A 131,074-nucleotide genomic window follows, 5' to 3' on the forward strand; every position below is an offset into this window, starting at 1 on the left:
TGCTAAGCGGAGAAGCCATCGGCAATCCAGGATTTAGGGCCACGCACTATTTTGACATGAAAATTACACTTACTGATACATGTGCAAATGTATTTTAGGTTACAGAAATGAATTGTGACATGATTCAACTCCTCAGCAATGCAACTGCGAACCAAATTCGGCAATTAGTATTAAGGAAGAAATGCCATAAATATACTATTGCTTGATGCTTAAAAAAAATCGCGAGTTTACCGTTTAATTCGCGCTACTCGCGCGCTCGCTACTCATCAATGATCCGAATCCCCGATACGCGTGCGTGTACGTAGTGCAGCGTCCGAGTATATACTTGGGCACACAATCTGCGCCCTGGGCTTGAGATGAAATTTTATGAAGCATAGCTGTGACTTGTGAGAGCTAAAACATCAAATGCAAGTCCCCGCACCGTACGTAAATTTTCATTTAAACGCAAGGAAGTTCATTGCTAAAAGGAAGCGTGATTCCGTAGGCAAATATCGAACGCAACCTTCACTAATCAAATGGAATAGAAAGTGCTACATATTACTAGCAGACAAAGCGAAGCCATCGGCAATAGGAGGGTTTGGGGCCAAGCACTGTTTTGACCTGAAAATTACACTTAACTGATTTTCTAGGTTACAGAAATGAATTCTGACATGATTCAGCTCCTCAGCAGTGCAGTTTCGAACCAAATTCGGCATTAAGTATGAAGGTAGAATTGCTGCCCGATGCTTACAAAAATCGCGAATTTACCATTTCGCGCTACTCGTTCGCTACAACTCCCGATATCGATCCGAAAATCTCCGATACGCATAAAGTATTATGTGTTATAGCGTGTGGTATAGTGCACATAATCTAAGCACCGAGCTTGGGAAATTTCAGTAGTTGCGAGAGGTAAAGCATCAACAAATGCAAGTTCCCGCCCGAGAGCGAGCCGTACGCAAATTTGCATTTTATTGCAAGCAAGTTCATTGCTATTTATAAGCGGACGCACGATTTCGTAGGGAAAATATCGAAGGCAACCTTGACTAATCCAATGCCAATTTGCGTTTGTTTCTAATTCAACGCAAAGTTTCAGGCAAAACTGTATTACTTTATTTGCAGTTGCAAGTCAAATCTCTCACAGGGCCAGCGAGCCCTGTCAGTCCTAACAACTTTTTAGGCACGACGGACATCCACTCGTTGGTATCTATTCCAGAATGCGTTCGGAATACTTAGTACCTTTTATCTCAGTGGCATGCACTCGAGAATGCGCGCATTCTATACCCATTCCGGCCGTCGCCTGGGAATGCTCAGCTTAACAGGGCCTAGAAATACATAGTAAGCCGGGCATTCCGGAATGAAACTGAGAATGCATCAACAATGAGGGTGACTTTGTCTAATCTCTCTATTGTCTGTTAAAACCTAACGGTAACACTACCAACAGGATTAATTTGCCAGGGTTCACAGCCTTTGTCTTCTAGAATGCATTCGATCAGCCCCACGCTTTCACCAATGAGGTGCATTTTGTATACGTACGTACATGCCGCTACTAGCTCACCATTTTGCTTCCTTCGCGAGCTCTCAACGATCGAACATGTGGCTCTGGCTGGCCTGGTACATATTGCGAAGGTACCAAGGTAGTCTTTATCCAGGCATGCTAGATTTCGAATTTTCTATCAAAGGACATTTAATTCAGTTTTCGCCTAGAAGGGATAAATCAATCCTTTTGCATGGCTACATGACCATTTGTGATATCAGGGAGGTGAGGTCTGTTCGCTATATGCTTTTTTTTAGGCGAAAAGAAAGACAAAACAGTATCATATGACGTTTACAGGAACTCAAAAGGGGCTTTTACTCAAGACTAGTGCTAGAGGCATGTCCCTGGCTCACTCCCACTCCCAGGCCAGACTGTCTAATTGATATCTACACGTGGTTTACAACACGGGTGGGGTGTGAAGGAATGCATACGCGCATTCCTTTGCTGGCAGGCAACACTAACTTATTGATTGATCCACTCTGCTTTCAAAAATTCATGGAAATTTCCACAAGCTTGGCCTGGCTGGGGCATAGGTATCATTCCCATTTATTCTGCCAGCACATGTTCCTTGTTTTGTTTTAGTTTTAGTTTAGTTTTGTTTTTGTTTTTGTATTGTACCGAACTTCTTCTTTGTCGGGTGGGCTGGGGAGAGGAAAGATCAAAGTGAGCTGAGAGGGAATGAGACAGGGAGAGGGGAATCAAAAGGAGGAATCGTCCGCTAAGCATGTTGTCTCCTATACTTTTGCACAGTTCCATTATTATTGTCATCAAACGCCGATCATGCGAAATTAACCGGATTTTGATCAAATAGAATTGAACTGATATGAATAATAATATGAAAATCAGTGCTGTTGCTACAATACAAACGCATTCTACGTCACTACGAATGATTACAAGTTACTGATCTTATACTGCAGGACCTATAATGTATTACAAAGCGTTTTTAAAGCGACAGGGCTGTGTATGAAATTACAGACCAGCGTGGCTAAGAGCTACCCTCACAACCATGAAGCACACGGGCAAATTACAGATAGGAAAATTATTCGACATGTATTCTAGCATGTTCCGGAGCTGCATGTTATTGCTATTTACTTTCGAACGTAAAAGCAAACATGTGACATTTATTTTATCATCGTACGGAGTTGAATATTATCGTTATTCATTTCTGAACGTTAAAGCAAACATTCGACATTTGTTTTAGCATCTTCTGGAGCCGAATGTTATTGCTATTTACTTTCGAACATAAAAGCAAACATCAAACATCTTAATATCATCGTACGGAGTTGAATATTATCGTTATTAATTTCCGAAAGTTAAAGGAAACATTCCACATTTATTTTAGCATCTTCCGGGGCCGAATGTTATTGCTATTTACTTTCGAACATAAAAGCAAACATCCGGCATTTATTTTACCATCGTAAGGAGTTGAATATCATTATTATTCATTTCCCAACGTCAAAGCAAACGTGCGATATTTATTTTAGCATCTTATACACAGCCGAATGATATCCTTATTCATTTCCCAATGCAAAATCAAATACTCGACATTAATTTTAGCACCGTACGGAGCTGAATCTTACCGTTCTTCTTTTCCTAAAGTATAAGAAAACATCTGACATTTATTTTAGTATCATACAAAGTCGAATATTACCGTTATTCATTTCCGAACGTTAAAGGAAACATTCGACATTTATTTTAGCATCTGCCGGGGCCGAATGTTATTGCTATTTACTTTCGAACATAACAGCAAACATCCGGCATCTACTTTAGCCGAATGTTATCTTCATTCATTTCCGAACGCAAAATCAAATATCTGACATAAATTTTAGCACCTTACGAAGCTAAATCTTACTGTATTCATTTCCAAAAGTATAAGCAAACACCCGACATTAATTTTAGTATCATACAAAGCCGGATATTATACCGTTATTCATTTCTCGAAAATAAAAACAAATATCCGACATTTATTTTAGCATACGGAGTCGATTGTTAGCGCTGTTCATTTCCAAAAGTATAAAGGCAAACATCCGACTTTTCTTGGTGGCCCGATCGGTCCACCAAAATCTTCATAAAAATATATGAAATTTTGGTGCCCGACGTGCGTTTTTTGATGGCCCCGGGCCACCGCTAGTGTCGAGACCTGACGGTATACCTGGTAGGTACCTCTTAGCAACGGGGTTGGCGTCTCAATCTGGCAAGAAAAAATACGAATGTATCGAACTGCGGTACGAAACGCAACTTTAGGCGACGAGTATTATGTCGTAAAAAACAAACTAACCAACATACAGAAAAATCGAACAAAAACAAAATCTCTGTGTTAGAAATCCGTTTCCAGAGACACTTTTACTCATTTTTTTTTTTTTTTATTTCACACTGAAACTGAAATACAACGTGTATAATATGGCGCGACTTTTCTTTCTCACAACGCAACAGGGCGGCGTGTCGTTCTTTTGAAGGTCAAAGACAATCGTAGAGGTGCACGAGGCCGCTATCATTCTTCGTGAATGAATGGTTTCAGTAATGCGTCTGCATTCTCGGACGCATTCCGGACGCCTTGAATAGAGGATTTTATAATCCCCATTCTCGGAATACGACGGAATGCCTCTATTCAGAAGGCTGAGGGGAGTAACAATAGGGCATTCTCAGTGCAGGCAGAATGCGTGGACCGGGAATGAAGTAGAGAATGCCTGCATGCCGGACGCATTCTGGATTACCAGCGACTGGATGTCCGTCGCCACAGCATATAGGCCTACAATTCATCACATTTTATTTTGCTTTCTGCAGAATGTGCGTCATCATGCGTCCCGAGGCGTCCCTCTCTGAATGGCGACTGCTGTTTTTTAATGAATAGAAAACGCTAAACTGTACTGGCAAACAAAGAAGAGAAGATTAATCATTATCTTATAATGTCTTAATGAAGTGTAAAGTTACTCTAAATACTACGGATTTGGAAGTAAAACGTGATTCGTTTTCTTCTCTTAAATGCGTTCTTTGAGACCTTCAGCAAATTGTGATAGTCCCTTACGTGCTACTAAGTAGGTTATAGCTCGTTATTCCGAAGGTTCGTTATTCCCGAATTTCATTTTCGGACTAACGAATCTCCGGAATAACGCCACAAAATGTTCGGATTAACGAACCTCTATAAGGTATAGGGAATTTGCGTGTTTCGGATCAACGAACCTTCGGAATAACGAACCTTCAGAATAGCGAACCTTCTGAATTTTGAATTGATTTGATTTGATTTATTTCATTCTCATTTTCATTTTCATTTTTTTCTTTCATTCCACAAAACATAACACAAGGTAAATCTCAAATTCAATCATAAGCATATACACATTGCAAAATATAACGATCAATGGTAATCAACAAACTTACAAAGATATGCACACATACTGGAATTACAAAGTTATGTTTGAAGGATTAAAAAAATGAGAACTGGGGGGTCCACTAAAAAGCATTGCTTGTAGATTGTGGACCACTCTAAAAAATCTTCAAAAATACTTATTATAATTACAAGTATATACATGTACATAATACATAATACAGAAAAAAAAGACAAAATGAAACAAAGAACAGAGACACAACAACATGACATGACTAAACTGAGGGGGATACGATTGAAAGGAATATGGCAAAAAAAAAAACAAATTTAAGGGAAGAAGGAAAAGAAAGAGATAAAGAGAGTGCCTATACACGCTGGACAGAGACACGGAAAAGGGGATTGTGGAAGTATTTCGGACAGCTGGTGACTGCACGCAGCTGTGGAAAAGTTAAGGATATAAACTGCCGAATTTCTTTACTTTATAATGCCATTCTTTACTTTATAATGAATAACGAACTGCACCCACTAAGAACAGTTGTATTTAGTGGCAAGTATAGATACGAGGCCGATTGTAGTCATCATCATGAAGCATACTAATGTAGTATTTAATCTTCCAGCGCGCGTTGGTGCGTTGTTTGTAATTCTTGGTAAAACCACATTGTTTTCAAAGAGAGAACATTATCTTGCTGATATAGATCTGCTCTATATAGCTGTCACATTCATGACAGCAGTTTTAAATTCTGTATAAACCTATGTCATTAAACTTTTCGTCTAAATTTCGTCTTTATATACCCACTGATTAAATACGAAAAGATTTTAAAAAGTGGTGTTCATCAAAGAAGGGGGTCTGGACATTCACATGTTGGCATCAGTGACTGTTCATTCATCACGATTTATTTTTCTCTGTCCATTCACGAATCAACAGTATCATCATTCATCTAGTATTAAGACAAAAAGGTAATGTATATAGATAGGGAACATAACTGCATCACCAATAAAATGTTATTATCGATGTGTATCACAACATACCTTGGTACCTGCTCACACTCGTGTTCATTCATTTGTTTTTGTTTTCATAAAATTCATTCTTTCCTATCTTGGTGGTACCTTATAAGCAGCCGTTGAGTTTGCAATTCCCTCGTCGACTGAACGTCGACGGACTCTTCGATGATTTTCAGCGTCGATTATAACTTACCTGAACACCCACAGACACGCACGACAACTTTCAAAGTCCCTTGACGGTATAAACTTGGAGAGGTGCTCACATGGACTGTTATCTCGGTGTCGTATAACAACATGCCGAAACACACAAATTCCCTATGCCTAGAGGTTCGTTAATCCGAAAATGAAAAAGGGTCTGTTAATCCGAACATTTTGTGGCGTTATTCCAAAGGTTCGTTATTTCGAAGGTTCGTTAATTCGAAAATTAAATAGGGTTCGCTATTCCAATGGCTTCTTTATCCGAAAATGAAATAGGGTTCGTTATTCGGAAGGATCGTTAATCCGAAATTAAATACGGTTCGTTATTCCGGAGGTTCGTTCATCCGAAATGAAAGAGGGTCCAGAACGAACCTTTGGAATAACGAGCCTTATTTTATTTTTGGATTAACGAACCTTCGGAATAACGAGCCTTTTTTCATTTTTGGAATAACGAACCTTCGGACTATTTAAAGATCCTTCGGAATGACGAACCTTCGGAATAATGAACTGTAACCCTGCCTTACGGGGGACGGGGAATGCTTTCATCTTCTCAAGAGACCTCTTTGTGTGAGAGAATGCAAAACTTTCTAAGGATGTTTTCAATTATTGTTTACTAGAAAACATAGACATGTGTTGTTTTCAGGCTTTTTCATTTTTCAATTTATTGGATTTTAAACATCATTTTCCGAAGTACGTGAATCCATTTTCTTTTCCTCTGTCATGACTGAAATCAGAAAGTCTGCGATAACAATAATTATCGCTAAATGCCACGCTGTGTTTGGACGTGCCAGTGTGCGAAACACATGGTTTTACTTTCAAGTTCAAAGGAAGGCTCTATGTGCTTCTGGCTTCTTTGAGGTTTGTATACTGCAAGTTCGGATCCATGGATCGAATGCGCCGTAGTAGCTGTGCTTAATAACGGTAAACAGTTTACGTTCGATACGAAGAAATATTTTTGAATCCAGTGATTAGCAAATCCCTTTTTATATTTCAGTGAAGATTTGAAATGCCTGATTTAATACGCTATACAGACAACTGTTCGATATTTCTGTTATGGACCAAAAAGAAAGGCTATAGAACCATGGTGTGTAGCGTAGAATCATGAGATCACGAGCTAGTTCTTCCATCGATTTAACTTCCAGGCTATTTACACGTTGTTTACAACCAGAATTCAAGTGCGCGCATTCTTTCGTGTGGCCAGCACCTGGGGTCTGGTGCATGCTTCTTTGGAAATTTCCCACAACGGGGGCCGGGGGGGGGGGGGGGGGGGGTGGTGTCGACCGCATACAATCCGTTCGTGTTTTTCCCCTTATTTTTTCCCCTTTGCTGGTAATGAACATTTAGTTTTAACTTAACGAAGGTGAGGTGTATGTATTTTTTCCATCATTCATGGGAAGAGAAGAAGAGTGAAAGAGGGAGAAATGAAATCAGACGGAGGACACGTAGCTCAACAAGCTGTCTTTTACACCAGCATCAGTAATTATCATTACCATCACTCAGATCATTTGGCCCTTTTCGTATCAAAATTAAGGAACACGACCACCATCATCACTCGAGATAACACATAAGCAAACTAATCACAAAGTAACAACAACCTCTCAGACAACAACACAAACACTATACAAAATATCACACAGCACACCGAAGAGGCTGGGAGCGAACTTCCTTCGAAATACTACACTACAGCAAATTGGAGAAATCGCCGTTACGAAAATGCATGTGCAGTAACCAGAGAGACACCTGAAAGAATTTTTACATACCGGTACTTCGAAACAAAGGGAACGAATAAAGTGACATTAAACGAAAGAAATCGTACCAAACGAGGTATGAGAAACAGCGGAAATAAAACAATGAGTATAAGGCCCTCGCCGAAGTTTGCAGCACCGAACACCACGCGAAAATTATACAAAGTCAACACGTGGCAACTCGCTATGACGAGATCTTTGAGACAGACATATTTTGTTCTTTGTAATCTTTATCAGTAGGCAATAAACAATACAAAACAGAAAATGAATTCGTTGGGACCGGCCCGAGAAATTAGTTTGTTATATCGGGTATTATTTTGTTACATCAGGATCTCCAATGCCTACATCGAGTTTCCACGGTACACTGGAATCAAAGTTCGAACGCTTTTTCACATGCACAAAATACATGCAAGAACAATTATCGCAGGAGCAAATGTGTCATCATCCAGTTCATTCTCAAAATTGTTGTTTTTGTTTTTTCAGTCACAAATTATCTTAAATTGTTGTGAAAATTGTCCCGAAACGGGAGAGTGCCATAGAACTTCTTTAGAGTTCTGTGGAGAGTGCCCGTCACCTTCTTCTGAGGGAATTGCTAGTAAGCCCGACCAGACGCAGTGCAATATTCTTTGCAGCGACAGGGCTGGGTAGTTAGTGAATGAGTTGCCTCCTAATCCGTCTTTTGTTCGCACGAGGCGTGGCGTGGACATTCTGTTTTGAAATCGACAAGCCTTAATTGTCTTTGATCAAAGTTACTCTGTACAATGTACTTGAAAGTCTGTGGTGTAGGGGTCATTGAGACACCTTCCTTGCAAGACACAGTGCGATGCGTGAAAAAAAAAAGAAGCTTAGTGCTTGTTCATTAATTTTCTATGCCACCACGCCAATGTGCTGAATACGCATTGTATCACGATGTGCACCATCTTGTTGATGAACCCTATGAATTTGTTTAATCAAATCGTTGCTGACCGTAAAAGAGAGGAGATTATAAGTCACGAACTGCCAGCCGCATGACAGAAATGTACCAAGCAAGCAAACAAGCAAGCACCAGTGAATGCCGTTTACAAACGCAAAAACTTGAACTGTTGATAGCAAAATCGACTGAAATCGTGTTTAGACTAAGTAAGAAGCTAAAGGGCCTACTCGTACATTAATATTGCAGAGATCAGTTGCATGATTTCTAACAGAAAGAAAACTCGCCTTTTAAAATGCAAGGTAAATCTCGCTCCACATCACAATAAGGCAGCGAGTAAGTTCAGATTGTCTTTATTCACTTACTGTTGTCAAATCACTACCCTGATTCAATTTTGGCTAGTCCGCAAAAAAAAAAATGACTATTAAAACAAACATTACGACATATTAGTATGCCTTAGTAATAGTATCGTCCAGCTTGTGTACCAGCAGCACGATTATAAAGATTCTCGAGTACTACGTGTTTATGTACTGAGCTACTGTACGCGATGTATACATGTTTGCGGATTTACAGATCAGCAGTTGCGATCTTAACAAATTTAATTTGTGAGGGAGACAAAGTGAAGAAACTCGCATCTGAACCTTCACCCCTCTGAATAATATCTTTCTTTCAATGCAAACTTTTTTTTGGGTATATTCAGTTATTGTTTACTATAAAACATAGTCATGTGTTATTTTTCAGGCTTTTTAATGTTATTTATTGGATTCTAAACATCTTAACTATTCGAGTTTCTTTTCCCCTGACTGATATCTGAAAGTCTGCCATAACGATGTTCGCTAAACAGTTTACGTTCCATACGAAGAAATCATGTCTTTTAAACGAGGAAAAAACAAACAAAAACAAGACAAAAAACAAAAACGAACGAATGTTGACAGCCAAATAACTTCACAGTTCGTAGGTGAAGTTCCTTCAAACTTTCCAAAGTAATACGTAGTTGTGAGCGTGAAATTGCCAGGATTTTGCTGTCTAACCGGTTAGTGGCTGCATCACATACTCGTAGTGAATTTGTGAATATTTGTGAATATTTCTGTGAGTAATCAATCCCTTCCTATACAATTTTTTAGTTCAGTAAACATTTGAAATACTCAAGTAAGTACACGATAATAAACTGTTCGATATTTCTACTAATGGTCAAAAGAAAGGCTATAATTAGAATCATGTTCTTTGCGATGACAACTCATGAGCTATAGTTCTTCGATCGATATTTCCAGGCTATTTACACGCGGTTTATTCCCCAGTGCGCGCATTCTTTCGTCTGGCACCTTGGGTCTGGCACCTGGTTTTGTGGAAATTTTCCACAAGAGGGGAGAGGGGTGGGGTGTCAAGTTTCTCGTAATGCCAGAGAGTGCATACACAATCTCTTTGCTTCAGTTACTGTTGTGTTTTTTTCCCTTTGCTGGTAATGAACGTCTAGATTTAACTTTACGAAGGTTGCTAGCACGTGGTTCTTTTTGTTGTGAGGTGTATGTATTTTTTTTTTTCATCATTCATGGGCCGGAAGGGAAAGAAGTATGTTCAGCAAGCTGTCTTTTACACTCGCATTAGTAATAACTTATCATCACCATCACTCAGATCACTCAGCCTTTTTCTATAAACATTCAGAAACATGACCAACATCATCATCAATCAAAGATTACTGTAGTATTCCTCCCGTCTATATTTCTTTTCTGAATTATCCTCCACTGCTCGCTTTAATGATTAACAAAAGATCGTAACTGTTCGTTACTTTGAAAGTTTGCAATTTCCGAAGTCTCGTTATTCGAAAAAAAAAATAAAAGCAACAACAAAATTGTGTTGCTGTTTTGAAGATTCGTCAATTCAAAAACGAAGGAAGGTTTGGTTTTCTAAATGCTGCTAATCCGAAAACAAAACAAATTTTTGACCACGTTATTCGTTTTCAGATTAACGAACCGTATTTCCCATTTTCAGATTAACGAACCTTCGGAATGTCACAAAATGTTCGGATTAACAAACCCTAGTACACTTTCAGATTACTATAGTAACAAACATGGAATTTGCGTTTTTCGGATACTGAAGAACGAACCATCGGAATATAAGTACACCTAGTATCATCATACCTGACTCTTTTTGGAATAATAACCACCACGCAAAGAAATTAACAATGTCAAACTGAGAAACTGATTTCATGCCTCAAAATTTTCCCTGATGCCGTCTATATATTTCTTTTCTGAATTACCCTTCCCCCTCCACTGCTCGACTGAAAAACAAACAAACAAAACAAAACATAAAGTTACAGTTCGTTACTTAAAGTTCGTTACGAAGGCTAAGATTCGGAGGAACGAACCAATGGAATAAGTACATGACTCTATCCAGAATACAAACATCACGCAAAAAAAATTAACGATATCAAACTGAGAATTTCACTTTCTTGTATTTCTTGCCTCAAGAATTTCACTCCCTTCTATATTCATTTTCTGAATTACCCCCCCCCCCCCCATCCCCTAATCGACAGAAAAAAAAAACAAAAACATAAGTTACAGTCATTCCGAAGGCTCGTAAATCCCAAATTGACGAAGGGGGAAAAACAAGTTTCGTTTTTTGAAGAATCGTCGACTCGAAAACGAAACGGGGGTCGATATTCTCAACGTTGTTAAACTCAAAAGATAAATGAATAAATAAACAAATAGGTAGATAGATAGATAGATAAATAAATAAATAAATACATTTTCGTGCCGGATTAAGAGTTTTCAGACTAAGGCACCTTCGGAATAATCCCACACACTGTTAGTTAGTTAAAAGTTGATGCCTATTCAGGTGGTCACAACTTACGTTTGAAATGAGAAAGTGCATGGGAGCATTTGCAGACATTTAAAACATCCGACATTAACGTTTTAGCACTATAAAGAGCCGAAAGTTACCGTTATTCATTTTCGATTGTAAGAGCAATCATGCAACATTTACTAGTATTTTAGCACCTTACGGAGACGAATGTTACCGTTAATCATTTTCAAATGTAAAAGCAAACTACCGACATTCATTTTAGCATCTTAGGGAGCTGAATGTTATCCTTATTCATTTCCGAACGTGAAAGCAAACATCCGCTATCTATTTTAGCATCTTACTGAGCCGATTGATACCGTTAATCATTTCCAAATGTAAAAGCTACAATCTCTTATTATTTTAGCATCGTACGGAGCAGAATATTACTGGTATTCATTTCCAAATTTAAAAGCAAACACCCGACATTTATTTCATTATCATACGGAGCCGAATGCTGCTGTCCACTTCCGAAAGTGAAATGAATCATCTGACAATATTATTTTAGCATCGTACGGAGCCGAATAGTAGGGCCTACTGTTGTTAATTTTCAACGTCAATGCAGATATCAGACATTTACTTTCCCATCAAACGCAGCTGAATGTTACTGTTATTCATTTCGAAATGTAAAAGCAAATATCCAACATTTATTTTAGCATCGTATGGAGCAGAATGTTACTTCTATTCACTTCCGAACGTAAAATCAATCATCTGACATTTATATCAGCATCTTCCGGAGCCGAATGTCATTAATATTTACTTTCGAAAGTAAAAGCAAACATCCGACATTCATTAATTTTGATCATAGTACGGAATTGAATATTATTGTTATTCATTTCCGAACGTCAAAGGGATCATTCGACATTTATTTTAGCATCTTCCGGAGCTGAATGTTATTGATATTTACTTTCGAACATTAAAGCAAACATCCGGCATTTATTTCACCATCACACGGAGATGAATATTATTGGTATTCATTTCCAAACGTCAAAGGGATCATTCAACATTTACTTTAGCATCTTACAGAGCTAAATGTTATCGCTAATTTACTTTCGAACGTTAAAGTAAACATCCGGCATTTATAGCATCTTCCGGAGCTGAATGTTATTGCTATTTACTTTCAAACATAAAAGCAAACATCAGACAGTTATTTTATCATCGTATACGGAGTTGAATATGATTGTTATTCATTTCCGAACGTCAAAGCAAACATCAAACATCAATTTTAATGAATCAATGTTACTGTTATTCATTTCGAAATTTAAAAAGCAGACATCCGACAATATTCTAGCATCGTATGGAGCAGAATATTACTGCTATTCGCTTCCGAACGTAAAAGCAATCATGTGATAGTTATTTTAGCATCTTCTGGAGCCGAATGTTGCTATTTACTTTCGAAAGTAAAAGCAAACATGCGGCGTTTATTTTATCATCGTACGGAGTTGAATATTATTGTTAATCATTTCCGAAAGTCAAAGCAAACATTCGACATTTATTTCAGCATCTTCCGGAGCCAAATGTTATCCTTATGCATTTCCGATCGCAAAATCAAATATCTGACATCAATTTTAGCACCGTATGGAGCTGAATCTTACCGTTATTCATTTCCAAAAATATAAACAAACATCCGACGTTTTAGTATCATACGAATATTACCATTATTCATTTCCAAAATTAAAATGAAACATCTGACATTAATTTTAGCATCTTGCGGAGCCAATTGTTGCCGCTGTTCATTTCCAAAAGTAACGACAAACATCTGACTTTTTCCTACGGGAGAAATAGGACGACTTCGTAATACACTGTATTTAGTTCTTGAGTCACTTGACAGATAAAAAAAGATCTAACCTCATGCATTCAAAATTTTACATGTATGGAGCTGCCTAATTAAGGCATACATTCGCGTATGAGTGTAGACCTACATGTGTTTTCATAAACCCTCTTCGATCGCTACTTTCAAAGTGTTCCCCGTTCAGTGAGATCACACCCCATAATTACGTTTTCTTTTCACCATCTTATAGCCAAAACGAAACGCAAATCAACTCATAACCAATGTTGAGACAAAGGAAAGCGTCGGGACACGTCGTTCATCGTCGGGCTATCACAAGCATCATTTGTAATCAGGAGAGGTGCGTCTGGACACGTCGCTCGCTATTCAATTTAAGCACTGGCCGTGACCATTCAGAAATCTCGCTATATCTCAAGCGCCATGTCCCGAAACGTCGGCACTATCAAAACGAACGCTTGCGTGAGCGGAGGTCACGCAACATAGAAATAATCAACAGCTTCTTTTGAGGGTGTCGGCAAGTGTCAGCAAGCGTCGGCAAGCGTCGCGGTATCATCAAAATGATGGCGCGTAGTGCTTTGACCGACGCTTAGCGACGGAGTAAAAACATACTGCGACGCACTTCATTGTTCTCGCAATATGTCCCCGTCGCTGAGTGTCGCTCTCCGTCGCTCGCAGTCCCTACTTTACCAGGTGCGCCTTAGCAAGTACCAATACTTAAATAGAACCTGAGAACCTATTGTAGGCGGGCACGCAATGCGTCTTACGAGAAACGTCTTTTAGCGAGGGCGTTCATTGCTTCCATTCTCCTCCCATGTTGTTGTCAATGGAAACTAAAGAGGATGCGTTTAGCAAGTACCAATACCTAAATAGAACCTGAGAACCTATTGTAGGCGGGCACGCAATGCGTCTTACGAGAAGCGTCTTTTAGCGAGGACGTTCATCGCTTCCATTCTCCTCCCATGTTGTTGTCAATGGAAACTAAAGAGGATGCGTTTAGCAAGTACCAATACCTAAATAGAACCTGAGAACCTATTGTAGGCGGGGATTCAAAAGACAGCATCAGTAGAAAAAGTCAATGAATAACGATAGTCGTCTTTTGAGATCGTGTTCTTTGCGTGTACTAAAAACCCTCAAATTACGCACATGGTCGTAATGTTGCAGAGCATCAAAGACTGCTTGCGCATCTGTTCTGCTGCATCTGTATACAGCCGTAACATTCTGAATTCCCGCCATATTAGGCACATTTCCTTTATAGGCGTTGCGTGCACAGTAATTATCGCTTATCACGCTTGCCAATGCTGCACATATTATACGTATCTGAAGCAAAGGTTGATGTAGGCTTGACAGCTTCACGTTGGGTTTACAGTGATTGTATCATAAATATACCTCTTATTCTCATTCACTTTTGTATGCTATGTAATACCATAGCATATAAAAAAAAACACATTAAATTGTAGCTTAAGCAGATTTTTTTTTTTACATCACATTTGCAGTAACAATCTTTCTGCATTTGAGAAGTGGAGTATAGATGATAATACCGACAAATATTCGGAATTAATACTTAGGCCTTCTTCACTTCGTTTTGTATTCACAAACCTTATTAGAATTGCTTGATTACTTTCGGGTAAAGGAACGACCGGAAAGGAACCGCACTTAATTTTCTTGTTAACGAACCTAAGCTAATAGCGAACCATATTTCATTGTGTGATTAACGAACCTTCAGAATAATCAATTGTATTACCCCCCCCCCCCCCCAGAAAAACAAAGCATTTCAATGTCATGCGTTGTCCATAGTGATAAAAGGCCCGTTTTTATTTCGTAGTGCGTCTCAATACTCCTGTGCTTATTTTTAAGGATGTGCCTCTCTTTATAATTGCGATTGATGTTCAACTATTTCTTTCACGCAAGCTTGAACAAGAAGAAGCTAAAATTCAGGCAAGGAGACAAGTTTTCTTCCACGAGATACATGTTGTACAATCATTAAGACATACATGTAGGCCTACACCTTGTACATCTATTCCCGAAAGTTGTGTGATTGCTTATGTGCAAAAGAATTGTGTCCATTACATGAATCAGGCACTATACAAAACGGTTGAAATTTACTGAAAGTCGAACTTCGATTCTTTTTTATTTCATTTCCAATTCAAGCGGGGATAGACTAGAAATTAGTTTGTCTATACTGGCAGGAGACATAACATTTTTCCAGTACATGCTCCGCATTTAAACAGTCGCCATATTTTCGTGGTCAGAATCAGATAATGGACACATGATATATTATAAAAATGAAAATACAAAACAACGAATACGCCATATGTACAAACATTATGAACTTCAATGAATTAAACTTACCTTTGATATTCTGCATAAAAAAACAAGCACGCCGATTAAATAATTTAATAGAATTAATAGAACACATGACAGCGATATCATGCATGGCAGATCAAATCAAGTTCAATTGGTGAGAAAGCTAAATAAAGTTAAAAAGTTGACTTCCTTTCGTTTCTCTTTCAATTCATGAAAACAAAATTACATTGTATATTGAAGAGGATTGTCTCTGTTGCGAACGATCGCCATATATAGCACTGTTAGTCTTCTGCGCAAATCCGAATCCCTAAATACTTTAATTTTTGCTTGATAATGTGATAACCCTGCTTATAACTTTATAAAGGACTCGTAAATTCAAAGTTTCAAACCGTATGCTAAAACATTATATTGTACACGGTGTATTTCAAAAAACATTTTGAATGCGTTGTGTGTTAGCATGTTAATAGCATCAATCTCATTTTCCGTACGTAAAGCGCACAGAAACGTAACCAAACATTACCAAATACAGTGAAATGCATTGTACGGCGTGGTACTATCATTAGAAGTATATACCATTCCTTTTTACTGTTATTTGCTTGAAGCAGTCGTCAAACCATGTGTCATTTTCGTAGCGACATCATTTAGGAATTAGAATGTGTGAAGATAATCGTTACTCATTTATTTTGCGCTACTATTATAGCATTTACATTTTCCAACTTTTATTGACATGCAGTATTATGTTACTGTATGGTTACGATTACGAATGTTGGTTATGAATTCAAAAGACTGGTTTATCAATCGAACTATAAAGGTAATAGCTGTTTTGAAAGTAGTTCGATACAAGTTCAAAACGCAATCGAAGTCATCGTCATAGGGGGGACTGATAGCTCTAGAAAACTTGTTTAGGCTAGTAAAGATTGCCGTATGCAATCTTTGTAGAAAGTTTTGACTTTATAGGCCATCTTCTGAGTATTTTGAGAAATTATGTAAAGAATTATTTGTTTTGATTATGTCAAGAATCAGTTTGAACTATGAGAATAAAAAGGCGCGGTTATCCAAACAATGCCGTAGTTCGATTAGACATGATGGGTAAAGTGAATTCATGACTTGACTAATCCTTACTGAATTGATGATCTCTTCTGTAAATCATCAGTTATGTCTTGTAGATGATACCTCTGTAATCGTAGTGAAAATTCTTTTGAGCGATGAGACGAAAACCAACAAACAAAATGCCATGTGTCATCCCTCGAGATTCCAACATTTGGCGTCACCCGACCAACAATAAGTGACAAATCAAATGGAATATTATGTTGTGGGAGAGCAGACTGTGTTACAATTTTTAAATGTTTCGAGCAATTGTTAAAAAAAAAAGACAAAATGAGGTAAAGTTCAAGAAATTAGAAAAAAGCATGTAAATGCAGGCGATCATGTTTGATAATCAAAGTAAGAGATTACAATCGGCCGTGCGGATGTATATGATTGCCTTATTTACATGTCTGATTTCTGTAAACTATGTTATATTTAAATTTAAGTTCCCTTCCCTCCTTGATAAAAGTTGTGTTGGGTTTTCGCTATAGGCATTTTTTAGGAAATGCTGTAAAAATGACAACAAATGCCTACTATACATCAAGAGATGACCTATACATACATGAAACAAATATTCTGTACGTTCTGATATAATGCAACTGCTTGTTTGTTTGTTTCTTTGTTTGCTTGTTTTGAATTACCATGGTCTTTGTCGGGGGAAAGATGAAGAAAAGTAGTAGAGTGTATCACTCTCAAATCCGGATGATTACGATAAGTGTGTATCCCCGCCCTTTCTATACAGGTAAGCTTGGTATCCTATTATAAAAGCCTGCATGTGTCACGCAGAAGAACTGATTCCGCGATCACTTTTAACCTTTCATAAAATTCACGTTTTAAGATAGTAACGATAGCTTGTAGGAGATAGAGTAAGTTAGTGTCCCTGACTGTGGTTCTGAACACAAAAGGGGACTGAAAAATTCTTTTACAAATTAGCAGACATAATGCCGATCCTCCAACACTGTTGCTCCATTCCGTCACTGATTCTGCTATCAATGGCGAAGAAAGAATACTGGTTGCGTGATTATCCACCCCTTGATAGCAGGAAGTTTACCTTTCATTGTTTAAGGCTTCGTTGATGCGGGGTTTACTCGGATACAAAGCGTGAACTGTGTCGTCCGAGTTCTTTCATTCGAAATTCCTCAGAATACGAAATTCAATGGGCAATTAGCGCTGCTACTTCGCAAAGCTGTTAGCCAAATTCTTTGCAGACTTGACCTCTCACATGTCAGCTAACGCAATACACGACAAACAGCTATCATTACAAACATTCTGATAAAAAAACAAAACAAAATGAAGAAGCACACTTTTGAGTAGCGACACAGCTTTCTGTTACTTTCTCAAATAGGTCCTACTTCTAAAAAATACACAGATGACAAGAGTCAGAATATCCTCCAAAGGGAATACGAGCTATTTCAGCATTAATAATGTGTGTCTTCCGATTTCTCTCCATGCCGTCACGGCCCAAACCATCATAAGAAATAGGGCAATAAGTTTTATTAACCAGGGAAATAATAGTACGCATTACATACATTTGGCGAATTATCACACGCATTGTCGACTTTATAAAAACGAGAATGATTGACAACTTAGGCCTTACTATATCTCCAGAGATGAACCTTAAACAGCAAGTCACATACCAGGGAACGAAAGTTATGATTATTTGAATTAATTGATTAATGAGGCCAATTAACAACCGTTGTAAAAGTACACACACGCATAAAGAGGTTTCAAGTTTGATATGTGATCATTGTATCAGCTCATAGATAAAGTATCATACATTTTGCGTGATCGTTCGTTGGAATTATTTTTTTCAGCGCGATTTGTGCATCACATCAATCACCACTTCATGAAATGGAGTGCATGTATCAAACGAAACTCGCTGGTCATGCAATCGATAGCCTTGGTCAGCTCACTACTATTGCGTAATTCTAAAGCCCTCGCCGCTTGGCCGCCGACGCCGCCGCGCGCACCATGCTTTGTTTTGTCTTTAATGGGGTCAAGAGCAATGTCTCATTAGCATACACCCTAGCAACGAAGGCGGAGTCTCGATCGGACAAGAACAATAGGTGCGAAACGCAACGCAAAGGCGAGCGTTCGAACAAAATGTAACCGAAAAAAAATTGTCTCAGAAAAACTGTGATTTGGGACACTTTAACTAATTTTCACACGCTGAAATTTTCTGTACAAACAGATAAAACATCAAGGAATCAAAATCCGTCATAAAAAAATTTCGACCCGAGCAGTGCTTCCCCTTCATTTTCGGCTCATTACGGGAAAACTCCCCGTGCGACTTATGACTCATTTTGTCGGAGCGCCACACATATAAAGACTCATAGTGTTTTACATCTAGAGATACATGTACATGATGTGCTTCATGCTAGCATTGTACAGTGTTCTCCCGTTTACACTAGAACATGATTATGACAAAAATTTTGTGTAATACAAGTGGAAATTCAGGTTTCAAAATTGTCATCTTTAGCTTTGTTTAGGTATAAGAAAATTTCAGTGTAATGAAAGGAATCTGCCGGTCCGAGGACTTCATTATTGATGGGAGTCGGCTGTAGTTTGGAAGGTCCTCCTTTATTTTTTTCCCCTGAACTTTACATTTTTTTACAGTGATGTACAATGATATCATTCTTATGTGTGCATATTAAACTGCAAACCAAAGATGATAAGTACAAAATGAAAACCATATTTAAAGTAGAGTAACTGAATATATTTGGAGATATTCATCTGGAGGATTCATGGAGCATTAACACTGTATTACTAGGTGTTTATGTAGTTTGTCATTTCTGCATCCATCCAGACGAATGAAGTTTATTATTATGTCAGATTATATTTTGGTCTTTGCAGCTAATGAAGAATTCTATTTATAAATGAACTGAGAACCACTGGTGGGATATCGTGATGAATGACTTTCATACTGACAAGGAACATTTGTCTAATGCACACACTGTTGGTGCTTGTACGTGTAAATTTTTATATTCACACGCTAAACCCAGATACTCCAACCCAAAGCACCTTCTGATCTGGAGATTCTCCCGCCTGAAACCCCTAGCAAACGGGAGACTCTAAGTTGATGTGTGCGAAGCACGAAGTTCCTAGGGTTCTAGATGCTCTCTGGTGCTATCTAAGGCTTATTGTCCCTGCCGAACGAGTTCGAGCAGGGGACTATGAAACGGGCTCCATACGTGTGTGTGTCTGTGTGTCTGTCCGTCTGTCCGTCCGTCCGTCCGTCTGTGCGTTCGTGTGTGATCAAAATGTTCAAAATGCTACTCCTTCGCCATTTCTAACCTGATTTTGATTCTGTTTGCTTTATATGATAGCAATACATGGGAGCTTTGAAACTTCTACACAGAATGTCAGTTGTGACCTTTGACCTTGACCTTTGACCTATATTGTACATTTTGCTTCAAAATGCTACTCCGCCATTTCTAACCCGATTTTGATTCCGTTTGCTCATATGATGGCACTAGGTGAGGGCTTCAAAACTTCTACACAGAATTTTGACCTTTGACCTTGATTTTTGACCTGTATTGTACATTGCCTACAAAATGCTACTCCTTCGCTATTTCTAACCCGATTTCGATTCCGTTTGCTTTATGTGATGGCACTAGGTGAGGGTTTCAAAACTTCTACATAGAATTTTGAGCTTTGACTTCTTTGACCTTTGACCTTGATCTTTTTACCTATATTGTACATTTTGCTATTAAATGCTACTTCCGGCGGGGACATACAGAATTACGCGCCGCGTAATTTCTACTTTTCCTTGTTTTTTCAACACACAATAGCAATTGATAAGTACCATAAGAAATCCTTTTCAGCGGGAGACACTGAGCCAGGGTGGGAGAAATTAAATCTCAAGAGGGAGAACGGAAGATTTTGCAAAAATGGGTTTTCGGCGGGAGAGTTGGAGTCTCTGTAAACCTTATCACCGGTGATATTTAAGTACCATCAATGGGAGGGGAAATAGCTTTCCAAAAGCATGTTCACACATTGCTTATCACTGATTGGTTGTTCACTGCATATGCTTGTAGTTCTTTATGGGACACACACCCAGGATTTAAGATGGCACTGTTGAATGGCACGATACAATGTAATTGCCGCCTTCTTTATTACAAAGATCAACAATTTCCTGCTTAAACTGTCAATCAAAGTAAATCATGGGTACATATTGCATGAGCTTTCTTTTGTACATGTACTATGTATGTTCAGTAGTCATGATTCATAATTTGCTGTCATTAAAGGACAAGTTCACCTTCATAAACATAAGGATTGAGAGAATGCAACAATGTTAGTAGAACACATCTGTGAAAGTTTGAGGAAAATCGGACAATCGATGCAAAAGTTATGAATTTTTAAAATTTTTGTGTTGGAACCGCTGGATGAGGAGACTATTACAGCTTGTGAGTCATATGCGTACAACAGTATAATGAAAATATAAAGAAAATTCAACATATTTTCACTTTTTTCACATAATAAAAGAGCACTTGACTTGGCTCTTTCTAGAGGCAGGGGGAATAATATTACCCATAACATTTGTCGGTAACGAGTAGGGGGAATGTGAACTTTTTTCATAAGATGAAATTTTGTGAAATTCTCTTTATATTTTCCTTATATTGTTGTACGCATGTGACATCTAAGTTATTCACACATTGCAGTAGTCTTCTCATCCAGCGGTTACTGCACAAAAACGTCAAAAATTCATAACTTTCGAACGGATTGTCCGATTTTCCTCAAACTTTCAATGATGTATTCTACTAATATTGCTACATTCTCTCAATCCTTATGTTTATGAAGGTGAACTTGTCCTTTAACTTTTAAAACTTGTATGTTATGTGCATGTTGGACTGCCCAGAGTGATCATTTTCATCTTACAAAGATCAAGATCTATAATCTTACACTTAAATATATAACATGTAGCATTTGATCGACTACTACATACTGTACAGTACTTGTACATGATGTTGCATTTATTTACATACATGTATGCAAGTTTATGTGGCTAGCTTGCAAACAAACATAGTCTTTGAAGGATCCACTTATGGTTGGCAGAACCAGCCGAGAACAATGGCAGAATCAAGAGACAAACTGAGATAGACATTATTTGAACCATATTCGAGATACTCACTCTACAAACTAGTTTTGTTCAGATGTGTGGAGCATGGCAGAATATAGTAAATGTTTTGGTCTTTGCAGCAGCTACTGTACATTCTGGGTCCATTTCATTCCCTTTTATGACTTTCTACTGCTAGAATGTTTTATCCTATCATGTTCATACAGTGTATATTGACATGAGGTGACTAAGATGGCGGGATTGGATTCTGAAGTCAGAAGGCTTCCAATGCTTTTTTCAAATGCATAAGACACAGCACCCTTTTCCCTCCCCTCCCCCTTCATGCATGTGCACCCTATGATATGCCTGAATACCAAATTAATTTGACATGCTAATGCATTGATGGAATGTAATTTGATAATGATAGTTGAGGAAGGGTTCTTTGTGAATTGATCCGTCTATTGTAAAGTAACATGTTAGCACAGAGCTACATTGATCCCCCTGCACTGAGTGCTTCTCCTGGGCCTATCTCACCACATATTGATTATTAGGTAAAATGAATCACTTCCAGAGGAAGCACACAATTTCAGTCTTTGTTTACACCTTTTGCCCTGCTTCCTTATTGTAGAATGGACTGACAAGCCTGTGCCATTCTCACACATTTTAGGCAACAGAGGATGCATGAACTCTTTCTGTAATCTCATACTTGTTGATTGCTGATTATATAGTGAATGTCAAATTAAGTGTGTTTATTTCTTTTCACACCAGAACAAATGGTTACAATAATGTGGTCTGTCATTTCTTTATGAGGACACACTGAATATTGTTTGACAGTATGGTAAGAATAAGCATATCAAGAGGAGGGCATTGTATACATTGCCGTGTATGGTACATTTCTTATGATGTCAAATATAGTACAGCTTGTACTTGTGAGTCATCCATAGCACATGCCAAGTAGATCTAGGAATAGTGGCTAATGATTTAATCTTAAGTTTGTAGTGTGTTACAAACACTGTATTGCTACTCTGTTGGAGGTAGACAGCAGCAATTTTACCTTTGTTTTATGATTATAGTGTAAAAATAGATGAAAAAAGAAAGACATTATAAACATTTTAGTGTGCACAAGGGTGCCTTTGCAGCTCAACTTGAATCAGGGGAAGAGGAGTTAACTGCAGTGTATATACAGTATGTTGAACAAAGAAACTTCAAAGCGCTAGAAGAATGTAAAGACATTACAAATGTACATTTAAAGGTCTACATGATACTTTAATACATGTTAAAGAGCCTGACTGGAGAATTTTGTATTTAACCATGCATGTACATTGTACTGTAATGTAAATAAGGAAAACTTTATGATCAAATCAGTGTCTAGGGAGCATTAAAGTGAATGCAAGATTGGAGAAATGGTGTGTGTTTGCTCTGATTTTCCTGAGAAAGTTATACACACACATACATGTAGTTTTGAAGCAGTACTTTGAATTCTTTATAGTGGAAGTAAATGTGATTAATGAGAAAGACCACAAAGAATCAAGTGTTAATAATCAAGATGGGAGGATATAAAGGCATGGGGTAGCTTTGCAGTTGTCTTACAAAATCTGAGTCCTGATTTTCCCAATTTTGTGAATCCCATAATATGCTGCCTCACATGCAGTTTTAATGTGATGTTGAAATTTGCTGTTGTCATCACTTATCATCCAAGATACTGTAAAATGATGTATAACATGTACATACAGTACTGTAGTGTAGTTGCTGGATTTCAGAAGATCATCTCCAGTAACCAGGTCAGGGAAAGAAATTGTGTTTCAGAATTTGAAAAATTTGAAAAAGACATGAATCATTTTTGCCCCATGGAAAAGACATTAAGTGAGTGAGCACATTACACCACAAGCACACCAAAAAATCTGGATTCACTTTGTTACAGGAGGCAGGATGTAAGCGTGGGGATATGGTCTGTCACAACACTTACATGTACACATCACAAAACATGTTCAGTGATGGGCTCACTCTGTGTGGTGTGTCCCAGGTAACTAGCAATAGTCAGCATATACTGAACTGCCCTATGAATGAATTTAAATCAATGTTGTTGGGTTTTTTTATATTTATTATTTCAATGTGGATGGTTGACATCAAAATCTGACTTTGATTGGTCTTGTACAGACACAGGTGAAAATTGAGTGGAAGCTGCTTGTATAACATTTGTTGAGATGTGATCATATTGTTGAAATCCTACACTGTATTCACTAAGATTTCTTGTACAAACTCTGTACTTCTTTTCTAACTAGAAAAAAAATTGTCAGGTGTTCAAAGAAAAGTTCTCTATTCATCACACAGGCATTAGATCTGATTTCAATGCTTTTACATGTTAAACAGTTACTGTCTCATATTAAAAGCACACCCTCCTTTCCAGTTGCACTAGTGGGCGTATTTATGATCATATGTCAGCTCAATAATGATGTGACATACAGTGTACATGTACGTGCAGAGTTTACAGTGTGTATACAGCGCCCTTCCTTTACCTGCAACCTCTTGATCTCTGTGTCCCTGCAGGGCATCAATGTTTTTGGAGCAGCTAAACCGGCTGTTGACGAGGAATACCTTGTTCACCCAGCGCTTCTCCCATAAGGACCTCTCTCTCCTACCCGATGTCTTTCAAGACATCCTTGCTGACCCAAACTCTGTGGAATACAAGTTTGCCTCTGCCCCAGGTGAAGACATGGGGGTGTCTCCTGAATTTTAAATTATGATTGAAAGATGTTGAGGTGACATTTGTAGCATGTGGAGAGGACTGGCCAAGTTTTAGCTCTAATAATGGACATGTTTGATTCTTAAAAATGTTTCCCAAAATAGCATCAATTATAAAGTTTTATTGCCAGAATGTGCTTGAATTTTTAGTTAAGACAGAGAATGCTTACTTGTAGTCTTCTTGGTTTTGCAGAAAGCTTAAAGGGATGGTATAGTTCTGATTGAGATGGGGATTCAGCTTGAACTTTACATTGTATGTGAGACAGTTAGAAACCACTTATATGAACTTGTAAAGTGGTCCTTAGAAAAGGTGGGTCCCACCTTTTATTTTAAAAGGACCACTTTGTTTTGCTTTGTTTTTTGGGTTTTAACTTTCTAAACCGATGGTCATCAAATAAACTTTTAATTCCTCTTGAATTTGCATGCACGTAGGTACAATGTACTTCATATGAGTGGTTTTTCTTTATCTCACAAAAATCTCAGTTAAAATCTGAATCCCCATCTCAGTCAAAACCATATGTTTCTTTATTTCACAAAACAATAATTTCAATCACAACTACATGTGTACATATCTAATGTAGGGTATGTTAATGTTAATGAGGTGATGAAGTCTCCTATTGCCTCATGCACAAATCTCTTCAAAATTAGAGACTTATAGATTAAAAGTGTAGAGGGAAATGTGTCCTTAAAGGACAAGTTCACCTTCATAAACATAAGGATTGAGAAAACACATCAGTGAAAGTTTGAGGAAAATTGGACAATTGATGCAAAAGTTATGAATTTTTTAAATTTTTGTGTTGGAACCGCTGGATGAGGAGACTACTACAGCTTGTGAGTCATATGCGTACAACAGTATAAAGAAAATATAAAAGAAAATTCAACATATTTTCACTTTTTTCGCATAATAAAAGAGCAATTGACTTGCCTCTTTCTAAAGGCAGGGGGAATAATATTACCCATAACATTTATCGGTAACGAGGTAGGGGAATGTGTACTTTTTTCAAAAGATGGAATTTTGTGAAATTCTCTTTATATTTTCCTTATATTGTTGTACGCATGTGACATCTAAGTTATTCATACACTGCAGTAGTCTTCTCATCCAGCGGTTACTGCACAAAAACTTCAAAAATTCATAACTTTTGAATGGATTGTCTGATCTTCCTCAAACTTTCAATGATGTGTTCTACTAATATTGCTACATTCTCTCAATCCTTATGTTTATGAAGGTGAACTTGTCCTTTAATACATCATATTATTCCAGCATTGTAATGATTTTACAGAAAAATTCTGAAGAGTGGGGGTATAGTTGCTAAAATCTTTTTACATATTTTTGTCCTAAACTACTGTATATGCAACATGTAAAACAATGGGGTTTTTGTGAGTCAATACCTTGATGTTGATTACCAGCAATAACTCTTGCTATTGTACCTAAACCCTGCTTCTCATGAGCAGCATGTACATAAGCAGTTTCAATAGAATTACTTTATTGGAATGAAATGTAAAAGTGAATTCAGCAGAATGTTAGAAGACCGATGAAAAACACTCATAATATGGTAGACAACTGTAGTCTACAGCCACCTATCCTTTCCCATCAATTTGAAAAAGGAGAGATGTTATCATTTAATCTTGTCATCATAACATCGATCTGTCTGTGTGTATTGTCTGTATAGTATGTCTGTCCTCCATTCTTCCCTACAGATTTCCCATTGTCTGCTGTGCTCAATGATGATGACGGATTTGAGCGGTTCCTGGTGCAGAATCTCAGCCTCAGTCGGGGCGATGCACACCACATCGTTCATCACAACATCAGCACCAGACAGGTACGTGTATTTGTTGGTCATGACTCATTCAGCCGAAGCACTTATAATCATGTTTGGTTTACTGAGTTTCTATTGCCAGCCCCACTCCCCCTCATTAGCATTAATGGGAAAAATCTCCTCTCATGTGGCTAGAGCTGCATTCTGTGCATTCTGAAGATAATCAAACCATAGTATGTCTGTGCAGCATTGTTGTTCTTTGCACATGAATAAACAAACCTTTGGTATTAACTGATGTGTGCTTAATATTGAATGAGCTGCAGTTTGTCTGGGGCTCTATTCTAAGCATACTCAGGAAATTGGATGTTGCATTCGCCTTCCCTGTTTTACAGAAAACAAGTAAAAATCCACAAATCCCCAAATACCTGCATTCCTTGACAATGTAGCCATTCATCCCATTCAATGTACATGTAGTTCAAGGAAAGTGAACATGCAACACATTTGTGACCTACCTGTCATTTAAATATTTTGTTGATTAATGTGACAGTGTCATCACACATTGTCAAGAACATTGTCCTATAGATCTATTAGGAGAATCATGCATTATGGCGGAGGCATACAACTGTACCAGACGCCACAGCGACATTTCTAGTTTTAACATGTACATAGTATGCTTGATCGATGTTTTTTTCTTCACTTTAACATCATGACACCACTGTCAGCAAAGAAGGTGTTTTTTTGTTGTTGTTTTTTTAAGGTTCTGCTACTGTAGTGTTACATGATTTCATTCATTGTTAGGGAATTCATTTATGACTGAGACATGCCATGTACCACAGTGTGTAGTACTACATGTACCTCCTGAAGAACAAAGTTTGTGGCTGGATTTATCCCTTTAAATCCCATCAGGGCTGGTTCCTTCATGTATGTCTAGTGAGGGAAAAGGGTTGTTATTAGTGCTTTTAATGTGAAATCTTTGTAACCTTCCACGTAACAATTTTTCTCTTTGAATCCATCTACTAAATATGAATGAATACAAACAATGATGACCACAGGTCAAAACACTTGAAGGAGGCAGACAAACAAAATGTTTAAAATATCAAATTAAACAGCCTTTTGAAAATGACAACAAACTAACTGGTGTGAAGGAGATACATTGTATATATCATACCTTCATTCTCTCTCCTCTCCCTGTTCCTTTGCTGCATGCATGCTAGTCAGCATCTTCACAAGAATGACCTTTGCTGAGATGTCATTTTTCATGGGGATACTGTACACCTGAGTGTACCAATGCTAGTGTTTTTTGTTTTTTCTAGATTTTATACTGAACCTTATATTTACCCTTCCTACTCTGTCTTTTTTTCTTGCAATGATCACACCTCACTATTGATCATGATTATGTGTAAATTACAACATGTTTCTCTCATATAGTGTGAAAGTGGAAATTTTTGTACACATTTTGTGCAACGTGAAATGAATACAAAAAGAAAGGCACCCATATTTTTGTGCTTGTTATAAATGCTTGTGTGTAATATTTATATAATATTGGATGGCATTGAGATTAATACAAGGAAATATTGGACGAGCTATGCACAAATATTGGACGAGTCGAAGACGAGTCCAATATTTTGCTTAGCGAGTCCAATATTTCCTTGTATCAATCGAAAATAGGACATTCAATATCATCATTATTATCCTACAGAGGATTTTAGCAAAGAATGTTTTCACTTTGGCCTACCCTTTCTGTCTCCGACTCTGAGTGCTGTTCCTACTGTGTAGTGATCCTGACATGGGGTATAGTACATGTACACTCTTCAGTGCAAGTTAATCCACTTCAGTCTCTGATAAAACAGTGATCTTTGTATCCAAGGTAGCCGTCATGTTACTGTTAGACCGAGATCTAGCTAATTTAGACCAGAATTAGATGTATTTGTATCCAAGATCTGAGAAACAATTCACGTCACATCTACCGTAGATCGTGAAAGATCGAATTAGGCTACTACTACCACAACTAGTCCTACTGTGCTGTATATAACGTACTTGTACACACATACGTACATGTACAGTAACTGTAATATGCATATCGCGCATGCAAATGCAAGCGCAGCGGCGGCGCGGGCTATCTAGTTTAGCGCTGAGCATGCAGAGCTGCAGATCAATCGTCGCCTTGCGCCTGCATGCACAAAAAAATGCAACTTGTTTTCATCAAACCTAAATTTAACTTCCTGTTATGAAAGTGATATTTTGAAAAATTGTGTGAAAACAATTTCAGCTAATTGATATATGAAATTTGTTTGTATAAACACAGAATTTTAGAAGAAACGATATTCTAGTTAATTCGTGATTGACCAATTACAGACGTTTTTACTTCATATTTCGGGTCATCTCGCATATATCTCGACCAATCACAGTGCAGTTTATAAAAAACTTTGGGGAATCCCCTCTTGCCCTCCAATATTTTAAATATTGGTCGCCTCGGCAAAAAAATATTGGTCTAGTTCAACAAACTTTCTAAGTGGGTCTGAGGTTATGAGGTGCATCGACAAAATAACACTTGTATTTGGGCTCTAAAAATCCTCTGTATGGATAATAATATTTTATATCTTTGATCTCAGTGCACATAATTATTGTGGGGGTAAACTGTTATGTTATTTGTAGTTTTCTTCATGTGTGCTAGTCCTGTAGTGTGAGTGAATTTCCTGTTGTAATGCAGACCAGTTAATACCTTGTACAGTAATATGTCCTACAAACCCATTTTCACTGCCATGGCAGTAGTGAGTTGTGTGAAGAGCTTGCCCAATAGTTGTGACCATTTGTGAAATTAAAATCATGCAAAATTAATTTTACCCAGCAGAGCGCAGAAAATTAATCATGCAAAATTTCTGCTTTACAGTGTGATATTTTTGTTGTGCCCATAATGTCAGAATGCTTTTTCCTGTACATTATGTGTTTTTCAGGAACAGAACTGAAATACATTATCATTTAAGAAGGTACTGCGAGGAAGTATTTAATTCAACAGAGTATTTTTTTCTTTCGTCTTGTCTATTGCCTCTGTGCCTTTATCTCTTGTAATATATTGTGTTCGGGGTAACAAGACCTTGTACATAATATGCATCTTTGTTGAAAATATTTTGGGGATTAATTGTTGAACAATCAATTCAGTGATGTCCTGCCCAAATCCTATCTGTCTTATATAAAAAAATACCATTTGTTGTCCCCGCCGAACGAGTTCGAGCAGGGGACTATGAAACGGGCTCCGTACGTGTGTGTGTCATTGTGTCCGTCCGTGTGTCCATCCGTGTGTCCGTCCGTGTGTCCGTGTGTGCGTCCGTGTGTGATCAAAATCTTCAATTTGCTACTTCTCTGTCATTTATGAGCCAATTTTGATTCTGTTTGCTTTATATGATAGCACTATGTGGGAGCTTTGAAACCTGTATACAGAATTTCAGTTGTGACCTTTGACCTTGACCTTTGACCTATATTGTACATTTTGCTACAAAATGCTACTCCTTCGCCATTTCTAACCCGATTTCGATTCCGTTTGCTTTATGTGATGGCACTAGGTGAGGGCTTCAAAACTTATACACAGAATTTTGACCTTCGACTTCTTTGACCTTTGACCTTGATTTTTTGACCTGTATTGTACATTTTGCTACAAAATGCTACTCCTTCGCCATTTCTAACCCGATTTCGATTCTGTTTGCTTTATGTGATGGCACTAGGTGAGGGCTTCAAAACTTCTACACAGAATTTTGACCTTTGACTCCTTTGACCTTTGACCTTGATTTTTTACCTATATTGTACATTGGCTACAAAATGCTACTCCTTCGCCATTTCTAACCCTATTTCGATTCCGTTTGCTTTATGTGATGGCACTAGGTGAGGGCTTCAAAACTTCTACACAGAATTTTGACCTTTGACTTCTTTGACCTTTGACCTTGATTTTTCACCTATATTGTACAATGGCTACAAAATGCTACTCCTTCGCCATTTCTATCCCGATTTCGATTCCGTTTGCTTTATGTGATGGCAGCAGGTGAGGGCTTCAAAACTTCTACACCAGAATTTTGACCTTTGATTTCTTTGACCTTTGACCTTGATTTGTGACCTGTATTGTACATTTTGCTACAAAATGCTACTTCCGGCGGGGACATATATTACGCACTGCGTAAATTCTACTTTTCCTTGTTATATAGTGCTTTGGCTGCCATGTTTTTTCAGTGTGGACTGTACATTTGACATTTTGAGATAGGAAGAGGTTTTGTTGTCCCAATATGTGACATCATGCCTAATGATTACTGTCCCCACACAGCATGTATATACAACTGTATACACTTTTCTCAAATATATGCTTATTTCCAGCTGTTCAAATCCCTGTATGGAACTGAGCCCCGTAATAGCAGTAATCCCTACAGAGTGGACAATGCCACAGATTTCAGCGATTTCCTAAACCGCCGTTTTGGCCACGTGAAGAAAGGAGCCCTGTACAGGACAGTGAGTGCTGGGGACCTATACAGCATGGATGGCTTAGTGGATGTACTCAGCCAGAGTCCAGGAGTGTCCGACACGACGGGCAACAATGTGTCCGCATCTCAGCAGCTTGCCCAATACTTTGAGGTAAAGCCCAAACCAACTTGTCTTCGTAATCTTCGTACAACATCTGTAGTGTGGGATATTGCACGTATATTACGTGTATGTACATCTTGACAAATATACTGGAGTGTAAAGAGCACAATGAGATTCCAAGGAGCCATAGAAACATACTCGCCAATCACAGAGCTCCCTCTGAGCCTTGGAAATTAATTATGAAAGATCAGACTTTAAAGTCACTTTATCTTGTTAAAGGTATTGTTTACCATTGGGGGCAGTGATTTAAAAAAAAATGTTTGATGCACATTTGTAGGTCAGTTGTATCACAAAACATCCAACAATGTACCATATAAAAATTTTGCAGTAAAGCCGAAAATGTAAGGAGATATTACTATTTTTCTCAATGAACCATAACTGTAGACGGTTTGTTGTAGAGACAATTTTATTATACAGTGTAAATATTGTTCACATTTTGTATATTTAGTAATACTTAAGCATGGATTATACTGATAACCATTTTACATTGATTGTTTCTATCCCTAACTCACATTTTAGAACTATTTTCAAGCACAAAAGCTGAGTTTTTCGTTCATCTACATATGGGAAATAATGCCTTTAAAAGATAAAAATCACAAACATCAGGGTCAAGGTCAATGCACTTTTTGAACAAAAATTTTGCACTTACAATGTCATTGCCACATACAAATGGGATGGTGGTGACTCCCTAGTCAACTGTGCCTGACAATCGATTTGCTCGAGGTTTTATATGATGAACAGTAATAAAGACCTTATTATTGTCAAAGAGAATACCGTATACTGACAATTAATATCTGTCCATGTGCACAAAACTGTGCCAGATAAAAGCATTACTGCTGGGGAAGTGGGGGGGGGGGGATGGAATTTTGGAACAATATGGTGCTCTACACCGACATTCCTCACGTTCCAAACAGACTGTAGACAGGATGTGCTGTTAGTTCATGAACTCTTTTTGTCTGGGAAGAGCATGAATTGTCTAGAAACTTGCCTGAAATAAATAATCCTTGGCATTATCATAATTGTGATGATTTAAGATACTTCCCTCTTTGGTTGCAGAATGCAACAACTTAAGAAACAAACCAGCAAATGAGTGATTGATATTTCTGAGATATTCAGTTGACCTTCCAAAAGAGTTTTTATCCATTCATTAGAGAAATAAATCTACAAGTCCAAAGTGAAGTGTGAGGAAGTTGTAAGGCTAAGTAAAATTTTGCCATGTGAAGCTAGCATCACATATTTATATACAGACTTCTATATATGCCAAGCACACTCTATATATACATGTGTTGTATGATGTTATCACAGGAAGTTGCATCATGCTGTAGTAACGTTATTCTTTGCCTTATCATGCTTTCTAAAATTGTATGCCACCGCTCAAAATTTCAATGGCATGACCTCAGAAATTTGTAGTAAGTCTGAGTACCACTTAATAGTGGATTTTACAATCAGTATTTTGTATTTTGTTTTTAACTTCCTGCTCACAAATGGCGTAGACATTGATATGTTCGAGTTAGAAGTCCTGCATATTAATTGGTATAAAACATGAAGCGCATGGCGCTATGTTGCAAGCACATGATTCTTCCCACCGTTACAGCAATATTGCTGGTCAGTGTGACAGATTTAGGGATTTCTGAGTAATGGAGAAATTGGATGTCATAGGAATGACATTTGGAACATCTGAAAAATCAAAAGATCATATACTATACACACATAGATTGTATATATTGAAATAGATTGTATTGTATATATTGAAATAGACTATTTTCGCTGGGCTGACAAGACCTTATATCTCAAATTTTGGTGATAATGACTTTTTTCGATTAATGCTGAGATGATCAGTTGAAGTGATGTCCTGTCCAAATCCTAGCTACATTTAACCTACCCCCAAAATGAAACCACCACCCATGTCAAAGGAAAGGCTATCCCATTTGATGTAGTGCTTTGACTGTCATTGTTTTTTTTTTTCCTCTGCTGAACATTTGACCTTTTGTAGAACGAGGTCTCCTCTTCCCAGCGACAATATATTGTATCATGTTTAATGTGAGAATGGGGTCTGTTATGCATTGACTCTGGGGGGAGTAATCCTATCTTTGAAGCAATGGGCTAAGTGCCTGCTAGTGTATTCTCACACAAACTGTACAGTGCTACTCATTCACATATACATGAGACTTTTATGTAATAAAGCTGATTAATGTTGTGCAATTATGAAAGAAATATAATCATTTGCCAGGTCATTTGCACTAGTGGACACCTAGCCCATTGCTTCAAAGATTGGATTATTCCCCACATTGCCCGAATGACCTAACAAAAATGATTATATTTCTTTCATAATTGCACAACATTAATCAGCTCTATTGCATAAAGGTCTCATATGTGTGAATGAGTAGCACTGTACAGTTTGTGTGAGAATGAATTAGTGCCCAGCATTAATCGATCATTTCCCCCTGATGTGTTTCCTCCAAGCTTTTAGGTCTGCAAGAACCATTCCAGTGGTTAGGGAGGATAAAGTGTCGAATTGTAATTATTGCCTAGCTCTGTATGCAGCCTGTCATTTATACAAAATGTACCAACTTTTTGAGGGATCTTAGATTTTGATTTATCATAGATGGACTCTCTGTATGTGAATTATGTCATAAGCCATAATTCAGCAAGTCCAACCTGTAGTGGTGAAGGGAGTTTCATTCTGTGGTCTTAGTCCTATGTAGCTAAATATGATTGGCTTTGGGGTATATATTGGGATAGGGGTATCTTTGATGGACTGCTGTTACACAACATAGCTATGTGAAATCAGACTGGAAGGGTAAAAATACTGTTTTTCCACCAATAATATGTCTTTTCAGCTCTTAGAATACTCCAATGCTGTTAACAACCTGGTTGTCATCCCTGGGTTACATTGCATCCCATTATCCTGGTATTCAGAGAGTATTATTATGATGACTGCATCCAATTTATTTGCTTCAACTATTTGTCTGTTTGGCTGTCTATCTTCTCAATTGTATTTGCTGTACATTTATGGTAGTGATATATGTATATCTCCTGCAGGTTGCAGATACATACATGTATAATACCAGTGATAGAGGAGTGTAAGAATGTGTATGTACAGTTGTAAAACTGTAACATTTGAAAGATGATCCCACCTACTCCCTCTCTACCCCTTTAAAACAGGGACACAACTCTTGGCTAAAGTTTCTGCTGAATGTAACTATACAAGTTGTGTAAATGTATGTTAAACTTATGATGGGATGGACATGGACACTTTGGTAGTGGGATTGCTAATTAAGAGGAGTTTTTGGACAAAAATGATTCTGAGAGATTAACAAAATCTATGTTATATCTTGGAAATGACAAATCTTTTAACCACTCTTAATTCAATTGGTATATATGCATAGTTTGTACAAGTAGGCCCCTACATGTACCCCCCCCCCCCCAAAAAAAAAAGAAAAGAAAAGAGGTTATAGTTCTCTGGACATACTTGACATAATGACATTATCTCACTTAAAAATCAATTCATGTAAGTTTTACATATTGGTGCCTTTTGAAATAGAGGTGGAAGTACGTATGTGATTATGTTATACTTATTTATTCATTCTCCTTTTAAGTATTGTAGCCCTTTCAGTGTACCAATTGTTCTTCCAAGGGCACCTGCCTACCTACCTGTAAATAACAATCAGAAATATGACATATTACAAAAATTAAAGATACACAGTAAAAAATATTTAAAGAAGTTATTTTGATCTGTCATTTTTTATGTAAACTTCAAAGGCATTTAAAAAAAGGTAGTATTCCTTCAATTCATTTATTTCTTTCAGCAAATTCAGAATGTTGAAAAACATTTGTTTTCCTCTCATATACTTGAGGAAGAGTCTCATGCAATGTATTGATATGGAGCTCTTCATTGAAATATTAACTCAAATGATGAATTTAACTTATATACCTTGGTGTTGCTGTTGTTTTGATCATGTAAATTCATGCTGAAGACAAATGCAGTGATGTAGAAAGTTTAGTACCTGAGAGGGTGAACTGGTTCCTGACATTGTTTTCCTCTATTTCCTGTACAATAACAGGACAAACTGTTGAGCCCAGATGAACTCCAAGACTTGACGTGCAGCGATGGAGAGGGAACTCTTCTCTATGCCTCCGACTCTGACAACTCACAGAACTCAACGGTGAGATAGCAAGTAGCCTGATTCATTATTCCAATACCAACGTCTAAACTTCGGCTTCTTTTTTTTTTTTCAATGAAACATTTTTAAATACAGTAGGACCTCGATTATCCCGCCACATTGCGACCGGCAGGCGTCCGGATAATCGATTTGGCCAGATAAGAAAGATATGCTCAAATGCTTCTGGCATGTCATGCTAGGGGTGTGCACATGTTATTACTAATTCACTAATATTATGATTAGCTACAATGTACATCGCATTGTCATGTTTCACACTTAAAAAATTGGTACCGAATGGAAACGAAATATGCATAAAATATCCCTTCATATATTGTTTGTTTGATTGACATTGACTGACGGTGGGATCAATATTGTGACTAATCTAATTAAAACTGCCAATGCATTATACTGTAACCACTGCTGTGCACTTAGTGCCAGTGACAAGCGTGGCACCAGTCAGTGACATCGTCTCAGGAACTGACTTAAAGGGATCGTACAGTTCTGGTTGAGACCTAATTTCAGGTTTCTAACATTTTTAGGTGAGATAATGAGAAATCTCATATGAAATATGAAAGAGCATGCAATTTTATGAGGAATTCAACGTTTATTTGATAAAAATTGGTTTTAAAATGGCTGAGATATCCAAAAAAGAACGATTCTAATAAAGTGTGGGACCCACACTTTGTAACGATCGCTTTGTTTTACTTTGTTTTTGAATGTTTCAGTTATTCCAAACCCGATTTTCATCAAATAATCTTTGAATTCCTCTTAAAACGGTATGCTCTGTGCTATATCATAAGTGTTTTCTTGGTATCTTGCAAAAATTCGAAAGCCTATTTCTCATCTCAACCAAAACTGTACTATCCCTTTAAAAGTTACAGTCCGCTGCGAGGATTGGAATGTGTCCCGCCATGTATTCGCACGATAATGGTTGAACATGTGTTGTTTTAGTGAGATTGGCACTGAAAGTGCTTGAAAACATGAAAAGAATTGTCGGCCAGTAGACGCCCAGATAACAGAGAATCCGGATAATCGATGGCCGGATAATCGAGGTCCTACTGTATGTAGTACATGCCCACAATGCTGCATTATTCCATAAAAAAGAAAGAAAGATAAAAGACAAAATGCCACGGTATGTAGGATGTAACTCTTTCCAGCTTCCAAGTAAGAGATGTTTATGATTTGGGAGTGGAATGGATATTACAACAATGAATGTTTATGTTACCTCTGACACTTGCACTCTACTTCCTTCCACTGTGTTGTTAAGCCAGAAAGGATGTTATCAGTCACTAGAATTATCTTTCATACAGACACTGCTGCTTGAGTTCACTATGGATTCACTTTTGCTCTAGAAGACAGTGACTAGAGTTTATTTTCACTGAGATTTTATCTGATTGAGAAAGAACTGGCATGTGAAATGTATGAAAGTGCAATGTAGAGTTGATGTGAGCAAGGCATGAATGATATGTCATCAACAGTGAGAGCCTACCATACACTGTACATGGTATCTGGATGTGTATAGTGCATGGAAAGGTTGCCATTGTCATTCCTCAAACAAAACTTCAGCAGAAATACATGTATGGTGTAAAAGTGAATAACTTTCACTTTCAAGTTATTGATCACAAACAGATGCACAAATGCCGATCTGTTCTGGATTGTATATGTTGTACATCTTATGACTTTCACTAGACCTTTCTCACATAATACCATTGAATTGCCTAGTCATACCTTACAGTCAGTCTGAAACTGATGTCGGTCTATCAGTTGTTTTAGAAATTGCAATTTTATCAAGACTATTTTGCCTTTTAGCTCTATAAAGAAAAAAAAAAAATTATAAGCAAATTGCTGTATCATGATTCATTACTGAGCACTAATTGATTTGTTTTGATTCAGTGCTTCTGGAACCATTTCCCTCAGATTGCCACATTTTACTGTGGGACTCCTACCACGAGACATCTGACCTTCTAATCCATATCTCATTAGAGTGTGTCATAGTGTAATCTAATGCCTATGATATGTGCATGAACTGATAGGGTAATACAAAGTGTAATGAAAGTGTGTCAAGTATTTTGAGACTACTATCAGATAACAAAGAAGAATTGCGAGTGGACTGACAACATGAAAAGATAATGTGTAATGCACCAGGAATTGAGACAGGTTCGTGTCTTCTCCTGATGCAGTGATATCAAGGAAGCGGTTTAACATTACATTAACTATAATAACTGCTCTTGTGGGTGCTCAATAAAAATGTCTGTGATGTAAAGTTGTGTATTGCCATTTGTCAAACAAGATGTACAATGTTGTCTATATCCAGTATTAAAGCATATGATATGTGTACTCCATCATTGGAGAAGCAAAGTTAAAGTGAAAAATGAAAGTAGAAGTGTGAATGGAGAGGTGTGAAACTGACATGCAACGAATTGTGTATTTAAAGGTAAGTGCTCTGTGTATGGCACATGAATTGTATTATCTCTTTATGTGCCATCGAATTCTCACGTCCGACTCAGTCAATAGCTCGCCAAGTTCACATATTTTGCTCAAATGCACAAGCCCGCCCCAACGGAGTGATAAATTGGCAAATGCCACGGTACAATGAAAGCTTCACTCATGATTCCATTCCTTACACAGGTAGCTCTGTTGCCTTGTAGTATGCAAAACAGGGTTACATTTTGTCTTCTGTGCCAAGACTATTTGCTGTGTCATTTCCACCAGCAAGCTGTACACTGTATACACTATATTAATGACGTGCTGGAGAGGCAAGCCTGAGACGATTATAAAAAGATCAGGGCCCTGTTTTATGAAGAGTTAAAGTTGATTATTAAGTTGATTTCTATTATAAGTCTATGGCAGCCTGTGTGGTAAGGAAATTTGAAATCGATTATATCTTTTGATAAAACAGGGTCCAGGTTATTGTGATAATCATCAATATATTGTGATCATCATTCATGATCACAAACATCTTTCCTTGGAAAATAGAGTTACTGCATTAAGAAAGTTGTTGTAGTGAATATACAAGTGTATGTGTGATACCACAAGTGTAAGAGATACAATGTATTCATAAGGAACCTGAATGTAACACTATTGAGCTTCTATCAAATGAACCACGTTTTATCTTTGTTTATATTTCTACATTTTGTATTGTGGTTAATGATGTACTTGTACATCGCATCCCATGATCACCTTAATAGCACAAAATCATTACAAAAGGTGTATGTATCTGTTTAGTTTGATGCATGATTCTCATTAGTTGACTTTGCCATGAAGGCTTGATTGTAAATATTGAATCCTGAGTGAATAGATGAGTGAAGATGATGTATTTGATGATATAATGTATCATTTGCAGGCTGATTTCAGAGACAGAGTGTGCAACCATGAGGAGAGTTATCCACTCTTTGTTAGTCTCTCTCAAGAACTGCACAGACAGATTGATCTGGACAAGCTGATTGACCAGGTAGGAAGGCAGTGCATGAAAATCACTGATGTCCAGTGGCAAGAAATGCAATGATACAGTGTACCCTACTGTAAAAATGAAAATTTTTGAGGTGTTGAAATTTTTGCACATTTTGCGCAACCAGAATATAGCATGAAAATAAAAGCACGCAAATATTTTTGCTTGCCATGTGTGCCAGTAGTTGACATCTTGATTCTGCGGAATTCAAAACAGGCAAGACTCTTCTTACCCTGCCGAGCGCAAAAAATTACAACATAGTCGTGCAAAAATATCCACTTTTAAAGTATATTTCAACTGTCTGTTAGATGTGATAAGGGCATTTTGGTCTCTGTTTCAAATATTGTTGATGTACAGATGTAGGATTGCAATCATACATCAGCTAACAAAAACAAACTTCTGTGTAATAGTGTTCATCAAATAATTAAAGAGTTATACTGAAGCTTGGCATTAACTGAATTGATTCTGAATTTGTGTCAGTGAGGCTACCATCCCTATGGAAAGAATTTGTTGAATATTGAATTGCTGCCATGTGCCCACATCATTTTTCTCTTTATCCTGAGCAACTTATGATTTAGTTTTTCCCCAAAAGGGGTTTCCTGGTCTGTGCTGTGCAAGTGGTTTATAACAGCTATCACCAAAGACATTAAGAATTGTCCTGCAGATGACAAATTTAATCAGTGAAAATATGGTAACGGTGCATATTTGACAACTGCATAATTCAGTATTCTTGTAGCAGAAAGCCCTACTGCAACCCTTATAACTCAAAGGACTTTAATAATTTGTGTGTGTGTGTGTGGGGGGGGGGGGGGGGGAGCAGGTGTTTGAATTGCTGGTACAGTGTAGTTTCTGCAAGTCATTTCAAATATGTGATATCATTTTATGTTTCTTCGTAAACAAAGTACTGCGGATTTGGCAGTAAACAAAATTTCTCTACCTGTACCATGAGTGACGCCTGGTTGGGTAATTTCAATAAACCTTCAATGTACTGCACAATGAAACTCCTTATCAGCCCAGGAATTTCAAAAGACTGAAAAGCCTGAATTAAATGACATACCCTGATCTCTTAACAGCTTAATCTCACTGATGATGATCTCCTAGACAGTCGGATAAAGGCTCTCTTGGCATCAAAAGAGGTAAGTGATCAGTGGAATGGAGCCGAGAGGGGGTAAAAGCCAAAGCATGAAATCCTCAAGGAGCATGCAGAAACTGTCTTGCTGAATCTCGCAATGCATTGATTCATTATTCTTATATTATTTTTATCAAGGCGGAAAGCAGAGTTATAGTTTGATTTCTCCTTGATGGTCTTAGCTCAGGAAGTGTTGGAATGGAAGTAACACCAACAGTAGCATTATACACACATAATAAAGTGTACTGCTCAGGGGAAGGCTAGACTGATGAGTCTCTCTTTTTTGAAGGGGGTGGAGGGGGGGGGGGTTGGGGTTGGAGATGAAGATTGGCTACTGTTACTGAAGCTCTTTGTGTCATTGGATGAAAAATATTCAATATATCGCCTTGGTTTTAATCACAAGATGAATACAAAACAAACAACTATGATGAGTGTGCTGGTAGTGTGCTGACTATTGGAATGCAGATAATTAGTATTATTTTTTTTCTCTGTATGACACAGGTCCAAAAGTTTGCTCGCTTTCAGCAGACCCTGCAGGATGTTTACGAATTTGCGCTGAAGCTTCCAGGAGATGCCTGTCCAGCCCCCACCACAGTGCCTCCCCCAACAGAGGCGCCAACCACCCCTTCTGCAACCACGCCCTCCTCTTCCCCCTCATCCACATCGGATGGCCCCACCCTCGACTCACGCCCTGGCTCCCCCTTCTCTGGGAATACCTCTCAGTCCATGGACACAAGCACCCAGCCATCTGTCACGACACTTGGCCACGATTTTCTGACAAACTTCACCAATGCATCTTTGAGTTGGAACGCCTCGTGGTTCAACGTGACTTCCACCAAGGTTCCTTCAACCACCCCCACGCCCCTTTTCACCACACCCATCAACAAACCCAAGCCCAAGCCCAAGCCCAATGTCAAACCCAAAACCAAGAGTGAGGAGCAGAAAGAAAAAGTGGCGCAGCTCTACCGCCTCTGGGCCAAGATGCAGTACAGGTTTGTTTTTGTTTTAATACTTGTTTTGCATGTTTTTTTATCTTCAGAAAAACAATTTTTCCGTTTGTTGGGCTTATGTGTTCTTTATCTTAATTTGAAAAAAAAGAAAGAAATGCCAATGTCCAGGATAGGAGGTAACCTACACTGTATGTGGATAATTTTCTGACATTGAGCTTTCAGTGGAAAGATATATTTTCTTTTCTGTGATTTTCAGATTTGGATGATTATGCAATTCATTTCAATGTAGCGCTGTATATATTTTCAGCTTCTGCATGATATTTGCAAGACTTTTAGTAGCCATTTGCTCTTTCTATCCAAGTTTATGCATTTTCATTTTCTTCAACCTTTTTTGTATCCCTGGAACTTCAGTGTGTGTGGGGTGCAGCCAAGGGTGAACGAAGCACTGCTAGCCAAGGGGGACATTCGGGGACTGAAGCTGACTCGTGTCCAGAAGAAGAGTCTTGGCCTGCTCCTCCATGTGTTGTTCAGCCGACCAACGATCCTCTACTCCCCCAACACACCAGATGTGCGGGATCTCATAGACAAAGTAAGCCATATGTCATGCAGTCGGCCTCCATACTTGATTTGGAGCATTGCCTCGTGTAGATGTGCAGGAACTAGTAGCGGCATTCTAGAGAAAATTCAGAAATTCTAAAGAAAATGGAAATGCTCAGCTTATGGCACTGACAAAGCACTGAGATGTATGACGTGGATATCAAATGTTGCATTCCTATGACAGCTAGGAAACATCCGATGAAGTCGCATAAATCATAGAGCATCAGAAGTTATACTTCCTCTCTTTTTGTCAACATTTTTGAAGCAATACCAAAATAAAAATACACGATATTGGCAGAACAAATATCAGAGTGTTGGAGTGAATTTTATTAGAATTATGAGGGGTTTAAAAAAGGAGCTATTGCCATCAAGTGCTATTTTTATGTTATCTTGTAAATGCAAAGATTATGTTGTCTTTTACATGTTTATGCAGTCATACAGCTTGATCTCTCAGTTACATATATGTATAAAAGCACATTAAATATGGTACCACGAGGTTTTTTTTTTGTTTTTCATGTTTGAAAGATTGCAAGCATTCTGAAGGGTATTAAAATGTAGGATATTATAAATAAGTTTATTTTCAACCTGCTGATTGCCAGGTTGTGTGACAGAGACAATAAAATCACTTCAAATCACACAAAGTGTGAATGTTGATCAGTCGACAGTTTTCCCATATTTTTCCCTTCCCTTTATTTTCGGTTTGTTTTCCTTGTTAGGCGAGTGATTTCATCTACCTGGCCAAGAACATCTCCCACAGTGCTGAAGTGTGGTTGAACGTCTCCCATACCATCAGGGAGTACCTAGAGAAGAACACTACCCAGCAGGCTCTGGAGTTCCTGGGCAAGGCAAGTTGTCCTGGAGTCAAAAAGCACTCCGCAATTAAAGGCATAATTTACCATTTGCAGATGAAACAAAAGCCCAGCATTGGTGCTTTAAAATAGTTCTAAAACGTGGGTTAGGGATAGAAACAACCACTGTAAAAATTTGAATACGTATTATCGATGTTAAGTGTTGTTGAATACACAAAATGTGAACAAGAGTTATAATAAAAATGTTTCCAGACTAAACCGTCTACAGTTATGGTTTATTAAGAAAAATACAGCTATCTCCTTATATTTTAGGCTTTATTGCGAAAATTTTATATGGTAGGATGTTTTGTGATACAACAGACCTACACATATGCATCAAATGTGATATCTTGAAAAATGTTAAAATCACTGCTCCCAAATGTAAACTGGACCTTTAAGATCTGTCTGTGTGTAGCTCCCTAGCACATACTCATAGTTGAGGAGTCCAGATGGAGTGGTAGAGAAAGAAAGAAAAAACAAAACAAAACAAAACAAACAAGACTGTGATGTACATAAAAAGACCTTGGCAAGGTTCCAGAATCAAATGTGTTTGAGCATTGTTTCAGTTGTGCTCTAAATGCTTGGTTTCATTTTGCAATCTCTTTTTTTCTTTCCATTTGCACACAATGGCTTTAATCATTGGTTAAGGAACAGATCCTGAGCTGATGTGATTTATCTATGGCATTGAATAGTATACAAATGATGCACAGAACAGAGTGGATCGGTGAGAACTGGATGCACGAGTTTAACTTTGGAGCTGTTTAAACCCACGAGCGCAGCGAGTGGGTTTAAGACTGTTCCAAAGTTAAACAGGAGCATCCAATTCTCATTGATCCACGAAATTGGCATGTGCATCAGTTGTGTTATAAAATGGGCCCGTAAATTCATGAAATACAACCATTTTCCCCATCATGCATCCGGTAAACCTACTACGCTATACAAGACTTGAGCCATGCATTCGGATTTTACCGGATGCATGGCCATGCATTCGGATTTTGCCGGACGCATGGCTCAGTAAAAATCAATGCATGACAATTGACCAATCAGATTGCAGAGATTCTAAAGCTCATTTTATAATGCAGGTTGATGATGCACTATCAGTTTATTTGATATCCCACATATGGTTGTTAAAGGGACTGTACAGTACTGGGTGAGGTGGGGATTCATGGTTTGAACATTCTTAAGTGAGATAATGAGAAACCTCTTATGAAATATGAAAGAGCATGTAATTTTAAAAAGGATTCAATGTTTATTTGATGAAAATTGGTTTTCAAATGGCTGAGATATCCAAAAAAGTGATAATGATAAAAGGCGACAGGCCACAACTTTATTCGGATCTCTTTGTTTCACCTTGTTTTTGGATATCTCAGCCATTTCAAAACCGATTTTCGTCAAATAAACTTTTGATACCCCTTAGAATTGCATGCTCTTTGACATGTCATAGAGTGGTTTCTAAATATCTGGCAAAACGTTAAAAGCTAAATCCTCACCTCGACCTGTACACACTGTACACACCCTTTAAGTATCCACATCAAGCCTAGACAAATCAAAGTTGTAAATACCCTTCATTTTCTATAACAAATGGTAAAAGCTCATTCTCCCACTTTTCTAGCCTACATGTATATGCACTCTTAATGCATAATTAGCCCTTGGGCTATTCTGTTTTGGCTGAGGTAAAATTATATTGCACTTGAGCTACATTGTACATTGTATGCATCTGTTGTGCGTACAAATATGATATAGTAAAGTGGATTCAAGATTATGCACTGTTTGTGTATGTTATGTGGAAGAAATGTCAGAGACTGATATGTGTGAGGAGTGAATAACAAACCATATCCAGGGCTGCACACTAACCCATATTTTCTACTGGTCTGACCTGTCCGTCGGACCAGTAAGTACCCAGGCTTTCCATGTTTTACTGGTCCATTCCTGAAAAAGTTACTGATCCAACAGTGATTTCTACTGGTCAGGGACCGTCGGACCAGTGCCAGTTTGCAGTGTTATCATATCTTTTCTTGCCTATACTGTAGATGGAAGAGGAGCTGAGTGAACATCCAGAATTCCTGAGCAACTCCAGCTTGAGTCCTGACCTCCAGGCCTTCATCACCAACAGCTCCCTCGTCTCTGTGCCCTACATACGCAATCACCTCGACGTCATCGACAACGCTGCCTGCGCCTGGCTGGAACTTACTAGACCCATCCAATGGGACTTCTTTATGGGTTTCCCAGATGAGGAGACTATGGTGAAGTACGCCCTGGAGCAGTCACCGGCTGACGGGAGGACAGTGTTTGCAAGTGAGCCACCTGACTTGTTTCATTATGATCTCTGATCTCGAGGGCATTCACATTGCGAAATAATCCTGCCTGTAAACAGTGTTAGAAACATAGTTGATTCTAGATGTTCCCCCTCTCATTTACAGATCTGCAGAGAAGTGAAATTGTATTACATGATATGAACCATGGGGCTCATGCTGTAAAATTGATTGCATTTGGTTTATTGCAGTCGTTGCAGTTTCATGTACCAAAAGCGTCAACGTAATGTCAGAGGCTAGTGGGTTGTTTCTGGCTGTTGACAGGGAAAATGGTCTCTGTGTAAGGGGGTTTTCATATGACAAAATAATCCTGTTCGTATACAGTGTTATATTGTGGTCACCCCCCCCCCCCCCTTTTATAGCATCTGTAGGGAAGTGGAATATGTTATGATATATGATATGGGCCCTTGAGGCTTACGCTGTAAAATTGATTGCATTTTGTTGTGAACTGCAGTCATTGCTGCAGTTACCTTAGCAACGGCCTGATGCCTGAGGCTAGTTACTTGATCTTTGCTGCTACCATTGAAGCTACAAAACAATCATTCCAGCTTGTCATGTTTGCTAATCTCTCTATGAAACAGGTCTATGGAACGTCAAGAACTTGCAGGTTTTGATTATAATAACCAGTGATGGAAATAGATGAAGCAATGTGACAATATAAGTCTACCTGGCAATGCATTCTACATTATCAAATTTGCCTTCAGTTATATACTGTAAAAGAGGAAACTTACACAAATAACTTTTGTGCTAGGCCGTTTTCTGTCACTTTTGCTCTTTTATAGTTTTTTGAATTACTACAAACTTTAAGTGATATCTCTTAATATATTCTTTGAATTACATGCATTTTTACTCTTGTTAGTCCAAGTTTTCAGTAATACATGCAACTCCATCAAGACATTTTGTGCATGCACCTTTGACTGACTGAATACATGTAGTTTGAAGCCTCCTATCATCAAGCCTTTTGGTCAAATATACAAGATGTGACATGCCAGCTACTCTGATTGATGACATTTGCCCCTATACCTACACTTTGGGGTCATCAAACCTTTTGTATCTGTCTTATCCTGTATTGCAAGGCAGTGTGGATGAGATGACATTTTCATATATCAAACAATGGGAGAAGGAGAAAGGTAAAGTAAAGATGATCTGGAAAAATACTTGGGCAGTTGCCTCCTGTGTTACCAACCTTTGTATTCTGGTCTGTTTTCTCACAGGTGTCGCATTCCAGACAGATGAGAATGGTAATCTCCCATCCCATACTGTCTACAAGATCCGCCAGAACTCCTCCTTCACCGACAGGACTGACCTGGTGCGCCGACGATTCTGGCGGCCCGGGGCCAACCACCACCGTATCCTTGGTTACTATACCTATGGCTTTGTCTGGGTACAGGACATCATTGACCGTGCGCTCATTGATAAGAGGGTGGGGCGGACCGTCATTGAGCCAGGCAGCTACTCACAGGAGTTTCCTTATCCTTGCTATGTCTCTGACATGTGAGTATAAAATCAATGGACTATCTTATCAATAATTGCAAGGACTTGCTCCAAAGAGATTCTGGGAATTGCTGATTTAGGCCTTTGAAACTCATTACTGGTTAACTTGCAAGCAACAATATGGAGCAGTTATGACAGATTCTCTACTAGGATTTTGAGCTGTAAGTCGGTGATATGCAATATGTGAAGTTTGATCGCAAAACAGGCAGGCTAAGTGCTATTTTTAAGCATTTAAAATTAAGTTTGTCATCAGGGAAGTCAAAATAAAATGTTTACAGTGATACAACGTACCTCACTTGTAATATAACAAGGAATATTCTTGAAGTTATGAAAAAAAAAATCCCCCCATCCCAATTATTAAAATTTTCTTTGTTTTTTAGCAGCTTTAATTGTAAATATCTCAAACAAACAAGAATGGAGTTAAGTTGTTTTGCCATCAAACTCTTCTTGTGCACCATGTTTTAGCAATATGATGTTGAGATGTGGTTGGGCCTGTCTAATAATGGCCATATTAACTCTTCCTCTGTCAAGGTTCCCGTTCACCATAGAGCAAGTCATGCCAATGGTCATGGTCATCTCCTGGGTGTACTCTGTAGCCATGCTGACCCAGAGTATTGTCTACGAGAAGGAGCTGCGTCTCAAGGAGGTATGTGTGCTCAGAGATTTTTTGTTTTGTTTTATTTATTTTCCTTTGTTGCTGAGAGTTAACCATGTACCAATTCTTGTTCATAATATTTTGTTGTCTTCTCACCTATGCTGAAGAATGATATGCAGTTCATAAACTCTGTGTCATAGCAGTAAGTCTATGAATTATGTCAAGACTTCTTTATTCGCACTAATACACATGTAGTTCCTATACAGATTGTAGAAACTACATGTATGCTTCTAATAATTTTCTGGTGTTTGATGTCAGATTTATCCTTTCTTGTCAATATTGCATTTTATGAAAGTAATTCATTTTGTCAATTTTTATGTTTACTCTACCTGCCAAAATAATTTTGACAATAATTTTATATGACGATGTGGAGAAAAATATACTGGAACTCAGAAACAATTACATGTAATTATTGTCCAAGATGCCTGTTTTGTTACAATTTTTTCCTTTGAATGTGGTTTAGTGTTAATTATTCAGTGCACAATAATCAGAATGATTCATTAATCTGTATATATTATTTGAGCATTCAAGTAATGACGGGGTGTGCAAAGTCAGCATTTTGTTCAGCGTACAAAGGGTAATTACCTCTTCACAGAGGATGTACACTGGAGTAAGTTATTGTGCTAAGTAGATGTGATAGATTTTTTCATGCCTGATTTCCTGTATCGAATGAGAGACATTGATGTGAATCTGGCCATGCAGGTAATGAAGATGATGGGACTAAGCAATGCAGTGCACTGGGTAGCCTGGTTCATCACCAGCTTCCTTCAGCTCTCAGTGACGACTGGCGCCCTCACAGCCATGCTGATTGCAGGCAAGGTGCTGGCCAACAGTAACCCTGTCATCGTTTGGCTTTTCCTCACTATCTTCTCTGTTTGCGTCATCAGCTTCAGGTGAGATTAGATTGATTTGATTTGATTTGATTTGATTTGATTTGATTTGATTTGATTCTCTGTATGGCATTGCTTTACAATTGAATCAATTTTAATTATCATTGCATTCACAAAAATTGTGTTAACAATTATATAATAATTTGTGACACTTTCTGCATTTTTGTTTTGTTACATGTATATGTGTGTAATATATTCTTATGTGAAAGTAAAAGATTAGTTAATGCATCGATCACTTTGCTCCATTTCATAATGAGCGCCTTTGGACTTGTAGAAGACAAATCCTACTTGTCTCCCAGAAAAAGGAACAACAACATTTGAAGTGAATACATCCCTTCTTGAAAGCTCCGAGTTATAATTCATCATTTCATTGTGAAATGATGAGTGAAGGGTTTGAAGATTGTTGGGTTAATTCCGAAGTGACTTCACATCACTTCTCTTCCTTCCCGTCTTCTTTGTCCACTCAGTTTCCTGGTGAGTGCTCTCTTCTCCAAGGCCAAGGTGGCTGCAGCCTGTGCAGGTATCATGTACTTCACCAGCTTTGTGCCCTGCATCTACATCCAGATCAGAGAGGAGACGTGGGCCTATACCACCATCTCATCCTCCGTCAAGTCTCTGGCTGTAAGTCTCATCAATTCCCCTCCTCCTCCTCTTCCTAACCCTCTGCATCCCACATTAATTACCTGTCTGTAGTTTTGTGTGTGAAACTTGTGCCTATTTGAGTCATTGCCACTGAAAGGGTTAACTGTGATTTTTTAAATCTTTAAATCAATATAAATAAATAGCAGTGATTCATTTCATGTATTTGAAGTAGATCACATGGTGAGATTGCATTCATGTTGCAATAAGATGCACAGGTTTAGGACTGTACAGAGAGGCAATGAGATGTGGGACAGTTTAGATATACAGTCAGGAATATATGTGAATGTTTGTGTACATATTTACAAGTGATAAATGATAGTGATGAATAATCGTGATGATGCGTTATGCTATTGAAATGCTTGATATCATACAAAGGCCTTGATGTGCTGAAAAAAAAGAGGACATTTTCCATCATGATGATTAAACAGGGCGTTCATTTTGTTTAAAAAAAAAGAAAAAAGTCTTTTACAAGTTGCATGCAGATGTTGCTGTTCATACTTATATGCTGTGTATGCCATGCCTGAACATTCAAGCCACATAACATTACATTTCACAGCCTTGTCGACTGTCATGAGAAGTTGTGGATACTTGCAATCTTTTGTGTCTCATTTTTCCCCTCAGTCCCTCTCCTGTACCACTGCTTTTGGTCTTGGTGCCCGATACTTTGCCCTCTATGAGATTGGGGGCGTTGGGGTGCAGTGGCACACCCTACATCTCAGTCCGGTAGAGCACGATGACTTCAACCTGAAGCAGGTGTTTGTGATGCTCATTGTAGACTGTGTCCTCTACCTGCTCCTCACATGGTACATTGAGGGCGTACATCCAGGTGACTACCTCTCGTTGATGCTTTCTCTGTGCTATCCTCTTCATGAGGAGATTTATTAACCCCGTACTGTGCTTTTACACCATTTGACACATCAGCAGGATTGCTTTCTGCACCAATTAGTACCAGTGTTTGGAAACTAATCGGCAATACATAAAGATTATCTAATCCCCTTAATCTTTATTTTGACACTATGCCCTTCCAGTCAGACTGGGGCACATTGTTCCACCCGAGTTGGTGGCTGACATTTGTAGTTCATCAACCTTGGAGGAATAATCTGAATATTGATTGGAAACATTTCATGTAACTACTTAGAGTATGGACACATAGGCCCGAATTCACGAAGGTGGTACAAATGAAACCATGGTTTAAACCATGGACAAAAACCATGGAGCGCCAAGTGTTGCCCGTAATATTTCGTTACGAAATTGGTCATTTCGTCGACAAAATTACCGTTTTTAGCAGTTTATCTTGAACATTTTTGGTAGAATACTGTGATTAGATGTGTCTTCAGAGTCCAATTTTCATTTCTGAGAAACCATGTACACACTCTTCACTTTCAATTCTAATAACTTTTGAAAGGATGACGCTACTGCTTTGAAAGTTGGCATTAATTATGGACAGAGTGTGTTAATAAGGCTTGCGTAATTTCAGTTCAATTTGATAATCCCTTTATTGTTGTTACTCCGGTGGTTTACTGCCTTTTTTTGTCCCATTCATTGCACAGGCAGCACGGCTTGGTAAAGATTATGCGCTTGAATACACATTGTACTTCAGAGCCTCTTTTCTCAGTTCACACTTATCCTGAGTGTGTGCTTTCTTTCCAATATTTATATACACTGTAGGTTAAGAGAATCCATTTGAATTGAGTTATACATCATTTTAAAGCTTAGAGTCTACTCTTTCAGAATATGCCCTTAACTAAAAATCCATGTCTGGTGACTTTTTGTGCGTTTTGTGGTGCAGGGTCACATATGTATTTTTAAAGTTTTTTTTTTCCTTGTGAGAAATACACTAAAGTTTGTTTTTTTCAATAGTGCATCAAAATTATTATTATAAAAAGAGTAAATCAGTCTGAATATTGCATGAAATATATTATTTGATTATTTTCATGATACGTCGCACACATACCCAGCAAGAGTGTGCAAAGATATAGATACTGGTAGTGCTTCTCCCTTTAGTTTTCATAATTTGCTCACATGCAACATTTTCCAATTGTGTGTAGGTGCATATGGGCTTCCCAGGCCATGGTACTTCCCCGTCCAGCCCTCCTACTGGTTTGGTCCCAACTGCTTCAAGGGAAGCATCATGTCCAAATCCTTCTGGAAACCCAAGAGATACTCTCATATCTCTGTAACAGAAGATGATCAAGCCATCGCCATGTCTAACTCTGATGATGGTAAGTTTGTCTCAACAGATGGGAACTTTAATTTCTTGCATGGTTTCATATATTAACTCAACACCTCTACGGAGTGGATAGCAAAAATTGAAGGTATGTCCATTTGTGTGGAAGTAATGTAATGTTTTGTTATTGCTGCTTTCTTTGCGTGATGATAAGCTACTGTATGGATGTGTCTTTCTTTATCCACAGAACCTGATTTTGAACCTGAACCTGTTGATCTAGAACTTGGTGTAACCATCGAGAACCTGACAAAGGTATGTGACATTGTATGCTTTGTGTATCACAAAGAGCTGCTTCCTATTTGGATGATGATCAGTTGTGTCAGACATTATTCAGATTTAGGCAGTGAAAGGTGGGAGAGATTTCTTAATGAATCCCAGAAAGATTTAGACAGGATGAATGTGCTATTCCAACATCACTCATTCCTGTGTCACATTCTCACACACTTTGTGCTTGTTGCTCACTAGAATCAACTTCGGGGCTATGAAATGAAATGAGTAGATATGATTTGTCAAGTGTCAGCTTACTTTGGCCCTCTACACAAGACAGTCTCTCCCATAAATGAGTGTAGGCAAGAGAAAGAATGTAATGTAAGTTAAATCACCTTGACAGAGAGAAAGAATTGTGATAGCCTCGTATTACATACAAGAGACTCATCTTATACTTTGTGATGTATAGCAAGCTCTATATGAAGCTCTGTACTACATGAAGTGAAACACATACAAGATTAATTGCAGGGCTTGACACTTATTTCTTATTTTTTATTTTTTGTGGACTATTTGGGCCACTGAAATCTTTGAATATGAAATTGTGATGGCCTGAAAAAGAAATGCGATGCCCAATATGAACAGAAACATGACAATCAGTTTAGTTGTAAGTGCCCGATTGAGCCACCAAAAGATGTTTTTTTTTTAAATTTAATGGTCCAACATCAGTATGGCCATCAGGTCGCCACTACAGATAGTATGTCAATCCCTGCTTGTTGTATGTATGTACTCTGACTTCTATGTGGCAGGATGTATCTGACAAATATGATATCTCTGTGTGGTTGTGATCAGGTTTACAGCACAGGGAAGAAGCTGGCTGTGAACAACCTATGTCTGAATTTATATCAAGACCAGATCACATCCTTCCTTGGTCACAACGGGGCAGGCAAAACAACTACAATGTGAGTAGATATCTGTTGACTACATATAAAATCAGACACCAATTAGTATTAAGTTTACTCATCGAAAAAGTAACACTTCACAGAAGTCAACAAAAATAGAGGGCTTTTCTAAGTAGCCCATCACTTTTGAGTGCATGAAGACTTTGAATTTTAAACTTGTAGAATGTTCTGGTGTTAAAAGCTTGAAGACACTTCAATCTCCTGAATGTCCTAGAAAGTTCAATGTTATTTTACAAATATTCAGTTATGATTGTAGGAACTATGTGTGCATATTTCTTTAGCTAATAGAAAGAGAGCAATTTCTATTTTTTCTACATGTATCAAAAATAACTCCATTCCAGAATCAATAATTTGAGCAATTTCCTGCACATTGTATGTTACTTTTAGATAGACTATTATATCTGAATAAAATGTGTGTATTTTGTTTTGTTTTGTTTGTTTGTTTTTTTTGTGAAGGAAAGGGAAAAGATGGAAGACTTTCTGAGTGTTCTATTATTTACATGAATTTTTGTTGACTCTCTTTTCTGTTGCAAAGGTCCATTCTCACTGGCCTGATACCCCCAACATCGGGAACAGCAAAGATCTACGGCCATGACATCCGCACCGATATGACCACCATCAGAAAGAGCTTGGGCATGTGTCCACAGCACAACGCCCTCTTTGACAAGTGAGTGACAGTCTTGTTTAAATGGCTGTTAACTATAAATTTTGCATCAGCCCATGTATTCATAAACTAGAGAAAAGTTTGTCCATTTTGATAAGAATGTGAAATCTGCACCTGCTTTGTCTAATCTTCTGTCGTTTTACTTTAATGCATCGAGCCATGCTCTCTGTAACTCCTCTGGGTAGATAATCTCCAATTACCATTATAGTCCTGCAGGTTGTGTGGTATGTGTTGCTGATGTACCCAATGTATGTGTTCTTATGACATATCTGTTAAAGATGGCTGATAGGCAATGGAAAGCACTTGTTGAGGCCCATAAACATTCCACTCACCTGTTCACTATGTTTATCTGTCCACAGACTGAGTGTAGAAGACCACATCTGGTTCTATGCACAGCTCAAAGGCAAGCCCAAATGGCAGATCAAAGAGGAGACTAACAAGTAAGCCTGCCAATGATACTTCCCCTTGATAGATTTAAAACAAATATATAATAATAATAATGAGATCATATTAATCCAGGGTAGCCTCTTCAGTGTTGCCACTTCTCTACCAGAGGGCCCTGCCATTATTACTACCCCTGTGTTTCCAGATACCCATTTTATACACCTGGGTTTGTTTTTTTTTTCTTTTCTTTTTAAAGACAAAAGAAAGACAACCAGTTACACAGTTATTGTGATGTTTCTGAGGGAACCTCTGGATTGAAAGTGATACTCCCCAGAACTTTTTGCAGTTCATACATACATTCATTATAATGTACATGTAGGTCAAACAGGAATTGGTCCATGGTATATCGAAGAGCAAATTATAGATTAAACCTTGACATGAAAATTATGAAATGAATAGCCAATGCCAGATTAAACAGAAAATTACATCAGTTTCAGTTTTCGTTTGATTCTTTTATGGAGTTATCACAGTGCAGTCACTTTTAATACCTGTGTTATTCTAAGTAAATTAGTTTCTGGCAGATTACTGTGTCTCATTAATGAGTAGCAGTGACCAAGCATACATGTACCTACCTCCAATGTATACTCTGCAAATTCATCCCACTCACTGACAATGAAAGAACAGAAAGTTCATTGGGTGTAATGACATCCACTATTATCAAAATATGTATCGTGTGTGTGTTTTCCCATTCAGTACAATTCAATGTGCTGTGTGTCCATTGAAAGCTTGTTTCTGCCGAGATATAGAGCTTATGTGTGAAATGTCAAACATGATAGACAGCAAAGACAAGAGTTACAACACTTACTAACGTTTGTTGTAGACTCATTGGAGACATTGGCCTAGACAACAAGCGAAAGACTCCAGTGGAGCGCCTCTCTGGGGGCATGAAGCGTCGTCTGTCGGTCGCCATCGCCTTCATTGGTGGCTGTCGCACTGTCATTCTGGACGAGCCCACGGCGGGAGTGGACCCGTGTGCTAGACGGGCCATCTGGGATCTCTTGCTCAAGTACAAACATGGTGAGATTGCTGACCAAGGATCTGGATGAAATATGATTTTGTAATGAATGCAATCTGATACAGTTCGACCTTGATTTTCGGGCCTCCTTTTATCCGGAAATCTCTATTATCCGGACGCGTTCACGCAGTGAAGGACTTTTTATTTCATCCAAAAATTGAGAAAAAACAATTAAAATTTCTACAAAACTCACACGATTTACCTACAATATTCCCGATAGAAATAACATAAATTCACACCACATTATCATTGTAAAAGTGAGCAGTCATGATCTATAAATTCACCATAAGAACATGGATGGAAAACTTGTAAGTAAATCACGGCGCATTCGAGGCCATATCGTGATCGGTCATTGAGAAAGCTAAAGAATATACATTAACATTGTGTCTCCCATATCCGGCCAATTCGCTTATCCGGATGAGCGCCGGTCCCGACATGGCCGGATAATTGAGGTCGAACTGTATTGTTTATTTCAAAGATGTAAAGCAGATATTATGAATATCCCTTCTGGTAATTGTGAATGAAATTACACGAGTGCTACATTGCAAGCTTCTTGCATGTGGCAATTATATGGATCATTTTGTCAATGACTGTAAAATATAATGCATGTGACAAACAAGATGTGGAGCTGTAATATGTTGTAGGTCAGTGGATGAGACCATGAATTACATTGTAGCAATCGTGATGTGCCAGGTTCGATTCCCCTTGCTGCAGCAGTTGTGTCCCTTGGCAAGGCAATCTATCCTCATTTCTTTGTCCTTTGAAGAGGAAACAAAACCATCAGTCCTGTGGTTGCTTGCTTTATACAAGTATTCCAATTACCAATATGCTTACCAATGTGCAATGCTTACCAATCCCATTTTGGAATTGTAACAGTGTCAATACCTTCCACTCTTAACTAAAGACCTATTTTTTCCAGCAACTTTGTGACTGATGTGTGACACATTGCAGGAGCTGGGCGCCTTTGAATGTTTCTACAGATAAATGGCGCTATATATAAGTGCTGTTTCATTATTGTTGTCATCATATTCAGCATTTCCCTTGAAGTAATTTAATTCAAAATCAATTCTCCAACATCCTCTTGGCTTGTCCAGGTCGTACCATTCTACTCTCAACCCACCACATGGATGAGGCAGATTTCCTGGGTGACCGCATCGCTATCGTCTCCCACGGCCAAGTCAAGTGTGCTGGCTCCTCCCTCTTCCTCAAAACCACCTTTGGAGACGGCTACCACTTGACCCTGGTCAAGAAACCTGCTGGACTGCCCAGCCAGGGCAGCTTTGATGCTGGCAGCAGCAGCAGTAGCATAGGTGGTGAGTTCATCATCACAAATTTCAAAATACCATGGACATTGTGTATAGCCAGGAGACCAAACAGTGCTTTAAAACTTCATTTATCATACTTCTAATTTCCCTCCCAATGGCATTGTGAATGTGTTTTTACATCAACTCATGAATGAAGTTTTGTACGAACAGGATGACTGATTTTCATACTTGACTATGTGAAGTTGTTCTATGTGCTGTTCTTTTTCTCACTTTTGCATGCACAGTCTCTGTTTGAAGTCCAACAGAGTGTTACTCTTATGTGCAAATCACACCAATTGTTTTTAAACTCAAATGTAACTTAGGCAAAACACATTGACATATTCAGAGAAGTTTATATGATTTCAGAGAAGTTTATATGATTATATTCAGAGAAGTTTATATGATTTACAAGTATGATCTTGTTATCTCTAATTGTGAGTGTAGAAATGGGAGATCATGCAGTGGAGCGAGGTTTGCTCTCTTGTTTGTGACTTCTTCATGGTTTTATTCTGAATGTTTTTTTTATGTCTTGACATAAGTTTTACTCTCTTTACCATGTGTTTTTACATACAATGCAAAGACTTATCTTTCTTCTGTAAACAAAGTATGATATACCACAGATACTGTTTGAATGGTACACAAAATGAATCCTTGAACACTTCATATGATAGATCATCCTTAAGTTATTTTTCCTGGTATAAAATGTGAATTTTCTCATTCTTCCAGTGTGCCACATGACATTCTCTCACAACGAGGAAGTCACTGAAATCCAAGGCATTCATCCTCTTCTCTCTCCCCTACTCTCCCCCACCTCCCTCCCCTCCCCCCAGATGACTCAGCCTCAGCAGCAGCGAGCTCCTTCCGGTCCCACTGCGATGAGAGAACAGTGACCCAGTTCATCACTGACATGATTCCTGGTGCCTATCTCTCAGGCCAGTCACTGAGGGAGCTGTCCTACACGCTGCCCTTCGATGGCGTCGCCTGCGGCTACTTCCCCAAGCTCTTCACTGCCGTGGAGCAGAAGAAGGAGAAGCTGCACATTCTTAGCTACGGACTCTCTGACACCACACTGGAAGAGGTCTTTCTGAAAGTGGCTGAAAACACTGGAGCCAATAAACAAGGTGCTGTAACTCCAAATAAGGGAAAGGAAAAAATTCCAGCATGAGCTATATTGGAAAGGAAACTTTTGTGTTATTAGACGTAAGGCATAACAAAATCAACACTTTTTTTTTCTTTGCACTTATACCTGCAGATTGATCTTTCTTGCACAGTACTTTTGTGAGCATATAAATAGTTTATTTTCCATCAAGCACGAAGTTTGTTTTAAAGTTCATTTTATGTGAACATTATTCATGTAAATTCTACAGTCTTTGAACAATACAAAAAATGAGTATGAATTTCTAATTCCCCAAGAAAAGTGCAACTTGTCTGTCATTCTTAGTGTCATATATTTTTTTTTTGTTGCTTTTCCAAGAGGTCTTTTGGTTTGAAGAATCTTGGCATTGTCTGTGAACCTGTGGCTCACTATACATGTGTCTTTGTTTCTAGATGTGCCCTCAAGAGCCAGTTCATCCTCAGGATTAGGGAGCTTTGGTGAATCCTATGAGACACAGAGCAGTACTTCATCCCCTGTTTCAAGGTGAGTGATGTGCCAGCTAGTGTAAGTGAAGTACCGTTGAGTGAAAGAGTGAGAAAGTGCTTATTTGATTTGCTTTGATACCTTATGAAGCACTCACACCTACACACACACACTCAGAGGAGTACTCACACACACACAGGCTCATACGCATTACACCGTCATGCACTCATAACACGAGACTAGTCCATGTGTCAAATAATTGTCTTTTGAAAGCAGAGGCTAAGCAATAAATGCAAGACCCCCTCTGGGGTCAATGCACTTATCGAGAATGGTTCTTTAAATTGATAAGATTCCCCATGGAATTGACGTGTACACATACTTTATAGCCTACATGACCCTTCTATTATACAAATGTATGCTAATTTACTATCACCCAGTGGCATAGAGCTTCAGTTGAATGCAGGTAAAGAAATCCTGCAATAGAATGCTGATGCAGGTGAATGTACAAACAAATGGACGAACAAGCAAATGAATGAATGAATGAGTGAGTGAGTGAATGAATGAATGAATGGATGGATGGATGGATGGATGGATGGATGGAATGACCGATTGATCAACCGACAATCAACCAACCAACCAACCAACCAACAAATAAAAAAAAAAACGACTTACATTCTGAGACCCAGTTGTCATCAAGCTGGACTTCCAAATTGTTTTTTTTTCCAGGGACCAGAATTTGCAGGCATCAGGGGAGTCTCCCTCCAGGAGCAGCCCCGCCCTGGGGGAGACAGAAGGATCTGAAACAGATGCAGTGGGAGGAAACGAAGGAGAGGAGGGGAGCGGTGGTGGTAGTGGTGGAGGAGCTAGGGGAGCTTTCACCAGGTTGTGGAGGAGGAGGAAAGGCCAGAAGCAGAGTGAGAGTACTGGTGACGTCCCGCTCCTGGATGTCACAGGGGATGCACACCATAGAACTACATCCCCGCAGGATGAGAGTAGGTCTTGATGTTTCAGCTTATATCCGCCTGGCTATTACAGTTATGTGGCATGTTACTACCCAAGCATGTTAAAGAAGCCGTACATCAGAGTTTCCATCTTTCTTTGTTTACCTGCATTTTCAAGATATTAAGCTTTGTGATAACATAGAAATTGGCCCACTTTATTCAGAACAAGCCACCATAAAGTAATTAGGAAAACTGGCTGTTTATAGGAATACAGTTTTTTAGTACCCTAAGCTCTGACATAGAATGTGGTCAAGTAGGATATTTCATCTATTTAAATATAACATTTTCAAATTTCGTCATTTAGCATATTCAGTTGTACAAACAATGTATATTTTGTATTGTACCTTATGTTCTTGTTCTCCATACAAATTTTTAAATGACATGATTTGTCATATGTACACTTTGCATTATGTATTACCCATTGTTCAATGGAAATAAAGTATCAATGGAATTGAATTGGAATCTCTCGGTGCATTGTATTCATTTCTTCCCAGATGCAGCCCATCTTGCCAATGACATCATCTTCACCAGGTACACAGGGTTCTTCCACCACCTCATCACTTTTATGGCCCTCCTAAAGAAGCGGGTGCACCACGTCAAGCGCAACCAGAAGGGCCTCTTCTCCCAGCTGCTCCTGCCGGCTTTCTTTGTGACCATTGCCATGAGCGTGGCCCTCTCCGCACCTCACATTGGGGACCTGCCAGCCCTCATTTTATCCCCCTCACAGTACCACCCATTTGAGTACCCAGAAGGTAGGAGATTGATGGAATAAGTTTGTTGAAGTAGAACATTGCAGTCAAAATAAAGCAAAATAGTGATATCTTGTACAGAAGGAGTAGGGCATTGATGATATGTGTCAGCATGTAGGAGATTCTTGCTGGGCAGAGTGAATATCAGAATTAAATGGAATGTATATTCATATATAACCAGGGTTGATGTTATTTGATGTTTGAATATATGAACAAGAGAAATTATCTGTCTACTAATAGGACATACTTGTAAGTAACACACAGAGCAAGATATCAAACAGCGCATTTCAGAAGACTAGTTTGATAAGATCTAACTGTTGAACTGTCATGAAATAGGACTCAAATAAAGCTGGTTGGTTTCACAAAAAGGGAAAGAATGCCTGTCAAGACCATTACTCATAGAGAATTTTCTATTCTCAATCCTCTTCCCTCAGGCAATGTCATTCCCTACGCAGACGAGGCACTGAACAAGCGCCGAAGTTACCGCATCTACCACTCCAAGTGTGGCGACGCTGGTCCCCAGCAGCTGGCCGACACCTTCCGTTTCCCTGCCGGGGTGGGTGCCAGCTGTGTGCTGAAGACTCCCTTCAATGGCACCCTAGACCAGCTGGTCATGTCAGCCAACTACACTCGGTCAGTGGGCCTAACGGCACAGTACTACGACCCCATGTGCAAGCAGTCCTTCCGCAAGGGACAACCCTTGTCCAACTACGTGCCCACTCCACCCAGCTCCAAAGCTCGCACGGATGTAGAAATCATCGATGGTAAGTTACATTTGTGATAAGATTTGGATATGCAATCAACGTGTTTCCCTCTGTTACGATATCTTCTGACCTGAAATGAGTAAGCTGCATAGCCACAGCTATTCCTACGGGCTGTTTGTGATAGATAATACTTTTTTTTTGGGTAGATTTGAGTCTCCAGTAATCATTTCATTAATATTTCCATTCAGATTTCTATGTTGAAATTCGAAATTAACCACTATCAAATGACTGATTAAAGGGGTCACTGTAGATATTTCTTACATTTTCATTGCCCTCTTGACTACTTAGTGTTTCTATGAAAATGAGTCTTGCAGAACTAATTTGTTTATTGGCCATATTTTTGTAGTCTAGAATTGTGTTTTTTTGATGAAGCTAGGCCAGTAATGCAAACCCACAGCAATAAGGTATTATCTTGCCTTCATGGCATATGTTTTTCCTGCTAACCAGGTGCAGTGTTGTTAGATTAATGGCATTCCTTTATTGGAATGCTGATAGTTTGAACACGTTGCTTGCATTCACTGTTGTTACCTTACTGTACGCTTTGTCAAAAAACATCAATAATACAGTAAGGAAATTGAAGACAATTGCTGCAAGGCGCTTAATTCACACTTAACTTGAATATGTACTGCACACAGAAATTCCATCCAGCAATCATTCAATCCAGATGTCTGCATACCACTGATCAAACACACAGACTTGTAGATTATGAATTAAAACAGCATTTAACTCTGTACACTGTAGATAATTCTGCATGTCTGAAAGCCTTTGATTAAAGTTACAGCATGGTGCTACATAAGTGCTTGCCCGATTGCCTTGGGCAAGTGACAATCAAAGTCAGGCAAATGATTCGGAATAACGGGGAAGAAAATGCCTGCCTGAATTGGGCAAGCAAAAAGCCACCTTTTTTTCACTTTATACCCCCTACAAACCCAGGAAGTCAACTATGCAGAAGCCCAAGATAAGGACTCATTAGTGATGCAATGCACTTTAACTTCATTTGAGCAACTTTCCCACACTTACATGAAGAAGTCCCAATGCAATGCAATGCAACACCAATACTCGATCAAATCTTGTTTGTTGCTCCAATGTGTTTAAGTGTGCGAATCAACTTGTGCTATTTATTCATATGACTGTGTTTTATTCAGCCCTAGACTTACAAGTCAGTTTCCTATATTTTTGGACTTTCTTTTTGGGCAAGTAAAATTCATGTTCAGGGAAGTTTTCTGCAACAATTTGAAAATCTGCTTGCCCTACTGGACAAGTGGTAAAAAAAGTTATGTAGCATCCCATTATAATCTCTTTCAGTGATATGTAAGAATATACAAATGCATTACATACATGAATGTGTGTAATTGTGTTTGTTTGTGTGTAAGTGTTTGAAATTCCAAGAAAGATTTATTGTTTCTAAGAATTGTATGTATACTGTATTATATTCAGTATGTGTACACTTTGTAATAATGTATGTGTGTTTGAAATTCCAAGAGCTTTCATTAACCAGTCAATGACTTCAGCCTTAATTCCACTACAACCCCCCTAATTCATTCATGTTCTTGACACTCATGATGAAACAAATCCTTAATTATTATTATTCATGCAAGCTTGCTGGTTCATCCATCCTTAGATCTCTTGAACAAAGTTAGGGAAAGTTTGAGTCATTTTTTTTTCTTTTTAATGAATAGTTTTGGTCTTGTAACATAAGGTATAGATGCACTATAAAATAGTTGTAGGGTAAAGTGTTTATTCAAAGATCAAAGCTCAAAGCTTATTAGTTTTTTGCCAAATGACATTTTCCAGACAATATGAAATTTTAGGGGTAAAGGTGAAAGGTCAAAGTAAGGAATTTGCACCAAGCCCAGAAATCGTACAAAGCCATAACTTAAGCTAGTAGAATAATAGTAATATAATGTGGTATGAAGGATAGGGATGAATGGGTGATTATTGAGATGAAATGATGGGGTTGTAAAGTCAAAGAGCAAAGTCTAAGGTCACCAACTTTTAAATAAAAATTGGATTTCCCTGTCATAAATTTGAAGAAAGGTAAGATGGGAAATCCTCCATGTGATTTGGTTCAGGGATAGAGATCAAGAAGTATCAGCAGCATGCAGGGCTAAAAGTCTGTTTTTAGGTCAAAGGTCAAGCTCATTGAGCTTTGTTTAAAATGTAAATAAGGGTTCAAATATGTGGCTGATATATAGAGATCATGTCAAGAGTCAGAAGGATCCAAGTCGACTGTATGCTGCAGTCTAGTCACTTTTTGTTTTTAGATGTGGAAGGAGGGATTTAAAGGTGCATGGTCCCGGTGTTTTAGTCAAATGCGTACGCGGGCGCACGGCGCAAGTTTCCTATAGAGATCTACGCTATCGACTCCTCTTTTAATAGCGCTTACGCTTTGGCCCACTTCCCCGAGTCCGAAGAAGTCCGATCCACTGTAGTCAGTGGTCCGATCACAGTTCGGCTCTTGATTCAGCTGAGAGGGATGACAGCTTTAGCAAACTTCTTTTGTGATGTCATAATAAGAAGCACATATGCACGCACCCTGGCATTACTACAGACTGCGCGATGCGCAGAGAAGACAACGAAGGCAACGTTACTAAGCAACAAATACGCACTTTACTCTTAATGACAGCTCAACTTCGGTAATCTTCGTATCATTGCTAATGGTGATCGGCACTTTCATTCAACAGCGCCCTCTACACTACCGGGACTATGCACCTTTAAATTTGTAATATTTGTGTAAGGCATTGCAGATGATTCTATTGTTAGACTTTCTCTAAAAAATAATGTTTGTGTGTTTTTTGCTACTATTATTATTTTTTTATCCAAAACTGGGAAAAAAAAAAGGTGTGAATGTAATGTTCAAGTGATTTTGCTAGCAATCCATGGCCAACCAGTGATTTATTTCAATGGTACAGTGTACACTTCAAAGCATGAGAACAATTCTTGCACAATGTTACGAGCGTAAGTCCCATGCTGTAGTAAAATATGTTAACAGTGCTTTAGCCAAGAATGTACCCTCTGATTATTTTGATTGCGGCTTCGTTCCCCAAATAACCTCACAACCTTTCCCTGTTTGTTTCCCATTGCATTCCATTGCATGTATGTTTTTTCTCCCCTTGCTCTAGATGGGTATAACAGTGAGTACATGGATTTTTTGTATTAGATTTGACATTTTCAAGCACTTAGAACAGATGCTTTCACATAACCCTCTTTGCTGTTGAAGGGAGCTTGATGTTTTCACATTTGGAATACCAAGGGTTTGGTTGTAAAGCAATGACACTAGGTAGCAGCCTCAGCTCTTAAGTATACTACAATGGTGTGTGTTCTGCTCATGATGACATCATAGAGTACCAAAATGATGATGTCACAGTCTTTTGTGACGATGTCACAGTTATTATGATGGAACCAGGTGCAAGCAGAAAACACTTGGGCCAGGTGAAGTTGTTTAGAACCAGTTTCCATGGCGATGAATGGCTATGACATCACACTTTGGTACTCTGCGCTCATTGGCCTGAATTCAGGAAAGTAGTACAATCTTGTCCATGGTTTAAACCGTGGACAAAGACCATGGGGCGCCAAGTGTCGCATAGAATATTTCCTTACAAAATCAGTCGTTTCGTCGACAAAATGCCCATTTCGTTAACGAAATTATCATTTCGTCGACTAAATGTTCATTTCATTACTACAAAATGACTGATTTTGTAACAAAATATTCCATGCGACATTTGGCGCCCCATGGTCTTTGCCCATGGTTTAAACCATGGACAAGATTGTACTACTTAGTTGAATTGGGGCCATGGGCCTAGGATGTTTCTTCCTCAACAGTAGATACAAATTATCACTGCGCTCTCTTTAACAAGACTTGTTAGCAGCAAGACACTGCAGACAATTTCTAGGGTCATTAAAGTCGTTTTTATTTGCTAGAGTTTCATTCATGTGATGCTACATGTATGGAGTATTTCAATGCTTGTAAACAAGCCCACAGTGGGATGAATGTGCAGCAGAAGTTTGTGTTCCACTTCAAGCTTTAAGTGCATTGTATGCTTGAAATGCGCATTCTAAAGAAGGTAACAAGGTATTTGCTGTCTAGCAGCATGAAAAAAAAAAAATTGCTTGTGCCTAGCTTGTGACTTCACTGCTTTTAGTGGCACTGTTTTGTTTTTTTGCACCATTACAAAATTGTAAGTTTTTATTAAGTTTTTTAATTCTTACTCTTTTCACTTTAAAGCCTTCCTTTTCCTTCTTTCTTTGTTTCAAAAAGTAAATACTATGTTGTATTTTGCATATGCATACACAAGAAATTATAGTACATGTATATGTTCAATACTGTTATATTGTTTATGATGTTGTTGTGACACTGTTCAGAGGAGAAAGAATTGCACAAAATTACAAAAAGATAAAAGTTAATACAATTTACAATTTATTGTGTTGATCGCTTTCCCTTTCAATAAGAGTTTAATTCAAAGAAACAAAACCAGAACGATTACAAAATATGTATGACAGTGATCTATTGCATACAAAATACACCAACCCTGTATGAGGCTGTTGGATATTGAGGGAATGTGACAGAAGAAAACCCCCAAAACAAACCTTAAGTACAGTAGCTGTCACAAACTAATTGCTTTTGAACTACTAAATGTTCATCAAGCATCACCTGCATGTACAAATGTATATAGTTGGAAGGTCAAAAACTCAATTATTTCACAGCTGTAATATTTTTTTTTTTGGTTGTTTCACCTTGAGTTAGCCATTCACCTAGAGTTTGCAGACTTTTTTTAGACTGTTGCTGGCACTCAGTATAGACGGGGTAGTGTGGTGTTACTGTGTGTGACAATGGGAATGTATAGCGATGAGATCTGAGGACGATGTCAACCGACGTGGTTGAAAGCCTTACTAAAGGTGATATGTTTTATGAATGTAAATAGTGAGATTCTTCCCACACCGTATGTTCGCTATGCAGTAGTGCAAAAATATTCCATGCTTGACGTAGAAAAGCTGCATGTCAGATGGCTTTCAATGTGGTATTGCACCGTATGCTAATGCTAGTGTCTGGGACTGCTTTGCCTTGTCTTCTCTACAAAATCAGTCTTTTCTGTCTGCTGATGATATGTGATGAACTACACCATCACAGCACTCTTTTATTTTGCTCTTTGTAGATGCACATGATCTGAATAATGCTACGAATAATGAGTTATTACTATACAATGTGTAACTTCCCTCTCTCTTTCTCTCTCTCTGTGCTACCATGCAATGGTTGGCAAGAGACATCCTATTTTTGTTATCGTTTCTCTAGATTATGTTCAACTCTGACCTTTTCTTTGTTTTTATGGTAATTGAAACTTGAGATATTTTAAGAAATTTAATTATTTTGTGTGTGTGTGTGTGTGTGTGTTGTGTGTGTGCAATGATACAATTACAAAGTGACTGTGTTTGGGGGCGTTCAGTCAATAGTCATAAATCATGAGATAGAGGTAATTCAATTTATGGTCAGCCAGCAGTTCATGAAGCATAATGATGCTGAAAGGCTGTGTTAGGACATTCTAGTAGTCTATGATGAATGGTCAAACTGCCAGAAATTTTACTTATTCTGTTCAACTCAGAGTAACGTTTGAATTTAAATAAATGTCTGTTGGATAGAGCACCATAACAGAGAGACTAGTGTGGGAGTACTGAAAACCCATAAACTTCAGTTTACCTTCTTTCACACCAACCATCCATGATGAATCCAGATATGATTTGTTGCAAAACAACATGTATAAGACCAAAGTGCAAAATAAAGTTGTACAATTTTCTAATCACCTTTAATTGAATCCACTCTGTTTGGCAGATTAATGACCTAAGAAAGTCAGGGACAAGCTTAATTTCAGTAGAACGTGAATGAAAGGTTAGGGTCAATTCCTTGCATCTGAAAATGTATAGAAATGCCCCAAATACATGTTTAGATTTGATAGAGGTAACTAACTAAATCAAACAAATTATTTTAGGTGTGCTGTATGAAGGTTAGAGATGTAGGGAAGCATTAATCTGGCTTGATGGAGAAAAGTTAACACCTTGTATCAGATGGAATACAATGATTGGATTTGAAAAAAAAAAAAACACACAAAAACAAGCTAGAGGGAACCTGCTGGCAGGCAGAGAAGTACTCTTGATGTTGTGAAATTAAAGTTGTCTAGTTTTCTGGAGGACGATGGGATTTCTAAGCAGTTCTGTGTGCTGTTTTATGAGGATGAGATATGCAGTGATATTAATGGTTACTTGGGGAAGTGGAATTTTTTGTGCTAATGTAAATGGATGACCGACTCAACTGACGCACTTAGTCACCCAAAGCGTACGAAATTAAACTTTGTGCTCTTTAAATTTCATATTCTTGCAGAGGTATAGGTAAAATTCTGTGTGTACTCATGCTTTCTGTTTCTCTATTGTGGATTATCTCACTCTACTCTTTAGCGGTGTTGCAGATGGAAATCAACATACAAGTAGCAAAGCTTTCATAAATACTGCTATTAAATTTTGCGTACTGTCTGCTTTACATTTCATTCAAGGTGGTGACTTCTATGTCTTTCTTTATGCAGTGGTGGATGACAATATAGTTTATTATGTATGCCTTCTCACTCTTCCTTTTCATATCAATTCTAAAATTATTCTTGTATGGACTCATGATATACTGCAGCACCAATCGAGTGTCTGAATGTTTGCATACTGCATCAGAACATTGAAGCCATTAAGTGTTGGCATACCACATAACTATTTCTGCAGATATATTTGCACAATTAGTTATTTTGAGTGTCGAAAAAAAAATCTTGCATGGCAGACTGAGCCTTAAGTACGTACTGGTACAAGCACATAAGGAATAAATTGATATGTAATAATGTTATAGATAGATAGACAGATAAAGAAAGGATTAGATAAATGAAAATATAAAAAGCTTAATAGATATGAATTGATAATATGTACTTTTGACAAATTACTCATTACACTTCTTAGAGACAGGAGCAACTGTTTTGATATATTCTGAACTTCCATGTCACTATAAAGCTGTTTTTTTTTAAAGTACCTGCTCACTGTTTACTGAAGCAGAAGTTAATGAATAATATATAATAATTAATAATGCATACATTTTCTAAGGTAATAACACATTTCCTTAAATGAATTGTAGTTTTGCTGTGGTAATAAAAGGCAAAATTTCTGGCTGAGAATAGATTATCATTGTATTATCTTAAAGTAGATTAAAAAAAAATGTTTTATACAACCATGATGAAGTATGGGATAATAATCCTTTAGGTCTTAGATACTCATACATGCCAAGATGCTTGGATGTGCATGGACATATACATTTGTACACTGTATGAGGTTTAAAAACAACAATAGGTCCTTGTGAATAGACTGAAAAAACACTGGTATTCATATGGGGGAAATCCCTGTATGCCAATTGAGAGCTGAAAGTGGTGACAAATGAAGACTGGTACTTATTTCTCATTCTCTTGATTCTCCCCCAAACAAATGTATAGAGGCCCATGGTGGGATGGAGATCAAAGAAGTGAAGTGTGTCTGCACAGAAGATAGGAAGAACTTCCAGTGTCCCAACAATGTGGGCACGCCGGAGCCGGCTAGCTTCAAGGTGATCACCAGCGACAGGCTGCTGGACGTTAGTGGACGGAACTTGTCCGAGTACCTCCTTTACACCACCAACAGGTTCAGGCTGCACAGGTGAGTTGAGTCATGTTTGGTGAATTCTCTTAAAGGTGCACATGTGAGTTGATTCCTTTTTGACAAATTGTCTAGTTGTTCCATCAGTTTCAGACATGTAAAGGTAAGTTACTTTATGTGTGGTGATCCATCACTTTTAGAAGTACACAACAGAGTTGCTTCATGTTTGGTGAATTCTCTAGTGGTGTACCATTACAACGTAGTTTAACCCTATTTTAACTGGGGGGGGGGGGGGGGTCAAATTGACCCCCCCTTGACGTTTCGCTCCACGATTCCGCAATGCGCAAAAATTTTGCCGCGTCGTTTCATGACTTTTTTTATTGCAGTCTCCTGCATATTTTGAGACCAAATTTGCGACGTTCGTGTACACCGTTCTGAAGTTACGTAATGTTTTGCATATGCATGTCCACCCAAAAACAGCTCAAATTCATGATATCGTGTGCAAATCCAATGCAAATTGTTTTTTTTTTGGTTAAATTGATATAAATTAGATTAATTCAACTTTTAATTATTGAAATCAATCAATTCTAGTGTAGATAAGCCTGAAAAAGTACCTGCAACAAATTTTGGCAAAAAAACAATAGAAAACAAAAGGTCGAAAAAACATAAAATACATAAGAAATTAGCAAAACAATAAAAAACAAAAGAAATTGATTTTGATTGTGCTATTTTTTTACAAGAAAATTGTTTGATGTGTCTTGAGGAATTCTGACACAAAAATTTAGCAATCCTTCAGTCTTTCTAATGGAGTTAGAGGTGAAAATATGATTTCCTGCATAAATTTGCATAATTGATTTATTAAAAATAGAAAGGCAGTATTTTTCTATTGTATGACTGTGTAATCTTGTAGTTGACATCCGGCTTTATCTTTAGGCAAAATTTCGCGGCGATCGCGTGATCGGCGGCCGAGATCTGAAGGGGGGGGGGGGGTCAAATTGACCCCCCCCCCCCAGTAAAAACTTGGTCTCAAATAGCCCAGGTAAGTTAGGGTTAAAGGTGCACATGTGAGTTGAGTCATGTTTGGTAAATTCTTTAGTGGTGCTTCATCAGTTTTAGAGGTGCACAGTGAGTCAATTTTTTTTATGTGATGAATTCTCTAGGGGTGCTTTGTCAATTTGTTCTTAACTCTAAATTGCATTTTTTTTTTTTTTTTGCATAAGCATGCATAGCTGCCAAGTCTTCCTGATTCTGCAGCAGATTCCCTGAAACTTAAGCTTTTATTTTCTTGATTTCTGACCACAAAAGATAAAAACCTGCCTGGTTTGGGGACTGCTATTGCCCACTGAGTTGCATATAACACACAACTATCTTTCTGGAAGCTGTTGGTAATCTCCCTGATTTTAATGTGTGAATGATGGCAGCCCTGTGTAATGATCACGATCTAAGGCGAACACACAAATTGTTATGTAATTTGTCACTTCATCAGAGAACATACTTTGTTGCTACAAAACACTATATGGTAGGTGCATTAAAAAGTCTGTTGCTTTACAGAAGCCTACACACATTTAGACTTCTTTTTTTTTCAGTTTATCATGATATTATGTTTTCTTTGTAATGGAATCTGTGTATATGTGTATTGCTGTTTGCTTGCCATCAATCATTAGATATGGAGCAATTTCCGTTGGGAACGTGAGAAACTTTGTTCCTCCCACCTTCAATGATGATGTACCAACTACATACAAGAAGATTGCAGTGCGTAATGCAGCCATGGTGAGTCCTTATAAATTACTTTAAAAGCAGATAATTTTGCACAAGTAATTTTTCACATTTGGCCAAGTATTAGATGAATTTCTCATGTTTGTAATTCTGCAGAATCAAGACCTTTAAGTTGAACATATAACAAGCAGAAATATGTTTGCATGCTCTTATTTTCACAGTAGTTCCCACTTTTACAGTAGCAGAAGGTTTGATGTTGCTTTGATATGTGATTTGCTGATCTTATTTCAACCATTAAATCTGTGTCAATGCAAATGATAGGACAGTTTTTTCTTTCAAACTGTATTGTATTAGAGTCTATATTGTATTGGGAATTGCACAAATTTATAAACTTGTGGCACCATCGGTAAAAGGGACATCTTGTAATTGATAAGCTCTTCTGTCAAAGTGGATTAGTTCTATATTTGTTTGACTTGCCTGACTGGTTCCCAGCATGCCAGTGTTTTATTCAAGAGCAGTGTCCCACTACCAGCATCTTACAAGGACAAAAGACCTCTGTGGCTCTTTAAGTTCAATGGCCAGTTTATGACCATTAGTCACTGGTTTACAGGGCTATTTGGAAAAAAAAATTCTGCTTAGGTTATACTGAACCCATAATGATTTTGAATTGGCTTGTATGCAGTGTAGATGTATGTACAATGTATGTATGTATGTATGTTTGTATATATGTACAAGTATTTATCAGGATCCATTTACATTTTTTGTCCTAAAAGACCATTTCAATTCAAAATGGCTCTTCAATCATTAATGGCTCGTCACATTGATATACATACATTTGTGCTCTCATTCCAGACTTGGTACAACCACAAAGGCTTTCACAGTCTGCCTACTTACCTCAACGTCATCAACAATGCCATTTTGAGGGCTAACCTGGACCCCAGTATCCATGGCAACCCTTCTGCCTATGGCATCACAGTCATCAACCATCCCATGAACAAAACTAGCTCCTCCATCCTAAATGACTACAAGTAAGTGGTCATTAAGTATTGGTGGTCACTATGGATATATTCTTAGTATTCTCTGCTGTAGGTCATACTACCATACTTAATACATGTACGTACACAGTACATACAGGGGTCGCACTTAACTTTTTTAAAACTAGCCAGGCGGACTACTTAGAATCAATTTTAACACTGAAGCAATATTTTGGCACGCCAGACGGACCAGTAACTTCAGAATTTTATGATTTTTAGCTAGTCCGACGTGATTTTGGGTGGCCAATGGCCAGCGGACCATCGCCAATTTCGAACCCTGACATACATATGTATTACTCAAAAGGCAAATTTGTGATAAAAGATTTTGATATAAAGCCAAGTAGTGAAAAGCCAGGAACAAAAAGGAAAAAAGAAAAGAAAAGAAAAGAAAAGAAAAGTAATTTAAAAAGTGAAAACCAGACGAAACTTCAGTGGTTGTAATTTATGTCAAAGTTCTGAACAGTATTGTGACATTTCTATGATGCTTGTATTTACAAGTTTGTGTTGTATATATTCATCTTGTAGCCTGCAAACTGATTTCACATGTCATATACTCTCTAAAGGGTTTGTTTCAATGTATACTGTGTGGTTTTTATTTTTGCCTGCGAATAATCTCATTACAAATAATACATGACCTGTCCTTTCTGAGATGCTTCTGAAGATTAGTCCAAGTGCACTTAACTATGAGTGTTTAAATCACATGTCGTAATTGACTGCTCTACACTTGTAAATCACCTACATAGCAGAATTTCTAGGCATTCTTTTGGGTGGAATTGAAAATCATGTACGTAGGAAGTCTCCTATGAGCTGAATATGTAAAATATTGTTCTTGTTTGTATTAATCTGTTTATTTCCTCTCCAGTGTACAAGAGACTTCCCAAGTGCTGATTGCAATGTTCATCATAGTTGCAATGTCCTTTGTACCAGCCAGCTTTGTGGTCTTCCTGGTTGCTGAGCGCTCGTCGAAGGCTAAACACCTCCAGTTTGTCAGTGGTGTCAGCCCCCTTGTCTACTGGCTCTCCAATTTCTTCTGGGACATGGTAAGTTGGCCAATGTTTGTTTTTTTCTTCCAACCATCCTATATAGGAGTACTGCAGCCAGTAAAGTACAGTGGAATAGAAATTTCAAGCATTGTGTTTCTGATACTGTGATAGTGATAGAGTTTGTGACTCCTAGTAGCATTCAATATCAGTCTTGTTGCTGATTAACCTCCAATGTATGTAGGTACAAAGTCACAGCATGGTGTACGACTAGGGAATGTAGGTTAGATATGGGCTCAAACCCAGTACCTGTCAACCTCTCATTCATCACCTTCTCCAATGGATTACCTACTTGAATCATTCCACATTAGAGGGAATGGGGTAGTGCTATTATATGATAATAATTTATAATAATAATGATATGAATTTATTTGTATATTGCGCTAAATCCACTCTGTAGAGTGCTCAAAGCGCATACATACGTACGATACTCTCCAATTTGTTTTTTTTTTTTTGGCAGTCAAAGTCTTCATACACTCACCTAAAGATTATCACATTTGGGTACTAAGGGTGCTGTAAGGTTCTGTGATAGCTGCACTGTTTACTAGAATGGAAATAATAGAAAAGACTTCCTGTAACAAATTATCTAAGTTTCCAGTTCTTTACATGGTAGAATCCTAACGTTATTGCTTTGTATTCCAGATGAATTACCTGATTCCAGCAGCCTGCTGTGTGACTATCCTGAAAGCCTTTGATATCCCAGCCTATTCCTCTGCCACCAACCTTCCTGCTGTCATCATTCTCTTCTTGCTCTATGGGTGAGACACGACTCTTGATCTTTTTTATTTGTATCCGATCTCAGAAATACCTTGATTCTTATGATATGTATGGTTTAGGAAGGATTTTGTTTCATTGATTTCAACTTGCATGCAATTTATATCTCATATTAAACTTTAGAGTATATTTGTAGTTGTTCAGATAGAAACTTGAAAATCATACCAATGACATCAATATTTGAAACATTCTTTTGCCCATGTGCACCAAGTGCTCACAGCACCAACAATGATAATTTGTAAATGTAGGCAAAATGTCAGAGAGGTGTTGCCATGCAAGTATCACCAAAAAAAAAAAAAAAAAAAGAGAGAAAAAAAATGTTATGAATAAGGGAGGAAATCTGCAAATATTTTATTCGTACAATTATGTACCTATTATTACAGTATTTATCCCACTAGGTGAAACTATACGGATACATTGTAAGTGTTAGTATTTGAAAGCAATGAACTTTGAAAGTTTGTGACTGTAATATTATTCCACATTGGCATTTACAAAGTGTATTTGCTTCTCATGTGTCAGTAGTAAGCATAATGATTGCATATTGCAATTCAATATTGCACTTATTTTGTACTGTTAAAATGAGCAGAATGTTGAACAAAACTACAAGTAATCTGCATGATATCATATCTCTCCTTATTGTGCAATAATGATCAAGATATTAGTGATTTTTCCAGTTTCTTGTTGCGTAAGTTGCTTGACAATGTATCAATTCTCAGGACAATGGAATCAAAGCTTCACATAGAGTGCACTCAAGCCACTATGGGCACAAAAACACACAATGTGTTAACATCTTATATTACTGGTATGTCATCAAAATATGGAATTCCATGATCAAAATCAGTACATTTAAAAAGGTCTTTTTCTACCCACCTTCAGGTTTTCCATCACACCAATGATGTACCCAGCTTCCTTCTACTTTGAAGAGTCCAGTCTGGCCTACGTCTCTTTGATTGTTATCAACCTTTTTATCGGCATCACCACTATCTGTGGTAGTTTCCTTGTGGAGCTCTTCAATCTGGATGATGAGGTATGGTGGTCTATGTCACTCGTCCTTGTGTGATCGTTTTATATGTAACCCTTCTACAATGTATAGACCTGTTCAGTTTTAAAACACTGTAACTTATGTTGGCCATAACTGGGGGGCTTCCAAAACTGCAAGAAATGATGATGCATTTGGTTATGCATTGAGTCAGGTGCATTGCTGTGCCAGTGCATAAAGCAATTATTGTTAGGCATACTGACATTAACCCATTGAGGACGGTTTGATATTGCTACAACACGTATTTTCCATAGACGCTTGCCTGAGTACGTTTGTATACTCGGGACTTGTCCTCAACGGGTTTACATATGAAAGAAAACCTCACCCAAACTGTACAGGCCTATAGAAATGGTGAACTGGAGTAGAATGCAAAATGTAGTGAATTGTTGCTGCTGTTGAGTGAGAGATTAATATAAGATCTATCACCATTTTTTCCTTCGTCCTCACAATGATTATTGGCTCAAATCTTCTGTGAAATAAATCATTTACTCAGAAGATTCTTATCTTTGTAATAGGAATGTATGATTGACAGTGTTGTTATGTAAGAGTTTAATTACCATATTTGCCATATATTTAATAGCGAGTCTAATTTTTTGCAAATTGGGACTTCTCGACAATTATGTGGTTGGTTGAATTTGTGATCTTGGAGTACAGTAATGAACTGAGAAATACATGCATGCGTGTCACATTGGGATTAGATTTAATATTTCCGTGTGTTGTTAAATTCGCAATTAGCTTTTGAATTAGTGAAATAAAAACCTTGTGAAATATATGGCATATTCAGGAGTAGATTGTGCATTTTCCTTTCACAGATTGACAGCAAAATAAAATTAACAAACAGGTCATCATTATCAAACTAATTGTATGGAGAGTATGGCAGCAAGAGTCAAGTGTCCATAATTTTCTAACACATGTTTGATTTTTTTTTCTGTTGGCATTTTGAAACTATGAAGACTTCAATACCATATGTCTCTATTACTCATTGATAAAAGAAGTCTATCAATTTTGTTTCTGCTGCAGCTTTTGAAGCAAGTGTACGACACCATGTACATAGTGTACCTGATTTTCCCCAACTACTGTCTGGGAAGGGGGTTGATGGATCTGGCGTACAATGACTACATGAATGAATATTACACCAAGATTGGTAAGTGCACTGTGAACACATTTACTGATGTGAATGTTGCAAGCCATAACCCTTAATATTTGAGGATTGAATGAGAAGAACCCAAACAGACATGGGATAACTGGTCACTCATATAGCTTACCTAATACTACACATAAATCAGGGTCATAATGATTCATTTCCATCAAAAGTTTCAATTTAGTTTCAAATGTTTGATAGGAAATGTATTATTGGCATGAAGTAAGAGCTGTTGAAAATGCACGGATTACACACATATATGTGACCTGCTACAACAAAAGGATCCGAAAGTGGGGGGAGGACAATTTTCTGAAAATGGCATGACATTATTACCTTACTCTTCTATTCTGATTTCATATATAGCACAACTCATAAAAGTACTCGGTTGCAGAGATATCGATGATTTTATTATTGCATGTCAAGTGGTTGTGGAAATCAGAGTTTTGAGAAAAACGCCTTCAAAGTTTTCGTTCCGACGCTATCATGATCAAGGGGAGGCGAGACAGTTTTCACCACTTGATAATAGAAGGTACATATACTCATAGCGACCTCCGCGATGTTCATTCAAGCTTAGTGCAGCGGTCTATGCACGACCAATCAGTAATCAGGATGCCATGCACTGACCAATAAGATCACTCCCTTGTTGCTAGGGGCGGAGTCTAGCTGCGGCACTAAATCCAAATCTTCGGCCACGATTCTGTTACGTTGAAAGTCGGAAATCATGCCCAGAAAAACGCTGATTTCTTGCCTTTTCTTTGATCATTTAGCCTCAAAATTTTGGCAGATGCTAGACAATACATTAAACTACAAAATTATGACAAAAACAGAAATACGATTGTTTTGACCAATTTTGATGATGTGACTTCAAACTTGATTTTCTCGGCTCATCCGTCAGCGACTTTAGGATCTTTTTGTTGTAGCGGGTCACATATATGTGTGCATGTTTGTATTTGTGTACTGGACATCCCAGGAAGGGGCGTATCTTTCAGATTTTGATGTATTACCCTATTGAGGACAAGCTGATTTTGCTATACAAGTGTAACATGCATTTCCCATAGAGACCTGCCCGAGTGCACTCGGAAATGGTTTTCAAGGGGTTAATGACACTTGATGAAAACTGCAGTATTTAGGTACAATTGCAGAACTCTTTGAGAGTTTGGCATATGAGGTTTCTTTCTCAAAAACGTCACTGAGAATATGTAATCTTACAAATACTGTCATTACACATTATATGCACTGTTCTTGCAATGGCATTTTGCCAACTCTAGCAAGGTGTGATCAAGAAATGCATTTATTGTTTGTTTTAAACACACAGGAGCGTATGAGGATGTGAAGTCGCCGTTCCGTTGGGATATGCTGAACCGAATGTATTTTGTCATGGTTATGGAGGCTATTGGGGCATTCAGCTTCACTGTGCTCTGGGAGTATGGTTACATTGCCAGAACGTGGTGAGTAGGAGTTGAACATGAGTTGTTTTTCAGCCGGAGGGATTGCAGAGCTTAGAACAGCACGATATCTGAACCTTTTGTATATACATGTATCATGTATGATCCATGCAAAAGTGTCTCATGAATTTGGAGTATTAACTATTTGGTATTGAAATAATTGTAACATTTGAAATGAGATACATTGCTTATCAACACTGATTTTTTTTTTTAAAGTATATTTATGTAGACTTGAAAAACTAGTGAAAATTATAAAAGTTTGTATCATGCTCAAGTGATTTTTTTTTTCTCAGCCAAATAATTATTTTTTGGATGTTGCACAATATGATCAACCTTTTGTCAGATATACATAGCAGTTCATTTGTTGTAAATATACTTGGTCATCAGGCACTAATGCCTGGAGTGGTATCACCAATTATCAAGACATAGTTCAAAATGCATCAATGCATTTTTTTCCTGCCATTTTTTTTTTCTGTGATTGTAAGCAATCCGAAGATCCATCATCATAGGTCAACATCAGTGATTTTGTTAAGTTGTTATAAATATTTGTGACTCATTATGATATTTGTTAATTTGTTTGATGATTCAGGGAAATCTTCCCGTGCATTCGGAGGAAGAAAGTTGACAAGAGTCTGCTCTTCAGTGAGGATGAGGATGTACTAAGAGAGAGACAGAGGGTGCTGATGGGGGACGCTTCACAGGACCTACTCAGACTCGAAAACTTAACCAAGGTCAGGATTGGCATTCTGAAGATTACTACATGTAGCTTTGAGATCTATTTATTTTGTTTTTTCCAAACAACCAAATTAAGACATTCACTGTGTATGCTAGATAGCATGTAATATCTCATAACCCCTTTGTGTGTTGTATTTGGCAGCACTTTAACAAATGTGATGCAAACAATCTGTGTTGAGAAAGTTTATTTGTTGTTGTTTATCTCGTTGGTGTAGATCCTGGCAAACTTCCTTCCTCTGTTGTTACTTGAATTACATGTAAAATGTATATTCGTTTTAGAAAATTGATTGGAGAGGTACAATGTATATGTAGCACTACATGCAGTGAATTTAATCCTTTTTCAGTCAGATGAACATTTATGTTTCGTATATCTTTATCTGCCATATAAGTGTTATATCACGTACATGGTGTTCCTAGAGACTGTGAAATAAAAGTAGGGGAAGCTGCGTGTGCCTTGCGAGGTACAATCTGTAGTAAATTCATGTGGGGATGCTGCTTGAATAACTTTATAGAAACGATAACTCTCAGTTTACCTAGGATGAATATTTCCATGCATCAGTATATAACAGCTTTCTGTGACGAATATACAGCCTGTAAATGTTCCTTTTGTTCACATTAAAAAGATGTGGTTTCGGTTAAACTTGTAATCTTGATATCCTCTTTTGTGGTGAAATGATTCATACCAAACTGTGTTGCGAATAGCATGCAGGGTCAATTGTGGGGCGTCATTTGAATTTTCTCCTACATATAAATAAGTAACTTGATCCTCATTTCCAGTATGTCACTGAAATCATTTTTGCTGTTTTTTATCTGTAGGTTTATAAGACCAGGAGATTGGGAAGACATTTGGCTGTTGACGGTCTGTGTCTAGGTGTTCCCAAAGGAGAGGTGAGTTTGCCATCATTCTTGCCATCCCATATTCAAGGAGTATAGGAATATAAACACATGTGGATCCAACCAGTACATTGTTTCCATGATATGTTCTGTTATGAAATACTGTACAAGTGGATATTTTCACGCGACTAATTTTTCGCGCTTGGCCGGGTAAGAAGAGTTTCACGTGTTTTTAAATCCGCAGAATCAAGACATCACGCCTAGGAACATATGGCAGGCAAAAATATTCGCGTGCTTTTATTTTCGCGCTAGTTTCTGGTTGCGCGAAATGCGCGAAAATTTCAACACCACGAAAATGTCCACTTTTTAACAGTACTTGATGATTGGTGATTAATGGATACTGAGAAGGGGTGGCAGAGAGAGAGGTTTATCTCTTTTAAATGATTTATTTAAACATAAAGGCAGAAGAAACAGGTCAATTCAATTTTCAATTCAATTCAATTCAATTCAATAGAACATTTATTTCCAGATCAATTCGTGTAACAGCAGTAACAATTCAGTAATGACAAACTGGAGGTGACAACTCAGTAAGCACAGCTTGAAGTGAGTGCACCTTTAACATTTGAAAATGTAGTTGAATCTGATTGAAACATAGCTAAAAAGACATTTTTTTTTTTTTTTAAATATACATATTGTACATATTTACAAGACGAAGTACAGATACACAAGAGACTAAAGCTAGGGATGCAGGAGGGAAAACAGATAGGAAGAAGGAAAAAGAGAAAGAAAAGAAAAGAGAAAAAAGAAAAAAATACATTAAAGGACAAGTTCACCTTCATAAACATAAGGATTGAGAGAATGTAGCAATATTAGTAGAACACATCATTGAAAGTTTGAGGAAAATCAGACAATCCGTTCAAAAGTTATAAATTTTTGAAGTTTTTGTGCAGTACCCGCTGGATGAGAAGACTACTGCACTGTATGAATAACTTAGATGTCACATGCGTACAACAATATAAGGAAAATATAAAGAGAATTTCACAAAATTCCATCTTTTGAAAAAAGTACACATTCCCCTGACTCGTTACCGACAAATGTTATGGGTAATATAATTCCCCCTGCCTTTAGAAAGAGGCAAGTCAAGTGCTCTTTTGTTATGCGAAAAAAGTGAAAATATGTTGAATTTTCTTTTACATTTTCTTTATACTGTTGTACGCATGTGACTCACAAGCTGTAGTAGTCTCCTCATCCAGCGGTTCCAACACAAAAATTTAAAAAATTCATAACTTCTGCATCGATTGTCCAATTTTCCTCAAACTTTCACTGATGTGTTCTACTAATATTGTTGCATTTTCTCAATCCTTATGTTTATAAAGGTGAACTTGTCCTTTAAGGAGAGGTAAAGAGAACCTAAAACACACACTTGTAATACTAAAACAAACAAGGCAACATTGTACATACATGTACATGTATTTCATTTTAGTATAATCAAGAGAAATTTAGCAGCCCTCACTATAAACTACACTGTACCTTATATGGATGAATACAACTTTTTCTTGAGTCTTATCTTAAAACAATTTTGAGATGGTGCATTTCTTATGTCTTTAGATAAATTGTTCCATTTCTTGGGGCCCATAAAACGAATATTATGTTGGTAAGACATGGTTCTGGGTCTGGGCAAATGCATTAATGACGAGGAGCGTGTATTGTAATTATGCACATTCTGATTGATATCAAACAATTGAACAAAATGGTCAGGCATAAGTTTGTTGACACACTGATATACAAAAATACATTGCTGATAGGTGGTGATGTTTTTCAAAGTAAGCAGTTTTAGTTTTGAGTATAGCGGGCCTGCTTTAGATTTCGGGTTCGCTCCATGTATAACTCTTACTATTTTATTTTGCTTTGTCAGTCAGTGTTTGCTACAAAACCTTTGTTTTTTTGTGCTTGTGTGTGTGTGTGTGTGTGTGTGCATTTTTTTTCTATAGATTATTACAATCTTCTCTTTTTTTTTTTGGGGGGGGGGGGGGGGGGAGGGGAGTATTAGGGGTGGAAGAAAGTTGAAAAAAATTGAGTAACTTTTCCTGACTCACATGATGAGTCTGAGTTCTCCTGCTTGTAGTTCCTACTGAGGGAGGTCAAAGTTGAATATTTCTTGCAGGAATAATATCTCTGTTTGTTGTGTGCTTTCTACACCATCCAGTGCTTTGGCCTGCTTGGAGTGAATGGTGCAGGCAAGACCACCACCTTTAAGATGCTTAGCGGGGATCTAGCAATCACTGGGGGTGAGGCATTCATCAATGGATTTAGGTGAGTCCACACAGAAAGATACAGTCACCCTTTTATATTGTTATAATTATACATTGTTTGTCGAGTAACAGGATTGTGTCCATTTGTGAATTATTGTCTTCAAGTAAATTGGACTGTTGATCTTCCTGAAAATTCTATGTGCCTTGCAAAGTTATGGGAAGTACAGTAGTCATTCCAGTTAAGATGAGGTGTTTTTCTTGTCTACAGATGGCATTACAGTTAATATTGATGTTCATTTCATGCCATTTAATTTAATTGCTCCATTTTGTACCATGGTCAGTAAATTCTCTTGCTTTTTTGTTTGTCTTTTGTTGGTGATGGTTACTTTTCTTTCTTTGTCTCACACTCACTGTATTGTTCTTGTGTCTTTGTGTTTAAATGATAAATGGAAATAACTTACTGTGTAGTCTTAATACAGTGTAGCAGATTTATCATTCTGATGTGAGTTTTCATCTGGATTGCCTAATTGCTTGTTTTTGTTTCCTCTCACGCCTTCTTTCTGACACACCTAGTATATTCAAGAAGAAGATGAAGGCCTATAGGTGCATAGGATACTGTCCACAGTTTGATGCTCTCTTTGATGAGCTGACTGCAAGAGAGCATCTACTTCTCTACGCAAGAATCAAAGGAGTTCAGCGAAAAGATCAAAAACAGGTCAGAAAAGCCAGCAACGCCGTTATGGCTTCCAAGTACTTCATATATGTCGACCAACTGTGATAGGGTTATACTTTAATAATATATTATCTAATCTCATGCAAGTTTTCATAATCTTGTGATACATTTAGATGCTTATGTTTCCATCTGTACAATTTGGCCTTCAATTTTGTCAACTCTCTGATATTAACTTGAATGCCACAGTATACTGCCGTGCTTTTTGTTTGAAAAAATTCACATCAAATTATTTTTGTGTTGCCCATGGTATGTAGGTGGTCACCTGGGCCTTACAAAAGATGGCGCTGACACAGTACGCAGACAGACCTGTGGGAACCTACAGTGGTGGCAACAAGCGGAAATTATCCACCGCCATCGCCCTCATTGGTAACCCTGACATTATATTCATGGTAAGACCGAGTACTATAAAAGTGCACTTTTTTTGTGATTAATTTTTTGTGCTTGGCCAGGTTAGATGAATTTGGTGTGTTTTTGATTCTGCAGAATCAAGACATTAATTAGTCTTGCATATAACAAGCAAAAATCATTTTGCGTGATTTTATTTTCGCACTAGTTTCTGGACATGCAAAATTTTTCACTTTTACAGTAATTTACCCATGCAGCTGTGGTACAATATGTTGGGTTTACTGCAAAGTGCTCTGATGAAAAGCTGTGTGTGGCAGAAATGCCATCAGTTGTGCCGAGTGCAGAAGCAATGTCTTTATGGTACCTTTGGTAGAAGGCTCTCTCATTGTGATAATACCTCCACACTCTCCTCTTTCCACAGTGAAGAACAGTAACACCATTTCAGCAATGGTTTAGAAACATAGAAGGTCACCGTGTAGGAATTCACCGTAACATGAACATTATACAGTACTTTATTAATACACCTTGTAGGTCATTCAGAACAAGATTTTTTTGTTTCCATTTTAAAAACTGTGGCCGAGAAAGTCTGATTATGGTTTGCCACTAGGAAAAGCTGCATGATTTAAATCTCTTTATTTTCATTTAAAGTTTTCTTAGAAGTTAGGATACATGTACATGTATGTCCTATGATAGAATACTCATGTAGTATTCAAGGTCAAATAGGTTGTAATTTGACTTGATATCAGGTATGGTGCTAAATTTGCATGTTTACATTGATAGACTTTCTCCTGAGAAAGTTTGACATGCTCATTACAATGTATATTCATGTAGCTATTAACCCTGTTGATGATGGGCTGATTTTGCTATAACACGCATTATCCATAAACACCTGACCAGTTGTCAAAGAGTTAATGAATGCCAAAAACACAAACAAAAAGAAACAAAACAGCATCAGCTTTCCTGGGAGGCATTTCATAAAGCCTTTTGTCCATCAAATTTGTGGGACAAATTTGCTCTCAGCCAATCAGACTGCAGGATTTCAGTAGCGTCTAATAGTTTTTTAGAAAAAAATATCTGACAAAACGCTTCATGAGATGCCCCCCTGATAAAGACCATGTCATGGATGAGAGAACCTTATTACTCTTGATTCACTCTAGGATGAGCCAACCACAGGCATGGACCCCCACTCTCGTCGCTTCCTTTGGGACAGTTTACTGTCCATCGTTGGGGAGGGTCAGCGCTCGGTCATCCTCACATCCCACAGCATGGAGGAGTGCGAGGCCCTGTGCGGCCGGCTGGCCATCATGGTCAACGGCAGGTTCAAGTGTCTGGGCAGTGCCCAGCACCTCAAGCGTTGCTACGGTGACGGCTATACCATCACGCTGCGTGTGGAGGGCAGCCATCCCAACCTGAAGCCGCTCACAGGCTGGTTCCAACACACCTTCCCGCATTCTTCTCTCATGGTTAGTGCTCATGTCTCACCTTATGACACAAAGTATCCACAGCTGTAGTAAAGTGTTAACTCTTAACGTGCCATGGTCGCCGATCGGCGACCATAGTCCTGACGTGCCATGGTCGCCGATCGGCGACTAAGAAGAGCAAGAAAACTCCTGCTCATTAAAATGTTTGTGGTATCATAATTACTTGCACTATGAAACTGCCATTGATATATAATGACAGCAGATAAGTGTATCTATCGTTTGAACTAAATATTTGTGTATGCTTACATAGGATTTTTTAGAGTAAATTCATGATTTTTCGACAAGGTATGTTTTCTTCGCGCCGGGAAAATTCGGCGTGAACGCACCCTCTGTGAGCTGTGTATAAATCAAAAGTCTCATTGGTAAACCACGCGTGTGTACGCTATTGAGTCTGCGTGTCTTTTCTATGAGGTTCCAGTCGTCTTGTTCCGCTTGGATGCTGTCCTGCGGGACGGCTGAAAGCATGCTTTCATTTTGTCCCTCAGAGAAGGTCAGCTTTTATTTTGACGGTCAAGCCTTTCATCCTTTTGTCTGTTTGATGTACTGTAATCGTCCCGACGCTTACATACAATCAGATACAAAAGAAGAAAACGCCTTTGTCCTTGTGTATGCACGCGTACCAGCAAGCGAAAACTTGACTCGTGAACTAAGCCGCACGGCACATCCATATAATTTGCGTTGACGTGATCGTCATTGTTTTTAGCCTGTCATTGCCGGTCTCCTTGTCCAAATGAAAGTGAATACCAGGAGAAATTTAGGTTGGCGTACTTTAGGACTAAAGACAGAATGGTAGAAAAAGAGGGGGAGGTGAAAAGGGTATAAAAATACCCAGGTATAGTCCCCTTTTGTGTATGAATGTGTCATTACATAATATCATTAGCGCTAGAAAGAGTTCGATATACACACCTTGAGAAAGGGAAGTACTGAATACATAATGCAGCTGATATGGTATTGCCCGACATCATAGTAATTTCGTACGCATATTTCTGCGTACTTACGATCTTCAATACTCGCGGGACCTCGTAGACTGGCCTCACAAATCGTTTATAAGGACCGAAACCGCAAAAATAGAATGCAACACAAAAATGCATAAACGTTAAGAAATTCACATTTTACCTCAGATTTAGAAGAAGATGTCGATTTATCGCAAGATTTTATCATGGGAACTATTCAAAATGTTCGTATTAGACATTTTGCGGTGAGAAAAAAAATGAGCCTCATTAGCCGATTCTTTTTCTCTTTGTCCTCCCCTCGGTAAGAATACTAGTAGGTACATGTAGTGAACCTTGGGTAAGAATTGTGGTTCTGGTGCAAGAACAAGATGTGAAAGCATTGACTATGCCATTACGAAAATCATGTACCTAATTATAATGCGATTTTTTTTTTGCGGTTGTAAAAGACAACTTTTGATTTTTTTTTTTAATTTTTGGAGAAAAAGATATACTTGAAGCCTATTCTCCAAAAACCTGAGTGAATAATTTGCGTACTTTTGCTGAATTCGTATTTTCAGGACTTTGTGAATAACCGGTGTTATTTTTTGCCGACATTTCATCCACTTTGTGCTGAATTCAAAGCCACAAAAAAAAAAGGCGTTCGGTGATACGATCCGCTCTCCTACTGTATACATAGTAAACGATTCATAGACATTCACAAAGCACACATCGCGATAGCTAATGTCCTATCTTTTTGGCCCTTTGTATGCGTTTATTGTGTAATTTCTTCTGACGATAAGTGTCCCATGTTTTGCAAAATGGTAAAGTGCTCAACAAAACTAGTCAACAAAAGGAATTCCAATGTTGACATTGATCAAATCCAAAAACGTACGTGAAGGACTTTCCAAGATAGCGGAAGTCATTCAAACTGACTAAACTCTCACTAAACTGACTAAACTCTCCTGTGGACTTACGAACCTTATTGCTATCTGCACCGCGTAGTGCGCCGTGTTTTCATTTCTGTTGTTGTTATCGTACGTATCGAGGGCTGCAAATTATTATGACGTTACACTTCTGAAGATCGTTTTATAACGGATTTTTGACTCGGTGAAAAATCCATCGGAAATACAAAATAAAGATATTACTTTTGACATTTCTGGGCAATGAATCGAACCGCGATATGTCTTTATTTCTTCTTATTGTTGTTGTGTATCAATGAGCTCCTCATATACTTGGCGAGCAACTCTCTTGCACTTCCTCTTCTACAAAATTTCGTGAATAAATTTGGCAAATACAACAGATCACAGTACTGTAGGCTGTCTTACTTGACACCTGACGCTGTTTTACGTAATTTGTGCAAAGTGCAACGTGATTTTGACCTTTTTTTTAGCTTAGCTTTTTTGTTCTAATCTAAGATAGAACTAAGTGTACCTGTATAATCAAACCTTTTGTTGTGGAACTTGCCTTGATTCTTGTTTGTGTGTTGTTTGATATGTGTGTGTGTGTGTGTGTGTTCTTTTTTTTTTTGGGGGGGGGTACTATCCATACAAACGATCAAGACGCAGCCTTTTTCAATATTCAATAATTGGTGCAATTTGGTCATACAAGAATGTCGTTAACTCAAATCTTTACTTCACAAAATAAGTGAAGAAGTCGAGGTAAAATTATTATATCTCTCTATGATATATGAATAACTTCAAATTATTGTTGTAACGTTAACCTCAATATCCATCTGTCCCTTCTCTCTCTCTCTCTCTCTCTTTCTGACAGAATCGCTTTGTCTCTCAAACTCTTGTTGTTACTAATACCCTATTGGCGAATTTCATTTCTTCTTTTTTTTTTCTCTCTCTCTCTCTCTTTTTTTTTTGGGGGGGGGGGAGAGAACTATATACTCTAAAGAGGAATTGCTGTACAAGGCTTCGTGCATTGTTTCTTCGTACCTTGCGTCTCGTATGATTTGATGCGAATATAAAAACTGTTAGCTTACATGTTGACGTTGTTGTACAGTACGTTTGCATGGAGTGCATGATTTGATGAATTCCTTTGTTGTGCATGTTTTCAGCTTCGCTTATTATACTTTTCCAACCTTACATGCAACTAAGTGTGCTAATAATCATACTCTTGCTTTGTTTGTATGTGTGCTTTTGAGTCTTGCTTGTCGGTTGTTTATTTGATTTTGTGTTTTTAGGCGAAGAAGAAACTGACGACCTCGATCTATGTATGTATACAATATATATATATATATATATATATATATATATATATATATTTATATATATATATATATATAGAGAGAGAGAGAGAGAGTAAGAAATATACGCATATTATATACTTATATACTTATATATATATATGTATGTATATATACATATATATATATATATATATATATATATATATATATATATATATTATATGCACACATGTTTATTATTATTATTATTATTATTATCGTTATACTGTATGTCATAGATAACTATTTTTGGAACGTCGAGTTCCATTTCCATTCGTCACTTTCTCTCTCTCTCTCTCTCTCTCTCTGTCTTTCTGGCAATAGTATTCTCTCTTCAAACTGATCTCACTCCACATATACAACCTGTTACTGAATATACATTGCACCTTCTCTCGTAAGATACTACTAGTATCCTTCAGTAGTTACATACACTTCAGTTTTGCAATCTCACTATAATTGATCAGCTTTGATCTGACATTACACACTCAGCAACGCTGATTAAATTACAAATAAGAAACAGATGAGTATAGTTTATCTCTTTCACTCGTCACTGTGAATAATGCTTTATTTTCAATTCCTCATTCACACGATGACTAGTGATATCCGGAAAAGAATTCACTGCTCTTACATTGACAACTTACATGCATGTAATATGTGGTGATATGACAATTACTTATTCAAATGCGATCGTGGAACTCGCTGTAAAATCATAACAGCGGCTACTTATTGTTGAAGAGCCAAGGAATAATTACACAATGACATAAATAACCCCACATAATCTAAAGTTTGATAAGATACACCATTGAATTCATAAACACGACAATATACCATCGAGATTCAGAATTGCCACTGACAAGTATACATTGTAAGTGTAATGAGCACTACACAAATCCAAAATTCCATAATTTGTCGGACATATGTATGTATACAAAATAAATTACTAGTACAAGTTGATAATAAACTTGCTAGTGGCACAATCACTGGCATATCACTGGTTACTCATGGGGATCGATTTGACCCATAATATCAACCTTTTCTGATAATACAAGAACTTGTGAGCTACATCTCAATAAATTATCACATTGTCATTGATATTTTGTGTATAACCATATCATCAATATGAACGTTTATCTCTTTGTACAGTATTTGATTTTTTTTAATGCTATTAATTACTATTTCGAAGACTTACGGATAATAAATAACCAATCCTTACAATTACGGGAATATCACCATTATTGTAATGTACATACATTGTGTGTACACTGTAAATAGGCAATGTAATATGAGAGATAACTTGGCAGAGAAATTCATGTCTAAAGATTTCACGTTACCCTGGCTAATGACATAATCATTGGTAATTGGGATCGATTTGACAGACAATAACCACCTGGTTTTGTGTACATGCAAATGAGTACAAGTGAGAGTACACGGAACGTTTCTTTTGGGGTGAAGTTCAGACAGATATCGCGATTATACTTCAATACATCTCAGTCTTGGATCGTAAAACCAATAATGTCCATGTAATTACAATGAATCATGCACCTGGAAATGCTTGCCATCTGTGAGCTGTAATTTGAACATGCATATTCTATAAGCAACGGTAGACAGGCCTATACACGACAAGTTCATGACATTGTTTAGAGTTCATGTCATCAGAAGACTCAGTGTTTGTGACCTATGATCGGAAATCTTTTCTGGTGTGGTAGATCTCGAAACACGGGATGCAACACATAGCAAGTCCACATTGTCGGCAGTATGTCCTCGTCTGTCTTCGCCTTCCCCTCCTGCGGTCCGAACACACGTAGCAGTCAGGACGATGTTGTCGATCTTCGAACTCTGCTGGGAAGTGGCGCTCAGTCAGTCTTGCCTCGTTGTCGGCGATGGGAGGTGACGGTGTCCGACGATAGCGAGATGCTCTGTAGCCGTTCAGCAGACCCTCAATCACCCGACATCTGAAGTCGCGCGTGGACATCTTGTGGCCAGCCATGCGAAATGCGATGTAAGCGTTCACGAGAGCTACTTCCATGGTGAAGTGGTAGGTTACGCGGTATCCCTTGATTTTCTTATGAGGGTAGCGGTAGTAGGACATGCGTTGATCCATTTTGTCCACGCCGTTCATGAACCTGTTGTACACGTCAACAGTTGCTGGCTTCTGAATCGTACGGCGACCTCCTTCGGCGTTCTTACTCCGTATCTGCTTCTGTTTGAGATCGTTGCTGCTGACGGTCGACAGCACGTTCACGAGTTTCACGTCATGCCAAGTCACTGCTGACATCTCCCTCCCTTTGGCGAAAAACACGGGATCGTCACCTTTCGCAAGGTGCAGACCACCACGTCGGATCTCTTCTGGAAGTCCTCGTCGGTTGCTCCTCACCGTTCCACAGGCTCCAAGTCCGTTCCGTGACAGATCCTCGTAGAGCTTTACGGAACTATAATAGTTGTCCATCACGATCACGCGATCCGTGTTGTAGAATGGCTCCGTCAGCTGTTTCACCAGGGCTTCAGTGGCGCTGTCCCCATTGTCTTGTCCCTCGGCTCCGACATACTGCCGCCACCGCAGACAAAATCCCGTTTGGGCGTCACAGAGCATCCAGAATTTTATCCCCCATTTCCGTGGTTTGTTTGGGATGTACTGTCTGTAGGAGATTCTTCCTTTGAACGGCGCCAAGCTCTCGTCGATTGACAGGTATCCCCCGGGAAGGAAATGCTCAAGGTACGTCGGCTGGGACATATCGATGAGAGGGCGCGTCTTGTGAAGGGGGTCGAAACCGGGCTGTCCACGGGGCACGAGCTTCTCGTTGTCATTGAAATGTAGGAAGGTGTTCAATAGCTGAAATCGATTCCTGGAAATGACGTCGGCAAACCCAGGAGTCACTAAGATGTCGGAGTTCGTTTCCCAGTACTGAGGCACAGATGGCTTTGACACCAGTCCCATCGCTATTTGAAGTGCGGTGAAAGCGCGTATCTCCTCCTCATCGGTGTCCAGCCATACGCCGAATCGAGAAGCCTCTGGGAGGGGCGCTGGGCAATCGAAGAATTGTTGCGCATACTTGTTCGTTTCATCTGCTATGTGGGCAAAGATGGAAGTCGGATAGAACTTCGTAAAAAAGTCCACTGGCTCCAATCCTTCAGCGTCGAAAAGTAGTCTGGGTTGGTCGTCATACACTCGTCGACTTGACTTGAATCGCTCGTCAGGCTCAAGTCTCCGCCAATCGTGATCGGAGAGTGGTTCAGCATGAGTTGTTGGATGAGGCGCAGGTAGATCATTGAGGTGGTCATCGTCACCTCCATCAGCTTCGTCGCCTGACGAGTCTTCAAACAGTGATTCACCGTGCTCTTCAAACTCCGGGAGAAGACGTGAGGAATCACGTTCTTCTGTGCTTTCACTGCTACGAGATGATTGCGTGTCTTCTTCCCAGTTGTTATCTACAATATCCTCGATTTCGAAGTCAGAGTCCAACATGAAATCACGGACCTCTTCGGCAGTGAACTCACGCCTTCGCCGTTTTCTCGGTGGAGCCATAGAAGCGAGCACACTTTAGCTCATTCAGGAGAGACTGATAGAGTATTTAGAGATTATGAAGCAGTAACGTTGTTGAATCGCAGGAGAGATCGAGATAAATGATGATCACTGGCAATTTCCCCCTTCTTATGTAAGTCAGTGTGATCAGTTCGGGTGATAGAATAGCAGGATTAAAACTATCAACGTTCGATACCTTCGCCAATCACGTATAAGCAAAGGTTATTATAGCTCTAGAATAAAACTATCGTTTGAAAGACCTGAAAAGAAAGAGTACCGCCTATTTCCAAAACCTAGCCCATAATAAAGACGCGGCACGCGTGAATAGATGTTTCATGGCCACCGCCACCTCACCGCGGATACAATAAGAGTGCCTTATTTGCATAGATGAAAGCGCCTACCGAAAGACCGCCTCAAACAAAAGAAGGCCTTGACACCCAACCTTGGTCATGGTCTATTACATTCGAAAAACATGTGTCAGTATTTTGTTGGTCAAACTATGGAAATACATGAAAATATCCTGTCGAAACAAGAATATCGGTCTGTAAACACTCGTAAAATAATTGGGAATGAGTGTTTTGAACTGGCAGTACTTCAATTGCGAATGTCAACCTTACCTTTTCCCTGTTATATTGTACCTTTTCTGCCAGCAGATTCAAACGCGTTAATAATTGTGACAGACTATAATTATCATGCAGTTGATTTTAGTCAGTAAATCTAAGTTTCATCAAATATGTCAACGAACTAAACATTGTAATAAAATGAAGTACATTCATTTCAATAAACCATTACCATGTCGATTTAAAAGACACATGTACATATATATATATATATATATATATATATATATATACACTCATATATACAGAGTGGGAAAAGATAAAGGCATTCATGGACGTACAGATAACTCAACGTACATGTTTCACGTATATACAGTATATACACATTCGTTGAACTACGTTCGTGAATGCCCTTATCTTCTCACCCTGGATGAATAATGAAGTAGCTACTGTACACTTGTTCTGTACAAGGCGCCTTCTCTTTCTCGCTCTGTCTCTCTCATTTCATATATATATATATATATATATATATATATATATATATATAAAGATAAGTAACAAAAATACAATGAATAGTACAATAAAATAAAATGAATTTTGTTATTGTTCTCTCAGTATCAACACTTGAGAAAGGGCGGCGAGACGCTCGAAAATTTGTGTGAAGAAATAAACCGTTGGTGAATACAGCATGAACTTTGTTACAGCTTTGTTACTTATCTTTTTATCTTGCCAACACGTGGGCTACCTTATCAACATATATATATATATATATATATATATATATATATATATATTCATATTTTAATACACATATGTGTATCTTTATAATATATATAATTTTGCCTTATTCTGTTCAAATGTATGCAAATTGGTTGCTTTTTTGCGCGCTTTTGTGTTTACGTCCCAAGCCCTTGAAAAAGACTGGTAACTCCGTCGAAAGCTTGGGAGAGTAAAAGGCTATTAGTGAACATTACTGCAACGTCTGCGAGCAGTCTTTCCCCTCACACCTACACATAAATATAATTCAGCACCCACAACGTAGGAGGCCAAGCCCGCTTCACCTTATATGTTGTATATATATATGATTATATATAATGAAACGTTCAGTCCGCGTGTTGGTACCAGTAGGTATAGAAAAGATGAAAAAGTAGAGTGGTAATGCATTTTGACAGTCTTCATCTTCATCATCATTTTTTCTGTCTACATGTATATAGAAATATATATATATATATATATATATATATATATATATATATATATACCAAAATATATGTATCTTACATACAATTATAAATTCAGCAATGTTATAACAACTGCACTTGATAACCTAGGACGGCGCTTCTTCTCTGTCATAATAGTATAGGACAAAATATGTACCATGTAAAGCAGAACATAAAAATGCTTCTCCTTCATGCTTCAGTCAGATTTTTTTTTATCCCGTTTTGCAAAGCTTCTTCAGCATACATAATACCGTGTTGTTGTAGCCTATAAGAAAAGCAATCAGCTTCTGTGAGAAAAAGGAAAGAAAGAACACAGACAAGTTTCAAACGTAAAACTTGCCATTCATCTCTCTCATCTTGACCACACAGTGGTATAAACACGAACTAAAGATTTGCCACGCAAACGCTAAGAGGACGCTAATCAGGCAGATCATTATGTTCTGAACATGCGCGACACAGCCAACAGCCATAATCATTGTCCAACACGGGAGGCTGCGCCGTCTTGATGTTAGCGTCGCCGATCTGAAGAACTCGCTGTTACCACAGATCAGAATTGAAGATCGCGGGTAGTAGAATACCCATTTCCATGAATTTTGGATACTAGAGGTATTCACATGTGCATAAAAAAATCACACTATCGATCGAGATAAATGATGATCACTGGCAATTTCCCCCTTCTTATGTAAGTCAATGTGATCAGTTCGGGTGATAGAATAGCAGGATTAAAACTATCAACGTTCGATACCTTCGCCAATCACGTATAAGCAAAGGTTATTATAGCTCTAGAATAAAACTTTCGTTTGAAAGACCTGAAAAGAAAGAGTGTCGCCTATTTCCAAAACCTAGCCCATAATAAAGGCGCGGCACGCGTGAATAGATGTTTCATGGCCACCGCCACCTCACCGCGAATACAATAAGAGTGCCTTATTTGCATAGATGAAAGCGCCTACCGAAAGACCGCCTCAAACAAAAGAAGGCCTTGATATCCAACCTTGGTCATGGTTTGTTACATTCGAAAAACATGTGTCAGTATTTTGTTGGTCAAACTATGGAAATATATGAACATATCCCGTCGAAACAAGAATATCGGTGTGTAAACACTCGTAAACTAATGGGGAATGAGTGTTTTGAACTGGCAACACCTCAATTGCGAATGTCAACCTTACCTTTTCCCTGTCATAATTATTGTACCTTTTCTGCCAGCAGAATCAAACACGTGAATGATTGTGACAGACTATATTATCGCGCAATTGATTGTGGGCTGTAAATCTAGGTTTCATCAAGTATGTCAACGAACTAAATATTGAAAAGAAATTAAATATTCATTTCAATAAAGCATTGTCATGTCGATTTAAAAGATATACATACATACATAATATGCAGAGTGGGAATAGATAAAGGCATTCATGGACGTATAGATAATTCAACGTACATGTTCCACGTATATACACATTCGTTGAACTACGTTCGTGAATGCCCTTATCTTCTCACCCTGGATGAATAATGAAGTAGCTACTGTACACTTGTTCTGTACAAGGCGCCTTCTCTTTCTCGCTCTGTCTCTCTCATTTCATATATATATATATATATATATATATATATATATATATATATATATATATACATATATATATATATAATCAGCAACAAATAGTTTCTTCTCGGAGTCCTAAGAAAGTATAGATTCACTACAGTAGGTCAATATAAACTCCGTTGGAGACGTAAAGTGTCAAATGTATTGACTTGACAAAGCCCTATGGGCGAAAATGCGTCAAATTTACGTCTCCAACGGAGTTTATATTGACCTACTGTTGTGATATATATATATATATATGTATATATATATATATATATATATATATATATATATATACCTTTATATACGATTTTGCCATATTCTGTTCAAATGTATGCAAATTGGTTGCTTTTCTGCTTTTGTGTTTACGTTCCAAGCCCTTGAAAAAGACTGGTAACTCGGTCGAAAGCTTGGGAGAGTAAAAGGCTATTAGTGAACATTACTGCAACATCTGCGAGCAGTCTTTCCCGTCACACCTACACATGAATATAATGCAGCACCCACAACGTAGGAGGCCAAGCCGCTTCACCTTGTATGCTATATATATATAGATTATGATTATGTATTATGAAACTCATAGTCCGCGTGTTGGTACCAGTAAAGAAAAGATAAACAAGTAGAGTGGTACTGCATTTTGACAGTCCAACAGTGCTATTTATTAGCACATTTGGACTTTCAAAATTCATTACCATTCTACTTCTTCATCTTTTCTACCGACATGTATATAGAAGTATATATATATATATATATATATATATATATATTGACAGTAATGTTATAACGACTGCGCTTGATAACCTAAGACGGCGCTTCTTCTCTGTCATAATAGTATAGGACAAAATATGTACCATGTAAAGCAGAACATAAAATGCTTCTCCTTCATGCTGCAGTCAGATTTTTTTGTTTATTCCGCTTTGCAAAGCTTCTTCAGGATACATAATACCGTGTTGTTGTAGCCTATAAGAAAAGCAATCAGCTTTTGCGAGAAAAAGGAAAGAAAGAACACAGACAAGTTTCAATCATAAAACTTGCCATTCATCTCTCTCATCTTGACCACACAGTGGTATAAACACGAACTAAAGATTTGCCTCGCAAACGCTAAGAGGACGCTAATCAGGCAGATCATTATGTTCTGAACATGCGCGACACAGCCAACAGCCATGATCATTGTCCAACACGGGAATCTGCGCCGTCTTGATGTTAGCGTCGCCGATCTGAAGAACTCGCTGTTACCACAGATCAGAATTGAAGATCGCGGGTAGTACAATACCCATTTCCGTGAATTTTGGATACTAGAGGTATTCACATGTTCTTAAAAAAAATCAAACTATCATTTTTTAGCTCTGTATTATTCAATTTTTTAAAACAGATTCAAATTCTGTCCATTCCTGTTGCATTACTCCTGTCTCGATACCGGTGGGACGTGGCTGTCGTGATGGGTCCGTACATCATGTATTTCCATAACCATCCTCCATCATGTCTATAGCAACGTGGATTGACTGTATGCATTGTGCCAACGATTTTCGTGTACATTTTTCAAGAAGTGATTATGTCAGTAATGCATCTAATTGTTATCAAAAAAAGAAAATCAACAAGCTGTATACAGGTACTTGAAATACGTGGGGTACCTTGTATGAAGAATGTGGTAATGACAGGGTGTTGAAGGAAGGCCTCTGATTTCGACGGACTGTGAGAAAAAATTGAAAATGATTATCATTAGCGCAGATAGGGTCTTTACCAAGAAAGAAGAGTCAATCAGAGCAACGTACAGAACAGAAACCAAGAATTCAAGAGACCTCCCCTGATGGTAGCATAAGTTGTGAAGATTTTGCATGTTCAAAGGAAGCTTTTGTTCATGAATAAACGCAGTATAAGCATATACAAACTTCGCCTTTTGTGAGAGTTCTTTCGGTCGACTTTCAAATGCAGTGAGCATCGCGGAGCTGCAAGAAAACGATACATGTTTTATGAAGACTAGAAGAGCCCTATGATAGTTATAGTCGAAGCCTGTGAATGAAACTTATATACTAGCGTGACACCTACGCTTTATTGAACATGGTTTGAGTTTTTAGGTCAGTAAAACACGTTTCCAAATTAATCTTTGACAGGAATTACTTCGACTCCCTTTGCCTATAGCATATTTTGCTTCATTTCTGTGCACAACAAAATATGAGTTTCAGTACCACCTGTGTTCTGCATTCATTCCTTGAAACCCTTCAGTTTGTAGCGAAATGAAGCATCATCCTATATGCATCCTACAGCATACGAGTGATTGCATGGGTGTATACGAAACTACAAACGTGAAAAACAGCTCATTCTGTATTTGGCGTGTACATGCATTCATTTATTATGTATAATTATTATCATCATTGAGTGTATCTAATTGAACTCATGAATCAGACGGCGAAAACTTCCCCCTTCCTTTGCAGCGATAGTGATTACTATTGACATTGAGATTATCGTAACTTCACAGTCAATTATGCCTAATGTGAATAACAAGTCAACGATCAGAAATGAAGAAGTTGAGGGGCAAGATATAAAGAGAGAGTGAGGGAGAGAGAAAGAGAGGGGGAGACAGAGCACATACTTTGATTTATGCAAAGGCACGATCAGTGATCGAAATCATAAAAATTGATAAAGAAAAGTATGAATAATGAAGCTAGCATTCTACGCTACACCGGGACGACTGAACTTCGACAGTATAGAGTGTAAATACTGTTTCTGCTAGAGAAAAAGATGACACTCTGAGTTACAAGACGTGTAGTGAACAGAATTAGCAGCAATAAGAAAAGCGCCTCAGATCTTCCGACAGAAGATAGCTGTATTGACTATACTGCTGAATAACGTAAACTAATCACGAGCGATTAGCGAGTAAGGAGACGTAATTTCAAAAGAGAGATAATGACATCAAAAAAGCCCACATTAGCAGAGTTTCTAAAGGTTGTCTTTATGTTTGTAGTTTCTTTTCGTTGTTTGTTTGTTTGATTGATTGACATCTTGTTTCTTTGCTTGATATTTTGTTGCCCCGGCGGCTCAATCCCACTTACCAGCATTGCCTTCTTCTTTATAGCTGCTACACGGGTACGATGATTTTTGAAGTCCTTTGATTCTCTCTTTCTGTCATTTTGCATCATGGTAATTTTGTTGGAAAGATTTTAGTTTTTACTGCACCTCAAATGTTTTCCCTCATGTTTTTTTTTTTTACCTCAAATAACGTGATCATACTAATCATATAATGTTTAACAATTTTATATATATTTTCTTTTTTTTTCAAAACATAAGGATGCGTGCTTGACTTGATCATATTCTTTGATGTGTGGATGCATGACTTTCGCGACGGATGAGTGCTAGACTTTACATTCTGATTTTGCAGTTTTCTCCGATATTACTAAGGTTGTGAGACGTTAGCGGTTAAAATGTCGGGAAATGAATCTGCCGTCATGCGAAGGTCCAGCATCAAAACACTTTTCCGAAGTGAAGTACAATTTCTGGGATACCTCTAATATCGCTGATATTCTGTTTGTAAGTGTTACCCAACACCCAATGTACCGATCACGTCAAAAAGCAAAGTAATAGATTTTTTCACATGGTCATAATATTGGTGCGATACGAAAATGAAACTCACTAAGCTCCAAAATAATTTCAGTAAACAATGATATTGTTACCGATCAAAATCTTTTGAAATATTCAGAAATACGCAAACCAAAAATCACTCTCTCCCTTTCTTTACGCCTCCCCCCCCCCCCCCGAATCACCGCACTGCAGTGCACGCAAATGAACTATCAGTAACCTTTGTTTATTTCATATGGATGTGTAGTTCTTGGTCTGTGTGCCATTATGTCCTTCATTTTGAAATAGACTAATTAGTTTGAGAATTTCATATTCCTACAAAACGATGTTCGCATACAGTTCGCGGGAATATTAGACCTAGATGAGGGTCTGATTGCTCTTCAAAATCTGGTGAACGTTTCAGAATGAGGATTATGTAGATATGTGTAGTGCTATATTTTCAAATTCCACTTTGTTCCACGTATCTGGTTTCAACCAGCGCTAGGCGCAACAAGCACGTGGCTTCAATTGCAGGTTTCAGCGGCTGTCCTCGTGGTGCTGTGAGTAAATCGCTTGTTGTGAGCCAAACACGCGTCGTTGTTATGAAGTTACTAAGGTTACACTTTAGTCATGCCGCGATCGCTTTGGTGGTGGGTAGCTACGCAAAACAAGGAACTGACCATTGATCGATTACTCGTAGACTTTTGATGAAATAATAAGGAAGGCATGCGCCGCATTGTCAATAAGATATTTTTTGGTCCGACAGTGTAGCACATTGTTCAAGGCATCCTCGGATTATCTCCGCCTGTGACTATGGGCTCGCACGCGAACGAGCCCCTCACCGACAAAGGACTGCCGATTTCAATAGGGCACGCTCGCCCCTCACACTAACAAAAGAGGGATTACTGTTGGCACTTCCTGCTCAAATGGATAAAAGAGTGGAAAGACTCTCCTCCAAGACCCGGGACAATTACCTTTACTCTCAAAGAGGAACCGGGACTAAATAACCAAAGTTTGGGAATGAACTACTCGGTCAAAAAAGTAAATTGCATGGGCAAAACAAACTGCGAATATCTTTGAAAGTATACGACTCTAGTTGACAAATGTGGTATCATTCGAAAGAAAAAATGTATATCTAAAACTTTGTCACAGAGTCAAACACACGTTCTATTGAAGAAAATTCACAATTAATTCTTCCTTTTCATGCTACCCAAAATTTCTTAATAATTTTTTTATGATATGATTTCTTTCAGCAATATTTCAAATTAGGATAAATATTACTGCAAACTGACGACATGGCACGAAAGAATTACCATTTCTCCACATTTTTTGTGCAGACAACATTTCAAAACAAGCAGTAATTACAGAGATATGACAGTTTGAAATTACCCTGTCTATCCAGATTCGGAGCTTCCGAGCACTGGCTAAAAATCTCTGGCACGTTAGGGGTTTTGGGCCTGGCACATTAAGAGTTAATACTGTCAATTCATTTGCTTTGAACAAATATTTTGAAGGTGCAAATGAGCTCTAATGTTTACAGAAAATATGGTTTGTAGACTCTCTTTGCTGCTGATTTAGGTTGAAAGTGAAAATGCGTACTGAAATCTACAGTGGAGAAAATTCCTTTTTTAATGCACCTGTCTGTGCAGTATTAGACACAGATTAGCTTTAATAGAAAACTCTAGAATGATTGAGACTGCCATTCAGGAATCTATTGAAACAGGTTTGATATTTTGATATACTTTTGAATGTGTTAGAATCAGCAGGTAGGATATTTCAGAATTCTGTTTCACCCACTTTATATGAAAGGCATGAATAATTCTGATTGGTATTTCTGTCCGTGGATTGCAGGAGGAACACTTCAACATGGTACAATACAGCATCAAGTTTGATCACGTTGACTTGGCAGCCATCTTTAGCCAGCTAGAGGATGTCAGGTCCATGCTTCACATCAAGGATTACTCCGTCAGCCAGACTACTCTAGACGATGTAAGTCAGTCTGCCTCTTCATGTATATATCATCATCATTGTGATTATATCTTTCCAATCTTGCAAGGAGAGCTTGTTGTGACTAGTTACATAGATTAAAGACCATGAATTATTTCTCATTAGGTCCCTGATTCAAGTCCCCTGCAAACATTGGTTGTGCCCTGGGGCCAGGCGATTTGTCCTCAGTGCACAGTCCAGAAGGGACTTGGAGCTGTCTGTCCAGTGCTTGCTTAAATGCATTCCATGCTTCCTTGGTGGCATTGCTTAACAAATTGAAATTCACAGGCATGATATTTTGTAGATTTAAATCTGACAACAGATTTTTTTCCCCCTCAAGTCTATACACATTTTGCTTTTTCCATGTATCAAAATCACCTGAAAATTTAGATTTCCAATTTTTTTTCAGCAAATGACAATATCATCCCTGAATTCAGTGGTGCACACTAGCTATTCAAGACAGTGACAATGAGGGCAATTGTACAGATGAAGTTTTAACATCAGATGCACAGTGTACGGCTTCCTTGGTAGGGAAAAAACCCCTGATGACTATGGCTTGTGGAAGTTCCTGTTTGATACTACACCAATGTATCTATGATTGATTAAGCATTTTGACTTTATGGTGTACTAATTACTATCAAGTTGTAGAATGTTGCATGATGGCATCAAAAAATTTGTGATGTTTCTTCCTGCCCTGTGTCTGTCTTCTTTCTGTCTGCTTGTCTCCCTTTCAGTGTCATAGCTTGTGTTCATGTTTGTGTCCTCTTGTGTCAATATTGTATCTTCGCATCTACTCAGTCATTTCTTGACCTTAAGATGACATGAATATTTGATGCAAATTTATTATATTTTTGTCTGCACACTTTATATGTAGGTGTTTATCAGCTTTGCCAAGCAGCAGGTTGGCCATGAGGATTCAAAGTCATCTGGTCGTAGGAAGAGCAGCGTGAAGCTATGGCGACGAAACAAATTGGAGATGCAGTCCATGCTCCTCGATGAGAGTCACCTGGAATCGGACTCCGACGATGAGTTCGTGCTCAAGTTCAGCAAGAACAGCGTGAGTATGACCACATTTATCTTAGGTTAGAAGAGAAGTCTTGAATCTGTTTCTGTGCCAGACACAGCCGCAGAATAAGAGTGTGTAGGTGATCACTGAGAAGTGAAAGCCATCCTGTGCATAACACTGTCAATGTGTTAGACAATGTTATTAGATGACAGATAATGTTTGTAATGTGTATCATGTATATGTTTGCCATAATTTGATGTGTGCCTACGTTTGTGTAGCCAAAGTGTGATACCAGCCTATACTGAACAGTACGTATTGCAAGGAATCAGTTTGTCTTGTGCTGCACAGGTAGTTATGAAAATGCCCTTTTTTGTGTGTTTGCTTCCCTTCAGTACTTGCCTATTCATTACAGTTACCACTGGAATCCTTGTTTTATCTTATGCATTTTTAATGGGTATAGGGAGAACAGTTTGGCCCAAAGTTAACACATTAGAATTGGAGTGGAATTATTGAATAGTTAGGAATGGAATTATTGAATAGTTAGCAGATTCTTGACTGTACTGTGTGGCTTAGACTGAGATAAATTGATATTTGGCTCATAGTACCGCACTGTTGAGTCTTTTTACATCAAATTCTATCTCAAATAGTTTTATTGCAAGGTGACTGGGAGACAACACCAGCACCCACAAAAAACTAACAATGATCAATCACATTAGATGGTAGACTGGCCTGTAAATCATCAAAGTATCCAAATTGCCTGTGATCTGTAAGCTTGAGTATCGAGTGTACAAAGTGACAAACGTTAGAAGCATCAGTGCGATAAAAGAGGTTTCTGTTGCACTTGCCTACCTTACGTTATGTAGTACTGATTCACCTTTGATAACATTTTGCAATCTCATATCATATTTTCTTGTCTTTTCTCTTGTCTATCTACAGCCACACTTGACCTTTGACATTGAAGTCTGATGCTTTTGCAGTGTGGTGCCAGTGAATTTTGTACGTCCTGTTCCTCCACTGTGTGGAGAATTCATCTACGCATCTTCTAGCTGCAATCAAAGGTGTAGTTTGCCTTGTCTGTTGTGAGATGGTGAGGTTGATGCACAATAGAGGTGCATTGTCACATTGTGAAAACATGAAAGGAGGATACAGCTTTCTCAACACCAAAAATAGCAAAGGGCAATTTGAACCTTGATAAGTTCAGAAAAATGAAATATCTTGGCTTTAAAGAGCAAGAAAATGACTGCATTAATTGGAAACATCAACATTTTGGGAGTTGAAACTGGAGAATGGAGAGCCCAGTGAACAACAGGAGTCAAACGACAAGCAACTCTAAGCAGAAAAACCATTGCAGAAGGGTGCTCGCATGGAAGATTTTCCCCGTTTTACCCCCTTTGTTATGAAGGCTTCCCCTAACTCTCCCTCATCTGGCTATGAGATAGAAATAATGTGAGATCATCCAACAGGGAGATATGTATTAAAGGCATGACTCAGACTTTATGACCAGTCAGGCTGGCAAAAGATCGAGAAGTTTAAGATCGCCATCTTTAAGAACTTGAAGTTTTGCCAGTGTGACCGCAAACTTCTCGCGGAACTTCCCGCGAAACTTCTTGATCTGTTTGTGAGCGGTGTCTCGGAAGCGCGAGGCCATTGTCACGTACAGATGTGCATTGTTACGTCACAATCACTAGCCACTGGACGGCGCACTCTTTCTTGCGCACGTTCCAATGGCCCAAACTTTGCGATCTTAAACTTCTTGATCTTTTGCCAGTCTGACTGCGCCTTTTGTGCTGGTAGTCTTGTCAGTAAAGTAGGAGAGAAAGGAGCGAGTAGAATCTTGGTAGCTGGACCTCACTTTCCTCTCTCTCACATGTCTAGCAAACTTTATCATCTCTCACTGGGTGAGAGGATGGTTCAAATCGTTATGGAAGGTCCTGTGTTCTTTAGTGTTTCAATACAGTGTACAGCAAGTTGAAGTCACAACCATTTGTGCAGCCATTGGTGTACTTGGATGCTTGTGAGGGGGTAAAGAAAGCCAAACGAATGGTACCAAAAGACAAGATCATTGTCGGGTGATATTTGTGCCAAACTGTAGAGGCCTTCGGTGTACATACACTGTACATGTAGTATTTCCCTCTGAAATGTGATATGTATTTCTTGAAATAAAGTAATGTGAGGCTTATTTTGTATGCTTGCTTTTTTAACCTGTGGTGTGCTCCCGTAATAATAATAAAAAAAAAAACTAAACAAAAAAATCCAAAGCTTTGATTTCACATGGGCATTTTTTGTCATCATGGTGATGTGTATTTCTTCATTGTGGCAAAAGAAGTAATTTTCTGTTAGGGCATTGGTCCAAGTTGGTACGAGATTCTATTTCTAGCCTTGGTGCTTTACAAATATTTCCGCATCTTTGCAGAGTAATTGGTTAATCTACAGGTGTTTTGTCTCGAGTTGTTATGTGACATTTATTGCATTTTTTTTTTCTTTGAGAAAAAGGCCATATTTACTTTATGTGAAGTATGACTTGTTTGCTGTGTGAAGTTTCTTGTGATTAATTTTTCCTGTGTTATATCATCATTAAAGTGGGTCTGTAAAATCCCGCACAGATATTGGACTGCTGCCCTCGAAAAGGGTAGCCCCTCCCTAACCCTGGAAGTGCTATGTAAATTGTACCAGTATGTTGTATTTAACTCAAACAGAAGGGAGGTGAGGGACCCTGATTTACTTCATTTGTAATGTGGAGCAGAAATACTGACTTTGTGCAATGATGCTGACTTTAAAAGGTGCTATTCTGTACATACATGATTCGGCAATTTTACTGTGTAATTCAGTACAGATGTATTTACATCATATGTGGTCAGTTTTCACTCAGAGGTAGAGGCTCTTTTTTTTTTTTAGAGTGTTCTAAGCATTTCACAGTGTTGTGAATGTGCATAGTAGAGCTTGTAGTTCTTAGGTCTCAGTGTGTTTGACTCTGTGTCTCATGTAGGTATCATATATATTTATTATAAACTATCAAAAGGCAAAACATAGTTCTCACCCACCTTCAGAAACTGTTAATCTAAAATGGAGACATGCATAAGAAATGTGTGAAATAACGCTGTGATAACACAATTTCAAGTGGGTAACGATGAAAACGTGAAATATTACTCCATAAAAAGTATGCAGGAATTCTTGCAATCTCAGTGCATACCCGATCATGGTTGCTATGTGATGTTATGTATTCGAATACATTAATTACAGTATATCGGGCCGTAGCAGTATTCATGGTGTGAAAGTGAATTGCATCCAGCAGCTTGTTAGTTGCATGCGATTCAGTACTGCTTGGGCACTATGTGATCATCCGGTCCTGCAATGTATTAACATTCACGAACCTACTGCTGAAAGGGGAGGGGGCTTCAGGCATAAAAGTTGTGTACAGGTACTACCATCAAAATTATTGTACACTTTTGATCTCAAAGAACAACTCATTATCCATTCAAATTGCGTCAGCCAGGCAAGTTTCATGGTAGAGCCTTTTGATACATTGCAAGCAAATTCCAAATATTGGAAGATGAATTTTGAGCCCTTCTGAGAACTATTCTTTGGCTTAAAGCAATGTATGATTTTAAATCTCCATAGGGGTCTTGAAGTCCAATTGAGCTAATGGTGCATATTATTCATAATACAAATCAGTCTGTGTACTTAGAGTTGCAGAATGAATAGTCTGACCTTGTAGAATTATCTACATCATGAGAATTACTTAACACTTGTTAACCTTGTGTACGGTAGTAGTTAGTCAGAAAATTTTATTTATGTCCGAAAGAAAAGTAGACAAGTAGCATAATGCTGAAAAGAACACCAAAGATGAAATATACATGTACTAAAACATACACTTTTGTGTAACATCATACAGAATTTTTAACCACTACAGGATATTTTGAGTTAGGTTTTGAAATAGAGTGTGTATGAGTATGGATAGGATAAGAGTGGGCTTACTTTATTATAAATTCATTGGTAGCAATCATTTTGTTACTAATCCTTCAATCACTTCTTGAGAAGATAAAAACTACAGAAGCTCCAATATTTTTGGTAGTAATGGAGTACCTAGGTTGTAGGTGGGGAAATCCCTCACTGCTTTGTGTCCACACAGGCCGTCCTGGTACTCACTGTTTGTCTTGCCAAGTTCAGTTTTCTTGGCACATATATAGTCCCTCCCACAAAGATTGATGCTGTGAGAACAATACAGTGTACATACTGAGCACATTCTATCATATCACCTTTTGTTAGTAAATAAGGCAGCATGAGCAGAGCTGGGTCAGTGTTGGTCAGATGTTTGCAAGGCTTTTAACCTAAACATGCATTCTTTGTCTTGTTTGTTCTGGCTTTCTTGGGGTCTTTTTTGAAGTCTCACAGTCCCTCCTATGTAATAGGGATTATGCAAACATGCACAGTAAGGGAAATCAAAACACTGCCTGAAATACATATATGTGTAAGTCTTCAATATTGAATTTTGACATTGTGAATAAAGAAATTAAGTACCAAACAAGAACAGATACTAACAAAATACATATCACTTTAGAGTTGAGATTGTAGGTCAATACACCCTCATAGAACAGGTCAGTGTGGCAGTAATGTGTGGCAGACAGACAAGATTCATAGACAATAAACTGTGCTACTTTTCACCTCTGAAGATTTTCTATTTAATACAGAATTAATTGTGCAGCCCTGGCATTTAGTGCATAGTGAGTAATGGGCAAGATGTGCTTTGTAGGTCCAGAATTTCAGTGTGGAAACAAATTAGATATTGCAAATGTGCATGTGTGAATGCTTGGATGACACATGATTGGATATGATGTGTGGTGTTTTTGTAGAAAAGGCTATGAAATTTTGTAGTTACAAATACAGTGGAACCTGGTTGTAAAGAGGTGGTATGTAACAAAACTCTCAGACAAGGTGATCTTGCAGGTACTAACTCTTTATATTCCTGTTTTTTGTTTTTGTTTTTGTTTTAACCCTGATATAGTGAGAAACCTGATATAACCTGATATAATGGTCATGGTTTCTAGGTTCTCATTAAAATGAGGTTCCCCTGAACTGCAAATCAAGGGAATCGCAATGATATTGTGCAGAGAGGACCAATTTCCTTTGAATTCCTTAATTTTTTGCTTTGGCAGATATACACGTAGGACAAGTGCTTCCTCTGTTTATATTGCACCTGATATGACCTTTTTGTCAGAACTTGGTTGTACTGACCTGCCACATGGTACAATGTACTTTTTGATTGAAGTCCATTTCAATTTTTTACTGTGCACTTTAAAGGAATGGTAGTTTCCACTTTATGTTATGCAATGTGGGTCTCTGAGTTGAGAGTGATATCATTTATTGTGTGGAACTAAAAGGCCATTGGTGTGAGTGTGGCATCTTATGATATTTATGTTCAAAGTATTTTCTGAAATGAAGTGATATTAACCCCATATTTTCAGTGATGACAAACAAACAACTCCAAGACATGTATGGAAAAGTGCTCTTGATATTGCATTGTGAGATGACCATGTGGTATTATCAGATTTCCTATGGTTCAGTATTTGCTGCAGATTCAATAGCATTTAGTCGCTGAATAATCCGTGACATCACAGTCTTGAAGGACCCCCTCCCATAAACTGCATGTGAGTTTGCATGAATTTCAAGAAGCGGAGCGTCAGTGAGACAGCCTTGCTGACCACTGTCCTTAAATGAGTTTTCTGTGGTTTAGGTTGACCGCTGCCTGTTGACCGCTGTCTGTCTTCAAAATTAAGGAGAAAAAGTACAGAGTCAGGTGCAGAACCTCTCGTCCAGTGAAGTCTAGTAATTTGTGTTTCCATAAATACAATGCTTCCATAATTGTTGGCTAGTCATTCAATTTGTGTGCTGTGTCAATTTCTATGCCAAAGAGACTATTGGACATAGCTCTTGTAATAGATACTAGTAAGGTTCAGACGGTGATCCTTATCTTCAAGGATAAGCTTGTAGTTAAGTATGGGGTGCCAGGTGTTGCATGGTCTCTTTTCACAAAATGACAATTTTGCAACAAAATTGTGTTTTGATTGATAAATGTCAATGTAAATTTTGTCAACAAAATAGCAATTTTGTGACAAAATTGTTTATAATTATTGTAACAGTGACGAAAGAGATCATGCGACACTTGGTGCCCCATATTTAACTAAGAGGTTATCCTCAAAGTTAAGGATCGCCATCTGATTGTAAATTGTGGTTTATTAGTGAATACTGTGCTGATCTCCCAGCTTGTATACATGTAGAATTTGTTTCTCAAATTCAGTTTGGACAACAGCAAAGTTGTTAATTAAATCAAGTTTTGTTTGAAGGTGTTTCATTCAATAGGGAACACATACAATGTACATACATACAGGTAATAATGAATGAAACTGTGGGATATGCATGTTCAAATTGGGGTATTTGCAGTGTACAGAATGTCTATCAACAACTTTTCGGTACCTGTACTTCTGTATCTAGAAATGGGAGTAGTAGTATCATAGGCAAGTTAATATGTCCTCCACAGTCAATGCATTGAAAGAGCTTGTCTTAGACTCACATTCTGGAACATGAAAACATATACTAGCCAAGTTTGTGCTGCAGTTTAGACCAGGGCTTGGAGATCATCAAGCTGCGAATATGGTTTGGTTACAGGGTTCTGTGATACAGTTTAATTAACATGACAACGCATTGCTTTAGATAATGAAAGGGACTAAAAAAAATGGACAAAATTTCATGGTTTATGCCACTTCTGTGTAAGGGTAAATTTACTTCTACTGTATACAAGGCCTGTTTTGTGACAAAATTGTGGTCAATTCCTTGCAGTCTGTGGTTGAAAAACCTCAAAACAGTTGTAACACAGACAGTGGGTGGTGTGTACAGATTTGTACATGTACAATGTTCACCTTGTGCAATTGAGGTATTTGTGCAGCTACAAGTGTATATATTGCAGACTTACAAGAAAACTGGTGATTGGATTTATTCCAGCTATGGTAACATCCTCATTGATGTACATTGTATAATTATCAGGTAATTGCCAGGGAGTGGGTAGTACCAGATGTCGATTTTTATGTTTTTTTTTTTTCCTTTTCCCATTTTAGTTACAGTTGTATTACCTGGTGTCTGGTTGAGAATGCTTCTTTGGTGAGCTTGCTTTTTTTGAAATTAGCATTATGGTACTATTAAATTCATAATAGCACCTACAGTACCCACATTCATTTCCCCAGCAGAAATTATGATAGAAAAATGACCAATTAAGTGCTTTATCAGTTTGTACATTGTACTTGCTGCATGACACTGTCCAGTTGTTAGAGAACACTAAATGCTCTATCACTCGCCACTGTATGGAGATACTCGGTTTTATCAGAGTAGACCTACATTGTAGCAATTTGATTATAAGTGTATTCAAATGAGCATGCATTTGCTTTTTTTTTTTCATTTATTTATTTATCCATTTATATTGTTATTGTTTTACACTCTGGTACATTCCAGAGGTTAAGATCTGGCTGAGAAGATTTTAAAGGTCTCTTAAGCTTGTTTGAAGCCTCATCAGCTATCCAGTATTTCTATAACTCACTTTTTCAGTGTCGGCTATGTATTTAAAATATAGAAATTTTGATTAGCTGTATGTGAGGTTTGGACATTGTTTTTGTGTTTATAAGGAGTATCTTTATGAAATACCTGTAAATCTAATGAATGTGTATGTCCCACTAAACAACAAAACTTTGTAAGAATGGTAATGCTGGTATACATGTGTATATATTATACCATTATAGTAAAGTAATTTGAACCCAACATGCATACATGTACCTGAGCATTTGTAAGCTATTAGTAAGCGAGCATCAAGTTAACTCACATTTTTCTCATTTTTTTTTTTTTTGTATTTGTATCAGAAGTTTGAACAGATCTGATGTTCAGATTGTAAGACTACAATGTACTTCCACTATACTATTTTCTTCCACCATCAGCTATAGACAATTCCTGTATTTATAACATAAAACAAAGCAAGAGAAAATAATTGCTTTTGTATTGGGAATAGAAGTGGTGCTGTTATACCAATTGCTGAATAATATTAAAAGTGAATGGTAGAATGTAAGCCCCCAATTTTAAATGTAAGCCTGAAGGGCAGACTCTGAATTCGTTACACAACAAAATGTTGAGAGTCATTGCAGTGATTCAGGGAAATGGTTCAAGGAAATAGTTTTGCATTTCGGTTTATTTCAGGCGGACAGCAAAAGTCTTGAAGACTGCATGACAGCATCAGCTCTTTTCTTTTGATACATTCAATACAAAGTGCAAGCCATCACCCCCCCCCCCCTCCCCCAAGCCATGGTAGAATATAGGTGATCAATAGCCTTCCCAACCTCACAAGGTCTTGATGCAGTGCAAGTATGATATCTTATTGTCAGATTTCCTTTCATAACTGAATGAGATATATTTATTCTATGAGGTAGAGATTTTATCTTTGTATGAAATCATTTCCAGATGACACTGTCTATTTAGATACCTGTTTTGTAGGTAGTACTTCAATTACTATTAAAGTAGACGGCAGTCACAACTGACAACAATTTGTGGTTGTTTCATTATTATTGTATTGTTTTATGCTGTACAAATGATTGTTGAACATTTTAGGTTGTACCTGGAAGAAAACCAGGACATACAACATCCATGGCTTGCAAAATTCAACGATAAGTTGACGGCACAATAATGGCAAATCCTATACAATGACTACTGTATACGGCATGTATTTAGTGAGTCTTTTTGCAAATCGGGACTTCCCAACAATTAAGCTAGTGATTTGATATGCCTTTGTGGATTAAGCAATAGACTGAGAAATGTACGTGTACATGTGCATTGTCGGGATCAGAGTTACCGTGATATTTTTGCGTGCGTTATAATTCCGAAATAGCATTCAACTTACAAAATTTCACAAAAATAAAGACCCCACAAAATATTTGGCGTATGCTGTATGTTATCATTCATTCATTTTATTTCTTTGTTCATTCATATATTCATTTTCTTATGACACAAAGACCCTATCCTATTCTTGTCAGGCTTGAGGAAGCATTCTCTCGTTAGATTTTGCTACAACACGCATTTCCAATAGACACTTGCCCGAGTATACTTGGGACTCGTCCTCAACGGGTAAAACTCGGTGCCTACACCTCCCTGAGAAAAAAGAAAAAATCTGGTGGAGAAGGTGTACCTTTTAAGTGCCTTTCCTGTGGTTGAATCTGATATCTGCATCCTTATTATGAGGCATGCATTAATGGAGATGCTTTATTATACAAATAGTGAATGGTCATGAGTGCGATGGTACAAGATTTCACCCGAGGTGAAAGATAGAGGTGCTCTATTCAATGAGGCCAAGCTGAGTTGAATAGTGCGCCTCATCTTTCACTGAGTACGAAATCTTGTTCCATTGCATAAGTTAAGACCATACACTTTGTTTTTATACAACACCTCGAACATCAACAGATGTGGTCCACACAGATTCTGTAATTTAGCACAGAAATGGCAACCATTTTCTGTGAAAGACAAATGAGCAGCCGCACAGTCACAGTCCCTGTGTACGTACGTACATGTATGTGAACGAAACCGATCGGTTGAAGTTGTTCACAAAAATAAGACATAAGTACGCGTTTGTTAGCATGCTTGTAATTGTTTGTTTATTGTGACATCAGAGCCATGCAATGGAACAAAAACTGTGAGTCAATAATGAGTTTAACACGGGAGTCAGTGGAAATTGGTGACAAACAAAATTGCATGGCTGACAGCCACAGCGTGCAATGGTACAAAAGTTGTACACATACATCACCTAATGTCATGTGATGGGCATTACATTCTTAATAGGTGTTGTATAAAAGAATTTTAACAGCTATGAAGACACAAAATCAACATGAATCTTACTTTGGTTTGTGCAAAACTGTTATCAGATTGGGTGTATGATGCATAATGTAAAACGTAGCAATGCAACGAGTGTGTACCCTGTAAATTGCATACAAGAAATATACTTCAATATGAAAAAGTACCGTAATGAAAAAAAAAATATGATAAAGTTATGATAAACAGTTTAGGAACATTCAAAGCATTTGGTAAAAGTAATAGAGACAAAATTTACCTATGATCCTCAAAAGCAAAGGCCTATGAGGAAATCCTTGATAAGAACAATGTAAAGTGTCATTGTACCTCTCTACAATAAAGCAGAGTGAAATTTCAATATTTCTAAAGAGCCTAGTGTATCAATCAATTTATTAATCAATTGTATTAATCAATTTATGAGCGATGAGAAACTGCTTCAAGGAAGTCATTCTTATGCCAAATATGGCTTTCATTCTCTTATTCTTTCCATGCCTTAAAAACAAACAAACAAACAAACAAACCCTAAAACTTGACACATGACAGTCTGCTGCATTGTAGTTTCATCTGTGAGCAAAATAACCTCTGGGGAAGGAGGCTAGGCTTCAACTTTTTAAAACAAATTCAAAACAATGGTGATGTGTAAATAATAATCCACAAAGTTGCACAATGTTGTAACCATCTAAGCCACACTGGTTCACACTTAACTCTCTTGCAAACAGCAGAAATCAAGAGAGTTGGCTGGTTGTTACGATGGTAGCACTATTGTAGCATATTTCAACTAGTCAGGGTGCAACAGTATTAAATTTGTTGATAATATGTGACATACACAGCATTTACACTTCACAGTGAATTGAACGAGAAACTAATATGAAGAATCCTTCCTCATTCAAATACATTGCAATCAACTAACATGCCACTTTTGATTTGAGGTACGTACAGGAGGGAAATCCAATGGGAAATTCTACCATAAGTTACCTTCAGCTGTACTCAGAGAGAGAGAGAGAGAGAGAGAGAGAGAGAGAGGGAGAGAGCTCCGGGGAGAGAGATGGAGAGAGATTGGAAGTTGAGTGGCCATCAAAAAGTGGAAGGAGGTGGCAGAAGTGTGCACCATCTTTTGGGAAGTGGGCGTCATCACCCACTGACTTTACGTTGATGCACACTTTGCCCAAAAATTCTTCGAAGTGGGCACCAAAATTCCGCACACTTCGCGAAGTGTGCGTCAAGACGAACACACCCTCTTTGTTGATTTGCATATTAGGGCATTAATATTACACACCTAGCATCCTCATGTATGTCTTGATAAACGCGAAGCAATCTCCTGTAAAAATAGACTGCAACACGTCAACAGAAGAAAACTTTTATTCAGCCTTTGAAAGAGATGCTTGTTATGAAAAATCTTCCCTCTGTGTCCGGCGTGCAGAGCGTGTCTCGGCATGTCCAATCACATGCCATCCACCGCCCGCTTGCAAGTAGCCGACTGGGCCTTCCGGTGTGGAGTCCTGCCCACTGCCCGGTAGCAGCACAACCTTGTCAACCGTGTCTAACTGTCTACAATCTTTTAGTTTTAGTACATTCTAGGACCTACTTCTACTATTGAGTACTAGACTGTTTAAGCAGGGTTCCCACTTAGCTGAGTTACAGTGCTGAGCTTTGGCGAGTTGCCTCAAAGGGGCACTCGCGATAAACTCACGTAAAGCTCTTCATGTAACTCGGGATAACTCGCGACAAATCACCACGACTCAGCGTAACTCGAAGTGAATCTGCAAAACTCCCCGTGAACTTGCAAGTGGTTCCAAAATTTTTTAACATGTTCAAAATTTTCCCTAACTCGAAGTAACTCGTGCTGAGCTCGTATAAACTCGTAATGTACTCGTACTACTCGTAACAAACTTTCAATACTTGTACGAAGCTTGCAATGAACTCTTTGTAACCTCGCCACCTTCAAGTATATACGTGAGTTCTGCTCAAGTTTTGAAGAGTGCAATACGAGCACTACGACTCTACTACCAGTATGTGTAAGGGGGAATTGCCCTCGAGCTACGCGCGAGTTTAGATTGAGCTCTGCGGACTTACAACGAGTTTTGTATTAGCTTATTCAGAGTGCATTGCACTGACCTATTAATATGAAATTATTCACATTTTCCCTGTGTTTTCAAGACAGAAGACATTCATTTAACCCTAAATGCACATGCACAAATAGGTCATTGCCATTACATTTCTAGAACTACAGTGTACTATAACAAGTAACTTAACGAGTATCGCAAGTTCACCTTTCACGCAGTCACTAATATACAAATGATGCACAGGATAGAGTGTGTTAGTGGAGATGGAGCGTTCGCCTCGTGCATGTTTCACAATTGTAAATACCCTCAAGTGAGCTGCATCTCCACTAACGCCACAAAATAATCCTGTGCATCATTTGTTTTATAAAATGGGTCGAAAACTAACAGCATTTTTTCACGTACCTTTGTGGGTCAAGAATCAAGATGTCCGAATGTTCGTCCCAATTAGGGTCCATAAATTCGGAACCCCCCCCCCCCCCCCCCCCCCCCCACTCATAGTATCAATTTTAGCTCTATCACTTCTGGTTCTAGAGAAGAACACTTTTTTTTTTTCTAAATTCCTTAATTTGGGGGGGCCGGGCGGGGGGGGGGGGGGGGGGGGGGGGGGCCCTGGGTGGAGCATGGTGGCCCATTTCAACAAATTGAGATCCTAAACCCCCTAGAAATGCTACCAGTCAAGTTTTGTGAACATCCATCATGCAGATTTTCAAGAAGAAGATGAAAATGTACAATTTAGGCCCCAATTTGGACTTTCCCACCCTCACCCTGCCCGCAAGGGAGGCACCCCCTGAATCTGCTATGAACAAACTTGAATCTACAGTCATTAATGTACTACCGTAACTCATAGTATTAACTTAGCTCTATCACTTCTAGTTCTAGAGAAGAAGATTTTTAAAGATAGCTTAATTTGGGGGGTTTGGGTCCCCCTGGGGGCCCCCTGGGTGGGGCATGGTGCCCTTTTTAATAAATTGAGATCCTAGCCCTCCACGGATGCTACCTGCCAAGTTTGGTGAAAATCCATCATGGGGTTTTCAAGAAGAAGATGAAAATGTACAATATAGGCCCCATTTGGACCCCCCCTCCCCTACCCCCCCACCCCAAAGGGGGGGGGGGGGCACCCCTGGATCTGCCATGAACAAACTTGGAGCTACAGTCATTAATGTACTAACTCATAGTATTAACTTAGCTCTATCACTTCTGGTTCTAGAGAAGAAGATTTTTAAAGATTACTTAATTTTGGGGGGTTTGGGCCCCCTAAGGGGGCCCCCTGGGTGGGGCATGGTGCCCATTTTAACAAATTGAGATCCTAACCCCCTAGAGATGCTACCTGCCAAGTTTGATGAAAATTGGTCATGGGGTTTTCAAGAAGAAGGTGAAAATGTAAAAAATTTACGCACGATGCGCGACGGACGCCGGACGAAGAACGATCGCAATAGCTCACTTGAGCCTTCAGCTCAGGTGAGCTAAAAATTAAGACAAAGAACATGCCTCGGCTCCAGAAATCCAAGAAAAAACCTGAGAGGGAAATGGAGATCAATCAAGCAATGGCAGAAGTAGAAGTAGAAGAGCAGGAAGAGACAGTAGAAACAGAAGAGATCATCCGTGATGAGCTACAGAGGCAGTCAGAAGACCCACAAGACCAGGTCCCAGTAAAAGAAAAGGGGAGAAAAGACCCCAATGGAGGCCAAACTGAACAGCAGGAATTGCGTGAACTCATAATGGGCTCGTAATGGGCTCGTAACAAGCTCTTTATAACTTGACGAAAGCTCGGTTTAAGTCGTACACATGCAGGTCATCACAACTCACACCAAGATCAGTGTGACTCGTATCACGCTCGGATCACTCATACAGCTATCGTAGTAAAACTTGATGTTGCCTCATACATTGTAGATCACTCATGCGCAGCTCATTGAAATTGACAAATTTCATGCGAGTTCACTCGAGTTCAAGCTCATGCAGCTCGGCACAACTCGAGACTCTAACTCGGCTAAGTGGGAACCTTGCTTTAGACTCTACCAATACACATAAGCATGTGAAAGCATGTGAAAGATGGTCCAGCCGCAGAGATATTCTAAAGTCCAAAATATGATAGAGACCTAACATTATAAGAATTACTTTGGTATATCAATGCGTCTGAGGAAAAGTGAAATACTGCCATGTTCCATGAGCCAGGAAGGTGAATCTGACCTCCCTGCATGAGCTGAATACCTCTCTTTCTAATTCCAAAATCCATTCATAATCAGCCTGTGGTGTTCTACATGTAATTAACACTTCTTTCTGGGGTATTTCTCATCCTTTCTCCAATCAATGTCACCCTTGTGCTCTACTTGCACTTCATCACAACTTGCCAGGGTCTTAGCTACTACTACTATTTAAAGTACTGGCCCATAGTCAGTAAATTCTCCCTAACTGGACTTTGTGGTTAGACAGCCCTGTTGGATATATCAATGCCTAGCGGGACAACCAGAGCCACGGATTATGTTGGGTTAACATGGCTATGTGTATGCCAGTAGTCTATCACATGTACCATCACATCTGTTGAGTGTTTGCTTTGATCTTGAATGTTTAAATTTTCCAATACGTGTTTCAAATCTTTAACATGTTTATAAGATGAATCAGATGATCCATAAAGCACATTTCCTATTCACAGTCAATGATTGGTATGGCAGCTCGGCATCCCCACGTAGTTCCTCACTTTATCGGCAGCAGACATGCAGTGGCCTGAGGTCATCCAGAGTATCTGTCGCCAGTATGGGCAATGCTTCTCCGACGACGATGTGAAGAACATGTCCTGGGAGAACAAATGCCGATGGTTTCGCAACAATCCTGTGACAACACAGCCTGACAATTCCAACATCGCTTGGATGTCTTCTTCAAGGAGATCATTGGAGGCAAATCTCATCCCATTGGACAGCTCCAAGATCACACGATTCGCATTGAATTCCAAGCTAAAGGTAGTCCACATGCACATACCATCCTGCGGATCAAAGATGCCCCCAGGCTTGTATGTCAACAAGTATATAACATCATAGTACCGCCGTCGGTGGGGAGTATGACGAGGCCACATTGAGTAGCTCCCGTTGCCAGAGCTCCCCATCGTCAGCAATTGAAGGTACCAGGACAATTTCGGCAGCTGCTGCTTGGGACTACAGTGATTGTGTCGGCAGCGTTTCGTGGTGCAGTTGTTCCCATTGTCAACCAATGGACCAAGGAGTCAAATGTTTGTGTTGCCAGGAAATTTCTGCTGTGGAAAACTTCATCCTTGAGAAGGAAGAGCAGCAAGACGATGCAGATCCAAAGTGTGTAACTCTTCTTGATGACTTTAAAATGTGCTGCCTTTCTAAAACTGTATTGGAGATGGCAAATGTGATGCAAAGGTGTGCCAAAGGATACAAAGAAGCACCACAGCAATTAGATAACAGGTAGGAGTTATATAGGATTGTAATAGGGCTCGAAACCCGAAGTTTGAGATTACATATCAAAGCTCTAGATGCAGATTAACACTCACTTCAGAGTCTCATCCGGCCCGAAACACACAAACACACCCTAAAATACAAGACAAGACAACCAAACATTCTAAACAACAAAGAGCTATTGCCAAACACATTGCCTTGGAATGGCATAAGGGCAATTAAGTGTGCTCTTTTGTTCCATGGCTGTACATGACATCATGACATGGCACACCTTTTATGTAGCACGACCAGACGCTGTCTGTCTTTGCGACTTCTGAAGGACTGTGAAGACTAGATCTTGGTTCTGTGATCTTGTGCATCTCATTCGTTGTAGTTACAACATGGTGAAGGAGGTCGGCGGACATCGGACATGAACAACAGCCATATATGCTCGCCCTGGTAGAAAGGAAACTGAGCTCTGATGATCGGAAAATCTGGTATAGGTACACATTGTATTCTGAAGGAGAAAAAGCAGAAGCATCTTTCCAGTTGATGCTAACCTGGATGAATGGAGAGATGAAGACAAGGCTTCGAGCCTCAACCCCTCGGTCAACGTTGGTCTGGTCTCTGAGGACGACAAAAGCAAAAAGCAACCAGACTTTGAATGCTGGGTTTGCAAAACATCGGAACACGGGGTGGACCAGTGCAGGAAGGTCTAAGAACCAGCAGGAGATATTTCAGCTGATGAGGGAGCATCATGCTTGTTTCAGCTATCCAAAGAGGGCAGGTCGAGAACATAACATGCATACCTCCAAACGACGCAAGAGATGTATTGAGAAGATTAACGTTGAGCAGTGTTCTTGCTTCCATCATCCATTGCTGCACAGAGACATACCGTCAAGCAGTGAAAATGTAGCTGGTGTAGCAGGAAAATCAGCTCTTCTTCATGTTGTCAAAATGAAGATTCTTGGTTCTGACAAGAATATCCTAGCCAACTGTCTGTTAGATTCAGGAGCACATGATAAGCATCATCAGGCAGTCTGTGGCAGATGACTTAACCCCAGCTGAAATGCAAGACAGTGACAATCAACATCACTAAAGCTGGAGGTGATGTCGAACAGGTCAAGCCACAGACTAAGCTGTACCAAATGAAGTTGCAGTCTCACGATGGTCAGCGATCGTACAGAGGTACGATTACCATGTTCTGTACAGAAAGTATTAGGCCACTGGGTTAAAGGTCAGTGAAAAGGCTAAAAAATATTTTTCTCAGTATCTTGAAAATGAGTACATTTACATGTTTCACATACATGCAGCAATGCATCTCTTGGGAAGTTTTGGGTCATGAGGCCATTGGTCAAGGGTCAGAAATCATGTTTAAGTGGTAAAATTGCACTACTTTCTGGTGAAATTACAACCTTTTCTCCGTACAGCGCAAAGTACCTTAGAACTGACTTTGTATACGTTGTACAATGCCTAAAGGTATTTTCACGTACACTGTAACTATGTGTAGTTTACACGGATTTATGTATGTATATTCCAGGAGAAGATTCTGTAGAGAAAGGCTTACGACACTGCATCAAGCATCAAAGGTCAAGTGAAAATGCAAATTTTATGCTTTTCTCCGAACCTCAGAAATAAGGTCAAAGGTTAGGTTGACATGCTATGTTTACATTACTCACAGGTAAAACTTCAATATTTTCTCTATACAGCTCAATGACTCGATGTATACACCCTACAATACCTGAAGGTATTTTCACAAACTTAGTGTATGCAGGCAGTATATATTACCAGATAAAGTTTCTGTAGAGAAAACATAAGGCAATTTGGTCAAGAGTCAAGTGAAAAAGCTACAATTGCATGTTTTGGTCAAAATCATAGAAATGGCTAAAGGTCAAAGTTTAGATTAAAGTGCTAAAATTACACTACTTGTGAAATTACAATAATTTTTTCCTTACATCTGAGTGTACACCTCTGCGACAACATGCATGTTCATATCAGCATCCAATTAGCGCGCATATAAATTATGTGTTTGCTTAGTTTTCTGATATGTGTCACTTGGAAGCTGCTGTACAATGTGCTATGGATAGCAGACCTGACTGTGTCAAAATAATGAACATGGGGATTATACAAGGATATGTTTCATCTATTAACCCGTTGAGGACGATTTGATTTTGCTACAACACGCATTTCCCTTAGACACCTGCCCGAGTATACTCGGGACTCGTCCTCAACGAGTTAAAAGACAGCACGTGTCAGTCTTCCAGAAGAGCTGGCCATGATGGGCAGCAGAGCCATGCTATACTTCTTCTGACATGAAATGTTCACTTTGGTGGGGATAAACAGATGAAAGAGTACTGTACAAACTCTACAGATCACAGAGGGCACATCCTCCTTGCACAATACCCTGGCAGTGAAGTCGAGTCTCCATCGCCCAAGCACACACGTTGTGACATCTGGGCCAGAACATGTGCATGTAGCCATACTCGATGGTGTCAAAAGGGTGTGAATCCAGTCGAAGAATTCTTGTCCACACACACAACTTCCAGACAGCGTTTGGTCTGTGCCAGAACATGTGCATGTAGCCATGCATACTCTATGGTGTCAAAAGGGTGTGAATCCAGTAGAATTCATGTCCACACACACAACTTCCAGACAGCGTGTGGTGGATTCTACAAGCAAGGCACAACTGTCAGAGGAGCTAACAAAGTTTCATCTTTGCATGGAGGAAAGAAACGACACGCAATCTGATGCAGGCCTTTATTCTGCTGGCAAGGACGTTACATCATCCCTTCCCTTGAGTGTCATCAAATCCATTGTTGATAATGCAGAGTACATTATGGACAGAAAGCATTTGAACAAGTATGGTGTCATTATCAACAAGAGTGTCCTAGATGCTGTATGGTCAATAATCATTGACGTGTGTCCTGAAGTGACAAGTGATGTAGAATACAGCCAAAGAGTTGGACATCAGTGACTGTAGTGAAGTCTCTTTGAGTGATTATGAACAATATCAAAAGGCAGTTGAGAGATTGACATCGTTCTTTGCAGATGATGGTGCTACTGCAAAATCCTCCATATGGAAGATCATGAAATCCTGCAGCAAGACCTCCATGCTCTCTTTGACTGGTCCAAACAGTGGCTAATGAATTTCAATATCCCCATAAACCTCCACGCATTGTTAACGCGGTGTCGCGAGCGCGGAATCGTCTTGAACAAGAACAAGTTTGACTTCAAGGTGGAGGAAGTGAAATTTCTAGGCCACAGACTCTCAAAGGAAGGCCTCAAAGTAGATGAGGACAAAATAGAGGCAATTAGCGGCATGCCTCGCCCAGACTGCGTAGAAGCAGTACAGCGCTTCGTTGGCATGGTGAAATACCTTGCAAAATTTCTACCGGGCGGTCTCAGAGAAAATTGAACCGGTGCGAAGGCTCACGCACAAACATGTACCGTTTGAATGGGGCGCCGAACAGGAAAATGCATGGAATGAAGTCAAAGCGTTGGTAAGCAGTGCACCCATACTAGCGTATTTTAACCCGCAGTGTCCCACGGAGGGACAGGGGGATGCCTCACAAACGGTTAGGATTTGCCCTACTACAGTGGGGACAACCAGTCTCCTACATGAGTCGAGCGTTAACCCCAGCCGAGACAAGATACTCGCAAATTGAAAAGGGACTTCTCGCACTTGTCTTTGGACTTGAGCGGCATCATGAGTATGCTTACGGCCGTGAAATCATTCTGTGGACGGACCACAAGCCGCTGGTCGAAATCAGGAAAAAGCTGCTGAATAGTGCCACAAAGAGACTACAAAGACTCTAGATTCGACTACATCAGTGCAATGTGACAATCAAGTATATGCCCGGACCACAAATGTACTTCGCAGACACACTATCGTGAGCATATTTACCCTCATCGCAAACGTTGCAAACAGAGCACGAAGTGGAGAGAATCCATCTCATCAGAGCAGTGCCAATATCGCGGACTTCAGAAGACAAGATTTGCGCTGCAACATGGCAGGATGAGACTTCTCAAGTACTGTTTCGGTATATTTCCAAAGGATGGCCGGCATCCATTCAGGATTGCGAACCTGCAACAATCCTGTGACAACACAGCCTGACAATTCCAACATCGCTTGGATGTCTTCTTCAAGGAGATCATTGGAGGCAAATCTCATCCCATTGGACAGCTCCAAGATCACACGATTCGCATTGAATTCCAAGCTAAAGGTAGTCCACATGCACATACCATCCTGCGGATCAAAGATGCCCCCAGGCTTGATGTCAACAAGTATATAACATCATAGTACCGCCGTCGGTGGGGAGTATGACGAGGCCACATTGAGTAGCTCCCGTTGCCAGAGCTCCCCATCGTCAGCAATTGAAGGTACCAGGACAATTTCGGCAGCTGCTGCTTGGGACTACAGTGATTGTGTCGGCAGCGTTTCGTGGTGCAGTTGTTCCCATTGTCAACCAATGGACCAAGGAGTCGAATGTTTGTGTTGCCAGGAAATTTCTGCTGTGGAAAACTTCATCCTTGAGAAGGAAGAGCAGCAAGACGATGCAGATCCAAAGTGTGTAACTCTTCTTGATGACTTTAAAATGTGCTGCCTTTCTAAAACTATTGGAGATGGCAAATGTGATGCAAAGGTGTGCCAAAGGATACAAAGAAGCACCACAGCAATTAGATAACAGGTAGGAGTTATATAGGATTGTAATAGGGCTCGAAACCCGAAGTTTGAGATTACATATCAAAGCTCTAGATGCAGATTAACACTCACTTCAGAGTCTCATCCGGCCCGAAACACACAAACACACACCCTAAAAAACAAGACAAGACAACCAAACATTCTAAACAACAAAGAGCTATTGCCAAGGACATTGCCTTGGAATGGCATAAGGGCAATTAAGTGTGCTCTTTTGTTCCATGGCTGTACATGACATCATGACATGGCACACCTTTTATGTAGCACGACCAGACGCTGTCTGTCTTTGCGACTTCTGAAGGACTGTGAAGACTAGATCTTGGTTCTGTGATCTTGTGCATCTCATTCGTTGTAGTTGCAACATGGTGAAGGAGGTCGGCGGACATCGGACATGAACAACAGCCATATATGCTCGCCCTGGTAGAAAGGAAACTGAGCTCTGATGATCGGAAAATCTGGTATAGGTACACATTGTATTCTGAAGGAGAAAAAGCAGAAGCATCTTTCCAGTTGATGCTAACCTGGATGAATGGAGAGATGAAGACAAGGCTTCGAGCCTCAACCCCTCGGTCAACGTTGGTCTGGTCTCTGAGGACGACAAAAGCAAAAAGCAACTAGACTTTAAATGCTGGGTTTGCAAAACATCGGAACACGGGGTGGACCAGTGCAGGAAGGTCTAAGAACCAGCAGGAGATATTTCAGCTGATGAGGGAGCATCATGCTTGTTTCAGCTATCCAAAGAGGGCAGGTCGAGAACATAACATGCATACCTCCAAACGACGCAAGAGATGTATTGAGAAGATTAACGGTGAGCAGTGTTCTTGCTTCCATCATCCATTGCTGCACAGAGACATACCGTCAAGCAGTGAAAAAGGCAGTTGAGAGATTGACATCGTTCTTTGCAGATGATGGTGCTACTGCAAAATCCTCCATATGGAAGATCATGAAATCCTGCAGCAAGACCTCCATGCTCTCTTTGACTGGTCCAAACAGTGGCTAATGAATTTCAATATCCCCATAAACCTCCACGCATTGTTAACGCGGTGTCACGAGCGCGGAATCGTCTTGAACAAGAACAAGTTTGACTTCAAGGTGGAGGAAGTGAAATTTCTAGGCCACTGTGCGACCATATTATAGCGTACGACACGAAATCACTTGCGATGACAGCGGACTCTTGTACAAAGGACTACGAGTTATCATTCCTCGGTCAATCAGAGCTGAAATTCACGAGAAACTTTACGCTGCGCACACCGGAGTTGAAAGCACTTTGCGCAGAGCACGAGAATGTGTCTATTGGCCGGGAATCAGTGGTGAACTCAAAGACTATGTCTCCAAATGTGAGACATGTTGCGCGTTCTCTAGAGCCCAGCAAAAAGAAACTCTAATGCCACATCCGGTTGTAACCAGGCCATTCGAGAAAATCGGTTGTGACATATTTACCCTTGATGGTCATGACTACCTGGTAACTGTCGACTATTATTCGGACTACTTTGAAGTAGACAACCTATGCGCTAAGAAAGATGCTCCAGCGGTCATTACCCATCTAAAGCGACATTTCTCTACTCGTGGGATACCGGAAGTCATCATGAGTGATAACGGACCTCCGTTCAAGTCTTTGCAGTTTGCAGAATTCCTACACGATCTTGATATCACGCATGTCACAATGCCTCGCTGGTTGAGGTGAGCGGCCAGCCGGTCACTTCTTCCTCAGTCCCACCCGAACTTGCTACGTTCATGAAAGAAATGAAGACCATGTTCTCCAATTTTACCAACCAGGTATAAATACAGAATTAGACACTGTCGTGAGCGAGATTACTATGCTAAAATCTGAGCTTCAAGCCACCAAGCAAACTGTATGCGACTTGGAGACCGGTTTGACGAATACGTCTGATCGACTGAATGTCGTAGAAAACGACACCATTCTGCAAATGCGGGACTACATCGATAAGAAAATAGCTGAACTTGACGAGAAGCTCACTTTGAGCGAGATTCATGACAGGAAACAGAATCTTCTCGTTTATGGGATGCCGTCAAAACCGAACAAGGACATCCACGACACCGTGAATGACATCTTCTCCAACTTTTTCAACATATCACCACAAGATGCTATGCGGATTGCGCTCGTGGCTGCTCATCGTCTCCAACAGCCCAAGCATGCTTTCGCCGGGAATATCCCTGACTCGGAATGTCAACCACCCGCAATTATTTTGCGCTTCGCTCGCATGATCGACAGGGATAGGCTCCTGAATGCTTACGAGCGCCGACCCCGTCAGTCGCGTCAACAGCCTACCCCTCCAGGAACCGTCCCCGTCCCAGTCCCGTCAGTTTTTGACAGAGTATCCATCTGTACAGATCTGCCCCCCCAAATGAAACGCAAGAGGGGCAGACTCGCGTCAATTGCCTACAATCTTCAAAAGAATAGCAACCTTTCGACGAGGATCAAGGTGTCTGGCACTCAAATCTTGCTTCAAACCCAAAAAAATGCAAGAAACGGAGGAACACCCGAGAGCTGGACAAATTACTTGGAATAAAGCCATGTAATGTATCAAATTTCCGACACTTCACTTTTTTATACAAATGATGCACAGGATAGAGTGCGTTAGTGGAGATGTAACGCACTCGAGGGTATTTACAATTGTGAAACATGCACGAGGCGAAGCCGAGTGCATGTTGCACTACATTGTAAATACCTGAGAGTGAGCTGCATCTCCACTAACGCCATAAAATAATCCTGTGCATCATTTGTTTTATAAAATGGGTCGAAAACTAACAGCATTTTTCACGTACCTTTGTGGGTCAATACCAGTCAGCTACATGTAGCACTCGCTCAAGTCAAAAAGTCAAGATGTCCGAAGATGTTCGTCCCAAACATTAATACGCACGTCGCGCTCGGCTATCCCGCACATATAAGTACTGTACGTATAAGAGTATACACACTTGTACGTACGCCACATGTTACGCACAAGAAAGGCTGGCTGGCAGCCCCAACTAGAAGTTGTTTACAGGATTGACAGCGCGTATAGCAGTGCGCGACGCACTTGTAACAACTGATTGAGTGCGCACTGCTAGTGTAAACATTGTGACGTCAGGCCGTTCACGTTAGTGAGAAATTAATGCACGCACACGTGGCTCATTTCAGCGCTTCCAATTGGCTACATTCTTGAACCTATTCTATAAAATCTGTTAATGTCAGAGTCCTCCTTGTATACTCTTGAAACATTTCTGTTTTAGTCAAATCATGATCAACATGATTGAACTATTCTTTATATCAATCAATAAGTTTATCCCAGTTTTCGCGGTATCTGTAATGCAACGCTTTAATCAATGCCAGCATTACTTATATTTATGATCATAACACAACGTCACCAGTTTCCAATGAGCTGCAGTGCTCAAGACTCAATTCTTTTTCAATGAATTACTATTAAAACGGTGGTTTGAGCTAGGCCCTATAATGTGTTTTAAGTCACTGATAACATACATTTCCCTCGTTGCTTGTATTTGTTTTCAAATGATCTTGATTTTGTCTTTATATTGATGTTATAATAGAAGACAACTTTTTACTCAAAGGCATCTTGAATCCTGTTGACTCCATCCGTTCTTATGAAATCTGTATAACATAGGCCTATAGCATTTGTGGCAAGTTAAATGTAGCTAAAAAAATTGAAGAAATAGTTCCCAGTATTTTTATTATATTTCATGGCATAAACGACTATTGATAGTGCGAGATTTTATACTAATTATCTATACATTTACTTAACGGTGGGCATTCTGTTCCACATTCTAGCTTACGTGATGTACACCTTCAACTTTAAAATTGCCAGTCCGTAAACATTTTGTGATTAGTATGTAAGTATGCAACCAATCCGGAAATATAAAGAGAGAGTTTTAACAGTGGCCAACCAATATCTTATTCGATAACGCTATTAGCATGTAGGGTGGCCGATTATCACAACGTGCCGACTCAAAGGCAATCCACAAATTCGTATCGGGCCAGATGGATATGTGACCTAGGCTTTACTAACTAAATTCACTCACCCCTATTCAATAGCAATATAATAGGGATGCCAAGTCCCCTGTTCTGTTGTACTAGTATACTTAATATCTGGAATCATGTCATTCACGCAACAGTATTTATGTAGATCCACTATGATGCACCCGCATAAACTTTCACAAAATTTTCTTTCGCCAGAATGTCTGCTTAATTATAATTACAATGATGTGAATTTATTGACTGCATTTCAAATGTCAGCCATTCTGAATGTGTCGGTGTAACGTGCATTATGATGCAGAGTGCCAAAGTCTTGAAGCCACAATTGTATGCATGTGTATTGCAGATTTACAGTAGTTATTGGTCTTAGTGGGCCCTCGGGCATGACCTCGGGCGATGTATGTGAATCGGAGAATTCTTACCCCTTCATTTTTAATCGTTCCATTCATCCTTGTATGCCTGGATTTGGCCTGTCTGTGAGAGGCAAACTCGATTGGTTCCCCATGATTATCAAATGAGCCTAAGCGGCACTACAGCATTCTGTGGCGCCACTCTTAGGCACTCTGCATAGTTACCTGACTCTACATTTTACTCTAAGGTTTAACTTTTCATTATTTTCCTATATCACATTCACTGTAAAGTTTCATTTTGGATAACGTTTTATTTTATATAATGTAGGCCCCTTTTTAAATCAACTGGCATAAATGCCATCAGTCTTTGAGTCCTTTATGGCTGTCTGTAGTTTCTTTATGAACAAGACCTATTATATTTAGTCATACTCACTGTACGAAAAAAAAGACCCAACAAACATTTGTATAATCTTTCGTACGGTTGATAATACCCCGCACACAGTATATGGTTTACCAATAATTTATAGGTAATTTAACATTAATAACTGTCTCTTAGTTGTATTCTAATTTCTGTAAATACTGTCTCGTTTTGTAAATCACAATTATAATTGCATTTCCTTAATTACACCCATAATTTAGCAGGGAGCTTCCTCCTCTGGTATCATTACCCACGCCGATGAAAATCGGCAGGGGGTTATGTAAAGGGTTCCGTATGTTTGTTTGTTTGTTTGTTTGTTTGTTTGTTTGTTTGTTTTTTTGTTTGTTTGTTTGTTTGTTTGTTTTTTTGTTTGTTTGTTTGTTTGTTTGTTTGTGTACAAGATAACAAGAGAACGGGTAAACGGATTTGCACAAAATGTTCAGGGAATGTTTGGATAATGACAGGAAAGAATCGATTAGATTTTGGTGATAATCGGTTGACCCTTGCAAATTCTGTGTGACCTTGAAGTTTTGACCCCATGGTATAGTGACCATTCCGAAAATTTCCCGTTTCTCACTTTGCGATTTTCCGCTACCATACGAAGACATAAACTCCCCAACGATCCGACTTCGCTGCTCAAATGTTCGTAAGAATTCCGAAATTTACGTTTAGGCCTATTTGAGGGACTATGTCCTTCTAGATTTATGAAAGTTCGTTCTCCGTCATCACAAACTGGCCCGTATTTTGATGATTTTTCAAATTAACATTGATTGTTTTTTTCGTTGGAGGAGCATTTTGCTCGGTCGCAGTCGCACTGCACGATATGCGTGCTCAATGTCAATGCGTGTGCAAGGCCGCTGAAAATGCATCGCGCTCTACACTGTTGGTGCAAAATTGCACCGGGGACGTTGCGGCGCTCGTTGGTGGCCGAATACTGGTGCAGTAGACATTTGCATTCAACCCTTGCATTGAATAATTCCCGTAGACACTAATCATAGGGGTAATTGCCTAGGGGGTACGTAAATTTTGTTTTTCTTTTTTGCTTTTGTGGATACCATCAAAGATCGTACACTCATACGACCTTTGATATTTGATGATTTTTCAAATTAACATTGATTGTTTTTTTCGTTGGAGGAGCATTTTGCTCGGTCGCAGTCACACTGCACGATATGCGTGCTCAATGTCAATGCGTGTGCAAGGCCGCTGAAAATGCATCGCGCTCTACACTGTTGGTGCAAAATTGCACCGGGGACGTTGCGGCGCTCGTTGGTGGCCGAATACTGGTGCAGTAGACATTTGCATTCAACCCTTGCATTGAATAATTCCCGTAGACACTAATCATAGGGGTAATTGCCTAGGGGGTACGTAAATTTTGTTTTTCTTTTTTGCTTTTGTGGATACCATCAAAGATCGTACACTCATACGACCTTTGATATCATCACACTCTCGGTTTGCTATAATCAAAATATCCCGCAAGAAAACGGCGTATTTCTCAATCTTTAGCGTTTTTTCCGCGACCCGTCGCGTAGACAATACTCTTAAAACTGGACTTAATTCGCGCGCGCTTGGAAAAGTTCCGATTCTGCACTTTTGACGGTGGAATTTGGGATTTTCGATGGATTTTTGGAGGAGACTTAAGGACTTTCCTGTACGTGAATGAGTGTTAATACCGTATGTGTAATTATGTGATTTGCGTGTGATGTGACTGTAGAACCAAAGATCGTACACTTCAGTGTACGATCTTTGGTAGAACTCACTGGCTGGTGATAAAGCACACTGGCAATTAAGTGGCCGAATTCTGGTAGATGACCGAATGCACATTATGTTTACCCCGACTTTGTACTTAGGCGTGGGTCTGCCGCCTTTGACGGCTCCTCTCTAGTTGCTAATGTTTTGCATTGTTTTTTCAGTACATGTACATGCCCAGACGCTGGCCATGGCCTTGTGTACCATCCGTAATGATGTTGATTTTGTTTCATGTGTGTTCATATTAGTTTCCTTGTTTTGTGTGTGTTTCATGTTTCTCACGCATTTCGGTTCAAGTACCGGTATACTGTGCAACATAGCATTAACTGTGAATATCATACACCCAGTGAGTGAGTTTTACCCTCAAAAAGATAACTCTCAACACACACAGTATCTAACTTTTTTGCATTGCAATGCAAGGAGTTTATCCAAGAACTATCAGAATATTGAAGTCTGTTATCTTCACTAAAATATCATTGCTCAATTATAGGCATTTCGGAAACCTGGCTTAATGCTAAATCTCCACCCCTTTTTGCACTTGATGGTTACAAGATGATTCGCAAAGACAGGTTGAATGGTAGGGGAGGTGGAATTTTAATATACGTATCAGAAAAATTATCGTTTAAGCTGAGAAATGATCTCTCTTTTCAAAGTGCAACTGCTGAATGTTTATTTATTGAGGTTGTTCTCCACAAGGGAAAGAATTTCATTGTATCTTGTATAGACCACCTAGCACTGATGTGGTCAACTTTCTCAATGATCTAGAGTCATTCATGTCAACTCTTAATTCAAGTGATAAGTCTGTTTGTTTAATGAGCGATTTCAATATTGATCTGCTTTCAAACAGCCCTAACTCGACCCGCTTTCGGAGTATTCTTGATTCTAATGCGCTTTCTGTAATGACAGATAAACCAACCAGAATCAATGGTCTCTCATCATCATTATTAGACAATATCTTTGTAAAAGCTCCAAAAATCTTTTCACAGTCCGGTTTATTTTACTCTGAAATTTCTGATCATTTACCGGTGTTTTGCATACTATATGGTTACCAGTCTCATGCGAATGGGTCAGTGAGAAACGATAAGAAGAGAAAGATTACTGATGAAAAGGTGTCTGGTCTGAAAGCCAGCTTGCTTTCTGAAGATTGGGATGATGTTCTTGCTTGTGAAAATACTGAGACGGCTTTTGATATTTTTTGGGAAAAATTCTACAGGCATTTTGATAAGCACATTCCGTATGAAAAGCCCAAACCTAAGGAACATGGATTGCATCCTTGGATTACTAGTGGTATACTACGATCAATAAATAGAAGAAATGCTCTCTATAAAAGAAGTATAAAGAAACCAACTCTGGAAAACATTGAAAAATACAAAAAATATCGGAATAGATTAACATCAATTATTCGATCCTCTCATAAACTGTTTTACTCTACACAATTTGAAAAAACTACAGGCAACATTGCCTCCACTTGGAGGGTCATAAAGGGAGTTTTAGGCAATCAAGGCAATACTTCTGCCCCAGAGAAAATCATAGAAAATGGACAAGAAATTACTTCTTCCGATGACATTGCAAACTCTTTCAATACCTATTTTGCAAATGTTGGACCTAACCAGGCTAAAAAGATAGATAGGAATTGCTTGAATTTTAGGGAATATCTGAAAGGCCCTTAAGAATTTTCAGTCTTCTTGCAGCCTACTGACTGCATTGAAATTCTTGAAATAGTTACTGCATTCAAATCTAGCCACTCTTGTGGACATGATGAAATAAGTACATATTTATTGAAACAAATCATTGGCTCAATCATCACCCCACTTGTTCATATTTGTAATCTCTCTCTGGTGACTGGAGTATTTCCTTCCTCATTTAAGTTAGCCAAAATAATCCCTATCCTCGATCTAGCGCTCGATCTTGCAAGATTAAACAAAGTAGACGCGTTCTACTCGTGCTGTGCTCAATGTTGTACTGCGCGCGCTGCAGGCACACGTGGATCGATATGGCCACGAGAGCAAGATGGTCAAACTTAAGTACCTAAGCACGCACGAGGAGTGCGCTTTTTGATCTTTGGCCATGCCATAGACATGGGCTAGCGATCCAGACTGATCAATCAACATGTGGCGTGACATGAATGTTTCTAACCCAGACCTTGCAGCTAAAAAAAGAAGAACCGAGAAAGAAAGACAATATGAACAGACCAGGGTAAGAAATTACAGAAGGGAATGGGAGAGGGACCACACGTGGTTGAGGTACAATGAGGAGAAAAATGTGACGTTTTGTACTGTATGCAGAGAGACGCACATGAAGGAAGCAATAGGAGGAAGAGGCCAGAATTTGTTCTATGAAGGATGTAAAAACCTAAAACTAGAAGCTGTCAAAAAACACGAAACTAGTAAAAATCATCATCTGTGGCACTAAGAATTAAGGCCGCCAACGATGCACCTCCCGGAACATCACAAGCAGAAAAGGCGATTTGGAAAATGAACAAGACTGTTTTCAAACGACTGACACATCTTTTCAGGAATGCACATGCAATATCCAAACAGTGCCGTCCATTCACCGATTTTGTGTGGTTGTGCAAGCTGGATGAGGCCAAGGGCATTAACATCGGGACCGCATACCAAACGGACAAATATGCGCAAGTCTTCACTTACTACATTGCAAAAGTAAGTTATAAATTTTACATCAGGATGAAATAGTGCTGAAATAGATGTCGATTGTGGTAAATAATAAAAGCTAATCCAAAAGCGTAAATTACAGAATACCGGTAGCCAATCACGGATAGCGCAAATCGCTCTGAAAATTAAAGAGCATAATTACGCTTGCCGATAGCAACCATATAAAGTATCAATCCACTGCGATACGGTCCGTGATTCGGCTGTCGACGATTGCATGAATAATATGGCACACAAGGGATTAAAGCCATGGCACATAAAGAGTTGAAAATGATGGAATTAGTTGAACACTGTGTTTATCTAACTGTAGTGTAACAGACATATGAGTAATTCTCTCAAAGACTTGAAAATGAATAGTTAAACCGTTTATTGTCATGACATGACACAAAAACATTTGTTGAATAAAATATGACCAAATCGATGTTTGTTTGTTAACTGTTTGAATGTATTGTTATCATTCAGGCTCCTAAATTGCATCGTACCGGAACGGTTCCATCTGTGATTCTTGCAGGTGAAGTCTTGCTTGATGTAGTCTTGCTTGATGTTTCCTGAGGCTCTTAAAATCACCATGATGGGCCCCACATCACACACTCTTAAACACACAAAGAATTAAACACACAGTCACAAACAGTTACACACAGCACACACACACGCGTGCACACGCACACACACACACACTGTGACTGTGCTAAAACCCGTTAGAGACTAAGAACAAGGTATGTCAGGCTTGTGTCTGTGGAGAAATGCATGTTATGTCTAAGACCCCGTTTACAGTGCGAGGCTCGGCCGCGGCCGAGTCCACCCTCATTTCAGTGTAAACGCGCAAAAGGTCAAATGCGAGGCCAAAATTGGCCTCGCATTTGGCCACGCTCTGGAGGTGCTAATAATAGTATAGGATGTTGTTTGTTTACATTGACTTACCATCATTGAACTCAGTCATACATGCAAGTAAACTGAATGTTGTACAACAAGATGGTAAGTAATATTGCATTAACTTAATCACATTTTATATTTGTCCACTGCCTCTTCGTATACAACACGATGGTGGCGTTGGAAACAATCTCAAAGTCCGTGAACTGAAAGTGGAAAGACAGGATGAAGAAGTTACATTGACAAACAAGCAACTAGTCCAGTCAAAAGAGGGGATCGCATACTGGCTGCTGTATTCATGCATTCTGTGTTAATCTATACATTGAATGCATACTGAATTGCCTACACTGTACACCAGAAGCATGTGTATTAACATATGGCCTGAATTACATCCAATCCAGTTCTAATAGAGGGATTTCCTTTACTTATCAAGCAAAACAGTTGCCAAAAAATATTTATTTAGCAAAACATGTGCAAAATTTTCACCGTTAACAATTAATTTTTGAATTCTTAAAATTATTTTTTAGCGAACCAGTACAAAATGCAAATACTGGCTATCTACAAGGACAGGTTAAACCGGTAGAAAAAAAAATGCGTTAGTGTGGAGCCCTAATGACTATCATCTTGGGTAAGTTGTTTATACAATGATGTTGTTGTTTTGATAGAAAATCAAATCAGTTAATTAAAATCTAATTGCTCCCCTCCCCTCCCTCTGCCACTCAACTCTTTAGACTGGGAGCCCACGAAGTTTATTCAGCTCAAGGGGGTACCAAAGGTTTAAAGGTCACATCATGTCCGTGGTGGGCCAAAAGTCATAAATTACCGTTGCTGCTGGGTCACATCCTATACGATAGACCTGGGGGCCTCAAAAAGTGGGGCCCAAAAATGAATTTATTTAGCCGTATTGGTACATGGACAAAATTTGTTGGAAATGGCTTATTCGGGGTACTCAAAATGAAAATAGCAATAACAGCAATTTTGGCCTGTACGGCGCCCGGGACAGCAGACCCAAAGGGGCCCACAAAAAAAGGGTTTATTTAGCTCAAGAGGATAATGATGGATACTTCTTATTGCAATAGCTCCATGGGACATGGGGATTCACAAAAATAGCAATGACAGCAATATCTTCCTGTACAGGGGCCCAGACAGCAGCCCCAGTCTTCCAATATGGTGTATTCAGCTAATGGGATACATGAACAAACTTTTTCTTACTGAAACTTCTACACCCACACAACTACAAAGGCACCTAAAATCAGACTAGCAGCAGCTGATAGAAATAAAGGGGCCTTCAGAATGGGCCCAAAGGCCACCTAGTCCCTGGGCCCCCACCTTGTAATAGTACTATGAACACCTTGAAAGACACTGATGAAATTGTGGTGTGCCAAGTCAAATCGTCATCACTTTTCAGAATTGACATCACCGTTGGACAGAGGCCTGTTCGTGCTGTGGTAGATACAGTGCCAGCTGAAGTTACCATTCTATCGGATAAGACTTACCAGATGCTTTAACCCACCCCTCCCCTCATCAGAGAAGTAACTTTGAATGCAGCTGGGAGGGACATGAAAATGAAAGGCATGGTAGTGGGACTGGTGCAAATGAAATTGGGGACACATGTTCTGAATGAGCATAATATGTGGCTCCAATCGAAGATGACATGCTTCTGGGAGCAGATCTGCTCCGTAAACATCATGCATGCATAGATATACCAAGTTCCATACTTTGTTTTCAGGGTGAAGCTTTACCTGTGACTTTTGGCGAAGGAGGTGCAGTAGCACAAGTCTTCATTTCCGATCCAATCACAATCCCCCCTTGATCTGTGAAAAGGGTGAAATGCAAGATTAAAACTTGCGTACCCTGGAAAGAGTTTGTGGTGGAGCCGGATCGGAGCCTAGTCGGTTTAATCCCTAGGACGCTGCATGAGGGAAGAGATCACATAGAGATATATTCTCTGAATCCAACAGACAATCACATACGTAAGCGAAGGGACCAGGTAAATGGGCAAGCACAGGAAGCCTCAGTTATCCAGCCCCCCAATAGTGAGATGTCAGACAATATGCAGGTCCATCAAGTTAACGTAAGCGAGGACAAAATCCCCCCTCATTTACAAGGCTTGTGGGAAAGGTCTTTGGTACAACTTGAACCTGAAGAACAAAAGGTACTTCGGGATTTACTTCTTGAATTTGAATGCACCTTCCCCAAAGACGAATTTGACCTAGGGAACTTCACCGAGGTTACCCCCTCCATCGATATGGGTAGTGCAACCCCTATCAAGCAGAAGATGAGGCTCACACCCATGAATTTCACTCAAGAGGAACGAGCACTTCTAAACAAGATGTTGTCGGCCGGAGTGATCAAGCCCTCAGTGTCCGAATGGGCATCGCCCCCAGTGCTGATAAGGAAGCGAGATGGTGGCGTTTGATGGTGTATCGACTATCGTAGACTAAACAAAGTCACAAAAAAAGATGTATACCCCCTTCCTTGCATTGATGAGTGCTTGGACACTCTTGCTGAAAACTCTTGGTTCTCCAAACTCGACGCCAATTCTGCGTATTGGCAGGTAAACGTCCGAAAAGAAGACCGGGAGAAAACAGCCTTTCTCACAAAGCATGGGCTATACGAGTTTGTGTGCATGGGCTTTGGCTTATACAATGCTCCCGCGACCTTCTCCAGGGCAATGAACCTTGTCCTCAGAGGGCTGAATTGGAACATTGCTTTGGCATTTCTGGACGATGTATTGGTGCTCGGTAACTCTTTTAAGAACCATGTAAACAATCTCAGACTGGTCCTGGAACGATTCAGGGACTTTAAGCTCAAACTAAAGCCCAAGAAGTGTTCCTTTTTCCAACGTCGTGTGGAGTTTCTTGGCAGGGAGGTGGATGCTAACAGCCTGTATCTCAAAGACGAGCATACCAAGGCCATCTTGGACTGGCCAACACCTAAATGCAGTAAAGAGGTGGAACAGCTCCTCGGTCTGGTCAACTATCACCGCATCTTCCTGAAAAACTATGCCGAGGTAGTAGGGCCGCTGTATGGCCTCACCGGCAAACGGGAGTTTCGCTGGGAAGCTGACCACCAGGCCGCCTTTAATCAGGTAAAAGAATTACTGACCACTGCCCCTGTCCTTGCACTACCCAACTCTGTAGACCCCTTCATCCTGGATACAGACGCATCTGGCACAGCTATAGGTGCTGAACTCATTCAAGTCCAGGAGGGACAAGAGAGAGTGATTGCTTATGGCAGTTGCTCCCTGTCCCCGGAGCAGCGACGGTATTGCGTCACTAGGCGTGA

General features: G+C 38.9%; 1 protein-coding gene across 1 annotated transcript; it reads left to right on the forward strand.

Annotated features, from left to right (window-relative positions):
• The first annotated feature begins 40,117 nt into the window (after positions 1-40,117).
• LOC139718429 (ATP-binding cassette sub-family A member 2-like) lies at positions 40,118-99,039 on the forward strand. The gene is made up of 38 exons (XM_071629901.1): positions 40,118-40,617; positions 40,987-41,164; positions 41,889-42,017; positions 44,051-44,315; positions 45,547-45,826; positions 46,358-46,472; positions 47,184-47,374; positions 47,839-47,992; positions 48,635-48,839; positions 50,062-50,235; positions 50,428-50,492; positions 51,297-51,406; positions 51,942-52,073; positions 52,430-52,510; positions 53,335-53,531; positions 54,624-54,842; positions 55,664-55,954; positions 56,382-56,472; positions 57,139-57,404; positions 57,908-58,165; positions 58,597-58,926; positions 66,432-66,630; positions 68,235-68,340; positions 69,139-69,314; positions 70,183-70,360; positions 71,003-71,118; positions 72,011-72,161; positions 73,194-73,317; positions 74,630-74,762; positions 75,349-75,490; positions 76,311-76,382; positions 78,535-78,641; positions 79,154-79,295; positions 79,568-79,702; positions 80,816-81,121; positions 96,581-96,718; positions 97,590-97,797; positions 98,658-99,039. The coding sequence occupies exons 1-38, from the start codon at positions 40,118-40,120 to the stop codon at positions 98,672-98,674; spliced, it is 6,681 nt and encodes a 2,226-aa protein (XP_071486002.1). The 3' UTR covers positions 98,675-99,039.
• The last annotated feature ends 32,035 nt before the right edge of the window (positions 99,040-131,074 follow it).

The sequence above is a fragment of the Diadema antillarum genome, unplaced genomic scaffold (assembly GCF_040938485.1).
Source record: "Diadema antillarum isolate AM-2024a unplaced genomic scaffold, OU_Dant_1.0 scf00000094, whole genome shotgun sequence".
NCBI classification, from domain to species: Eukaryota; Metazoa; Echinodermata; class Echinoidea; order Diadematoida; family Diadematidae; genus Diadema; species Diadema antillarum.

Excerpts from the sequence above, each read along its gene's own strand:
- LOC139718429 (XM_071629901.1), top strand. The coding sequence starts at position 40,118 with ATGACACAGGTCCAAAAGTTTGCTCGCTTTCAGCAGACCCTGCAGGAT. Across the intron at positions 71,119-72,010 it reads ATTCTCTTCTTGCTCTATGG|GTTTTCCATCACACCAATGA; the intron begins GTGAGACACGAC and ends ACCCACCTTCAG. Across the intron at positions 73,318-74,629 it reads TGAATATTACACCAAGATTG|GAGCGTATGAGGATGTGAAG; the intron begins GTAAGTGCACTG and ends TTAAACACACAG.